This window comes from Lissotriton helveticus (genome assembly GCF_964261635.1).
Source record: "Lissotriton helveticus chromosome 1_1 unlocalized genomic scaffold, aLisHel1.1 SUPER_1_unloc_15, whole genome shotgun sequence".
Classification (NCBI taxonomy): Eukaryota; Metazoa; Chordata; class Amphibia; order Caudata; family Salamandridae; genus Lissotriton; species Lissotriton helveticus.
The window spans coordinates 2,995,781-3,110,464 of record NW_027611654.1 but is presented as its reverse complement, the minus strand read 5'-3'; the positions used below and the strand labels follow the sequence as shown (position 1 = coordinate 3,110,464).

The 114,684-nt window shown below is 49.7% G+C and overlaps 1 long non-coding RNA gene across 1 annotated transcript; it reads left to right on the top strand.

Annotated features, from left to right (window-relative positions):
• Positions 1-11,396: 11,396 nt before the first annotated feature.
• LOC144805577 (uncharacterized) lies at positions 11,397-106,653 on the top strand. The gene is made up of 5 exons (XR_013605546.1): positions 11,397-11,553; positions 58,848-58,906; positions 59,002-59,090; positions 78,684-78,801; positions 105,394-106,653. It is a non-coding gene; the product is annotated as an uncharacterized LOC144805577 (long non-coding RNA).
• Positions 106,654-114,684: the final 8,031 nt, after the last annotated feature.

Genomic DNA, 114,684 nt, shown 5'->3' with positions numbered 1-114,684 from the left:
TCAGCAACACAAGGCCTGTTGATAAACGCACTAGAAGAGAGAGCTGTCCCCCGTTTCACTGGCTTGACATAGCTCCTCCTAGGCTAATTCCTGTGAATTATATTTACACACCTTTTTTTCCTGCTTGTACACGTGCCTACAATTTCTAATCAGCTGCCCGTCCTTCGTGATTGCTTCAACTCCATCTTCAAAAGTGACAGGGATCTCAAGCAATCACTATCAAACCATTTCGGGTTTCGTGCCACCCGATTGGTATGAGACTACACAGTCAAGGTTTGCAAAACCCTTGATCTATGCATTTAAAAGCTTCCAATACCTCCCTCCCACCAGCCTCACTATCCAAACAAACGACAAACTCCCATTGGCAAGTTGTAGAGAGAGAGGTTTGGGAGCACTGGGGGTCAACCTGGGACCATTTTAACCTTCTCCCCACGTTGACGGCCAAAAGGCACTTCAGAGCCCCCCTTGAGTAATGTTTTGGGCCCAAGGCAATATCCAAACTTACGGATAAGGGATTGTGGTCACTAGAAGGACTAGCAATGATATTAAATAGGAAATGTAGAAATATAAAGGTGCTGAAACAAAAATAATATCAATAAGCCTTCCTCCGCCCCTTCCTTTGTAAGACGGGTGAATTACTGGGTTTGAAGAATTCCCTAGTGTCTTTGCTCTAAAAACCTTATTATTTGAGTCTAAGAGCTCATTTAACTCCCTACTGCCTTGTGAGTGAACAAAGTGAAGTTCAGCCAACAACTGCCAGAAGGGGAACAGCCATCAAGGGGAAGATTATATAAACGACAATTAAAATCACCAGCCAACACAATTTGGGCTTGTCCACCCCAATTAACTGGAAAGGACCTCAAGTGATAGTTCAAATTTGAAAGTCCTCGGGGCTCTAAACCCCCGCACTTGCATTTGTAAAAATTAGCCACCACCAATTAACAGGCCCCAGGGATTGGGAACAGTAGTCCCTGCGTTGTATCACCATAGCAGTTAAGGTCTGCAATGTAACCACTCAGCTAAAATCTGAAAAGTATCACTAAACCCCCTTTTCGCCTCACTGCCATTTAGATAACAGCTGGTACAAAAAAAGTCATGTAACCCTCTAGGAAAAAGATGTTATCGATTTCCAGCGGGCACTAAGGTGGTCTGCCAAAAACCAGGTAATCAATAGCAGGATAAGCCACCGAGAGATGAGAGTCTGCTGGATTGGCTAGGATAACCGGTCTCTAGAAGAAACTCAGTGACAAGGCAACTATCCCTGATGAGCCTGATGTTGATCAGGGGGCAGAAACAAGTAGATTCCCAGGTAACAAATGTTTATTAAAGTTAACCATCACACAATCTCCCACCAAGGGTTTCCTATCCTTACCAATGAAACCTACCCTCCATGCCATATTGATAGAATCCGCAAACCCCCTCCTTAAAGAGAGATGAGATCTAAAACAATGCATCACCTTATTCTTAAGCTCCTGAAATAAATCCCTGGTGGAGCCACAGCAGGGGGAACATTTCCCAGAACAATGAGATAATGGGTTGCGTCTGGTGGCAAATTTACCACCATTCCACTCATGCTTTGAGGCACTGAGTGCTAACTCCTCCCCTCATGCAGATGGTGGGGCAGGGCATCAAGTTCAACAGAAACACGAGTAACCCCCGAAAGCCCTTGTCATGGGTTGATGCAAAACCCATCCTCGAGCCCTTTCAAGAAACTGGACCTTGCAGCTCTGCTAATAAACCCTGCTCCTGACCACCCTTGCACCCCGCCCTCTCCTTGGTCACAAGGGAAAGTACACATAAAACCCCATCCTCAATGCGGGAAATTCTAAGCAGGATTGGGTCCAACTTGCTGTTTAATAATGTTTCTAAATCCCTCATCAAAGTAATCCTGAGGGGAGAGACCTCATCTCCCACTGACATTGAAGGAGGTTGGACCCCTGGAAAATCCTCTGTGGGGGGGCTGGGTCAGAATGCAAGACTGCATTGTCTGCTTATGCCTTAGGTTGGCAACTGGGGTAGTGAATGAAAGTAAACTTATAAACGCGCAACTTTGCCCGAAGGCATCAAGGCGCCTTACAAGGATCCTCAGAATACCCCAATGGTCTCCTATTGCTGGTGAGCCCCTTCCCATTTGTGTCAGAGAGCGACCCACGAAGGAGGGAAATGTCTCTGTCCAGTGAAAGCCTACTTTCTACAAGTTCAATTTCCTTCGCTACATCCACCACAGCCCAATGGAGAAAGCCTTCTATAGATGATACTTGGATAGCAGCAGCGTGAGGTGTCTATTTCTGAGGGGGACCTTTCTTTTTGTTTGAGGTAGCTGTTAATACCATTTATCCCCTAGTAGGACTGGAGTGCAACAAAACGATTCCAAGCAGGGAGTTAAAAAAAAGGCCAAAAGGGATACAAGACAGATTACTAATTATCAAATTCAAAGGACACAATACCTTATTCCTTGGCCCTGTTCTATGTGGTAGACTCCCTTAATCCTCATTTACAGGTAGCAAATAGCCTTCACTCTACTCACCAAAGCTCAAACCAAAGAGGGCGTCCCGCCCCACCTCCTCTTGGCACTGGTTGGTGCAGATGGGTCCCCTCTTGGCCACGCAGCAGGAGCCCGAAGCAGCTGATGTAGGCACTTTCAGACATCGGCTTTGATGAATGCAGTGGAATCCATGGGCATTTCTGTGGCCTACAGTCCCTCCTGGTCACTACCCCCTTCTCCAACAATGCAGGCATCCCGGAAAAGAATGCCCCCAAACTGTACCCCAGTAGAAAGGAGGTAGGCACAAGCAAGGACGCTGCCCGTGAACGTGCAGGGCACCTGTGGCCCTCTTCAGTCTCCAGTGCTTTCTGTTATCAGATTCTGAGCCCTCTGGTGGTGTGTGCCTGTAAGCGGGAGGGGCGCACCTCACAGGGTCCCCCACCTATAACCAGAATCACGCTGGTTGTCGAGGCAGCTGCACACTACCACACTGGGCAGTTGCTCTACATGGCAAGTGGAGCTGTGCAGACTGCGCTGCGTGCCTGGCCTCTCGCTGTGTTCCTTCTGTCTCCCTCAGGCTGCAGATCAAGGTTACCGGACAACACATAAACAAGCCTATTTATTGTTGTTTTCAGTCTTACATGCAAGAAGGAACAAGCATTGAAAATGCAAAAGGTCTCGCCTTTGATTAAGGTAAAGCCATTTGCTTTGCTAACGGTATTGTATAGCAAAGCAAATGGCTTTACCGTAATCAAAGGTGAAACCTATTGCATTTTTTATACTTGTTATTGGTATCATTGTGTCATAGCATATACATTTTGTCATATACATATCGGACGGCATCCAGTATTCTCAAACAGTGGTTCTTCTCATGTAAATCAGAGATCAATTATGCGCAGTAGTCGAAGTGGGGAAAAAAAAGTAGGGGAACTGTGGGTGGAGAATCAGGGGGCGGGAATAACCGAAGATTGAATCAGTGGGCGGAGTCAGGGGCGTGGCTAGAAATAGCAAAACATACCAATTTTTTGTACGTTTAGTATTTTACTGACCAGTTACAGCTTATAACGTTATTTAATTAAAACAATGGATACACATGTTTGAGGTTTAATTCAGGAAAAAGCAAACACTCATAGGGAATACAGGTTTATGTAGAGCGTGTGAAATATAACCAGGAACAACATGTTACCTTAATGCTTTTACTCTCATTGTTCAGAAATCCATGATTATTTTTTGTCTCAAACATTGAGGTCATGAATCAGGGCTCCTCCTGTACACATGTGTTAAGCAGGGCTCAGAAGAGAAAGGAACTCCTCAGGAGAATCTAGACTCACAGAAACCCACAAAGGCTCCTTCATATTCATGTCGCCAGCTAGCTGCTCAATCATAATGTAGCAAAAAGAACAACTGAATGCAGAACAATATCATACATTCACCCCAGTACAGAGATCTGGGCCTAAATCCATTGTTTCTTTGCTCACCATGCCATTCCAGTTTGGACCCAGCCATATGCAAATCAGTCTAGATTCTGCACCCAATGGGAACAGTCCTGCCCCCTTCCTTCTCCTGCCCCCGTCACCGCTCCTGCCCTGTCACCGCTCCTGCCCCTGTCACTTCTCCTCCCCCGTCACTTCTCCTGCCCCCATCACTTCTCCTGCCCCCGTCACTTCTCCTGCCCTGTCACTTCTCCTGCCCTGTCACTTCTCCTGCCCCGTCACTTCTCCTGCCCTGTCTCTTCTCCTGCCCCGTCACTTCTCCTGCCCCGTCACTTCTCCTTCTCCTGTCCCAGCACTTCTCCTTCTCCTGGTCCCTTCACTTCTCTTTCTCCTGTCCCGTCACTTCTCCTTCTCCTGTCCCGTTACTTCTCCTTCTCCTGTCCCGTCACTTCTCCTTCTCCTGTCCCGTCACTTCTCCTTCTCCTGTCCCGTCACTTCTCCTTCTCCTGTCCCGTCACTTCTCCTTCTCGTGTCCCTTCACTTCTCCTGTCCCTTCACTTCTCCCCCTGAGCTCAGACAGAGGGTTTAACTGTATAAAAAGGGGCTGTGTCCCCTTACAAACTGTTCTCTTCCAGGATCCTTTTGCTGAGGGGGGCTGTTGCTGTTGGGCACCAGGAGGACCGCCACTTGGACTGCCTCCCTGCCTGGAGGCCCAGTGAGCTGGCTCTCGGCCCAGCCTTGTCCCCCTGCCTGCCTCCAGAACTTTGCTGGTGCTCTATTTTTGCTGATAGCGCCTGGGAGTGCTGTATTTTACTTATAGCGCCTGGGAGCGCTTTTCTCTTGTCCTCAGCGCTTGAGCGTGCTTCCCTTGTTCTTCCCCGGCGCCCATCCGGCATCTGACCCGTTTTTGCTGATTTGGTACCCCGATCGAGTGCCCACCTCGATTTATTATTTACTTAGGAAGAGCCGGTACCCACCCGGCATTCACCCCCGTGATTGTGTGCTTCTCGAGGGAGCGCCGCCAGTGAGTGCCAGGGCGGGCCGCCGCGCTGCCTGCGGTGACCCGAAAGCATTGCCGGCCAAACCCGAAGTCCCACCCCGCAGCCGCGGAGCAAGGAGGGCCTGCGGCTTGTATCCTCGGCGAGGCTCTCACGGGGGAGAGCCCCGCCGCCCAGGATAAGCGCCGCCCTGGGAAGCAGCTTGAGAGGAGGAGCAGCCCCCGTCCCAGCAGCCGGTGAGTGGTGCCGGGGCTCCGTTCCCTGAGAGGAGGGCGTCGGGCACATTGCCGGTGCCCGCCCCTCCCCTCTAACGCGTGGGGCGCTGGTGGTCATAGAGGTCCTGGGAGGGCCCGGGCAGAGTCCTTGAGCGGCCCCGAGATACAGTGGGCCGCTCCCACGGTGTCTCCGCTCCCCCTGCGAGGCCGCATTCTTGTTTGGCCCATGAGGGCCCCAGGGGCACTTTTGTTGGTTTGCGAGCCCTGCGGGGCTCAGTGGCATTTCTTTGAACCCCGAGGCTCTGAAGGGCATTGTTGATTTTGAGCCCAGAGAGGCTCAAGGGGGCATATTTGTTTTACGAGCCCTGGGAGGCTCTGGAGTGCCATTTTGTGATTGAGAGCCCCAAGAGGCTCCAGGCATTCCTTAAGTTGCAAGCCCAGAGGCTCGTGGGGGCATTTCTTTCTTTAGAGCGACGGAGGCTCAGGGGGCACCTTTTCACTTAGAGCGGCCCCAGAAGGCAGCGGGCCGCTCCCACCCTGCCCACATTGTGTTTTTGAGCCCAGCGAGGCACCAAGCGGCCAGTCCTTTGTTTAGAGCCCAGAGGGGCTCAGAGGACAGTCATTGTTGTTCTTGGGCCCACGAGGCTCCAGCGTTGACCCAATCATTGTCTTCACAGCTGCCCAGCACTTAGTGGGCAGCTGCTCCGTTTGGGCCCCTGACTTTGGGACACAGGGCATCCTAGCCCCAACAAGGCCAGTTGGCCCAGGGACTGCTACAGGTGGTGGCTTATGTGAGTACTGCGCAACTGTTCTTACACCGCTGAATGTTTTTAGGCATCATGTGTTTTCCTTCCCTGCACCTCTGAATGTGTTTTGATGCGTCATGTGCCTTGTCCTTACACCGCTGAATGTATGTTTATGCATCATGTGTTTAGTGTTCCTATGCCTATACCCCTAAATGTAGGGGTACAGGTGTTGCTAGGGAGGTCCTGGTTCCCTGCGCAATATTTTCCTAAGGTGGTTAGGGTTGCGTAGGTGGTACTTACCTGTTACCAGTGATTACTGGTGGTGTGCTCTATTTTCTAATTTATGCCACAGTGGTTTTATATTCTATGTTCTAAGTGCTAGTTATTAAAGTGCCTATTCCTGACAGTGGTCCAGGTGGCCCTGTCTTGTACATATCCCCTGTAAATTCTGCCCGTGCCTGTTGGCACATTGTAAAGTGTGTGTTTTTATCTGATGTGTTTTGGTATAATACAAAGGCTATTTTTACATATAACCTTGTGTGGAGTTTCCTTTGTGATGGGCCTTGGGTGTTGTTGCTGGGGGTGCACGCGCAAACACTTAACTCACATTGCCTCCGAGTTTAGCCTTACTGCTCGTGCTACGATACCAAGGGGGTGAGCAGGGGTTATCTTGGCGTGTAACTCCCTTGCCCTGACATGGAAGTGGTGGTCTCTGACTGACTTTGGCGCAAGCCCTGGCCAGCCAGGGATACCATTTCTAACAACCTGTAACTACACTGTCGGAAAAACTGCTGAGGTACTTGAAGGACTGTCACTCTGCTTCGCAGCTACCCTGGAAGTACTGCTTTTCTCATGTGCTGCCCTGCTGTCTGCTATTCTCTGACCCTGCTGAGCACCAAAGTGATCTCCAAGGGTTTGTTGGATTGCCTTCTGTTATTGAGACTCAGGGAGATCAACATCTCTACACCTGATTCTGTCCCTCATTTACTGGAAGCGTTTACTGGAAGCGGACGCAGATAATTGCTTCAGGGAAACTGGTGCGTCCACTGACTGCATGAGCAGAATTCGAATCATTGTCCCTGTGGCAGAAGCAGACCTAGTGCTTCGCATCGGAACCGAAGCATCGCCTGCAGAACTCATCCCTCGACTGTGTGGAGAAACCGGTGCATTACTTCGGAACAAACACATCTCGGTTTTGGAACTGACGCTTCACCACCACTGCGTGAAGAAAATCGACGCACCTCGCTGTTGTCCTAGGATAAGATACTTTGTTCACCGAGGCCTGCTTAGGTCCTGTAGCCGGCCTTTGACTTTGGCTCTGTCCAGCATGACCAGATAACCCGCACTGGCACTTATTGCTTCTAAGCACTAGAACTATTTTTATTCTTTAATAATTCACAACTCGACTTCTACTAATTGGATTTTTGTCTTTTTGATCTTAATTTATTTATTAATGTATTGTCTATTTTTCTAAATGTGGGTGGTGTGTGTGTGTCTGCATCTGCGTGCATGCATGTGTGTGTGTGTGTGTGTGTCTGTGTGTTGCACAAATACTTTATACATTGCCTCTTTAGATAAGCCTGACTGCTCTGTGCCAAGCTACCAGAGGGTGAGCACAGGTCCTCTTTTAATGTGTATCTAGGTTACCCTGACTAGAACCACGCTAGTCAGTGGACATGGTGCTTACTTTTGCCATACAGAAACCCCTTCTCTCCCTGCCCTTTCCTGCTACATTTAATTAATGAGGAAGTTAAGTGTCTTTTTTCTTGTCACTTGAATACACATATTGCAGACTTCGTTTTAATTAGTATTTTCTTCAATCTGCTCAAATTGTGCATATAGCATATTTTTTATGTTATTTTACAACACCCAGTTGATAATTATTGTAGATTGAGATAATATCTCATAGCTGGAAGTTTTTTAAATATCTGTATATGACTGAGCATGCCACCATCTGAGTGGAAATATTCTTGGACACTTAATTATATAGTAAATAACTATAACTCATTTAGAAATGGCAGCAGTTAAGCAGCAGTAATAATCTAGTGTAGTAAAGGGCTAAAAACATGGGAGCGTTGTTCTTTTGGTCTTTGCAAAACAAGGGTTTATTGAGTGACGCACTGCCTGCACGTAAAGTAAAGGACAAATGTATCCAGGTTGTTGTCAAATATGCACTTTCAGCCTGTTCTGTTTTTTTTTTAGCAACACATAAGCTTTCTGAAAACTTGTCAATTTACTTTTTCACTGGATCAAAACCATCAAAAGTGAGAGACACCATCTTGCCTGCCTCTTTCTTTGCTGCTCAGCAATCACAATGAGTTCCTCCGAGTTCTTTTGTGATATTTGCCTGTTATTGTAATTTATCCTGCATAATACTAGACAAAGCACGTTGAGAGCTGGAATTGTATCCTGTTTTTAATTACACTTATAGTGGACTGCTTGTTGCAAAGAAAGAGGCAGTAAGATGGTGCCTTGCTATTTTGTCAACACTGGACACTTCAAAAAGAAAACTAATAAAATAGTTTCAGAATAATTGTCCTCGTTTCTGTTCTGCTGTGAGACTTAGGGTGCATTGGCTGCCCAAACTGTTAGAGGTAAAGTCCATTTATGCATTACGGTATCCGCAGTCTCAAATTTCACTAGATATTTAAGACTGTCTTCAGTGAAGGGCATATTTCATGGAATGCTAAGAGGTTTGCCCTTGTACCTGCCTAAAGCTGAAAAATACATAACATCGTTCCTGGCAATTACAACATTAATACTGTTTATTTTGTGTGTGCATTTCCTTGTTTTGTAATATTTGCAACATCAATACTGTTAATTGCTGTTGCGTGGCACAATGCTATATATTCTCGAGCGACACAGAAAGAAACAAGCAGACGTGCACACACAAGCATACTCTACAGTTCCTTTAATATCTTTTCCAAGAGTGTCTCTCTTCGCTCCCCTTTCTCTCATATTTCACTCACACAAAAACAAACACAGGCAAGCAGATAAACATAAGCAGACACTTACACAAAAGAGTCAGGTGGAATTCAAGCCATTTGAGCCTTGTTACCCCATGGCTTTCTTGATAGCGCTGTCACCGGGCTGCCTCGATTTCTGTGTTTGCAACACAGCATGATGGCGAACACCCGGACGGTATGCAAATGAGCCCAAGCTGAATAGTTCAGCGGGGGCTCGGCTCAGGTCTACAGAAGTACCTTAGCTGTCAGAGAGGCCGCCAGCACCAGCGTTTCATGAGTACCAGTACTCTTCTCAGCAGAAGAGAAGTGCTGGTACTCAGAGTGATAAAACTAAGAAGTGCCGGCACTCAGAGTGATAAAACTAAGAAGTGCCGGCACTCATAGTGATAAAAACTAAGAAGTGCCGCTACTCAGAGTGATAAAAACTAAGAAGTGCTGGTACTCAGAGTGATAAAACTAAGAAGTGCCGGTACTCAGAGTGATAAAACTAAGAAGTGCCGGCACTCAGAGTGATAAAACTAAGAAGTGCCAGCACTCAGAGTGATAAAAACTAAGAAGTGCCGCTACTCAGAGTGATAAAAACTAAGAAGTGCTGGTACTCAGAGTGATAAAACTAAGAAGTGCCGGTACTCAAAGAGATAAAACTAAGAAGTGACGGTACTCAATGCCTGTGAGTACCGTCCCATTTAAAGCTCTTATTTTAGCTTGAACGAAATGGGAGCGTCCCATGTAAATTGAAAGTGTTCGATTCTCTATAGGGTGTGTTCCTGCAGAAGCCGCAATAATACATGGGATACCTACACACCATGCACATACGTTGCACTCTTAAGCAGCTTCATCTTGGGACTTGCTGAGCGATTTATTTGATCAGCAGATGCAGAAAATGATGCTCTTGTCTAGTTCAAGAATAACAACATGAGTGCGGCCCCCTGGGGCTGCTCAGCTGTAGAATTTAAAAATATCCTGCCTGCAGTGAGACAAAGACCCTTGGTCCTCAGAACACACGTGCCACATGCGGGTGAATCTGTTTTGATTTCAGATTCCACTGGGACGGACCCTAGCGGGCATGAATGAATGAATGAATGGACACGTGAAAAGCGCATGGGTACCAAAGGCCTCCCCCCGCTAGAGAGGGCATGGGTGTCTGTCTGCCAGTGCTGGGAGCTGCTCAGGCGTGGGGCTGCAGGATTACTTTCATGAAACCATCCTGCCTGCAAACAGAAACTCCTTGCCACACTTCAGCGTGACCCATGACCTTCTCAATGCTGGTGGTCACCAGTGCAGCGCATGGACTTTACTGTACCACTCTGACTGGGGCGGGCATGGCAAGTTACCAGAAAGCTGCCGCCTGTTAGTGGTCAGTCTGATCCCGCGTGGCAACAGCTGGGTGGACGCCCTGTCGTAAAACAACAACAGGGAAGGCGCGGGCTCCCTGATCCAAGGGGGTGCTGGCTGCAGGACCTGGAATTGTTTGTGACACAGACGTCCTCAAGCTCAGCTAGAATCATTGATTCACCAGCAGGCACCAACATGCCTTTATGAGGCCCTGCAGTGTAAATAGTCACTGCCACGCGAGGCAGCAGGCTGTTGACCCAGCGCAGGCCAGGATGAGCAGGCAATACTGTGCAGCTGAGCGAATAGAGAGTGCCTCGAGCCGGGGTCAAGAGCACTATACAGGCAGGCTGATGCATGTTAGTGCAGTGGGGCAGTCACCAGCGTGAACATGCGTGAGTCTAACGCCGGATGCGTGACCTTGGCAGGGCTGCCCCTGCGCTCAGTCCAAACACTCCAGATTACCCAAGGTCCCACGCGGCCACTTCAACATACTGTGGGCCTGGAGGCTCGAGGAAAAAAGAGACGAGCAGACTCTGACCTATCTGGACCCACTTCCAGCCTCTGTCATTCCCACGGCTGTGCTGACCACATCACAACAGCTGCATCTTCCACGGGGCGCGAGACGCACCGCTGGGTGACGGCCGCGCCGTGTACATATACAATACATACATACAAAGATGGCATAGACGGGCCCGGTACAACTGTGCAATAGTGTCCCCGGCTCCGCGCATGCGCACAGGTGGTTCAAGTGTCTCTGAGGTCTGAGCATGCGCAGAACAACAGGCAGCACGAGGTCTCTAAGAACGGGCGGAACGGCAGAGAGAAGCATGCGCAGGCCTGCGAGACAAGAGCATGCGCAGAAGTGCAAGGCCTTTGAATTGTGGGCATGCGCAGTACAACGCTTCTAGGTCTGTGAGATAACGGCATGCGCAGAAGAAAGTGCCCTGCCTCAGAGATGTGGGCATGCGTACGAACCGTGATTGTATAGTATTCCGTGTAAGGCACATGCGCAGTGCAATCATGCATGATTAGTATAACATTGTGGAGTTTGATAGTATACCTGCGCTGGACATGCGCAATACTGACGTTGGAATCCCTTTCCTGCAGTGCGCATGCGCAGTACGTCCATCAGTGATTAGTATTCCAGCTGTGATCCTGCGCCGTGAAGTCTTAAGGCGTTAGTGTACAAAGCTGAGCGCATGCGCAGTATATTAGTAACTGACCCCGCTCATGCCCGTCGGGAGGTTAATGTCGCCCGGAGCCCCCGCGGTCTCCTCCGCTCTCGGGATCAACTCGGACTCGGAGCTTTCCCCGCCGGAGATCAGGAGAGGAGGGATCCACCCCCCCCCCCCCCCCGAGAGGAGAGACCGAGGAGGTGAGTCTGAGGGAGACCAGAGCCTCTCACTGACCCCGACTGACGTCACTAATGACCCCCAAGACCTGCTGACGTCACTACTGACCCCCCACCAGTCCTGCTGACGTCACTACTGACCCCCATCAGCCCTGCTGACCCGACTACTGACCCTCACCAGCCCTACTGACGTCACTACTGACCCCCACCAGCCCTGCTGACGTCACTACTGACCCCCTCCCTGCTGACGTCACTACTGACCCCCCAGTCCCCCTGCTGACCCCATTACTGACCCCCCAGCCCTGCTGACGTCACCACTGACCCCCACCAGCCCTGCTGACGTCACTACTGACCCCCCACCAGTCCTGCTGACGTCACTACTGACCCCCATCAGCCCTGCTGACCCGACTACTGACCCTCACCAGCCCTACTGACGTCACTACTGACCCCCACCAGCCCTGCTGACGCCACTACTGACCCTCACCATCCCTGCTGACCCCGCTACTGACCCTCACCATCCCTGCTGACCCCAGTACTGACCCCCACCAGCCCTGCTGACCCCATTACTGACCCCCCAGCCCTGCTGACGTCACTACTGACCCCCACCAGCCCTGCTGATGTCACTACTGACCCCCCACCAGCCCTGCTGACGTCACTACTGACCCCCACCAGCCCTACTGACGTCACTACTGACCCCCACCAGCCCTGCTTACCCCACTACTGACCCCCATCAGCCCTGCTGACCCCACTACTGACCCTCACCATCCCTGCTGACCCCAGTACTGACCCCCACCAGCCCTGCTGACCCCATTACTGACCCCCCACCAGCCCTGCTGACGTCACTACTGACCCCCACCAGCCCTGCTGACGTCACTACTGACCCCCACCAGCCCGACTGACGTCACTACTGACCCCCCATCAGCCCTGCTTACCCCACTACTGACCCCCATCAGCCCTGCTGACCCCACTACTGACCCTCACCATCCCTGCTGACCCCACTACTGACCCCCACCAGCCCTGCTGACCCCATTACTGACCCCCCACCAGCCCTGCTGACGTCACTACTGACCCCCACCAGCCCTGCTGACGTCACTACTGACCCCCACCAGCCCTGCTGACGTCACTACTGACCCCCACCAGCCCCAGTAACGTCACTACTGACCCCCACCAGCCCTGCCTACCCCATTACTGCCCCCATCAGCCCTGCTGACCCCACTACTGACCCTCACCATCCCTGCTGACCCCCACCAGCCCTGCTGACCCCATTACTGACCCCCCACCAGCCCTGCTGACGTCACTACTGACCCCCACCAGACCTGCTGACGTCACTACTGACCCCCACCAGCCCTGCTGACGTCACTACTGACCCCCCACCAGCCCTGCTGACGTCACTACTGACCCCCACCAGCCCGACTGACGTCACTACTGACCCCCACCAGCCCTGCTGACCCCACTACTGACCCCCACCAGCCCTGCTGACGTCACTACTGACCCCCACCAGCCCTGCTAACGTCACTACTGACCCCCACCAGCCCTGCTTACCCCACTACTGACCCCCATCAGCCCTGCTGACCCCACTACTGACCCTCACCATCCCTGCTGACCCCACTACTGACCCCCACCAGCCCTGCTGACCCCATTACTGACCCCCCACCAGCCCTGCTGACGTCACTACTGACCCCCACCAGCCCTGCTGACCCCATTACTGACCCCCCACCAGCCCTGCTGACGTCACTACTGACCCCCACCAGCCCTGCTGACGTCACTACTGACCCCCACCAGCCCGACTGACGTCACTACTGACCCCCACCAGCCCTGCTTACCCCACTACTGACCCCCATCATCCCTGCTGACCCCACTACTGACCCTCACCATCCCTGCTGACCCCACTACTGACCCCCACCAGCCCTGCTGACCCCATTACTGACCCCCCACCAGCCCTGCTGACGTCACTACTGACCCCCACCAGCCCTGCTGACGTCACTACTGACCCACCAGCCCTGCTGACGTCACTACTGACCCCCGCCAACCCTGCTGACGTCACTACTGACCCCCTCCCTGCTGACGTCACTACTGACCCCCCAGTCCCCCTGCTGACCCCATTACTGACTGACCCCCACCAGCCCTGCTGACGTCACTACTGACCCCCACCAGCCCTGCTGACGTCACTACTAACCCCCACCAGCCCTGCTGACGTCACTACTGACCCCCACCAGCCCTCCTGACGTCACTACTGACCCCCACCAGCCCTGCTGACGTCACTACTGACCCCCAGTCCCCCTGCTGACCCCATTACTGACCCCCACCAGCCCTGCTGACGTCACTACTGACCCCACCAGCCCTGCTGACATCACTACTGACCCCCACGAGCCCTGCTGATATCAATACTGACCCCCAACCCTGCTGACGTCACTACTGACCCCCACCAGCCCTGCTGAACCCTCTACTGACCCCGACCAGCCCTGCTGACCCAATCACTGACCCCCGACCAGCCCTGCTGCCCCCATTACTGACCCCCGACCAGCCCTGCTGACGTCACTACTGACCCCAACCAGCCCTGCTGACCCCATTACTGACCTCCACCAGCCCTGCTGCCCCCATTACTGACCCCAGACCAGCCCTGCTGACCCCATCACTGACCCCCGACCAGCCCTGCTGCCCCATTACTGACCCCCGACCAGCCCTGCTGACCCCATTACTGACCCCCGACCAGCGCTGCTGACCCCATTACTGACCCCCGACCAGCCCTGCTGCCCCATTACTGACCCCCGACCAGCCCTGCTGACCCCATTACTGACCCCCACCAGTCCTGCCAACCCCATTATTGACCCCCACCAGTCCTGCTGACCCCATTACTGACCCTCACCAGCACTGCTGACCCCATTACTGACCCCCACCAGCCCTGCTGACCCCATTACTGACCCCCACCAGCCCTGCTGACGTAACTACTGACCCCCACCCGGCTGACGTCACTACTGACCCCCCACCAGCCCTGCTGACGTCACTACTGACCCCTTCCAGCCCTGCTGACGTCACTACTGACCCCACCAGCCCTGCTGGCGTCACTACTGACCCCCACCAGCCCTGCTGACCCCACTACGGACCCCCACCAGCCCTGCTGACCCCACTACGGACCCCCACCAGCCCTGCTGACGTCACTACTAACCCCCACCAGCCATGCTGACGTCACTACTGACCCCCACCAGCCCTGCTGACGTCATTACTGATCCCCACCAGCCCTGCTGACGTCACTACTGACCCCCTCCCTGCAGACGTCACTACTGACCCCCCAGTCCCCCTGCTGACCCCATTACTGACCCCCACCAGCCCTGCTGACGTCACTACTGACCCCCACCAGCCCTGCTGACGTCACTACTGACCCCCACCAGCCATGCTGACGTCACTACTGACCCCCACCAGCCCTGCTGACGTCACTACTGACCCCCACCAGCCCTGCTGACGTCACTACTGACCCCCACCAGCCCTGCTGACGTCACTACTGACCCCCTCCCTGCTGACGTCACTACTGACCCCATAGTCCCCCTGCTGACCCCATTACTGACCCCCACCAGCCCTGCTGACCCCATTACTGACCCCCACCAGCCCTGCTGCCCCCATTACTGACACCAGACCAGCCCTGCTGCCCACATTACTGACCCCGACCAGCCCTGCTGCCCCCATTACTGACCCCCGACCAGCCCTGCTTCCCCCATTACTGACCCCAGACCAGCCCTGCTGACCCCATCACTGACCCCATCACTGACCCCCGACCAGCCCTGCTGCCCCCATTACTGACCCCGACCAGCCCTGCTGACCCCATTACTGACCCCCGACCAGTGCTGCTGACCCCATTACTGACCCCCGACCAGCCCTGCTGCCCCATTACTGACCCCCGACCAGCCCTGCTGACCCCATTACTGACCCCCGACCAGCCCTGCTGACCCCATTACTGACCCCCGACCAGTCCTGCTGACCCCATTACTGACCCCCACCAGTCCTGCCAACCCCATTACTGACCCTCACCAGCACAGCTGACCCCATTACTGACCCCCACCAGCCCTGCTGACCCCATTACTGACCCCCACCAGCCCTGCTGATGTAACTACTGACCCCCACCCGGCTGACGTCACTACTGACCCCCCACCAGCCCTGCTGACATCACTACTGACCCATTCCAGCCCTGCTGACGTCACTACTGACCCCCACCAGCCCTGCTGACGTCACTACTGACCCCCTCCCTGCTGACGTCACTACTGACCCCCCGGTCCCCCTGCTGACCCCATTACTGACCCCCACCAGCCCTGCTGACGTCACTACTCACCCCCACCAGCCATGCTGCCCCCATTGCTGACCCCCGACCAGCCCTGCTGACCCCATTACTGACCCCCGACCAGCCCTGCTGACCCCATTACTGACCCCCGACCAGCCCTGCTGCCCCCATTACTGACCCCGACCAGCCCTGCTGACCCCATTACTGACCCCCGACCAGCCCTGCTGACCCCATTACTGACCCCCGACCAGCCCTTCTGACCCCCGACCAGTCCTGCTGACCCCATTACTGACCCCCACCAGCCATGCTGACGTCACTACTGACCCCCACTAGCCCTGCTGACGTAACTACTGATCCCCACCCGGCTGACGTCACTACTAACCCCCCACCAGCCCTGCTGACATCACTACTGACCCATTCCAGCCCTGCTGACGTCACTACTGACCCCCACCAGCCCTGCTGGCGTCACTACTGACCCCCACCAGCCCTGCTGACCCCACTACTGACCCCCACCAGCCCTGCTGACGTCACTACTAACCCCCACCAGCCATGCTGACGTCGCTACTGACCCCCACCAGCCCTGCTGACGTCATTACTGACCCCCACCAGCCCTGCTGACGTCACTACTGACCCCCTCCCTGCTGACGTCACTACTGACCCCCCAGTCACCCTGCTGACCCCATTACTGACCCCCACCAGCCCTGCTGACGTCACTACTAACCCCCACCAGCCATGCTGCCCCCATTACTGACCCCCGACCAGCCCTGCTGACCCCATTACTGACCCCCGACCAGTGCTGCTGACCCCATTACTGACCCCTGACCAGCCCTGCTGCCCCCATTACTGACCCCCGACCAGCCCTGCTAACCCCATTACTGACCCCCGACCAGTCCTGCTGACCCCATTATTGACCCCCACCAGTCCTGCTGACCCCATTACTGACCCTCACCAGCACTGCTGACCCCATTACTGACCCGCACCAGCCCTGCTGACCCCATTACTGACCCCCACCAGCCCTGCTGACGTAACTACTGACCCCCACCCGGCTGAAGTCACTACTGACCCCCCACCAGCCCTGCTGACGTCACTACTGACCCCTTCCAGCCCTGCTGAAGTCACTACTGACCCCACCAGCCCTGCTGGCGTCACTACTGACCCCCACCAGCCCTGCTGACCCCACCAGGCCTGCTGACGTCACTACTAACCCCCACCATCCATGCTGACGTCACTACTGACCCCCACCATCCATGCTGACGTCACTACTGACCCCCACCAGCCCTGCTGACGTCATTACTGACCCCCACCAGCCCTGCTGACGTCACTACTGACCCCCTCCCTGCTGACGTCACTACTGACCCCCCAGTCCCCCTGCTGACCCCACTACTGACCCCCACCAGCCCTGCTGACGTCACTACTGACCCCCACCAGCCCTGCTGACGTCACTACTGACCCCCACCAGCCCTGCTGACACCACTACTGACCCCCACCAGCCCTGCTGACGTCACTACTAACCCCCACCAGCCATGCTGACGTCACTACTGACCCCCACCAGCTTTGCTGACGTCATTACTGACCCCCACCAGCCCTGCTGACGTCACTACTGACCCCCTCCCTGCTGACATCACTACTGACCCCCCAGTCCCCCTGCTGACCCCATTACTGACCCCCACCAGCCCTGCTGGCGTCACTACTGACCCCCACCAGCCCTGCTGACGTCACTACTAACCCCCACCAGCCATGCTGACGTCACTACTGACCCCCACCAGCCCTGCTGACGTCACTACTGACCCCCACCAGCCCTGCTGATGTCACTACTGACCCCCTCCCTGCTGACGTCACTACTGACCCCCCAGTCCCCCTGCTGACCCCATTACTGACCCCCACCAGCCCTGCTGACGTCACTACTGACCCCCACCAGCCCTGCTGACGTCACTACTAACCCCCACCAGCCATGCTGACGTCACTACTGACCCCCACCAGCCCTGCTGACGTCACTACTGACCCCCACCAGCCCTGCTGATGTCACTACTGACCCCCTCCCTGCTGACGTCACTACTGACCCCATAGTCCCCCTGCTGACCCCATTACTGACCCCCACCAGCCCTGCTGCCCCCATTACTGACACCAGACCAGCCCTGCTGCCCCCATTACTGACCCCGACCAGCCCTGCTGCCCCCATTACTGACCCCCGACCAGCCCTGCTGCCCCCATTACTGACCCCAGACCAGCCCTGCTGACCCCATCACTGACCCCATCACTGACCCCGACCAGCCCTGCTGTCCCCATTACTGACCCCGACCAGCCCTGCTGACCCCATTACTGACCCCCGACCAGTGCTGCTGACCCCATTACTGACCCCCGACCAGCCCTGCTGCCCCCATTACTGACCCCCGACCAGCCCTGCTGACCCCATTACTGACCCCCGACCAGTCCTGCTGACCCCATTACTGACCCCCACCAGTCCTGCCAACCCCATTATTGACCCCCACCAGTCCTGCTGACCCCATTACTGACCCTCACCAGCACAGCTGACCCCATTACTGACCCCCACCAGCCCTGCTGACGTAACTACTGACCCCCACCCGGCTGACGTCACTACTGACCCCCCACCAGCCCTGCTGTCATGACAGACGGCCACCGGGAACACACGGAGGAGGGATACCGATTAATAGCTCACCACTAACCAGGAAGCACACCCGTCTTCCATGGTTTTCTTCTTTATGGATCCCCTCCCGGTTTTCGTAGTTTACATGACTTAACTCAGAGGCCCTGCACCAGGAAATCTCTGATACCACTAAGAAACAGACGTCACTAGTCGATTAGCACGTGACTTTATTTTTCGGAACCACAGGATAATCCATCCGTTTGCAACTAAATTTCTTAAAATTCTACTACTCCTAGTGACAGCATCTCGCCAATTTACCTAAAGGGTACACCGCTATAAGGCCCAGACCTCACTCAACCCCATTGTAAGGGTTGACTCTAAGCCCTGAAGAGTCGTGTTGACTCAACGGCACACGACGAAACACGTGTCGGCTGACTGTTATTTCTCAAGTTTGGACCCATTAAAACCCAATCCTGCTGGGACAGGATTCACACCAAAGGATCTGCTTCTATGTTACTTTTTGTGTTGTATATCATCAATCAATTGAATTGTGAAACTTTATTTGTGGTTGCGAGAGCTTAGCTGTTCAGACATCACTACTGACCCATTCCAGCCCTGCTGACATCACTACTGACCCCCACCAGCCCTGCTGATGTCACTACTGACCCCCTCCCTGCTGGCGTCACTACTGACCCCCACCAGCCCTGCTGACCCCACCACGGACCCCCACCAGCCCTGCTGACCCCACTACGGACCCCCACCAGCCCTGCTGACGTCACTACTAACCCCCACCAGCCATGCTGACGTCACTACTGACCCCCACCAGCCCTGCTGACGTCATTACTGATCCCCACCAGCCCTGCTGACGTCACTACTGACCCCCTCCCTGCAGACGTCACTACTGACCCCCCAGTCCCCCTGCTGACCCCATTACTGACCCCCACCAGCCCTGCTGACGTCACTACTGACCCCCACCAGCCCTGCTGACGTCACTACTAACCCCCACCAGCCATGCTGACGTCACTACTGACCCCCACCAGCCCTGCTGACGTCACTACTGACCCCCATCAGCCCTGCTGACGTCACTACTGACCCCCACCAGCCCTGCTGATGTCACTACTGACCCCCTCCCTGCTGACGTCACTACTGACCCCATAGTCCCCCTGCTGACCCCATTACTGACCCCCACCAGCCCTGCTGACGTCACTACTGACCCCCACCAGCCCTGCTGACCCCATTACTGACCCCCACCAGCCCTGCTGCCCCCATTACTGAGACCAGCCCTGCTGCCCCCATTACTGACCCCGACTAGCCCTGCTGCCCCCATTACTGACCCCCGACCAGCCCTGCTGCCCCCATTACTGACCCCAGACCAGCCCTGCTGACCCCATCACTGACCCCATCACTGACCCCCGACCAGCCCTGCTGCCCCATTACTGACCCCGACCAGCCCTGCTGACCCCATTACTGACCCCCGACCAGTGCTGCTGACCCCATTACTGACCCCCGACCAGCCCTGCTGCCCCATTACTGACCCCCGACCAGCCCTGCTGACCCCATTACTGACCCCCGACCAGTCCTGCTGACCCCATTACTGACCCCCACCAGTCCTGCCAACCCCATTATTGACCCCCACCAGTCCTGCTGACCCCATTACTGACCCTCACCAGCACAGCTGACCCCATTACTGACCCCCACCAGCCCTGCTGACCCCATTACTGACCCCCACCAGCCCTGCTGACGTAACTACTGACCCCCACCCGGCTGACGTCACTACTGACCCCCCACCAGCCCTGCTGACATCACTACTGACCCATTCCAGCCCTGCTGATGTCACTACTGACCCCCACCAGCCCTGCTGACGTCACTACTGACCCCCTCCCTGCTGACGTCACTACTGACCCCCCAGTCCCCCTGCTGACCCCATTACTGACCCCCACCAGCCCTGCTGACGTCACTACTAACCCCCACCAGCCATGCTGCCCCCATTGCTGACCCCCGACCAGCCCTGCTGACCCCATTACTGACCCCCGACCAGTGCTGCTGACCCCATTACTGACCCCCGACCAGCCCTGCTGCCCCCATTACTGACCCCGACCAGCCCTGCTGACCCCATTACTGACCCCCGACCAGCCCTGCTGACCCCATTACTGACCCCCGACCAGCCCTTCTGACCCCCGACCAGTCCTGCTGACCCCAATACTGACCCCCACCAGTCCTGCTGACCCCATTACTGACCCCCACCAGCCATGCTGACGTCACTACTGACCCCCACTAGCCCTGCTGACGTAACTACTGATCCCCACCCGGCTGACGTCACTACTAACCCCCCACCAGCCCTGCTGACATCACTACTGACCCATTCCAGCCCTGCTGACGTCACTACTGACCCCACCAGCCCTGCTGGCGTCACTACTGACCCCCACCAGCCCTGCTGACCCCACTACTGACCCCCACCAGCCCTGCTGACCCCACTACTGACCCCCACCAGCCCTGCTGACGTCACTACTAACCCCCACCAGCCATGCTGACGTCGCTACTGACCCCCACCAGCCCTGCTGACGTCATTACTGACCCCCACCAGCCCTGCTGACGTCACTACTGACCCCCTCCCTGCTGACGTCACTACTGACCCCCAGTCCCCCTGCTGACCCCATTACTGACCCCCACCAGCCCTGCTGACGTCACTACTAACCGCCACCAGCCATGCTGCCCCCATTACTGACCCCCGACCAGCCCTGCTGACCCCATTACTGACCCCCGACCAGTGCTGCTGACCCCATTACTGACCCCCGACCAGCCCTGCTGCCCCCATTACTGACCCCCGACCAGCCCTGCTGACCCCATTACTGACCCCGACCAGTCCTGCTGACCCCATTATTGACCCCCACCAGTCCTGCTGACCCCATTACTGACCCTCACCAGCACTGCTGACCCCATTACTGACCCGCACCAGCCCTGCTGACCCCATTACTGACCCCCACCAGCCCTGCTGACGTAACTACTGACCCCCACCCGGCTGAAGTCACTACTGACCCCCCACCAGCCCTGCTGACGTCACTACTGACCCCTTCCAGCCCTGCTGAAGTCACTACTGACCCCACCAGCCCTGCTGGCGTCACTACTGACCCCCACCAGCCCTGCTGACCCCACTACTGACCCCCACCAGCCCTGCTGACGTCACTACTAACCCCCACCATCCATGCTGACGTCACTACTGACCCCCACCAGCCCTGCTGACGTCATTACTGACCCCCACCAGCCCTGCTGACGTCACTACTGACCCCCTCCCTGCTGACGTCACTACTGACCCCCCAGTCCCCCTGCTGACCCCACTACTGACCCCCACCAGCCCTGCTGACGTCACTACTGACCCCCACCAGCCCTGCTGACGTCACTACTGACCCCCACCAGCCCTGCTGACACCACTACTGACCCCCACCAGCCCTGCTGACGTCACTACTAACCCCCACCAGCCATGCTGATGTCACTACTGACCCCCACCAGCTTTGCTGATGTCATTACTGACCCCCACCAGCCCTGCTGACGTCACTACTGACCCCCTCCCTGCTGACGTCACTACTGACCCCCCAGTCCCCCTGCTGACCCCATTACTGACCCCCACCAGCCCTGCTGGCGTCACTACTGACCCCCACCAGCCCTGCTGACGTCACTACTGACCCCCACCAGCCCTGCTGACGTCACTACTGACCCCCACCAGCCCTGCTGACGTCACTACTGACCCCCACCAGCCCTGCTGACGTCACTACTGACCCCCTCCCTGCTAACGTCACTACTGACCCCCCAGTCCCCCTGCTGACCCCATTACTGACCCCCACCAGCCCTGCTGACGTCACTACTGACCCCCACCAGCCCTGCTGACGTCACTACTAATCCCCACCAGCCATGCTGACGTCACTACTGACCCCCACCAGCCCTGCTGACGTCACTACTGACCCCCACCAGCCCTGCTGACGTCACTACTGACCCCCTCCCTGCTGACGTCACTACTGACCCCATAGTCCCCCTGCTGACCCCTTTACTGACCCCCACCAGCCCTGCTGACGTCACTACTGACCCCCACCAGCCCTGCTGACCCCATTACTGACCCCCACCAGCCATGCTGCCCCCATTACTGACACCAGACCAGCCCTGCTGCCCCCATTACTGACCCCGACCAGCCCTGCTGCCCCCATTACTGACCCCCGACCAGCCCTGCTGCCCCCATTACTGACCCCAGACCAGCCCTGCTGACCCCATCACTGACCCCGACCAGCCCTGCTGCCCCCATTACTGACCCCGACCAGCCCTGCTGACCCCATTACTGACCCCCGACCAGTGCTGCTGACCCCATTACTGACCCCCGACCAGCCCTGCTGCCCCCATTACTGACCCCCGACCAGCCCTGCTGACCCCATTACTGACCCCCGACCAGTCCTGCTGACCCCATTACTGACCCCCACCAGTCCTGCCAACCCCATTATTGACCCCCACCAGTCCTGCTGACCCCATTACTGACCCTCACCAGCACAGCTGACCCCATTACTGACCCCCACCAGCCCTGCTGACGTAACTACTGACCCCCACCCGGCTGACGTCACTACTGACCCCCCACCAGCCCTGCTGACATCACTACTGACCCATTCCAGCCCTGCTGACGTCACTACTGACCCCCACCAGCCCTGCTGACGTCACTACTGACCCCCTCCCTGCTGACGTCACTACTGACCCCCCAGTCCCCCTGCTGACCCCATTACTGACCCCCACGAGCCCTGCTGACGTCACTACTAACCCCCACCAGCCATGCTGCCCCCATTGCTGACCCCCGACCAGCCCTACTGACCCCATTACTGACCCCCGACCAGTGCTGGTGACCCCATTACTGACCCCCGACCAGCCCTGCTGCCCCCATTACTGACCCCCGACCAGCCCTGCTGACCCCATTACTGACCCCCGACCAGCCCTGCTGACCCCATTACTGACCCCCGACCAGCCCTTCTGACCCCCGACCAGTCCTGCTGACCCCAATACTGACCCCCACCAGTCCTGCTGACCCCATTACTGACCCCCACCAGCCATGCTGACGTCACTACTGACCCCCACTAGCCCTGCTGACGTAACTACTGATCCCCACCCGGCTGACGTCACTACTAACCCCCCACCAGCCCTGCTGACATCACTACTGACCCATTCCAGCCCTGCTGACGTCACTACTGACCCCACCAGCCCTGCTGGCGTCACTACTGACCCCCACCAGCCCTGCTGACCCCACTACTGACCCCCACCAGCCCTGCTGACGTCACTACTAACCCCCACCAGCCATGCTGACGTCGCTACTGACCCCCACCAGCCCTGCTGACGTCATTACTGACCCCCACCAGCCCTGCTGACGTCACTACTGACCCCCTCCCTGCTGACGTCATTACTGACCCCCCAGTCCCCCTGCTGACCCCATTACTGACCCCCACCAGCCCTGCTGACGTCACTACTAACCCCCACCAGCCATGCTGCCCCCATTACTGACCCCCGACCAGCCCTGCTGACCCCATTACTGACCCCCGACCAGTGCTGCTGACCCCATTACTGACCCCCGACCAGCCCTGCTGCCCCCATTACTGACCCCCGACCAGCCCTGCTGACCCCATTACTGACCCCCGACCAGTCCTGCTGACCCCATTACTGACCCCCACCAGTCCTGCCAACCCCTGCTGACCCCATTACTGACCCTCACCAGCACTGCTGACCCCATTACTGACCCGCACCAGCCCTGCTGACCCCATTACTGACCCCCACCAGCCCTGCTGACGTAACTACTGACCCCCACCCGGCTGAAGTCACTACTGACCCCCCACCAGCCCTGCTGGCGTCACTACTGACCCCCATCAGCCCTGCTGACCCCACTACTGACCCCCACCAGCCCTGCTGACGTCACTACTGACCCCCACCATCCATGCTGACGTCACTACTGACCCCCACCAGCCCTGCTGACGTCATTACTGACCCCCACCAGCCCTGCTGACGTCACTACTGACCCCCTCCCTGCTGACGTCACTACTGACCCCCCAGTCCCCTTGCTGACCCCACTACTGACCCCCACCAGCCCTGCTGACGTCACTACTGACCCCCACCAGCCCTGCTGACGTCACTACTGACCCCCACCAGCCCTGCTGACACCACTACTGACCCCCACCAGCCCTGCTGACGTCACTACTAACCCCCACCAGCCATGCTGACGTCACTACTGACCCCCACCAGCTTTGCTGCCGTCACTACTGACCCCCACCAGCTTTGCTGACGTCATTACTGACCCCCACCAGCCCTGCTGACGTCACTACTGACCCCCTCCCTGCTGACGTCACTACTGACCCCCAGTCCCCCTGCTGACCCCATTACTGACCCCCACCAGCCCTGCTGACGTCACTACTGACCCCCACCAGCCCTGCTGACGTCACTACTAACCCCCACCAGCCATGCTGACGTCACTACTGACCCCCACCAGCCCTGCTGACGTCACTACTGACCCCCACCAGCCCTGCTGATGTCACTACTGACCCCCTCCCTGCTGACGTCACTACTGACCCCCCAGTCCCCCTGCTGACCCCATTACTGACCCCCACCACCCCTGCTGACGTCACTACTGACCCCACCAGCCCTGCTGACCCCATTACTGACCCCCACTAGCGCTGCTGCCCCCATTACTGACCCCAGACCAGCCCTGCTGACCCCATCACTGACCCCCGACCAGCCCTGCTGCCCCCATTACTGACCCCCGACCAGCCCTGCTGACCCCATTACTGACCCCCGACCAGTGCTGCTGCCCCCATTACTGACCCCCGACCAGCCCTGCTGCCCCCATTACTGACCCCCTTACCAGCCCTGCTGACCCCATTACTGACCACCGACCAGTCCTGCCGACCCCATTACTGACCCCCACCAGTCCTGCCAACCCCATTACTGACCCCCACCAGTCCTGCTGACCCCTTTACTGACCCTCACCAGAACTGCTGACCCCATTACTGACCCCCACCAGCCCTGCTGACGTAACTACTGACCCCACCCGGCTGACGTCATTACTGACCCCCCACCAGCCCTGCTGACGTCACTACTGACCCCTTCCAGCCCTGCTGACGCCACTACTGACCCCCACCAGCCCTGCTGACGTCACTACTGACCCCCCAGCCCTGCTGACCCCACTACTGACCACCACCAGCCCTGCTGACATCACTACTAACCCCCACCAGCCATGCTGACGTCACTACTGACCCCCACCAGCCCTGCTGACGTCATTACTGACCCCCACCAGCCCTGCTGACGTCACTACTGACCCCCACCAGCCCTGCTGATGTCACTACTGACCCCCTCCCTGCTGACGTCACTACTGACCCCATAGTCCCCCTGCTGACCCCATTACTGACCCCCACCAGCCCTGCTGACGTCACTACTGACCCCCACCAGCCCTGCTGACCCCATTACTGACCCCCACCAGCCCTGCTGCCCCCATTACTGAGACCAGCCCTGCTGCCCCCATTACTGACCCCGACTAGCCCTGCTGCCCCCATTACTGACCCCCGACCAGCCCTGCTGCCCCCATTACTGACCCCAGACCAGCCCTGCTGACCCCATCACTGACCCCATCACTGACCCCCGACCAGCCCTGCTGCCCCATTACTGACCCCGACCAGCCCTGCTGACCCCATTACTGACCCCCGACCAGTGCTGCTGACCCCATTACTGACCCCCGACCAGCCCTGCTGCCCCATTACTGACCCCCGACCAGCCCTGCTGACCCCATTACTGACCCCCGACCAGTCCTGCTGACCCCATTACTGACCTCCACCAGTCCTGCCAACCCCATTATTGACCCCCACCAGTCCTGCTGACCCCATTACTGACCCTCACCAGCACAGCTGACCCCATTACTGACCCCCACCAGCCCTGCTGACCCCATTACTGACCCCCACCAGCCCTGCTGACGTAACTACTGACCCCCACCCGGCTGACGTCACTACTGACCCCCCACCAGCCCTGCTGACATCACTACTGACCCATTCCAGCCCTGCTGATGTCACTACTGACCCCCACCAGCCCTGCTGACGTCACTACTGACCCCCTCCCTGCTGACGTCACTACTGACCCCCCAGTCCCCCTGCTGACCCCATTACTGACCCCCACCAGCCCTGCTGACGTCACTACTAACCCCCACCAGCCATGCTGCCCCCATTGCTGACCCCCGACCAGCCCTGCTGACCCCATTACTGACCCCCGACCAGTGCTGCTGACCCCATTACTGACCCCCGACCAGCCCTGCTGCCCCCATTACTGACCCCGACCAGCCCTGCTGACCCCATTACTGACCCCCGACCAGCCCTGCTGACCCCATTACTGACCCCCGACCAGCCCTTCTGACCCCCGACCAGTCCTGCTGACCCCAATACTGACCCCCACCAGTCCTGCTGACCCCATTACTGACCCCCACCAGCCATGCTGACGTCACTACTGACCCCCACTAGCCCTGCTGACGTAACTACTGATCCCCACCCGGCTGACGTCACTACTAACCCCCCACCAGCCCTGCTGACATCACTACTGACCCATTCCAGCCCTGCTGACGTCACTACTGACCCCACCAGCCCTGCTGGCGTCACTACTGACCCCCACCAGCCCTGCTGACCCCACTACTGACCCCCACCAGCCCTGCTGACCCCACTACTGACCCCCACCAGCCCTGCTGACGTCACTACTAACCCCCACCAGCCATGCTGACGTCGCTACTGACCCCCACCAGCCCTGCTGACGTCATTACTGACCCCCACCAGCCCTGCTGACGTCACTACTGACCCCCTCCCTGCTGACGTCACTACTGACCCCCAGTCCCCCTGCTGACCCCATTACTGACCCCCACCAGCCCTGCTGACGTCACTACTAACCGCCACCAGCCATGCTGCCCCCATTACTGACCCCCGACCAGCCCTGCTGACCCCATTACTGACCCCCGACCAGTGCTGCTGACCCCATTACTGACCCCCGACCAGCCCTGCTGCCCCCATTACTGACCCCTGACCAGCCCTGCTGACCCCATTACTGACCCCGACCAGTCCTGCTGACCCCATTATTGACCCCCACCAGTCCTGCTGACCCCATTACTGACCCTCACCAGCACTGCTGACCCCATTACTGACCCGCACCAGCCCTGCTGACCCCATTACTGACCCCCACCAGCCCTGCTGACGTAACTACTGACCCCCACCCGGCTGAAGTCACTACTGACCCCCCACCAGCCCTGCTGACGTCACTACTGACCCCTTCCAGCCCTGCTGAAGTCACTACTGACCCCACCAGCCCTGCTGGCGTCACTACTGACCCCCACCAGCCCTGCTGACCCCACTACTGACCCCCACCAGCCCTGCTGACGTCACTACTAACCCCCACCATCCATGCTGACGTCACTACTGACCCCCACCAGCCCTGCTGACGTCATTACTGACCCCCACCAGCCCTGCTGACGTCACTACTGACCCCCTCCCTGCTGACGTCACTACTGACCCCCCAGTCCCCCTGCTGACCCCACTACTGACCCCCACCAGCCCTGCTGACGTCACTACTGACCCCCACCAGCCCTGCTGACGTCACTACTGACCCCCACCAGCCCTGCTGACACCACTACTGACCCCCACCAGCCCTGCTGACGTCACTATTAACCCCCACCAGCCATGCTGATGTCACTACTGACCCCCACCAGCTTTGCTGATGTCATTACTGACCCCCACCAGCCCTGCTGGCGTCACTACTGACCCCCACCAGCCCTGCTGACGTCACTACTGACCCCCACCAGCCCTGCTGACGTCACTACTGACCCCCACCAGCCCTGCTGACGTCACTACTGACCCCCACCAGCCCTGCTGACGTCACTACTGACCCCCTCCCTGCTGACGTCACTACTGACCCCCCAGTCCCCCTGCTGACCCCATTACTGACCCCCACCAGCCCTGCTGACGTCACTACTGACCCCCACCAGCCCTGCTGACGTCACTACTAATCCCCACCAGCCATGCTGACGTCACTACTGACCCCCACCAGCCCTGCTGACGTCACTACTGACCCCCACCAGCCCTGCTGACGTCACTACTGACCCCCTCCCTGCTGACGTCACTACTGACCCCATAGTCCCCCTGCTGACCCCTTTACTGACCCCCACCAGCCCTGCTGACGTCACTACTGACCCCCACCAGCCCTGCTGACCCCATTACTGACCCCCACCAGCCATGCTGCCCCCATTACTGACACCAGACCAGCCCTGCTGCCCCCATTACTGACCCCGACCAGCCCTGCTGCCCCCATTACTGACCCCCGACCAGCCCTGCTGCCCCCATTACTGACCCCAGACCAGCCCTGCTGACCCCATCACTGACCCCGACCAGCCCTGCTGCCCCCATTACTGACCCCGACCAGCCCTGCTGACCCCATTACTGACCCCCGACCAGTGCTGCTGACCCCATTACTGACCCCCGACCAGCCCTGCTGCCCCCATTACTGACCCCCGACCAGCCCTGCTGACCCCATTACTGACCCCCGACCAGTCCTGCTGACCCCATTACTGACCCCCACCAGTCCTGCCAACCCCATTATTGACCCCCACCAGTCCTGCTGACCCCATTACTGACCCTCACCAGCACAGCTGACCCCATTACTGACCCCCACCAGCCCTGCTGACGTAACTACTGACCCCCACCCGGCTGACGTCACTACTGACCCCCCACCAGCCCTGCTGACATCACTACTGACCCATTCCAGCCCTGCTGACGTCACTACTGACCCCCACCAGCCCTGCTGACGTCACTACTGACCCCCTCCCTGCTGACGTCACTACTGACCCCCCAGTCCCCCTGCTGACCCCATTACTGACCCCCACGAGCCCTGCTGACGTCACTACTAACCCCCACCAGCCATGCTGCCCCCATTGCTGACCCCCGACCAGCCCTACTGACCCCATTACTGACCCCCGACCAGTGCTGGTGACCCCATTACTGACCCCCGACCAGCCCTGCTGCCCCCATTACTGACCCCCGACCAGCCCTGCTGACCCCATTACTGACCCCCGACCAGCCCTGCTGACCCCATTACTGACCCCCGACCAGCCCTTCTGACCCCCGACCAGTCCTGCTGACCCCAATACTGACCCCCACCAGTCCTGCTGACCCCATTACTGACCCCCACCAGCCATGCTGACGTCACTACTGACCCCCACTAGCCCTGCTGACGTAACTACTGATCCCCACCCGGCTGACGTCACTACTAACCCCCCACCAGCCCTGCTGACATCACTACTGACCCATTCCAGCCCTGCTGACGTCACTACTGACCCCACCAGCCCTGCTGGCGTCACTACTGACCCCCACCAGCCCTGCTGACCCCACTACTGACCCCCACCAGCCCTGCTGACGTCACTACTAACCCCCACCAGCCATGCTGACGTCGCTACTGACCCCCACCAGCCCTGCTGACGTCATTACTGACCCCCACCAGCCCTGCTGACGTCACTACTGACCCCCTCCCTGCTGACGTCATTACTGACCCCCCAGTCCCCCTGCTGACCCCATTACTGACCCCCACCAGCCCTGCTGACGTCACTACTAACCCCCACCAGCCATGCTGCCCCCATTACTGACCCCCGACCAGCCCTGCTGACCCCATTACTGACCCCCGACCAGTGCTGCTGACCCCATTACTGACCCCCGACCAGCCCTGCTGCCCCCATTACTGACCCCCGACCAGCCCTGCTGACCCCATTACTGACCCCCGACCAGTCCTGCTGACCCCATTACTGACCCCCACCAGTCCTGCCAACCCCTGCTGACCCCATTACTGACCCTCACCAGCACTGCTGACCCCATTACTGACCCGCACCAGCCCTGCTGACCCCATTACTGACCCCCACCAGCCCTGCTGACGTAACTACTGACCCCCACCCGGCTGAAGTCACTACTGACCCCCCACCAGCCCTGCTGGCGTCACTACTGACCCCCATCAGCCCTGCTGACCCCACTACTGACCCCCACCAGCCCTGCTGACGTCACTACTGACCCCCACCATCCATGCTGACGTCACTACTGACCCCCACCAGCCCTGCTGACGTCATTACTGACCCCCACCAGCCCTGCTGACGTCACTACTGACCCCCTCCCTGCTGACGTCACTACTGACCCCCCAGTCCCCTTGCTGACCCCACTACTGACCCCCACCAGCCCTGCTGACGTCACTACTGACCCCCACCAGCCCTGCTGACGTCACTACTGACCCCCACCAGCCCTGCTGACACCACTACTGACCCCCACCAGCCCTGCTGACGTCACTACTAACCCCCACCAGCCATGCTGACGTCACTACTGACCCCCACCAGCTTTGCTGCCGTCACTACTGACCCCCACCAGCTTTGCTGACGTCATTACTGACCCCCACCAGCCCTGCTGACGTCACTACTGACCCCCTCCCTGCTGACGTCACTACTGACCCCCAGTCCCCCTGCTGACCCCATTACTGACCCCCACCAGCCCTGCTGACGTCACTACTGACCCCCACCAGCCCTGCTGACGTCACTACTAACCCCCACCAGCCATGCTGACGTCACTACTGACCCCCACCAGCCCTGCTGACGTCACTACTGACCCCCACCAGCCCTGCTGATGTCACTACTGACCCCCTCCCTGCTGACGTCACTACTGACCCCCCAGTCCCCCTGCTGACCCCATTACTGACCCCCACCACCCCTGCTGACGTCACTACTGACCCCACCAGCCCTGCTGACCCCATTACTGACCCCCACTAGCGCTGCTGCCCCCATTACTGACCCCAGACCAGCCCTGCTGACCCCATCACTGACCCCCGACCAGCCCTGCTGCCCCCATTACTGACCCCCGACCAGCCCTGCTGACCCCATTACTGACCCCCGACCAGTGCTGCTGCCCCCATTACTGACCCCCGACCAGCCCTGCTGCCCCCATTACTGACCCCCTTACCAGCCCTGCTGACCCCATTACTGACCACCGACCAGTCCTGCCGACCCCATTACTGACCCCCACCAGTCCTGCCAACCCCATTACTGACCCCCACCAGTCCTGCTGACCCCTTTACTGACCCTCACCAGAACTGCTGACCCCATTACTGACCCCCACCAGCCCTGCTGACGTAACTACTGACCCCACCCGGCTGACGTCATTACTGACCCCCCACCAGCCCTGCTGACGTCACTACTGACCCCTTCCAGCCCTGCTGACGCCACTACTGACCCCCACCAGCCCTGCTGACGTCACTACTGACCCCCCAGCCCTGCTGACCCCACTACTGACCACCACCAGCCCTGCTGACATCACTACTGACCCCCACCAGCCATGCTGACGTCACTACTGACCCCCACCAGCCCTGCTGACGTCACTACTGACCCCTCCCGGCTGACGTCACTACTGACCCCCCAGTCCCCCTGCTGACCCCATTACTGACCCCCACCAGCCCTGCTGACGTCACTACTGACCCCCACCAGCCCTGCTGACCCCATTACTGACCCCCACCAGCCCTGCTGCCCCCATTACTGACCCCCGACCAGCCCTGCTGACCCCATTACTGACCCCCGACCAGCCCTTCTGACCCCGACCAGTCCTGCTGACCCCAATACTGACCCCCACCAGTCCTGCTGACCCCATTACTGACCCCCACCAGCCATGCTGACGTCACTACTGACCCTCACTAGCCCTGCTGACGTCACTACTGACCCCCACCAGCCCTGCCGCCCCATTACTGACCCCCACCAGCCCAGCTGACCCCCACTACTGACCCCCACCAGCCCTGCTGACATCATTACTGACCCCCACCAGCCCTGCTGCCCCCATTACTGACCCCCACTAGCCCTGCTGAACTCACTACTGACCCCCACCAGCCCTGCTGCCCCCATTACTGACCCCCACCAGCCCTGCTGACCACATTACTGACCCCCACCAGCCATGCTGATGTCACTACTGACCCCCACCAGCCCTGCTGACGTCACTACTGACTCCCACCAGCCCTGCTGACGTCACTACTGACCCCCACCAGCCCTGCTGACCCCACTACTCACCCCCACCAGCCCTGCTGACCCCACTACTCACCCCCACCAGCCCTGCTGACGTCACTACTGACCCCCCACCAGCCCTGCTGACATCACTACTGACCCCACCAGCCCTGCTGACCCCATTACTGACCCCCAACAGCCCTGCTGACCCCACTACTGACCCCTTCCAGCCCTGCTGACGTCACTACTGACCCTCACCAGCCCTGCAGCCCTGCTGACCCCATTACTGACCCCCACCAGCACTGCTGACCCCATTACTGACCCCCAACCAGCCCTGCTGCCCCATTACTGACCCCCCACCAGCCCTGCTGCCCCCATTACTGACCACCGACCAGCCCTGCTGCCCCATTACAGACCCCCCACCAGCCCTGCTGACCCCATTACTGACCCCCCAGCAACCCTGCTGCCCCATTACTGACCCCCAGCCCTGCTGACCCCACTACTGACCCCCACCAGCCCTGCTGATGTCACTACTGACCCCACCAGCCCTGCTGACCCTTTACTGACCACCCACCAGCCCTGCTGACCCCATTACTGACCCCCACCAGCCCTGCTGCCCCATTACTGACCCCCACCAGCCCTACTGACCCCATTACTGACCCCTGACCAGCCCTGCTGACCCCATTAGAGACCCCCCACCAGCCCTGCTGACCCCCCAACAACCCTGCTGCCCCATTACTGATCCCCAGCCCTGCTGACCCCACTACTGACCCCCACCAGCCCTGCTGATGTCACTACTGACCCCACCAGCCCTGCTGACCCATTACTGACCGCCCACCAGCCCTGCTGACCCCATTACTGACCCCCACCAGCCCTGCTGCCCCATTACTGACCCCCCACCAGCCCTGCTGCCCCATTACTGACCCCCCACTAGCCCTGCTGACCCCATTACTGACCCCCCACCAGCCCTGCTGATGTCACTACTGACCCCACCAGCCCTGCTGACCCATTACTGACCCCCCACCAGCCCTGCTGACCCCATTACTGACCCCCCACCAGCCCTGCTGCCCCATTACTAACCCCCCACCAGCCCTGCTGCCCCATTACTGACCCCCCACCAGCCCTACTGACCCCATTACTGACCCCTGACCAGCCCTGCTGACCCCATTACTGACCCCCCACCAGCCCTACTGACACCATTACTGACCCCTGACCAGCCCTGTTGACCCATTACTGACCCCCCACCAGCCCTTCTGACCCATTACTGACCCCCCACCAGCCCTGCTGACCCATTACTGACCCCCCACCAGCCCTGCTGACCCATTACTGACCCCCCACCAGCCCTGCTGCCCCATTACTGACCCCCCACCAGCCCTGCTGCCCCCATTACTGACCACCGACCAGCCCTGCTGCCCCATTACTGACCCCCCACCAGCCCTGCTGCCCCATTACTGACCCCCCACCAGCCCTACTGACCCCATTACTGACCCCTGACCAGCCCTGCTGACCCCATTACTGACCCCCCACCAGCCCTACTGACACCATTACTGACCCCTGACCAGCCCTGTTGACCCATTACTGACCCCCCACCAGCCCTGCTGACCCATTACTGACCCCCACCAGCCCTTCTGACCCATTACTGACCCCACCAGACCTGCTGACCCATTACTGACCCCCCACCAGCCCTGCTGCCCCCTTTACTGACCCCGACCAGCCCTGCTGACCCCACTACTGACCCCTCAGCCCTGCTGACCCCACTACTGACCCCCACCAGCCCTGCTGCCCCCATTACTGACCCCGACCAGCCCGGCTGACCCCATTACTGACCCCCCACCAGCCCTGCTGATCCCATTACTGACCCCGACCCGCCCTGCTGACCCCATTACTGACCCCACCAACCCTGCTGCCCCCATTACTGACTAGCCATGCTGCCCCATTACTGACCCCCCACCAGCCCTGCTGACGTCACTAGTGACCCCACCAGCCCTGCTGACCCATTACTGACCCCCCACCAGCCCGACTTACCCCATTACTGACCCCCCACCAGCCCTGCCTCCCCATTACTGACCCCCCACCAGCCCTGCTGCCCCCATTCCTGACCCCCCACCAGCCCTGCTGCCCCCATTACTGACCCCGACCAGCCATGCTGCCCCCGTCACTGACCCCCGACCAGCCCTGCTGCCCCATTACTGACTCCTACCAGCCCTGATGCCCCCATTACTGACCCCCGACCAGCCCTGCTGCCCCCATTACTGACCCAGACCAGCCCTCCTGCTTAAATGTACAATGATTTCTGTGAAGACTATCAAAGAGGGTACCCCGATGCTGTTCATAACATCATCAATCCTTATCGCTATGTTGGGCCTCAATGTGATTGGTTGTTGTAGATGGAATTCCAAAACTGATGGCTTCTCTGTCATTCTATATGCCAATCTGTTGAAGTTGTGAAAAGCATAATATGTGTATGTGTAAAGTGCACAGTGTTAGACCTGGCATCTTTTGGTGTGTTTCCCCTGTTTTTTTGCATTGACCGCCTGTTTTTTTCTCTGTTTTTGCTGGTTTGGTATCTCTTTGCACTTTCTCACTGCTGTCCAGTGTTAAAGTGCAAGTGCTCCTATTGTAAATTGTGTTATGGATTGGTGTTTCCATGATTGTCATATTTGATTTACTAGTAAGTCCGTAGTACAGTACACTGTGTGTGCCCAGGGCCTGTAAATCAAATGATGAGGGTGGGCCTGCAGCACTGATTGTGCCACCCACACCAGCAGCCTTTTAAAGGTGCCGCTGACGTGCCACTGCTGTGTATGCGCTCAGTTGTGACTGCCAGATTGACTTGGCTAGGGCACCCACTTGCCAAGCCCTAACCTTCCCTTTTATTGCATGTAAGGCACCCCTAAGGTAGGCCCAAGGTACCCCTCTGGGCAGGATACAGTGTATTTGAAAAGTAGTACATGTCCTGGTGTGTGTGACATGTCCTGATGGTGAACTACAGGGTCATTCGTTTTGAGGTCTCGCTGGCGTCGCAGCGCGAAGCGGTCGTCGCAGCGCGAAGCGCTGTCGCCAGCGATACTTATTGTCGCTGTGTAAGTAGCAAAGTGGGACAGTTGAGGTGCACAAGCTTAATAAACCCATTGCAGACTATGGCTGTGACCGCGCGCTTTATGAGACACGTGCTGTGAACACATGCGCTTTAGGAGACACATGCTGTAAACGCGCGCGTCTCTTCTCGCGCTCTCCCACACTTTCACTTTCACAGCGCGTGTCTCCTGCAGCACGCGGTCACATCCTTTGTCTGCAATGGCTTTAGTAAGCTCGTCAGCAATGCGTCCCCGGACTCAGATAACACCCCCTAACACTGCCCAAACTACTCAGCGGCAGAACTTGTTCTATATTGTGAGTATGAGGAAGTATACAGGTGTGATACACACGCTATACCAGCTCGGTTTACGTAAGCTAAGGAAAGCTTGCAATGCTGTTGCTTGTTTTTAAAATACATTTGAAACATTGCCATGGCTAAGACAATGCACAGCATCAAGGTAAGATTGCCGAATTAAATGGGACTCAAATTATTGTCATCGGAAGGATGAGAAGTCGAGATTGCCATCTCAGACATAATCTTGTGTCTTGCAAGTCGCGACAGATTGCAATAGGGAGTGCTTAACTCGCACGGCCTTAAGCAGATGTACTTCTCACAACAAAGACCCATCAAGCGTTGCGGGGGAGCAAGAACACACTGTAAAATAATTAAACAAAACGGGCCCGCTGTTTTCAATACAGAACGTGACGCAAGCACATGAAACTTGGTAGATGCTAAGTTTGCTCTTATGCTTCACCACTTGTCTCTTCGGAAGTGACGATGTTTGGAAACAGACTCACTCTTTGTAATCTCGAGGATGCTTCCTTGTTCAATCAATCTTCGATGAAATAATTACTAGCTTTATGAACAAGTCAAAGAGGAAATCTTACAAATCAAAAAAGAAGTCCACGCTATCAAAGACCTCCTCTCCTCACAGCCCAGTCTACCTCGCACCATCCCACTACCCTACAAACGACGCACCCTCCCTACATACCCTCGCCCCCGACGACACAAGCAATGGCCTACTATCCCCGTTCGCAATAACTCCCACCGCCCCCGTCGTGTTCTCAACCCCTTGTCGGACCGCGACCTATGCTCTCTCCTTCACTCTTATGGCCCAGGTCCGGTAAAAGACTTTTCCAACTCACACATCACCATACCCACAATTCTTACAAACACTCGGAGGCTCCCAACACTCAACAACAGAGGCTCCGTCCCTAACAACCTCAGAAAAGTTCACCTCACATTAGATAGCTCGACCACCCTACTCTCTCCCAAACTCAAATGCATCCTACTAAACTGCAGATCGGCCCAGAGACATTCCTCCGACATCGCGGATCTCGTCTCAGAAAGGGATCTGGACCTAGCCATTCTAACGGAAACGTGGCTCACTGAAGCCTCTACCCCGATTATGGACATACTAGTCCCCCCCAATTATCACATCATTAGGCTGGACAGGTCCCCTGGCAAGACGGGCGGGGGAATTGCATGCATCTTTAGGAGCAACCTCTCCGTTACTCAAGTCACCTCCCCTTCCCTTTCCTCCTGTGAACTCCTCTGCCTCGACATCACCAGTGAGGGCAAACAAGTTTGTGCTTTACATCTCATCTATCACCCGCCTGGTGACAATCTCATATTCTCCCAACAACTCATGGACATGATCACTTCCAATGCCGGTCGGCAGACCACTCAAGTCTACCTGGGGGACTTCAATCTCCACTGGAACGATCAGAAAGACACCGTGGTGAATAGTCTCAAATCGTTCCTCAATGCGCTTGACCTCAGCCAATTATGCGATAAACCAACACACGACAAAGGCGCGATTCTCGATCTCATCATTGCCAAAGAGAACGCTATTCAACTGGAGGCGATTCTACCCTGTGATTGGTCAGATCACCACATTATCACCTTCTTTATCAACGAAAAAGTTAAACCTAACCCTACTCAACCAATCAAATCCAAAATATGGAAAAGGGATCTGAAGAATCTTAACCCCTCAACCCTACCACCCCACATCGGCAACCTCCTCCTTCCCCCTTCAGGTGCCTCAGATGTTCAATCACTAACTGACCACTACCTTGACTCTATGAATACAATAGTCAATGAAGTCGCCCCTTTGCAACTGAAGAGAGTCTCCACCAAAATCTCTAACCCCTGGTATGATGACAGACTCAATGATGAGAGGCGTAATATGCGAATGGCAGAGCGCACCTGGAGATCGGACCCTTCAGCACTGCATCTCAAAAAGCTTAAGAACAAGAGAAATGTCTACTTTAGGAATATAAAGCGCACAAAGTCGGACTTCTTCAGCCGCCAGTTGGACCAAGCGAAGAACAGGCCAAGAAAACTGTTCGAGCTAATCCAGACCCAAACAAAGGCACAACCCACACAATCAAACAGCACAACAAATGGCACCCCACACTGTGAAGCCTTCTCTGCTTTCTTTAAACTAAAGACTGACAACATAAGAAATGACCTCATCATGGATGTAAGCCGATACCCCAACCACACCAGAATGGCAGACACTCAACCTAAAAACAAGGCATCCTGGCAGTACTTCGATACCTATTCGGAAGAAGCAATACACAAACTGCTCTGCACCTTGAAGCCCTCTAATCACCTCACAGACCCTCTACCTGCTAATGCTGTAAAAGACTTTACCCCCTTGCTCCTCCCTCTCTGGACCAAGATCATCAACAGCTCTTTGCAGCAAGGCCACATTCCAGACTCCCTTAAGGTGGGGCAAGTCACGCCTATACTCAAGAAACCTACTGCTGATCCGTCTGACCTAAACAACTATCGGCCCATCACCAATATCCCCACCCTGGCCAAACTGCTGGAGAAATGTGTCCAACTCCAACTAACAAAACACATTGATCAATTTGACCTCCTCAACCCTCATCAATCAGGTTTCAGAGCGAAACATAGCACGGAAACAGCTATGACACACATAATTGATGACGCCCTCCAAATTCTGGATCGCAATGAGTCCTGCCTCCTCATCCTTCTTGACCTCTCGTCAGCATTTGACACGGTCAAACATGAGAACTTGCTGGAGCTGCTAAATACTCGAATGGGGCTATCGGGAACTGTTCTCAAGTGGTTTTCGTCCTTCCTTCACAATCGGTCTCAGAGGTTCAAGATCGACAATGTGCTATCTACACCTATGCCTGCAGATCTAGGTGTTCCACAAGGATCCACCCTCTCCCCTACACTGTTCAACCTCGTTATGGAACCGCTCGCCACCTTGCTTCAAGCATCCAATGTTCAATTCCATATGTACGCCGATGACACACAACTCTATCTAAAGTTACAATCCCCGGAAGATATCAAACATCTGAATTCCACGCTTATTAACACCCAATCTTGGCTGGCCAATAATCACCTCAAACTAAACGCGCTGAAAACTGAGTTCCTACTCATCTCACCCCCGGCGAAAACGTCCTCCACCCAAACCTGGCTCAACAACCTAACAGCACTCAATGTCCAACCTACCATCGTGGACTCGGCGAAATCCCTAGGCATCACACTCGACGGCAAGCTCAACATGCAGCAGCACGTCAGCAAAGCCACTAAAGCAGCTAATTTCCAAATTAACACACTGAGGAAAATTAAACCCTTCCTCCCGGCCAAAGACTTCCAAACTGCTGTACAAGCTTTAGTCATCCCTCGAATTGACTACGGAATTGCGGCCCTCAGCGGTCTCCCGCTATCCACAACAGCACCCTTAAGAGCCTCCCTGAACGCTGCCGCGAGACTCATTACTGGCTCTAGAAAGCATTCGCACATATCCCCAGACTTAAAGTCTCTAAAATGGCTGCCTTTTGAAGCCAGAATACAGCTAAAAATTGCAGTTATGACACACGCGGCCGTGCACCACAAGGCACCCAACTACCTCGCTCAAAAGCTGTCTATATCAGGAGGCTCGAGAACCAATAGGAGCACAAAAAATCTACTCCTGAAACCTCGTAGATTCCGGAAAGCGAAAACTTACAAGCGCTCCTTCTCAGGAATGGCACCCAGGATCTGGAATGCGCTCCCGCCTGAAACCAGGCTGATCTCCTCCACGGCACTCTTCAAGAAAGAGGTGAAAACCATCCTTCTGGCCAAGATCTCCTGATCGCCATAGATGTTGGTTCAGAGACTCTGCATTGTATCACTGCTCACCCTATCCCTTGGCACTACACTTTACCTGTAGAGTGGCACTACTACGCTACTCTCTTACTATCGACCAAGATATGATACACGTTGGTTTACTGATCCACCTGAACACCTCTGTATTGGGATCAATGACTTGTACTGTCCTATATTACTTCCCTACCTGATTGTATATGGATTGGTTTTATGTATGCTTTTTATTATCCATGTTATTACCATCTTATTGTTATTGTTATTGTCACCGTGTTATTGTTGCTTTACCCATGTTGTCACCGTGTTATTGACTTTTATACTGTTCCCAGTATCTCTGTTGACTCCTACTGCCCCTACACTGTCTTTGTGAAGCGCTCTGATATCTGTAAGGATCCTGTTCGCGCTATATAAAACTTTGAATAAATAAATAAATAAATAAATAAATGTTGGGAGCATTTAAGAACACACAAATTCAGCCCCTACAATACTGTTCATCTCCTGAGGTTTGTGTTGACCAGTATCACACGTAGCGCTCGTAAACAAAAGGTTACCCCTTCCCGTTGAGTCCAGTTTGCACCAGACATGGAATATTGACTCAAAAGGGAACTGCGTCACAAGGTCACACCTGCTCTTGGTAAAGTGGTATAACAAAGCTAAATCTTCTACACGTACCCCGTCTGAATGGGTCTGTTATGTTTGACATGCAGTGTGAAATCTCAGCTTGAGACTGATTTTGGAGAAGTCAGCACTAATGTTCATTAGACAGCGTCGTTGTTTAATTTGTACATCATTTTTTTTCAAGTGCTGAGGCAAAAAGTTTTTTTTCTTTTTTTAAGAGGCCGCCCTCGGTGCTGCCAAATGCCCAGTACGCCGAATACTGGGCCTGCCTAGTCCCGATTCGACGTCATGCCTCTTTCTTCCACCGCCTACACTTCCTTCATGTTTGTTTCACCTTGCATGTTCTTTTTCTTCCCTTTCTTGTCCCTTTGTCTCTCATTTGCTGCCTTTTCTATCTTTCTCTGGGAAACAGTCTAATGGTAAAATAGATATTACGCGCCCCGAAACTGAGAACCGGTGCCCAACACTTGCAACCACCGGCACCATTAAACCCTGACGCAGCATCCTTTGAGTACTGCACCATAAACAGCCATCCAGGCAATTCCTCGGCGTTTACATAAACCTGCGTTAGTCGGTACTATGCATTTCACCGTTTTTTGCAATCAGACCGGATAGGACGGGCTCAATTGCACTCGAAATAAAAATGAAAGCCCATTGTTGGACCCGGCCTCGTGGCGTGGTCCTACCCCTCCCGCATGGCGGGCCCCGGGCGACATCGGCCCTCCATCCACCTGCTGTCGACCCCCCTGACACGAACCTTCACGAAACCTCGACGAGAGCAGCCCCCCTGGCAACCTACGGCTCTCCCCCTCCCTGGGACCCAGGCGGACCCTGCTCGCCAACCCTGCCGGTCCGGCGACCATGCCAGGCCACCATTTCCGGCCCGACTCCATCTTGGGCCCATCACGTCCCGAGCACGTGGCCGCAGCCGCCCTGGCCCCGGCCCCAGCAAAGCCCCGACATCGAGGCACCAAGATCCTCCCAGGTGGTAAAGTGGCCACTTGGCAGATCCCGGAGGAGGGGAGTTTCGATGGCCCTCCAGCCGTCCCCGGACGCCTGGTATCGATCGCCCTCCAGCCTCCCTGGGCGCTGGCTCCACCCCCCTGCTGGGTGTCTGGACACCTTCATCCCGGCCCCTCTGACCCCCAGGCGCGAGGGTCCAGACTTCAAAGGCCTCCAGTCCTATATCTGGGCCAGCCCTGGATTAGGACTCTAGTTGTATCTTGGAGTCGAAGCCCTGCTGACCTCGTCGCGGCTGATCATGATCCGAACTCTTGCCCTGGAACCTTCGAGGCCCTGCTGACGCTGTCGCGGCCTGACCAAGCTGAACCACCTTCGAGGCCCTGCTGACGCTGTCGCGGCCTGACCGAGCTGAACAACCTTCGAGGCCCTGCTGACGCTGTCGCAGCCCGACCGAGCTGAACCACCTTCGAGGCCCTGCTGACGCTGTCGCGGCCTGACCAAGCTGAACCACCTTCGAGGCCCTGCTGACGCTGTCGCGGCCTGACCGAGCTGAACCACCTTCGAGGCCCTGCTGATGCTGTCGCGGCCTGATCAACGCTGAACTATCCCGAGGCCCTGCTGACGCTGTCGCGGCCTGACCCCCTGAACTATCCACGCACCAATTGGTACCAAGACTGTCCCGCTACCCCCTTTTTCCCAAAACCAAGACTTTACGGATCCCTCGATCCCTGTGTTATGCTACAACGAGAACGTGCCTTCATTTCTTATATAAAGATTCTTGAGAATATCCCTTCGTGTGGTGTCCGTCTGTGGTAGTGTGATTGCTCCGCTGATACGATTGTAGGAGAGGAGCCTCGCCAAGGAGGCCTCCCTACGGCGCTCGGCCTATTCCATACAAAGAGGTGGGTCTCGGGTTGGGCAGTCAGACACCTTCTGTCTCCCCTGGGATCGCCTTTCCAACACCCATCATCTCCAAGCACCGAGGCGACCTGCAGCAGACAAATGATTGTTCCAGCGCTATAATTAAGGCCCTGGGGAGATCAAGTTTGAGGCTCAAGACTAATGCCTCGATAAAGAACAGCAATAATCTTGCAATCAGGCACAGTGTTACTCATGCCCAAAACTGGACAGTGATGTCCAACTGTGAGGAGGGAACAGAACTCAGCACACCTCGCACTCTTCCTGTCTATACTCTGTAGCCAAATCATGTTACCTAAATTACCTTCTTTGCCTCTTTTTCTAACTAGCGCATATTGCATAAATATTTTTTTTCATAGTGGTGTATGTTCTTATTATAGTTATTTGGCAATTAGATAGCGTATAATTTGTCATTAGTGTGGTATTACAGCATTGTTCACTTTCTGGGCTGAGGTTCGTATCGCAGACCGGAGTATAACAGTCTGAATACGTTCCTGGAGATGTGCTGTCACTGTCAGCAGGGTAAGCGGCTCAGTTAGTCTAAGTTCCTCATAATCAGTGGCCAGGTAATGCTGACTGGGCCGGTAACAAGTGTTACCAGCCCTGTCAGAATTACAAGGTCCACTGCGCAGTGGAGCACTCTGGAGGGAAATGAAATGTACCTGATATTTCCAAATTTGCTGCTTATTGAACATTTCCAAGGAGACCTTCCGGGTCCACCTCGTTTATGTTAGCAGCGTCTATAGGAAGTTAGGTGTTTATATATACAACTATATGTCGCCTTTCTATTGTTTCTAAGCACTATAAATGACTTGGTTGGCTTAACTCATAATGGTATAGGAGCCGGATTTCTTTGGGATACACAAACCATTTAAAAGTATCTTTAAGACGTAGAGACTGATACGGTCTGTGTCGTACCAGAAATAAAAAAGCATTTGCAATGCAACAGGTCTCGCATTACTAAATGTTTCAGTCATTGGCGTTGCATTATTATCAGCAATGCTAATAGCTCAAACTTTTACTAATGCGAGACCTATTGCATTGCAAATGCTTGTTCACTTTTGAAAGGTTATCTGTCCCATAGGATAGAATGGGGAATACTCTGTAAGATTTTACGAGTATATCTTCCCATTGGGACAAAATAGAGAAAGGGAGTTTAGTATGCCTGCACTCAGATGAGTAAAGATGAGTTTTATGATCCTGTGTGCCTCTGCTGAGTTTTTGGATTGACTATCTGGCTTTGGAGTGACTGGGGCTGGGGGGGTGCATTCTCTTCAGACAGCCACTGGGGGGGGGGGTCGAGGTGTGTCCTGCCTTCAATGGATGAGTCAGGGCTGGGCTGAATAGACCTGGGCTGCATTTAGTGTAGTGGGAGGAATTTCCCGGCACCTGAATGGGCCTGGTCTGCCTTGGACAATGCTGTCTCCACCTCCTGCCAGGAAGCCGGGCCAGGGAGAACAGAACTGGTATGGGCTGGGCACAGACACTCTCCACCCAAGGGAACAAAGAGGAACTGAGTATAAATATTAGGGCCCACACCCCAGAACTTTAGAATTCGCTGGAATCAAGGAACCTGCAAAGAAGAAGAGCTGGAAGAACTGCAGGTTGAGTACTGCCCCTTTGCTGGGTTGTTGCTTTGTTGGGTTGGCCTGCAGTTGCTGCTTCTGCTTTGGGCAGTAATAGGACTGGACTGAGCTTTCTTAAACTTGTGCTGAGTATCTCCAAGAGCTTCAAACCAAACTTACCTCCTGTTCACGAAGTCTCCAGGACAGCAAAGACTTCACTTACCTCTGGGTACCACCTCTGGAATCGCAGTTTCAGTTGCCACAGAGGGGGAAAGCAGCAGACTTTGTCGCCGACTACATGTCCGGAAGGCACCGCAGAGGGCACAGCCGCATCTCGCACTGCAACTCTGGTCTTACCGACGACCATCGTCACCAAGCTGCTACCCGTACGAATCTTGAGGGCACCGCACGCTGCACAGCTACTCTTCACAACGCAACCACAACGGTTTCAATGACCGGCCTGCACCAACGTGATCGGCTGCAACTAAAAGGTACTGTTAACGAGTCTGCCGACCCCATGACCGATGCAGTCTGACGGAACTGTTGGATTCTGTTCTCAGCACCGCTGTAGCACCAAACGGAGCTACAGACTTCAAGGAACTGTATTTTAAGGTTATTCTGGAAAAGTTCATATTTTGAAGAACTGTATGTTGGATGTGTATTGTTTTTGTTTTGAATATATAAAGTATTGGACATTTTTCTAAAGTGGTGTGGTGTCCTTTTGTGGTGTTTTCACTTTGTTACTGTTGGTTATGTGCTAATGCTTTACACACAGCCTCTGATATAAGCCTGACTGCTCGTGCCAAGCTACCAAGGAAGTGAGCTGGGGTTATTTCAGTAGTGTACCCCCTTATCCTGAAGGGTTCCTTTTTGGACAAAGGTGCAAATCATTGCCAACTAGAGACCCCCATTTCTAACACACGGTCACCCAGAAGGGCCTCATTGTGCTGAATAACAGATTATATTGTTATCCAAGTCACTGGTACACATTTTATCGACTTCAGAAGGATGAAAGAGTGAGTGGACCTGCCAGGATTTGAATCTGTGACCATAAGGTTAAATACAGGCCCCTACAGTTGGCGCATTCATCCAATGAACCACCAGACCCAGCTGGAAAAGCATGAATGACAAACTGTGACCAGGGACCCTAAACCGAGTGAGATCCTCAAGGCCAGCAGCATCCTACCAACGTCCAGCAAGTGTAATCTGCTGACAGAAAGCATTAAAAAAAAGCAATTCTTGAAATCTTTTTATTGTAAGATCTGCTGTGATGCCTGCACCAGATATACACAGCCTTATCGCAAATCCCAAACTTCACACCCACCTCATCCCAGAGACTTGCCTTTTAGACTCCTGTGCCGTGTGCTGCAGCATCTCATGCTTCAGACATACTCCTTGAAACACACCAACAACACCATGGGGTTGTAGTAGCAGCAATACTCGGAGAAACCCTTTCCATGACCCACTTCACGCAAAAAAAAAAAAAAAAATCAGGGAGATTGTGAAGATCAGAATCACGCTGTGCCCCAATGTCAGCCTCAGAATCCTCTCCTGCTACTGCCACTGGCAACTTCATGAACCATTAGTGGTACAAAAGGGGGTGGTAATGGACGGAGCATCTGAACCAATCAAACACTCACACCCAGTCAAAAGATCTGGGTTTAATCCATCACCGTTCTTTAGCCCACTCTGCCACCCCAGTTCAGACATGGCTATATGAAAATCAGTCTGACCCTGTGCCTCATGGGAACAGTCCAGCCCGAACTGCCAAGCCATGCCTTCCAACTTCATGAACCAGTCCTCCACCCCGATGACAGACGAGTACCTCCACCCACTCCTGATTACAGAAGACTTTGCGTTCTGGCTGGAGAATAGCACCGCCCCCTCCTTTAAAGTATTCAGATAGCTGTGGGATCTTGCAACTGCAAATTGGGTCAACACTACCATCAGACAACAGGCAACACTGCCCAGATACTGTGCACACTCCCCTCAGACCTCAGATAGCACCACCCAGACACTGTAAACAGTACCCTCAGACAACAGGCAACACTGCCCAGACACTGTAAACACTACCCACAGACGTCAGATAGCACCATCCAGACACTGTAAACACAATCAATCAATCAATACATTTATAAAGCACACTACTCACCTATAAGGGTCTCAAGGCACTGAGTGGGGGTTGGAGGGGTGCCGCTACTGCTCGAAGAGCCAGGTCTTTAGGTGTTTCCTGAAGGTGAGATGGTCATGGGTCAGTCGTAGGTGTTTGGGGAGGGAGTTCCAAGTCTTTGCTGCCAGGTAGGAGAACGATCTTCCTCCGGTGGTGGTTCTACGAATCCGTGGGAGAGACTGGTGGAGCGGAGCTGGCGGGTAGGGGTGTAGAACGAGAGGCGGCTGCTGAGGTATTCGGGGCCCGTGTTGTGGAGCGCCTTGTGTGCGTGGGTGAGCAGCCTGAACGTGATCCTTTTGTTGACGGGGAGCCAGTGGAGGTCTCTCAGGTGGGCGGATATGTGGCTGTGGCGAGGGATGTCGAGGATGAGTCGTGCGGAGGCGTTCTGTATGCGCTGGAGACGATTCTGAAGTTTGGTCGTGGTTCCTGCGTAAAGGGCGTTCCCGAAGTCCAGTCGGCTGGTAACGAGGGCCTGGGTGACTGTTCTTCTGGTTTCAGTGGGGATCCATCGGAAGATCTTCCGGAGCATCTGTAGCGTGTTGAAGCATGAAGATGAAACAGCGTTGACTTGCATGGTCATCGTGAGGGAGGAGTCCAGGATGAATCCCAGGTTGCGAGCGTTGTTCATGGGTGTCGGTGCGGTGCCCAGCGCCGTGGGCCACCAGGAGTCGTCCCAGGCTGATGGGGATTGTCCGAGGATGAGGACCTCCGTCTTGTCTGAGTTGAGCTTCAGACGGCTGTGCTTCATCCAGTCCGCTACCTCTTTCATACCTTCCTGAAGGTTGGTTTTGGCGATGGCTGGGTCTTTGGTGAGGGAGAGTATCAGTTGGGTGTCATCGGCGCAGGAGATGATGTTGATGTTGTGTTTGCGTGCGATGGTGGCGAGGGGGCTCATGTAGATATTAAAGAGTGTTGGGCTGAGTGAGGATCCTTGGGGTACGCCGCAGATGATCTCAGTGACCTCGGAGTGGAATGAGGTGATCCATTCCAGGGCCTTTCCTTGGATTCCAGTGTTGTTGAGGCGGTCTATTAGGGTGCGGTGGCAGACGGTGTCAAAGGCTGCTGAGAGGTCTAGGAGGATGAGAGCGGCTGTTTCCCTGCTGTCCATCAGGGTTCTGATGTCGTCTGTCGCTGCGATGAGGGCGGTCTCGGTGCTGTGGTTGGCTCGGAATCCGGACTGGGAAGGGTCGAGCGAGTTGTTTGCCTCGAGGAATGCGGTCAGCTGTTTGTTGACGGTCTTCTCGATGACTTTAGCCGGGAAGGGGAGAAGAGAGATGGGGCGGATGTTTTTGAGGTCTTTGGGGTCCGCTGTGGGTTTCTTCAGAAGGGCGTTGATTTCTGCGTGTTTCCAGCTCTCAGGGAAGGTGGCTGATGCGAAGGAGCTGTTTACGACGTTCCGAAGGTGGGGTGCAATGATGGTGTCGGCTTTGTTGAAGATGTGATGGGGGCATGGGTCGGAGGGAGAGCCGGAGTGGATGGAGTTCATGACGTGGATGGTGTCTTCACTGCTGATGGGGGTCCATACGCTGAGGGTGGTGGTGGGGGTAGCTGGTTTGGTGTCCAGAGATGGAGATTGGGGTCCGAAGCTGTCGTGTATATCTGCGATCTTGCGGTGGAAGAAGGTGGCGAGGGCGTTGCAGAGATCTTGTGACGAGGTGATGTCGTTGTTGATGGCGTTGCGGTTGGAGAGCTCTTTGGCGATGCTGAAGAGCTCCTTGCTGTTGTGGGTGTTGTTGTCCAGTTGCTCTTTGATCGATGTCCTCTTGGTGGCCCGGATCTGCTGGTGGTATTCGCGGGTGGTGTTTTTGAGGGTTGTCATGTTTTCTGTTGTCCGTTCGTGGCGCCAGGTCTTTTCGAGTGTTTGGCAAGATTTCTTTGCGGCTTTGAGGGCATCTGTGAACCATGGGGGTTTTCTGTTGCCGGTCTTGCCTTGGGGGTTCTTCAGTGGAGCGAGGTTGTTGGCGCAGTTGGTGATCCACTGAGCGAGGTTGTGGGCTGCGTTGTTGGTGTCGGGTAGATTGGTGTCGACTGGTGGGTTCTGGCTCAGCGATGTGGTTAGCTGGTCTGTGGTGGTTTTGCTCCAGCATCTGCGGAGGATCCGATGCGCGAGGTGGTGAGATGTAGTCTTCTTGAAGATGAAGTGTACGCAGCTGTGGTCGGTTCAGTGGAGTCTTGTGGAGTGGTTGAAGATGACGTGGTTACTGGCGGAGAGGATGGCGTCGAGCGTGTGGCCGGCGAGGTGGGGGGGGTGTCCACCAGTTGCTTGAGTCCGAGGTTGGTGAGGTTGTCAAGCAGGGTGGAGGTGGCGTTGTCGTTGTTTTTTTCCAGGTGAAAATTCAGGTCTCTTAGGAGGATGTATTCTGGTGAGGCTAGGGCGTGCGGCTGATGAAGCCTGCGATGGTTTCGCTGAATTGTGTGCGTGGGCCTGGGGGTCTGTAGATGAGCGTTCCTCCGAGGGTGGTCTGGGGGTTGGTGTGGATTTGGAAGTGTAGGTGTTCGGCGGTGGGACGATGTCTTCGGCGTTGGTCGTGACGTTGATGGTGTTCCTGTAGATGACGGCGACTCCTCCTCCTGTTTTGTTGGTTCGGTCCTTCCGGGTGATTTTGTAGCCGTCTGGGATGGCTATGGCGATGTCGGGGGCTGAGGAGGCGTTCATCCAGGTTTCCGTGAGGAAACCGACGTCTGGTGCTGATGCGTCGAGGAGGTCCCAGAGTTCGATGGCGTGCTTGTGAACGGAGCGGGTGTTGAGGAGGATGCACTTAAGGTGGTTGTTGTTGGTGTTTGGTTTGGCGGGCAGGGTGCGGGGTCGAAGGCAGGTGAATTTTCAGGCTTGACAGGTGAAGGGTCCGTGGGTGCGCTTTGGGTTGGCTTGGTAGCAGGCGGTTGGTTGTCCGGTGTTGAGTGCGATGATGGCGGCGGTGTCGTATCTTAGTCGGGTGTCCTGGTGTCGGCGGGGTCCTGGGGTTCTGGCGCTGGGCGCGGTCCATGCGCACACGGGCTTGCCTTTGGCGCGCAATTGGCGCGTCCGCTGCGCTTCCGTGCGGCGTCCTCCATAAATGGCCAAGTGGGAGGGAGGAGCAGGTGGGAGCGGGGTGGCGAATGGGCGACAGAGGTAGCGTGGCACAGAAGGAAAAGGGACGGGGCCGCAGGGGAGCAGCGATGGGGAGCAGGGGGGCACAGAAGCGGGAAAAACAGTCACGGAGAAACACAAAATATACTGGCAACAGGCAATAAGCAGGGCACAATGCAAGTAAAACACTGGGTACAGTCAACAACAATACTCAGAAATACGGGTACAGCGGCGAACTCGCGGCAGCAGCGGTGAAGGGCAGGAGTCCTGGTCACACACAGGGAGCCATGCGGTGTGTGGAGCGACCGGCCCTGCGAGCAGGGTCAAGGGTCACCACCACTACCCTCAGACAACATGAAGCACTGCCCAGACACTACATATTCTACCCTCAGACAACAGGTAACAGTGCCCGGACACTGTGAACTCTACCCTCAGACAAGAGATACCACTGCCCAGGCAACATAAACACTACCATAAGACAGCAGGTAACACTGTAAACACTAAAAACACAATAGATTGGACACTGTAATCACTCCCCCCGACAACATGCAACACTTCATACACTGTACACACTACCCTAAGACAACAGAAACCCTGCCAAGACACTGTAAACACTACCCTCAGACAACATGAAACACTGCCTAGACACTACATACTCTACCCTCAGACAACAGGTTACACTGTAAACACTAAAAACACAATAGATTGGACACTGTAATCACTCCCCCCGACAACATGCAACACTTCATACACTGTACACACTACCCTAAGACAATAGAAACTCTGCCCAGACACTGTAAACAGCACCCTAAGACAACAGTAAAACTGCTCAACACTGTAAACACTAAAAACAAACAAGGGATAGCACTGCCCAGACATTGTAAACTTACCCTCAGACAAGTAACACTGCCTGACACTGTAAACACTAAAAGCAGACAACAGGTAGTACTGCTCAGACATTGGAAACACTACCCTCAGAGGTAACACTGAACAGACACTGTAAACACTCCCGCCAGACAACAGATAGCACTTCCCAGACACTGTAAACACTCCCGCCAGACAACAGATAGCACTGCTCAGACACTGTAAACACTCTCGCCAGACAAAAGATAGCACTGCTCAGACACTGTAAACACTCCCGCCAGACAACAGATAGCACTGCCCTTACACTGTAAACACTCCCGCCAGACAACAGATAGCACTGCTCAGACACTGTAAACACTCCCGCCAGACAACAGATAGCACTGCTCAGATACTGTAAACAATCCCGCCAGACAACAGATAGCACTACCCAGACACTGTGAACACTCCCGCCAGACAACAGATAGCACTGCCCAGACACTGTAAACACTCCCGCCAGACAACAGATAGCACTGCTCAGACACTGTAAACACTCCCGCCAGACAACAGATAGCACTGCTCAGATACTGTAAACAATCCCGCCAGACAACAGATAGCACTACCCAGACACTGTGAACACTCCCGCCAGACAACAGATAGCACTGCCCACACACTGTAAACACTCCTGCCAGGCAACAGATAGCACTGCCCAGACACTGTAAACACTCCCGCCTGACAACAGATAGAACTGCTCAGACACTGTGAACACTCCCGCCAGACAACAGATAGCACTGCCCAGACACTGTAAACACCACTCCAGGACAAGAGACAGCACTGCCCAGACACTATACACATTACACTCATGGGTAACACTACACAGACAATGTAAACTCTACTCTTAGACAAGTAACACTGCCCAACACTGCAAACACTGTTTTGCCTCTATAAAAGTTAATTGGGGGCGTGGCCAAGATGGTGGACAGCTAGGACGCGCTTTTAGATCACTCCGTGCCGCCGCCTAAATAAGCATATAATTCGAGCCCTTTGTTCCCCAGTAGGTGCCCCTGGGACTAAATACAAGCTCCTGAGAGAAGGGGGTACAAGCGGATCCTTGCGGAAGCAGCATAGAACCCTTTGTGCGAAAGAACGAAAGGCTAAGAGGACCAGCGGTCTCTGGACCGGGACCTGCGGCCTATAGTATACGGATGTCCACCAAACGAGTGATGATCCTCCATGGGGTAGAGCTCCGTGGACCGCAGAGACAGGGGAGCTGATTGATCCCCTCTCCCCCCAGGGGCTGTGTGGACAACCTGGACTGGTGAGGCGAACAGAGCTTGCGGACTGCGCCACGACCCTGGACCACAGAGTGGGAGAACTCTGGAGCGTGCAGTGTCCCGGTGAACATAGGGATCAAAAGCGTGCCTACTCCTGTGGCGTGCTCCTGTGGCATGTGATGAGCAGCCTGCCCAAGTTTTGGCCCATCTTTCGCTTTGCAGGGTCACATCGAATAATTGGCACAAAGATAGCTATTCCCCTCAGCCTCAAAGCCATGGCAGGGAACATGTTCGGAAAGGCAAAATACAACAAGAGAAAAGATACCTGCCATATAGATTTAATATAGAACTCACAAGGAGGTCCTTTGATACATTTAGAACCACCCAAATCAAAACAGATTAATTCAGCACATAATGAAAAATAGATACAAGTTTTATTACATCGAAAAACATTTTATTCAATACATTAATGACAAACCACATGGGGATTTTTCTAAAAAACTGATGATTTGACAAATATAGTCCCACATATCGACATCAAACAAAAAACTCTCATACCTTCATACATACCAGCATTTCAAACACTCTCATACCACAACTAGGCATCCAATACCAAGGTACATAATAGCCATGAGCTGATCTAATAATAATAGATGGAAAACAGTCATCAGGGGGATGGACAACAGATCAGCCAAGTAGACCCCAGATGACACAAAACGCCGACGCACGCTTAGGTGTAAGGCCCCCGGACGGGGCTACACCTTCTTCAGGGCGATGATGTACAGTTCACAGTGGGACAAACAATCAATCTAAAAAGTAGACACATCAACTCTCACGGGGGATCCAGCAATGCAGAGGTCCTCAAATAAGGAACTTCAAGAAATGCTCATAGAGGTTGAAGGTCATTCTTGTGGGCGACTCCCAAGCTGGGTTCAGTCCAATAATGCCAAGTCCGGGAGATGAAGAAGAGAGAAAGATGCCAATAGTTAAGAGGGTAATCTCCGCATATGAGTAGGGTTCAGGATGACTCCTTCATTTTCTACGGAGACGATAGAGAACCAGTCATGCACAGTCTTCAAATCGACACAGGGGGGTTCAACCGCTTCTCGTAATACAAGGCGTCATGTTGGGAAAGTCAGGCAGTTCCAGGATGGAAGATAAGGCTAGAAGCCAAGGGCATGAGGCTCGGCTAGACGCAGATGACTGAGAGGGTACGGTCACTAAGGCATTCCTTGAAACACTCTTCTCTTCACTACGTGCAGACCTGCAGATGATGAAAACCGAATTAGCATCGGAAATCCGATAGGTGACATGCGAGGAGGCCGAGGTGGGCGAGAAAGTCGCCAAGCTTGAAGACAGGGAGCTAGGCCGGGAGGAACAGTTCTTGTGGCTTCAAAAAGGGGAGCTACGGCTAAAAGAGCAGTAGCTGGCCCTTCAGGCTCGCAACGAGGACCTGCAGAACAGATCCAGGAGGAACAATATAAGAATTAGAGGTGTGCCATCCAAAGCAGGGGGCTCCAACCTACGCAAGTTTGTCACAGACCTCCTACGACATGTCTCCGGACTTCCTGAAACCTCTGCACTACAGCTAGACCGGGTTCGGTTCACAGAGTGGGATCTGAATGCCTGGGGAAAGGTCCCCCAGCCGATATACTGGTTTGCGTTCGCGATTTTCAGATCAAAGAGGACTTTCTTAGAAAAGCCAGAGACTCCCACCGGTCCACTTCAAAGGCTATTCCCTAACCTTTTACCAGGATCTCTCCAGGATCAACTTGCAGAAACGTAGGACGTTCCGCTCTGTAACAGAACACCTACGGAAGGCTAATATGGAGCCACCCCTTCCGCATCATCTTCAAGTATGAAGGATCTCTCTATCAGATCAGATCACTCGGGGAAGCCTGTGCCCTCCTGCACATCACCACGCAGGATGATTCTGAGGAGTAGCCCGCCTCTCCTAAGTGTATACGAACTGCATGGCAGAAGGTAACAAGCAACCACTGCGGGCCCAGCCCGACTTGGCCACCATTAGTAAAAAGAGACAGGCGGTGCTACAGGTCCTATCAGCGGAATCCACCCTTTCAACTGCATCATGAGCTGAAGACGAACCTGCTCCCGGGGGTACGGAGGGACTTGCGAGGCACTGAAGGAGGCAGTAGAGGGGCTGTTGGTAGGATGCTCCCAGTACTGTACAATCTGCGGGTCGCTCAGGGGTCCCACACAGAATCTCTTGGAGGGTGGTCCTCCAGAACAGTCCTCCCTTGGCTGTCGTCGCCTCATACTGACTCTTGGGTCTTGACAGACTTGGCTCCTGTTGATTTCTTCAGTATATCCTTTTGTTGGTTATGGGTACATTCTATCTTCTTTCACTTCTTCTCCTCCGCACCAGCCAAGTCTCCAGAAGGGCTCCAAGAGTTCTACGAACTTCATGGTATGGCGCACCATCGCTACCTCGCAGGCGCGACGAGGACGAAGTGAACAAGCTGCATAGGGGCTTCCTAAACTTGTGCAATGCATAATATACGTTTGGTGAGCCTCAATGTTCAAGGCCTCAATAGTCAAGTAAAATGCAAAGCGATCTTATCTTATCTAGAACACTCCGGGGAGACATATGCTTATTGCAGGAAACCCACTTACTTGTCAGAGACACCCACCGCATGCGCTCACCCAGGTTTCCCAGACCATACTGGACCACTGACACAACTAAAAAAAATGGGGTTGCCATACTGCTTGCCCAGAGCTTCCAGGGAAAGGTCACTGATGTGATAGCTGAACACAAGGGCAGAGCATTATGGATTAGGCTCCAGTGGGGTCATAAACGGTTCACAGAGGCATCTATTTATGCAATGAACGAACACCAGGAACGCTTCTTGATTACCTACCTTACACAAGTCTTAGCCTCGCAAGACCGGGAGGTGGTGATAGGGTGGGGGGGCCTAACCTGGTAATGAATACAGACTTAGATCGCTCGGGGCATCTCGCTACACAAGCTGGGACCCTCACACAGACTGGACATCAATGGCGTATGAATTGCGTCCTTAATGATATATGGAGTCAGACACCCCCCCCCCCCCCGCCAAAGACTACACATACTTTTCTGCGGCCCATAGATCCTATGCCCCTATTGATCATTTTCTCATCACAGATGCACTATTGGGAATGCGTAGCTGAAGCAACAATTTAATCCCATTCCCTCTCTGATCATGCCCTGATAACGCTATCGCTGAACCTAGGTGCCTCTCAACCATGCCCGTCACGATGGCTTCTTCTTGACGCCATGCTTCACTCCGACCAGATAACTAAAGCTATTAGCAAGGCAATCAAAGACTATCTCACCACCAATGACCGAGACTAGGTTCGCCCGGCGTCCTTGTGGGAAGCGTTAAAACTAGTTATACGAGGGGAATTAATAGCCACATCAGCAAGCTAAAACAAGCTACGGAAGGAACAGAGGAAGTAAATAGCGGCATCAGTAGCAGAACTAGAATTCATACACAAACTCACCGGTGCCCCCCGCTCCTGGAGGGAATTGAAGAAGAAACGCTTAATTCTCCACCGATTGGACCTAGATAGAGCGGAATATGCCTTAGTGCATCTCCGGCACAAATTCTTCCTTAACAGAAATCCTTCTGGCTGCATGCTAGTCCATAAGCTACGCCAAAGAGAGGTTACCGTAACAATACCGGCAATCAAAGACCCGTCCGGGACTCTAGTATACGCAAAATTGCAGAAGCTTTCTGAGCCTTCTACAGCAAACTTAGTGCGGAGGAAGACTCTACACATAGAGACATAGGTAGTTACCTCCATGGTGCGCAGCTGACTGCGCTGCCTACTGATACTGCAACTTACATTGATCGCTCTATCCAAGTTGACAAGGTAGTGACAGCAATAGCCAGTCTCAAAACCTCCAAGTCCCCGAGCCTGGATGGCTTAACCCCCCCCCCTCCCCACCCCCCCTCGTTCTATAACAAATTCTGTCAGATACTAGCCCCTGTTCTGAAACAGCTTTTTAACTCATTTCTTGATACGGGAGCACTCCCTGATTCCCTCTCGGAGGCCTCCATCTCAGTAATCATAAAACCATCTGAAGATCCCCTTGAATGTGCCTCCTATCGTCCAGTCTCATTGCTCAACGTCGATGCCAAATATGAACATATAGCATTGAGGCTATCCAAAGCACACCTTATAAGTTTCTTTTCAGTCCTAGCTAAGTAATCGCCTTTTAAGGGATCTGTATACCCTCAATTGGACAATGAGACAGATTAAAACCAACATCAATTCCAAGAAAGAAGATCCAGGCAGTTCAGAGTCAATTGAATGTCAATCTTCTTGTGATTTCATCAATTCTTTATTAGTATTAAAAAAATCGTATAAGATCTCCCAGCACGCAGTTTGCCAACACGTTTTTTGTCTTGCACTAAGACTTTCTCAAGGCTGGAAATATCAAACAATACTAGTATAAATATGACATACAAAATTGCATACATTGACAAAAACAAATATATAAATACCATACAATTCACTAACATATATAGAGATTGACATATTTAAAAACACATAAAAAACAACATTTGTATATACATTTGAGAAACATAGATAAACCATATGTTATGTAAAACAAAACATGCTGTATACACTCCTTGACGTGTCTATACATCCAAAATTTAACAGAGTTTGTTGTAGACCTAAATACACATCTAAACAGTGTTAGTTTTAGACCTAAATACACATCTAAACAGTGTGACTCAAGAATCCAAGAGTATAACAAAGGTGGAATTGACTGCAGTGTAAGTAAAACAAGCACCAGCCATCACCAAGTGAAAAAAAGATAAGTTTAACAGGAATTCTTTTTATATGTACTAAGAATAGAGTGACAAGAAAGTGAGGGAAGTGAGAAAACAGGAGGAGAGATAATGAAGATAAGAAAAGAACACCGATTGAAGATCGGACCCACCATAAGTACTGGTGGAGAATATCCAAATATCAGCTTGAAGAAAAAAGAATCACAAATCTATCCAAGCGGGATATACCAAATTCAGAGCTTAGAGACAACCCGTTGATCTCCGGGGTCCGCCTGGGGGCTGACATAGATACTATAAGCCTCTACGCTTACGACGTGTTCCTGTCCTTGACAAATCCCGAGACCTCGCTCGTGGCCCTAGTGGCAAATTCTCGTGGTTCAGTGAAGTGGCTGGCTTCAAGGTAAACCTTCCCAAGTTATAAATACTGAATCTGTCTACTACCCCTGGCACAGTAGAGGCCCTGTCCAGGCATTTCCCATTCACTTGGACCAGCAATCACATACCATACCAGGGGATTTTCTTAGTATGAATCCCTAATAAGACACTAACGGCTAACTACGGGCCACTTCTAGAACAGACTACTGAAACCCTCTCCACATGGTCATGATCGGGTCTCTCTTGGGCGGGTCATGTTGCAGCAGTTAAAATGACGATAATGCCGCGCATATTGTACATCTTTCAAACTAGCTCCCTTTCCCCAACTGCGGTTACATTGCGGAACCTACAGTGGGCCATCAACCACTTCATCTGGGGTGGGAAGCAACCGCGACTCAGCTTTGTGCAGATCACAAAACCCAAGTTAGGTGGGGGGCCCCTGTGTTGTCCAGGTATTTTCAAGCATCACAACTACCCTTCATTCTTGAGTGGAACCACCCACTTTCAGAGAAACATTGATCGTTTAGTAACCAAATAATTGCAGGAGCGAAGACTTGGGGAGAGATTTTGCTCCCGCGTAGGCATAACGCATGGAGGCTTTACCTCTCCCCGGTGATGACAACTACCCTAAAAGTATGGGACGCAACTGCAATCCGCCATGGCTTTACTTCATTCCCCTCCCCACTCCATTGGTGGACAACTCTGACTTCCCGCCTGGGTGCAAATCAAAAACATTCCAGCAGTGGCGTGAGAAGGGGTGTAATCAAGAGAGGGCCTTTCCCTTTGATCAGCTTCAGAAAGATTACGAAATCCCAGCCACTGACTAGTACGCCTATAATCAAGCGTGTCCCTGGGGGTGAACAGCGTTTACAACTAATTTTTTACCCCGCAGGTAATCACAACGCAGTCATTACAACGACTGCGCTGTGATTCCGCACACCATTACTCCGCAAGTCGGAACAACACTTTGCGGGGGGCGGGGAGGTGTTGGATTTAAAATCCAACACCTTCCCTAGTGTCTGCACAGACTGGAGTTGGAATATACTATTCCAACTTACAGCACCCCTCCTCTGCAAGTCGTTGTTCTGATTTGCGGAGTAATGGTATGGTGAATCACAACACGCTCGTTGTAACAACGGCGGTGTGATTCCCTGCGGGGAAAAAGAATGGGGGATTTAAAGGTATATTCGTCACTGGGTAACCTACCCGGAGATGAGACCAGGAGCTTCTCGTCCATTAACCCAGTATGAAAAGTGGCTTATTAGTAAAAGCGACGGCAAGCGCCTTATATCAAAACTGTATTCTTTCCTCTCAGTAGACACCACACCAACGAACTCTAAGGACAGTTAAGGTGGGAGGAGGAAATAGGCAGATCCCTCACAGACAAGGAGTGGCAGGACATATTTTTTTAAAACACATCACACTGCACACAACATCCCGGGTACGGAAGCAGCTTATAAAGTTGCCTCATACTGGTACTTAACTGCGGCCCGACAGAAGCACTCGAACAAAGACCGACCCCGGCTTACTGCTGGCGTGGCTGCGGGCAGGCAGGCTCATTAGTACATCTACTTTGGCATTGCCTCAAATTAGTAAGATACTGGGACCTGATACTCCAGGACATAAATGAAGCCTTCGAGACAGATATCCTGTGCTTCCCTGCCTATATTTTGCTGGGTCTCCCTAATCCACTAACATTTCCCTTGCGCTCTTTAAGAGGGAGGCAGATAGCCTTAGCCCTTAATGCGGCAAGTTTTATCACTGTTTTGGGTAATATGAGTGGTTATTTGGATTTCCTATTTGTATTAAATATTCACCTGGTATTCTTTTTTGCAGTCTGTTTCTGGACAACTGTCCTCCTAATACGGGTGTTCTTTTGAGGTGTCACTAGGTCTCTTCTCTTTGGTATCGAGGGCGCACAACTCAATCTTTCCTTTGGATGCATTGTCTTGTTTGTGGTTTCACGGTTCTTAACTATAATTTTAATCTCAAGAAAGAACATTTTGGAATGCGGTGTTACACAAAAGATCTTGCAGCAGGGATACCGTGGTTGATTACTACATAAGCATGAGACTATGTAGTTTATGTATGGTTTTCTGTTTATTTGTAGCCTGATGAAGTCGATGGTGGATATACCCTATTGACGAAACATATGTTGGCTGCAAAGGTTATCAATACTGCTGGATGCATGTAGAGATAGGAAATAAAGCACTGCTGATTAAATAGGACTATTGTACATGTAATAACTCTTAATTTTGTTGTTCAGAGGATCTTATATTTTAGAGTCGGAAGTGTTGGCCCCCTATTGGAGTGTATGGTGGCCACATCTTCTCCTTGGAGCACCTCTATGAATGAGGTCGTTCAGATAAATTAGGTACACACATGTTTCCGCAATCTTATGACCTTTCCACCTGTCTGTCTTGCATTGTGTGATGTAACTTTAGTTTGTTGCTGCAGACATGATGATGTAACTTTAATTCGCTCATAGCTCTTTTAATGGTAGAAAACTATATTGATTACTTCTTGATGTTTTTAGGTCCATCAATTAATTCACTGTCATCCATGTGTGAGTGGTGGCTAAAATATCTGGTATTGTTCTCCTGCAGATTGGTACGCCTGATATTGGAAGTGTCCGCTAATATATACTTTCAGCATTCCAAGCAAGGTAAGTAGCATCTAATGGGGAAGTGGAAATGGCACAAAAAGAATCACTGAAATGATTTGGGTTTTCTTTTTTCACATATGTTCTACTATGTGAAGGATCGTTGACTCACAAGCCTTCAGATGCTAAGGATTGCTGACAAGCGCAAAAGAAGAGGCCGCCTACAGTTAAGATAAGGTTCCTTAAGGTAGGGAAAAATCAATCATTGTACAGATTTAAGGCAACCACTCAATAAACAATAATTAAATGCTAATCAATAGACAAAGGTCAGAAAGAACCAAAGAGCACAAATTATTTATCAAGAATACAAAATGAGCATTTATTAAGTGTTAAACAATTAGAAAAAAAATAATAATCATTCATCCACTTTCATGTCCATCATACAAACTCACAGACATACTGAAGACACATTTAAAACATTGTTGGTATGATGACATATTGCTCAACACTGATAGATTGACACAATATATAAAAAACAAGATCAATTGGAGACTGAGTGGCACAAATTCAAATGACTGGTGGAATTCTACGTCTGTGTCGGCGCAACAGGGGTGCCTTCGCCAGGAAGAGGGCCACAGTACAAACAATTGATGAATCTGTGAAGTAAACATTGTCTTTATGAATGAGGGAGGTTCTTTCACGAATACAATGAGCGATAAGTATACAAAGAAGACATTTGCATTGGATGAAATAAGGGAGAAGAATGAGAGTAAAAGTGAAAATGGAAAGATATGACTCAAGATAATTACTTTAGAAGTGAATAGTAAGGTTAATGGAATAAAATTAGATGTGAAAAAGGCAATATATAAAGATAGTGAAGGGAACCCTATGTGAATGATTAAAAAAGGGGGGGGGGGAAGGAAGAAAGGAAAAGGCACCCAGAACATTTGTGTATGTATACGATGGTGACCCCTATTTGTATCAAAGTCACATGCTTAACTCATGGTGTCAGAAATAGTATACCTACTATTGATGGGGTTTGGAGAACCGTCGTGTTGAACGGTAAATGAAGACAGTGCGATACTTCATGTATAATCTAAACGATGAAGGTAGAAGACGCATATTGATAGTTGCTCACATTTAATAACGTTTTTGATTGACAGCGATTCTAGGTATCTAACTAATATTTACCTCAGTTGCCAAGGGCAAAAAGACGCCGTCAGTACATTGTAAGCGGATGAAATATGTAAGTCCTCGTGGTGTTTCAATAATGGTGTACTAAAAATTATTAAACATATGTAAATGGACAAATGTGATAGAGAATGGGTCCTTAATTACAAATCCGAAAACTATTTTCTATTTATACCTGTATGCCTGATGGGCAATAGAGAGAGGAATCAGGCGACGCCAGAAAAACAAGATAGCACAGTGATGTCTGATAGTTGCTGGATGTCACTGCTATATTTTCAAAGCTAAAGAATAAAGATACACAGGATTGTCCTGGTTAGTTGAAACTTAAAGCATGTTTGTATTTAGCGAAAATGTAATAGCAATGAGACCTACTGAAGATCGATAATAAATAGCTAGTCAATACTAGTATTAGGGATTAATGTAGAACGGCACAGCACTTACTTTGATGCAATGCGGTGCAGATGAAAGGGGTCAGTACAATTCTGTTTTGTGATTTCAAGGATTACTGCAATATAAATGAAGTAACTATAAGGCGAAAATGAAATTACAGTACAGCTTATATAATATACTTAGAAATCAAGCCTTTGAAATGCCTACAAAATGGAGGCTTAAACTAGCGGGTTTCGTTACACAGGTGTGTAATTTGCAGAGGAGAAAGAATGCACAATTGTACTTCACTCGTGCCTTTTACTATGACCGGGTAAAAATATAGGCAGAAGAATAATAAGAGTTACAAAATATCCACATATGTTAAGTTAAATGTGTTTTATAATGTCACGAGATAACGATGCGCCAGCAGGAGCTATGCAAACTTAATTAGGGTACTGTGAAAAACTATGCGGACTTGATTAAAGCTAGGGCGTGTCAATGGCTCGAACTTACCTTTTAGTCATTTGGAGCCTCCGGATATGAGGTTCCTTCTTTCTGCGAATATGCCCGGAAACTAAACCTGAAAAACAAGAAAGGGTTTGGCTCTTATTCAGTAAAGTTCGGACCAATATACCAATTGCAACAAAAAAAAATGCCAATACTGATACCATTCAAACTCAAGCAATTATCCCACACGCCAGATGACCTAAACACGCTGGATGAAAAAAGTCGAATTTTCTTTTTCTTTTTCATATACTCTTTTTTACTTATTAGTTATCTTTTTGTTAATGAATCATTGTTTATAAATGTAAACAATACAAATCAAGAGAAAATAATAACTAATAAGTAAAAAAGTGTACTTGAAAAAGAAAAAGAGAATTCTACTATTTTCAACCAGAGTGTTTAGGTCATCTGGTGTGTGAGATAATTGCTTGAGTTTGAATGGTATCAGTATTGGCATTTTTTTGGTTGCTATCGGAAACTAAACCTGGCGTGATCCGGTTAAGGTGTTTTGACCTGCAGCGGGTGTATCACATGGTAAAAGATGGCCAATCGTCTGTGTACCTTGACAAAACTTTATTGGAACGATGTAAAAAACATATATGTGAAGCACAATGCCTAACTTTACGCAATATTACCACCTTATACTGTCTGTGACACAGCTAAAATGAATCAATTTTCATAATATAAAGAGCAATGTCACTCCTTATATGAAGCAGTATTCGTGCATCTGTTTGTTGAAACAGTATTGCAATCAGGAAAGTGAATAGCAATGTAGTCATAGCGTGCTACACATGTATTTATACAGTGTGGCCGACCTAATCCAAATTGACTGGGTGGTGTAGTGTTGCCGACCTAATCCGAATTGACTAGGCCGTGTACTAACAGGGAACTCCGTGGCAAGCGATGATAAGGATAGTATATGATGATTAATTGCGACGCGCAGGTATGTAACTGCTACATATATAAAGCTAAGAAAAATAAATAAATAAAGGAATAAAATATGAAAGATAATAGTAAGACTGAAGAAAATAAGGTGGAAGATGAAACATGTGCCACTAATAGATGTATTTTGCTGAGGTGTATATAGTATATAGGAATTGCAAAAAATAGAATTTGGAACAAACGCCATGGATGGTTTTATTTATTTATTTATTTATTTATTTGCGGGTTTATAACGCGCTTGAATCGACTCCTTCCGGAGTATCTCTGCGCCCAAAATACCAGAAGCATGGTCAAGCAGTCAGTGGATAGCAGATTAGTTCTGAAACAAGAATGTTTTGAGTTCTTTCTGAAGCTCAGATGTTCAGAACATTGCCTCAGCTCAAGGGGAAACTTGTTCCATAAATTCGGACCGACTACAGATAGGGTCTTGCCACCCTGTCTGGCCTTTCTCACAGCTGGCACTCTCAGGAGAAGCTGGCTACTGGACCTAAGGGACCTAACCGGGTTGTATGGAATGAATTTATCTCTCCAGTGCGATGGCCCCAGTCCATTTAGGCTCTTGTGTATTAAACAGCAGGTCTTAAATTTTACCTTGTTACGGACTGAGAGCCAATGCAATTTCTCCAAGAGAGGGTTAGACGGTGTTCTAGGGGGGGCATTTAATACCAGCCTGGCCGCAGTATTTTGAATCATCTGGAGTTTGGCTAGTACTCCATCATTGGCCGATAACAGGAGGCCGTTACAATAGTCGAAACGACTAAGTATCAGAGCTTGCACCAAGGTTTTCCTGGTGAAGTCCGGTAGCAGGGGAAAGACCTTTCGCAACAAGCCGATGACATGGAAGCAGGAACCCACAATGATGTTACAATGTTACTTAAAAGAGAGTTCACGATCCAAGCGCACTCCTAGATTTTTCACAACCAATTTAGGGTCTGGGACCGGGCCAAGGTCTTGCGGCCACCAGTCCGGGGTCCACAGGATCTTTGCGCTTCCCCAAAGAATACAACCTCCGTTTTGCCTACGTTGCATTGGAGGCAGTTAGAAGTCATCCAATTTGCTACTGCCTTCATGCCATTGGAAAAAGATGTTTTCACTTCGTCGGTAAGAGTTTTAAAAGGAAACAGGAGCTGGGTATCATCCGCGTATGATACTGGGATGAAACCGAACTCTCTAAAGATTTTAGCCAGGGAGGCCACGTAGATGTTAAAAAGAGTTGGGCTCAAACAAGAGCCCTGTGGCACCCCCTTGGTAATCTCAGTTTCCACCGAGCGAAATGTGCCCATTTTAACCGATTGAGTCCGGTTAGATAGGAAACTTCTTAGCCAGGCCAGTGCTGTACTCACAAGACCGATCTTAGCAAGCCGTTCGAGCAGAATATTATGAGATATAGTGTCGAACGCTGCCGACAGATCTAACAGTACCAGGACAACCGAATGACCCCTGTCCTGGTACATGTGTAGATCATCCGTTATTGACAGTGCCGACTCAGTACTATGCTTCGGCCTAAAGCCAAATTGCGAATGGTCTAGACTGCCGGCCTGTTCGATATATAGCTCGAAAGGTGCTTGTTTACATGTCTTTCAGTGAGCTTTCCCATGAATGGAGGTAGGGATATCGGTCTGAGATTAGACAAATCCGTCCAAGGGATTGTAGTATTCTTCCTAATAGGTCTTACTGATGCCTTTTTCCATGCCATGGGCACTCGGCCTTCGGTCAGTGATTGATTTACCATGGTAATATAACTGGTATTGTATCACATGGCCTGTTCCCATTGAATTTCCTGGTTTAGACCATGTTTAACCGTATCTAAAATAAACATCCAAAAACTTCTCTGCTTTTTCTGATGGAGTCTAAACCGACAAAAGGAGTAAGCATGGGGGCTGCTTGTGCCCCTACTGGGCCAGTGCGCCTTCGGACCCTGCAGACTCGGCTGGGGGTTCTTGGCCTTCGATGCTGGCGGCTTCGGCTCCGCAGTGCTCCCATGGATCAACTCCTGGATCTGGATTGGGGCTGGTCGACATTACGACACCACCTCCGGCATCTAATCCATTGACGACACCTCCACCCCTTCCACTGCAGGTTGTGTCCCCAACCGTTGTCTACCCCGGCCTCCCGCTCGACATGGACACGGAGCAGAACGGACGCTGATACCGGCACCACCCGGTACTTTTGTACCCTTGTTCTACCCTGGTGTTTACTATCACCCTGAATGGCAACCAGAGGAAGTTGAGGACTAGGAGGGGTCTGTGGACCCTCTAGCATACCAGTTGGAAGAACCAGACTGGAGAGAGGAGTTTGGTGTGGCCAGTGCTCTGGACACTTCTCCAGACCTTGGTATGCTTTCTCCCCCTACTCTGGCTACAGAGAAGAGAAGGCTGCATCATACGCAGTGGTGTGGCGTAGGGTGGCTGAGGCCTTAAACCTTGAGCTTCCTATGGTGGCAATCAGTACTAACCTCCTGACCAAGGTCCATCAACCATCAGCGGCCTCTTCGGAGCTCCTGCTGCTGTTCAATATGGCCCTCACAGACATCCTTCTGGGCCCTTGGTCCAAGCCCAGCACAGGGGCTACTGTGGATAGGACGATTGCCCCACCCCACCGCCCTGCCCCGGGCAACCCCATTTTCGTCTCCCAAAACCCTACTCCTGAGAGCTTGGTGGTCCAAGCCTCTACTTCCAATGGTGCATTCCCTACTGCTCCACCTGATAGGGAATCCAAGAAGCTGGACCATCATGGGAAGAAGATGTTTTCTTTCGCCAGCTTAGGACAGAGGTCTGTGAACACTGCATGTCTCTTGGGCCGTTATACCCACTATGTGTGGGACACTGTCTCGCAGGTACTGCCTCAGTGCCCGGAAGAGTCACGGGCCGTGCTCTCCCTTGCAGCTGCTGAGGGGAGAGGTGCAACAAAGTTCACATACGATGTGGGCTGGACACCGCCGACTCACTAGGCAGGACGATTTCAACGTCATTAGCACTGAGACGCTTTGCCTGGCTAAGGTCTACTGGCTTTTCGGGCAATGTCCAATCAACTCTTTTGGACAGACCCTTTGATGGCTGTTGTTTGTGTGGTGACAAAGCGGACAACGCGCTCAAGCTTTTTAAGGATTCTAGGGCTAAGAATGATCCTTAAGCCTTGGTACTAACTCTCGCCCAGCGCAGTCTGCTTTTTAGCTCTTTTTGTGGCTATGGAAGGGATGTCCCACCACGTTCCGCCCAGAGCCACAGGCCTGCGTATACTGTTCAGCCTCTGCGTGGCCAGGGACGTGGGACGCAGCGTCGTGGTCAGGGGCCAACGTGCGGGCCAGTCCACCAGTACCCCCTCTGCAGCAGCTTCTAAACCTTCATAGTCCGACCCTCCTGGGCCAATGGGCGGCAGGATTCGCCATCACCTCCCCCACTGGCAGAACCTCCTGTCAAATAGGTGAGTTTTGCAGATAGTCCAAAGGGGCTACCTCCTCCCCTTCGAGACTACTCCTCCATCAATGCCACCTCAATTCCATCACATGTCGGAGTATCACTTGGCCCTTCTCTGCCAGGAAGTTGCGGCTCTCTGGCCAAGAGAGCCATCAAACGCGTCCCTGTGCCAGAAGTAGGTTGTGGTTGCTACTCCCACTACTTTCTGGTACCCAAGAAGGACAAATGCCTGCGTCCTATCTTAGACTTGAGGGACGTCAACCACTGCCTCCTGAGCCAATGTCAAGATGTTGACATTGGCTCAGGTTCTGTCTGCCCTCGACCCTGGAGACTGGATGGTAGCGCTGGACTTGCATGACACCTATTTCTACATTCCCGACCTGCCAGCCCACAGGCATTACCTACGGTTCACTAATTGGCCATGAGCATTTTCAGTTTAGCGTGCTCCCCTTTGGGGCCCTACCAGCGCCCCTCAGATGCTCATGAAAGTGATGGCGGTGGTTGTAGCTCATCTGCGCCGATCAGGGGTTCACGTCTTCCCGTATCTCAACGGCTGGCTGTTGAAGGCGGGCTCGCCCCAGGCTGTCGTCTCCCTCCTCCAGACTACAGCGGACCTCCTGCATTCGCTGTGGTTCACTATCAACGTGCCAAAGTCACACCTGATTCCCTCTCAGAAGCTCCTTTTCATCGGAGCGGTTCTTGATACAACGCAGTTTCGGGCTTATCCTTCCAAACAGCGAGTCCGGGATATTCGGGCTATGATTCCGATCTTTAAGCCTCTATCCTAGGTTTCAGTCAGAATAATCCTTATGACCTCCTGCCTCCTGCTGGTAGATTATGCCAGGTGGCATATGCGGCCTCTGTAGTGGGATCTGAAGTTCCAGTGGGCAAAACATCAGGGGAATCTTTCCGATTGTATCCAGATCACGGAGGGCTCTGCACGCCAATTGCAGTGGTGGCTAACGAACCACAATTGGGTCAACGGCAGGCCCCCCTCCCTTCCCCAACCAGAGTTCACAATGGTGTCAGATGCATCACTTCTGGGGTGGGGTGGCTGCATGGGAGAGGCGGAGATCAGAGGCCACTGGACTCCAGCGGAGTCCGGGCTCCAAGTCAACCTTCTAGAGCTTCGGGCAATTTGTCTTGCACTGAAACGGGAGCCCGTTAATCTTTGTTTGCTTGCCTGCCACAAACCTGTGACTGACAGGGGTGAGGAACTACATCTCCCGGCACCACTAAGCATTGAGCACGCCGTCCACGTTCCGGCCTGGAGGCACTTTATCATCGGCCAGGGCCCCGGCAGCAGCCGAATGAGGCTTGGCCAGGTCTTTAAAGTAAGTAATCTTTATTGTTTAAGTTATTTAAAACCATAACAATGTCATAATACAAATATTATATCCCTATAAAATGATTAAAAAAGAATTTTAAAAGATAAGAACAAACATGTTAAGTATATCGTTCAAACGAGCGGAAGCGGTATCCTTCTCATGATGCCAGTTTAAAGTATGTTCATAATTCTGCAAAGTCATATTGTTATCGATTTATGGTTTTTGCACATAGTGACATATAAAACTATTTTTTTAGGTCGAGCTAGAACACATGCGAAGCATGTCTAGCTCGACAACTATTGTCACCCGTCTCCTGGGAATCTGAGACAGGGGCCGGGCACGAGCGTCGACTTCACCTTGTGGGCGCGCACGCCCAGCCCGGCGCCGTGCACATCCCCTCCCTCAGATTCCCAGCAAGTCAGCACACAGACACAGCACACACACGCACACGCACACACACATGCACCCCTCCTCCCACCCCACTCCCACACACAGCCCCCGACCCCACTCACCGGGTCCCTTGGGCTATTCTCGTCCCGTCCAACGCCTCTTGTATGCCATCAGCAAGCAGAGAAGCGGCCAAGAACACTCTGCGCCTGCGCGGAAGTGCGTGTGCCCGCCTGACGTCACTTAGAGGCTGAACCTTACGGTAGGCAGGGCCACAGGGTCCCTCTGACCAGATTCAGATCATCTTTCACTGCTGCTCCTGTCCAAAGAATCGGATCGCGTCGCGCGCCTCGTTTTTTGTGCGGATGGCTTCAGCGAGCGGACAATGGGAATTTCCAGGCTGCGGCTGCCGCATTCTTGGCGTGACGACTGAGGACAGGGGGCTGCCGTGCTGAGTGAGGTGGGGCAGGTAATATACGGCTATGTTATTAGTGGTGGGAACGCGGGGAGGGGGTGCACGGAGGTCCGGGTGGGAGGAGGGAGAGGGTTTCCTTATTTTTTATTGGTCTGTAAGTGCCGGTCTCGGAGGAGCCGCGCTATTAATCACCGAGTTTGTGAATGCTGGAGATGTAATACAGCACCAGACACACTCGGTGTAACTTTCTTCTAGTGCTGCATAACCCGAGCCTCGTGGCAGAATGTCTTGCAGCGTTGGTTTTCCTTTTCATGTAAATAAATATCTCTAAAGAATTGGTGGCAGCCCATTCTTGTTTGCTTTCTGAAACAATTCACTGCAAGGACTACCTTCCGTTAAGCATGTGTTATCTAAAAGCTCGTGCCCATTCATCAGCAGTGAGGTAAAATAATATATATTTTTTAAATCTTAGAATCCGCCTGAATAATAGCGCTTTACCGCAGCTCCGTGTTATTACAGTGTCTAGTGACACGTGAATTTTAAGGTTTTTCACTGTCTGGTCTGTGTTCTACATTGAAAACGCGTTGTGCATTAATTTACTGTAATGCTTTGCGAGGAGCGGTTTCACTCGCACTGGGAAGGAACAGTGGCTTGTGGGGGTCTGTTGAACATACACGCAGTTCAGACAGATGTATTCAGTGAAACGAGTCAACATTTGCCTGGCGTACTAGGTTGTGCCGTGTAACTGGTGCTCACCTAGAGCGCTCCAGTACATTCGAGTCGCGTTCACAAAAACTGACAGAAATAAGATTAGTGTTCAGTGCTGTAATTGGAAAACCTTTACATCGGGAACCCATAAACTGGGGGTCCAGATGTGGCAACAAACAGAGGGTTAAGTAATGAGGGGATGAGTCATGAACAGCAGTTTGACAGTCCTCTAATACACTTGCTTTTAAAAGTCTTCCACAAAGAAATAGGAAACAAGTAGAAATGTGACAGTAAATATGCTGTGGCTTAATGGGTTGCAAAGGCTGCTTTTTAAAATATCTTTTGAGATCAAGCCACCTGCGGCTGAGAGCTTTGTGTGCCATCTAAATCTCATGGAATCTCATGTAATAATAATAATAATAATAATAACAATGGTAAGGTAACTCTGGCGGCTATTGCTGCTGAGATCAGTGTTTTGTCTAGTCACACTTTACCTCATCATAAAGTAGTATAGAGCGCTAATGTGTCTACAGCGAAGCAAACGTGTATCATGCATATCAAAGATTTTCATTTTTAGCAGATAGCAGAGTTACTGCTTTTGACACCGAGATTTTTTTCATGACTTGCAGGTCATAAATTGCAATCCTTCAATTATAACACAGTGAGCTATAAACCAGCCTCAAGGAACTGCATGCAAACTTCAAGGTCTGTGTTTTGTCTAGTCACGCTTTAAGTCATAAAGTAGTATAGAGGGCTAATGTGTCTACAGGGAAGTAAACTTGTATCATGCAGATGAAAGATGTTTATTTTTAGCAGATAGCAGAGTTACTGCTTTTGACACTGAGATTTTTTTATGACTGCAGCACAGGAGAGGTCTGCACCAAGCAGCTCCTGGAGCAGGGTCATCTGATGAGATGCAAACAGCCCCTCAATGTGTCAGTGTATGCAAATTAAAGAGGGGCTTCGCGCATTCTCTTTCAGCCGGGGACACCAACTCTTCGAACCAGCCCTGTGGGTGTTCCTCTAGTCTGCACTGCCAGCCTCGCCACTCTCGGGTTTCGCCTCTGAATGCCCACCTGCTTTTCCCTACTCTCTCTCGCTTGCCCGTGCATAGTGTACTCACAAGTGCATAAGTTACTCTTAAGCTGTGTAAAGTACACGATGTCGGATGCGAGTGACTTTGGGCGCATCACAATTCTGTGCTTTATGAATAATGAACATTTTGCACTTGCGGGAGATATGAATTTAATTTATGGCACGATCGTTCCTTTATGTTTCCGGAACGTCCTAAGTGGGACAGAAGACACCAATGTTGACCCAGTAATTTCCTTGTTTAAATCCTCCGAGTTGTACAAACGGTCTTGACCACGTGACAAAAACCAGTTGAGGCATCCGCTGTGTAACTATTGCTATAAGTACCCGCTCGTTGGATAAATGGCAAATGCCTTGCTGTTTCACAACACAATATGTGTACAGAGGGCTTATTTTTGGAAGTGTTTTCACCTCTTCAGGCTAAGTACACCCTCTTTGTCGACGAAAGGAACTTATTTATAAGGCAAACACTTCAAGCGATGTCATTACCTGTAGGTAATTAGGCACTTAGCAACAGCATTGCAAAACCGACGTTCCATCACACAACGCTATTATACTGTCATTCACCGGTGGAATATGAAGCCCAGAGTGCTCAAACGTAGATAATATTGTTTTACCACACACCCTTAAATACTGTTGCCTGGCGCGGGATGAATAGCAGCGAGCAGTCTGCTCTGCAAGCAGCGCGCTGACGCACTTAGTTACACCCACGCCAGTGCACGCATTTGTGTTAGAAGAACAGGAGCACCGAACACTCTATGTGAGGAGGAGACAAGAGCATGGAAGACTCAACAACTCAAGTCATGTGAGTAGTCATTTATTAGGTGTTTGCCTACAATTAATTGAATGACGCAACATTTTTTTGAAATCCTCAGAGATACAGCATTCTTTGCAGCTACAAGTGAAGGGAGTGGTTCATTAGTGCTATGGACGTGTCACTGTCGGATTTCCAGAATAGGCGTTCACACACATTATGAAACAGAGCTACATGCCCTGTATGGGTATAATAGGAGTGATTGATTGTATTCCAGCTGTGTAAGAGCTGGGCTATGTACCTGGAGCTGTGGGTGTGCAGACAGCGCTTCCTTTATATGGACAGCACATGGAACAGAACACTTTTAGGGATAACAAATAATGCTATAAGTATAGAAACTAGACGCCTTATCCTCCAAATACGAATGCACAAGCCTTTGGAAGCCTTTGGAAAGAAGCTATTTTTGTTCTGTTTTATTCAACTGCAGACTCGCCTTGAGCTTTACAATGGCTAATCAACTGACTGTTAATTAGGCAGCAGAAGCAGGGAAATACATGCATATAATGGATTTCTGTAGTACTTCATGCTTTTAAAGCATTTAGTTGAGGTGTGTGGTCGTGATCCGTGCAGAGTGGATTAGCACCTGACTGACTGGTCCAAAACATGGAAAGGGGATTAGAGGCATGCTCAACATACTATAATTAGCCAGTATCAGTATGGCAGGGTAAAAAATGCAGATTTTCTTTAGGAATATTATTTAACACATTTACACGTGTGCCAGTCACGCATCACTCCTGCACTTTTGTCAAATGCACATATTCATATTAGTTCCTACCCTCAGTGAGTAGCTAGGGGCCTGTAGTGAGCCACCATTCAAAAAGCCTGATGTTGTAACAGAAACAAGTTAATAAAAATGGAGGTTGCATCCCAACATTCGTCCCGAGATTCTTCATTGTGAACTTAGGGGCTTATTTATGAGCCCGCCAGTGCGTCACTATCTATCTATCTATCTATCTATCTATCACCCTCACTATCTATCTAGCTAGCTATCGCCCTCACTCTATCTATCGCCCTCACTCTATCTATCTATCGCCCTCACTCCATCTATCTATCGCCCTCCCTTTATCTCTATCGCCCTCCCTTTATCTATATCGCCCTCCCTCTATCTATATCGCCCTCCCTCTAGCTATATCGCCCTCCCTCTATCTATATCGCCCTCCCTCTATCTATCTAACTCTATCTATCGCACTCACTCTATCTATCGCACTCACTCTGTCTATCTATCGCATCACCACAGCATCACTCAGCACCACCACAGCATCACTCAGGGGCCCCACAACATCACTATGCGCTACCACAGCATCACTGAATGCCACAGCATCACTCGTCGCCACCACAACATCACTCAGCGCCACCACAGCATCAATCTGTGCAACCATTCAACATCTGGTTCAAATATGTTCTCTCAATGTTTCAATCTTTATTACAAATGTCACAAAAAGATGTTAATATTTCACTTCTGTTCTTGGATTTTAGTCACAATAAAATACACTGAACATAATCTTCACAAAAGTTATTTACAAAAGTTTAAGCTAATCCCATTATAAATTACAATCACTTTTATTTAAGTATTAATTATTACAAAAATTAAGTCATTGTTATTTGTAATATCAATTTATCTAAGTCACGTAAATACAACACATATTGCATTACAAATGCTATAGGTGTCACATTTGCGAAAGTTAAAACTATTGGCATTGTAAATGACAAAGATATTAATTTCACTATTTTCAAAACCAACACATAAATAAAAAAATTCTCATTTACAATACCAATAGCTCAAACTTTCCTAATGCGAGACCTATTGCATTGCAAATGCTTGTTATCTTCTGGAAGCAAAGCCAAAAGTGGCGCTATATCTGACCACATTTGCCTGTTAAAGCGGTTGAGTAGTGCCATAGCATTGGCATCTTTAATGGTAGACGCCACCATAACTGCGAATCTTTTTCCAGCTCCATCCATTCTCCTTCCTTTCTTATCCGGTGGAACCATAGAAGTGGAGACCAGATTTTTCTAATTTCTTTGCGCCGCCTGCGTCACCACCGATTCTGGGCGTGGATGCCCTATCAGACAGGCCGGAGAGGACTCTGGTGCACGGTATTTCTTTTCGATTCTAGGAACCGAAACAGAAATTGAAGCTGGCGTCTTCAAGATTTTCAGACCCTCATCCCAAATATGTTCAATAATTGGAATTGATCTTGTTGACTTTCTGGAGTCATCCTTAAAATCATATAGAAAACATTCAGTTTCCTGAACCGGCATCTCCAGATCAAATTGCTTAGCTGCTTTTTCCACGATATCGTGAAAACCTCCAATGTCCTGAGGAGGCGAAGACGCTGGAGTAGGCGAAGGAGAAGGAGTTGTTGGTAACACATATTGATTCCATTCCTGTCCCTCTGTGGTATCCTATAGAAGTTCACCTTCTTCAGGTTGATCATCCCCATCACTGTCGGTCAGATCATCTCTGATTGTAACCACAGGTGGCGATCGCAGCTTTTGCGTCTGAGGCGTAGACTGAGCCATTGGATCTTGCATTCGAGGTACTGTAGGCGTCGAGACCGGAGCATTAGCCTCGGGGAAACGACGATAGTAATCAATAATCATAAGTCTCAGATCCGTTACCAGTGATCCTATTCTATTCTATTCTATTCTTTATTTGGTAAAGCGCAAAACAGCTGCCCCAGCAATGAGGCGTCCCGGCGCTAATGAAGTCACAGACCTGACCAGAGGCGTAGAGAAGAGGGAAGTTACGGGGCAGGGAATAGGTGAGTTTTAGTAGCTTTCCGGAAGGCAGACAAGCTCTCTAAAGAGCGAATGTTAAGGGGTAATTCGTTCCATAACTTGGCTCCCAAAACCCCAAAGGAGCGGCCGCCCATGCGGCAGAGTTTAGTGCGAGGAACACATAAAAGATGTTGATTAGATGATCGCAGAATGCGCGATGGGACATAAGGGGTGAGGAGGGGTCGGAGCAGTGTGGGACTGTCCAATTTAAGGATTTTAAAAGTCATGATTAGGGTTTTGAATTTAATTCTAGCGTCAACAGGTAGCCAATGTAGTTTGCGAATGGTAGCTCTGGCTGAGCATCTACGTGGAAGGCCGACCAGGGCTCTCGCCGCGGAGTTTTGTACACGTTGCAGCCGTGCTATCTCTCCTTTGTTAGCACCTAAAAGGAGAACATTGGCGTAGTCAAGACGCGAGAGGATGGTTGCTTGTATAATAAGCTGGCGGATTTTAGCATCAAAAAAGCCCAGTATATGGCTGAGATTTCTCAGCAAGCCGATGCACGTGCCGGCGACTTTTTTGGTGTGGGTCTGATAGTTAAGTGAGGCATCCATCCACACTCCTAGATTTTTAACTAGGGATTTGGGAGGTGGTATGGTGCCCAAGGAAGACGGCCACCAGTGCTCATTCCAATGGCTGGTGTTCTTACCAAGGAGTAGCACTTCTGTTTTTCCAGCATTAAGCTGTAAACAGTTGTCCGTCAACCATTGGGCAACTGCCGAGAGACCATTTTTGAATCTAGCAGCCGAGATGGACGGGCCTTCCGTAAGAATAATGGCCAACTGTGTGTCGTCGGCGTACGACACCAGTGTCAGACCCCACTCTTTAGCCACTGTTGCAAGAGGTTGCACATAAAGATTAAAAAGAGATGGGCTCAACGCAGAGCCCTGCGGAACTCCCTGTGCAATTGGATGAGATTTCGATAGAAAAGGGGGTGCTGAGACCCGGAAGGATCTTCTTTAAGGAAAGAATGGAACCACCTTAGAGCCAGGCCAGATACTCCGAATGTCTCCAGACGATCAAGAAGGATGTCATGAGACACCGTGTCAAAGGCCGCGCTGAGATCAAGAAGAATCAGCGCAGCGCTTTGACCGGCATCTAGGACCGTCCGGAGATACTCGGTAGTGGCCAAAAGAGCAGACTCCGTACTATGGCCCGGTCTGAACCCATTTTGGGATGGGTCCAGGATGTTATTCTGGACCATATGTTGGGACAGTACACTATTAACATGGGCTTCAGCAAGTTTAGCCAGCCATGGAAGCAGCGAGATCGGTCGAAAGTTTTCCAGTTTGGTAGGATCTAGGGAGGGTTTCTTGATGATAGGTGAAACCCAAGCTTGCTTCCATGCAGATGGTACTGTGGCTGAAGAGAAGGAGAGATTGAGAACAGAGGCCAGGGAAGGTAGGAAGAAGTCAAGAGACTCCAGAAATTGTGCCGGACGCATGGGGTCTGAAGGGGAACCAATTTAAATTTTACGACACATTTTGATGAGGTTGTCAACGGATATTGCTGGAATGTTGGTCATAATTGTGCCGTAAGGGTGGAGGTTAGTGCAATTGACACGATTAGGGGAGTGTTGTGGGAAGGAGCTGTAGATCTTTTGTACTTTAGCGACGAAAAACGTGGCAAGCTCCTCACATTGTTGGGCAGTGGAGATATTGGGGGAGGGGGATTTACAGCTCTGGAGTTCTTTAACAAGCTTAAAGATTTCTTTGGCGGGAGTGGCACTCGAGTTGATTTTTTCAGCATAGAAGGCGGATCGTGCTCCACGGATGGCTTTGTGGTACAATTTTTGTTTAGCTGGATAATTACTTTTGTCTTCGTTGTTGTATTCTGTTCTCCATAGACGCTCAGCTCTTTTACAGTCTTTGCGCATGGCTTTAAGGATGTCATTATACCAAGGGTTAGTCGGTGTACTACGTCCTTTCGTCCACTTCACTGGAATGAGAGTATCAAGTCCTCCCGTGAGTTATTCTCAAGATGGATTTCCCCAAGAGTGGCCTGAAGATCACGAGTGGAAAGTTTGTGCCATGGTCTTTTTAGCCGTTGGACTGGTGCGTTTTTGTACGTAGTTTTATTGATTAGAATAGTCAATTTAATGAGGTGATGATCAGTCCATCCCATTGGAAGGGGCACCTCAGTTTTAGCCTCTTCGATGTTAGTGAATACTGGGTCTAAGGTGTGTCCAGCTAAATGCGTAGAAGTGTGGATCAGGGGGTTGAGTTGCAAGGCGGAGAGGTCAGCAAGAAGACTTTTGATCGTAGGGTCATTAGGTAGATCAAAATGAAGATTGAGGTCACCTAATATGGTAAAGTTCGCTGTTTTAGTCACTAACGAGTTAGCTGTCTCAAGAAGAGCTTCAATGAATTTTGAGGCAGGTCCTGGAGGACGATAAATATAGAGACCTGACATAGTGAAGTTAGGGTTAATATTGATTTTGAAGTAAGCACATTCACAGTTAGTAAGTTCTTCTTTGGTGAATGTGCAAGTATAAATTTTCTTGTAGATGACAGCAATGCCTCCACCTCTCCCATCTCTATTCAGATTAAGCATATGGTATTCATCTGGAAGCGTAAGATTAGGTATGACAGAGATGTCATCACGTAACCAGGTTTCACAGAGGAACAGAATATCCGGGTTTTCATCCAGTAAGAGGGTGTTAACTTCGGAATAGTGTTTGGAGAGTGACCTAACATTGAGATGCAGGACCGTAATAGGAATAATTATAGATGAGTTCTGGAGTTGTCGGATGCGGTGGGGGGTAGCAGTAGTAAAGTTACAGCTATTACATTTGAGGCATGTTTGACCAAGCGTACCTGTTAGGTGGACACAGGGACTTACCAGGTTATATGCAAGTAGTTGTCCCTGTCATAGTGACGGGGTACTGATGATGTCCGGCCAGGGGGACTGGCGAGAGGCGATGACTTGGCGAGGACGGGCGAAGACGGGCTTGCCTTAGGCGCGCCTTCGGCGCGCAAACGGCGCGCCCGCTGCGCCCGTCTGCTGCGCGTCCGGTGAAAGCACATGTTTTATGGGGGCTAAGAGAGGCAGGGGGGCGTGGCCTCGAAGTGGGCGTGGCCTCGCTGCATGCCGTCAATGGCGGTATAGATAGAGTAAATACAGCCTCTGTGACAGCGCTACCTCCGCTGCACAGAACGCTCGAGCTGAAGGTGCCAGCATACAAAGTAGGTGCGCTATAATTTTAAAAGCAGCAAGTTATCAGTGACACAAAGGTTAAAAAATAGTAAATCTGTCTCCCGGCTTCTTTGCCTCAGGAGGGAAAGTGACTCATGCACACAGCGCTCGCATTCAGCGCTTATATACACAGGGCGGGGCGCGGGGCCTCGAAGTGGCCGTGGCCTCGCTGCACGCCGTCAATGGCGGCAGAGATAGAGTAAATACATCCTCTGTGACAGCGCTAGCTCCGCTGCACAGAACGCTCGAGCTGAAGGTGCCAGCAAACAAAGTAGGTGCGCTATAATTTTAAAAGCAGCAAGTTATCCTGGTAGCGAGACTGATTCCTCTCTTGCTTCCTCCTGCTGCTCCTCTTCATCATAGTCACAAGGTTCCTGAAAAGATTCATATCTCGAAGATTTGGATTGAGCAGTATCTTTAAAAGAAAAAACTCTCTCTTCATCCGTGTCTTGGCTCTTAATGTGAAGCTGAGAAGGACTATATGCCACTCCAGAAGCTTCCTCATCCTCAGAATCCTGCTCCAGTAATGTGGATGGAGGCAGAGGGGATATCTTTGTCCATGCCATAAATTCTGATGACTTCCTAATCGTCGGCGATCCCGTCGACGATTGAAAAGATCTTAAAGAGATCACTGTCTTCGACTGCGGAGATTTAAAAGCCTTCGCAGTTGACACTATATTCATCGGCGACGGAGCTGTCGTCGACTGGGTAATCGTCGACGGAATTACTGTCGACGAGGAGGTCGTCGTCGAGGTCATCGACGGCTTCGTCATCGATCCTGTTGTCGACGATGTGGTCGTCGAGTAAGATTGCCTCGTCGACGGGGTAGCTGGTCTCGACGGCGTAGTCGTCGTCGACGGTATAGATTTGATCCCAGTCGTCGCCGTCGGAATGGTCGTCATCGACACTGTAGTGGTCGACGGAGTCATCGACGGTTTCACCACAATCTTAACAGGAGACACCATAGAACTGGTCGACGGAGCAGAAGATGCTCCTTTTAGACTAGACGGCTTCTTCAAGGGAGTAGGAGGAAGAGATGACGCCTCCTTTCCATTCTTTTTACCCTTTTTAGGATCCACCACCTCCTCAAAATGAGAAGTTTACCTCTTTTTGGGAGGCTGACTTGAGGATTCCTCTCCAGAATCAGAATCTGAGGTGGCCTTCTTCTTTTGAAGCCACAACAGAAGGCAAGCTTCTCTGTCCCCGTAAGGTTTTGGCAGAGAAAGTTCTGCAGTATTTACAGTCCTTAGCAACATGCTTGGGATGAAGGCAGTATAAGCAGTCCTTATGTGGGTCTTCAGAAAAAAGCCTAGCTTTCCCACAGGATCGGCAAGGCCTGAAAAGCTTCTTCTTTGAGCTTTAAGCCATTATAAGGTAAAAAGATAGATCACAATACCTTATATCCAGAAAGAATTCAGTTAGAAAGGTCAAAAGTTCACACTGGAACAAACAAACTGAGCAGAGCTCAGGGAGACCCCTTTCTCACACGAAGGCGGTTGGAAATCTGAGGCAGGAAGGTTCTGTTGGGGAGTGTGATGTCAGGGCAGGGGTGCTGATTGGCTGAGTTTTGGACCAAACAACTAGGAGGTCTGGTTACCAAATAGTTTCAGGCCCTATGGGCTTATCTATGCAGTTTTCTCTTCTCTATGATACTGCTTTGGTCATTCTGTTACCGTGAGACTCCCACCATGACGACGGGGAAGATACAAGCATGTGAACCTATGAAAGATTCAATACTGGAGAAATAATGCTCCTGTGTACTGTGGCAGACTCAGAAATATTGAAAAACGTCATGATTTCTCTTTCAGCATTTCCTAGTAAAATCTTTCCCTTTTTGACTCCTACATTTAGCAGAAACATAACTTAGGACCATTAAAATAGTTGTGATGGGGAACATCCATGTGGGGTTAGGACTGGCTCGACAAGAGTGCTTGCTGACTTGAAGGAGCATGGAGTTGACCGCCTTGCCTGGTCCGGTGTGGAACCAAGCCAGCGATGCTTTGCTGAAGGCTCATTTGCCCTGATAGCTGGTCAACAGTTTGAAGAGGAGGAGGTGAAGAGCTGTCTAAGTGTGCCATGAGGCTGGCTGTTCAGTACATCCCTGAGAAGTGAGCTTTGAGTCGATGTAGTGTTCCTCTTATGCCACGTGCAATTCACCCTCTCCAAAGCCTCAAGAATTCCTGGGTGTGAAGGGCGGCTGATTCTGATTGGGTGCTTGATAGTTTTCCAGAAACTCATGTTCTTGATTGTTCATGTTTGTCAGAAGTCAATTAAACACGCCCAGGGGTTTTATCTCTTCAGAGGACAGAAGCTGCAATAAAAGTTTCTTTCCCATTGCAAAAAAATATAAGCGGCTGACCAGGCTCTGTCTGTCAAAGAATGGAAGGGCTGAGGAACTATCGTTCATCTCACTGCTAAGCAGAGCCATGTCATGCTTCACCCTCACTCAGGCCTCTGATTTTGACCAACATCGCTTAGAACACTGGGACTTTAGAGCCCATCCTTTTAATGAGGAAAACCAAACTACAAGTCCCATAAGCAATAGTGGTGGAAGGTGTCACGCATGACCTGGGACAACATCCGATTCAGCACATCCAGTTCCACTTTTTAAGTATTTGACACAATATTGAATTTATAACCTTTGTTTTTTATGGTCATGAGTCACCAGAATACTAAAAACATGTCTCTTATTTTCAAGGTCAATTAAGTAATGGTCACCAGCTTGGAAGCTCTGTTCATTCTTCAGTATTTGTCATTGATCTCCACGTGTGGCTGCTTTCGGTCTGGCCCTGCATCGTTCCCGATAACTCGCACAGGTAAGGAGCTTGTAGCAGCAACATGATAACCCCATACTCGTCTGTAAGAAGTGCGCTCCGAGGCAGGTATCCGATCATGTTTGTGAAAGAAGGAAGGACCAATATCTGCTATGTACATTTGTTAAAATAAAACACAATCAAATCACAGTATACTGTTCCGGAGGTTCAGTCCCAGAGACATTATCTGTAACTGAACGCAGACACCCTAGGAAGCATGTGCTTTTAAGACAAGTTGCCTTCACTCACCTGAAGGTGACATGCTTCATCATTGGGCTATACTCCTCACCAGGCCGCGCTACAATGCCTGGCGGGCAGCACAAGAGCGCACTTTGTCAGAGATCTTTTACTAAGTATGACGGATGAGCATAGTAGGACGGAAGATGTTGTGTCATAAGATGTGAGATTAGTGAAGTCTGAATATAAGATCAACTATCGACCAGTTGCCACAATATAGTTAATGTGATATACCTGGTCCATGTTGAGATTAAAAACAGTAGCAGAGAAATTGAGGAACTAATGACCCCTATCACTGTGTGAAAGTGTCGATCACCTATAAGCCTGCTGGTAAGCTGGGGTCTATACTTCAGGTCAACGTTTTCATGCCTTGTGTAGTCATGGAGCAATCTGTTGGCATTTCATCAGGACCAAGTATGGGAAAATGGGTAAATGTGACATAATCTTCTTCACAGCGTGAGGAGCTCTGTAACTCAAAGCCCTGCACCGTGCATAGGTGATAAGGTGCCTATTAACATCTTACTACCACAGGTGAGCACTGCCTAACAGGGTGCACTAGATACGGTAACCCTCCTAAAATTCAGGACATACTGACTTATCCAATAACGAGGACAGACGCCGCATCAGAGGGCAACTGGTTTGAAAAGCACCTGCTTCCTAGGGTTCCCGCGTTCAGTTAGAGATAATGTCTGTGGGACTGAACCTCCAGAACAGTATACTGTGAGTTGATTTATATGAAGAATGTGTATACAGGACTGTCATTTTCCTCGTCATCTCTTGTGATATGTAAAATAAATCACAACACACTGGGAGGCCAACAAATCTATCATACATTTAATGCAAAAATAGCAAAAGGCCAAGCAAACTAACAAGTGACAATTGTCTTTGCAATGGACGAGAGCATCCACCCTAAAGCAAGTTGGAGTATATAATGCTAATGCTACACAATGTATTTTTGTACACTTTTCTCCTAATACAAGACAATGAAACCTGAACACATGATAGAAACAGTTACTGAAACGACACTAATGAGTAGGAGGCAGGATCTTCTCTCGAGAGGAATGTGAGGAGTCTGTGAGGACTAGTGATCATACTAACCAGCTTCAGTCAGTATTGGCTCCCTGAGACCTATTATCCTGCTAAGTAACTCCAGTCAGTAGTGACCCCTGTACCTTAAATCCTGCTAATATTCAAAACCAGAGGTGAACTTGACTGCCAACCTGTTCCAGTCAATATTGACATGTATGGGGGCATGGCCAAGCAACATGGCCATCAGGACGTAGTCTCCCGCAGCTCCCGGCCAGCCTGACGTACAAATCCTGATTTAGACCAGATCCTGGTGCCTACGGACAACTATAATTGTGGATTTAGTGACCGGAATACCTGAGACACTCAGACAAGCTGGATGTTGAAGGACTGGGAAATGTCTTGGAAAACTCGATGTACCAGCTCCCGCTGGATGTGGAGGAGGCCACGACCATTTATAATAATTGGCTTTTGGATGCCTGTGATCAGCTTGTTTCTCACAAAAAATGGACTCCCAAACGGGCCTCTCCTGCAGAGGTGAATTGGCGGAAATTTTATGACAAAGCAGAGAAGGAGAATTACAAAACTTGTATTTCCAGTTACAAGCAAGCTCTTTTGGAAGCTAAAAAAGAGTACTTCTCGTTACAAAATACCATGGCCGAATCCAATTTCAAAGAATTGTTTAGAACTATTTTTAATGTTTTAAGTTTTATAAAGCGCATAGCTGCCCCAGTGACGGGGCGTTCCAGCGCTAACTAAGCCATGGCTGAAACACTTCAAAGGAAAAAGAAGAGCCTAAGCTGGAAAGAGCCAGGTCTTTAACGCCTTACGAAAGGCCAGATGGCTCTGGAGTCCTCTGATAGATGTAGGAAGAGAGTTTCAGAGGCGTGCCGCCTGAACTTTAAATGATCGACCGCCCGCTCTAGCTCTGAGAAAACGGGAAGTGCAAGCCAAGCCCGCATTAGCCGAAAGCAAAAGGCGGTCCGGTACATAATGGGCCAGCAGATTCGCCAAAATCTGCGGTCCTTGGTAGGTCAATATTTTATGAGCCACACACAAAGACTTAAACTGGATTCTTTTCGCTATCGGTAGCCAGTGCAATTTAGGCAAAAGGTGCGAGACTGAGCAAGATCTGGGCAAAGCTAGCAGGGCGCGAGCTGCTGGGTTCTGGATTCTCTGCAGGCGGACAATACAGGACCTGTTGACGCCTAAATATTAGGAGTTCCCATAGTCCAGCCTTGACAAAATTGTAGCCTGAAGGATGGTTTGGCGAACTTTTGGTGCAAAATAGCCAAGTAGGGGCCTAAACCCTCTTAGGAGACCAAAGCAGGATCCAGCCAGGGCCTTGGATTGCACATCAAATGAAAGTTCGCTATCGATCCAAAAGCCCAAATTTTATACTTCTTTGGCCGGGGTGCAGATTTAAGTTTGACAGGCCACCATTGTTCTGACCAGAGGGAGCTGACTCTACCCAGCACTAGAATTTCTGACTTGGCAGCATTCAGCTGTAAACAATTAGCTGCCATCCAGTCAGAGATAGCTACCAAGTCCTCTTTCAATGTGATGAGATTGTCTTGACAGTTCCTCGAAAAAGTGATGACTAGCTGGGTGTCATTGGCGTATGAAACCAATGACAACCCTCTGCTTTTTGCCAGCAGGACTAGGGGCCGTACAAAGATGTTAAAAAGTGCAGGGCTCAATATAGAGCCCTGAGGAACCCCGTGTTTAATAGCATGTGTGTGAGAGTGAAACGGTGGCGCCACCACTTGAAATGCTCTACAAATTCTGCCAGGACTGAGTTCACATATGCCTCAGTAACCTTAGCCAGAAAAGGAAGCTGGGAAATTGGACGAAAGTTACTCAGGTCCGATGACTCCAAGGAAGGCTTTTTTAAAAGTGGAATGATTTTTCTAAACTAGCTAACCCTGCCACTACAAAGAAACAGGGGGATGCAGAATTTTGTAATAAAATAGCTGGCTTTTTTAAAACTAAAGTAGAAACAATTTTTACCTCACTCGATGGTCGGATCAATGATACTCAGACTGATTTCAATCTAACAGAATCATGAAGCTTAGGTGCCCCAGCAGAACTACTGGAGCATTTCACCCCGATTGAGAAAGCAGATTTGGTCAAATTGTTGTCTACGATAAAATCGGGTGCCCCTAGTGATCCGTGTCCTGCTGGAATTGCTAAGCAAAGTCCGGAAACTATTGGAACGGCTCTCACACCCCTGCTTAATGCAGTTTTACGGTCCGGAATTTTTCCCAAAAATTGGAAAAAGGCTCTCTGCTTCCTCTTCTAAAGAAGCAATCTCTTGACCCCAAGGACCAGAATAATTATCGTCCTATCTCTAGGCTTTCACTACCTGCCAAATTACTGGAAAAAGAAATAAATAGCCAAATCAGCAACTTTATCTCTGCCAATAACTCCTTGGCCCCATCGCAATATGGGTTTAGAGCTTTTCACAGTACGAAACTGGCTTTAATAAAATCAACCGAGGAAATCAGAGAAGCCGTGGATAGGGGAGGTAATACCATCTTAATCCTCCTGGGCCTATCCGCGGCCTTTGATGCGGTCCCCCATAAGGTCCTGTTGAACAGGCTCTCTGATATTGGTGTGAAGGGCTCAGCATGGAAACTGCTACATTCCTTCCTGTCAGACGGTAGATTTAGATGGCAACAGGGCTCGGCAGGGTGCCACAGGGCTTTTAACATCTACGTGGTACCCCTGGCCAGTGTCATCCAGTCGTTTGGTTTCCTGCTCACCTCCTACGCTGATGGCACACAAATTGTGCTATCGCTGACGGAGGGAGCGGAAAGGGAGGCGGGAGAGAGATTCTATAATTGCATGAGCTCTATTTCCACCTGGATGTCGTCCAACTGTTTAAAACTCAACTCAGCTAAAATTGAGGTGTTAAAATTTGGCAATAATCCCTGGGTCTGGACCCCGGACTGGTGGCCGGAGGATCTGGGATCGTGCCCTACACTCTCTAGGAAAGCTAAGAATTTGGGAGTCATAGTGGATAACAAACTCACCATGGGGGACCAAGTGAATCAGGTAACTTCAGCAAAAAAATCAAGTTCTTCCTATCGGTAGACAACCTAAGGACGGTTGTCACTGCACTCATTATGTCCCATCTGGACTATTGCAACAGCCTCTATCTTAATGTTCAGAAACAACATATGAACAAGTTGCAACTGGTCCAGAACGCGGCAGCGAGAATGCTGTCGGGAACCCGTAGGTTTGCTTCGGTCAAAGGAGAACTTAAGAATCTGCATTGGCTCCCAGTTCCACTTAGATCACGCTTCAAGGCACTTTGTGTCTTCTTTAAGGCGGTTAATGGGGTTGGTCCGGAGTTTCTTAAAACCAGACTTACATGGTATGTTCCTGCGTTCCTCCGGATCCACATTAGTCCAAACCTCCACCTTTAAGAAAACTAACTGGGGAGGCAGAGGTTTTCCCCACTGTGCCTCCAAAGCATTGAATGAACTTCCGTTTCATCTCAAAAATGCGCCAAAGCTTTTTTCTTTTCGCAAGGGTTTGACAACATGATTCTTTTCCCACTAAACAGCTGATGTTCCCCAGGTCACCAGTACTCAGCGCCTGGACACCCTAGGGTAGCAGTGCGCTTTACAAGTACAAATAACATAACATAACATAGACACACAGACACACACGCTCTCTCACTCACACACATTCTCACACATACCCACCCTACCTCACATAAGAAACATATATTTAACTTCTAAATGACAACTTCAACTAGGACCATTAGTAAACCGGTTCATGCAGAATTCAAAAGATCCTACTTGTTAGGATATCTGTGCAGTCATCCCCATGACAGGAAAGAAGAAATGCAAATGAATGAATAAAATGCTTTAGGAGGCTAAGCATTCTTAATTTAAGAAATGAATGAAAGATAGCCAGGAATAGAGATAAACAGAAAAAGAAATAAGAAATAGGACAAAAAAAGTAAAGTCTATCTATATAAATAAAAATGTAACTGTTTGTTGTTCAAAATCTCAAATCTCCGAAAGTACTCCACCGATTGCTTTGAAATTTTGACACAACGTTGGATTCGAAAACGCGCGTGTCGAATACGTGCGTGTTTTTAATCGAAAGCCCAAACAGGCAATTAAAAATGTAAAGTGTTTCTTTGTTCAAAATCTTAAATCTCCAAAAGTTCTTCACTGATTGCTTTAAAATTTTGCCACAACGGTGGATTAGAATACGTGCGCGTTGTTATATACACAACATTGGGTTCGGAAACGCGCATGTCGCATAAGCACGTATTTTTAATCGAAAGCCCGAACAGACCCTATCGTTTGGTTGATGCGCAACAACTACAAGGGACGCATAGAGACAATAGTCTACATATATTAGGATGGACAGTTGGTGTCAGGATGGCAGACCGTGAAGTGGGTGGAGGAAGGGGGGAGGAGTTGGTTCAGTTTGCAACATAATTTAAAAGAACACAATGCAACCGCGACCTGCGGTTCTATTACATGTTATATATTAAGGATGCGTCCAAAAGCTACCATCTGTACTGATTGTTTCTGTTATATTAACTGATGTGATGTGATTTAAATATGTATCAAATTGATATCAGTAAAAACAGGATAACAAGCAGCAAAAACAAAAAAAAAATGAGTACTTGCTATGATACATGTACTACAAACTGTGGTTTTCAATACAGTTTGTTTAAAAAAAAAAAAAAAAAAAAAACTCAGGGCCAATCTTTAGAATTGTGCTGTTTAGATCTGGACAAGGATTGCTTCTCACACAGACAATTATATGTTGCGTGTTCTAGAGTCGGCAAACCAGACAATCTCTACATCTGCACAGACAATGGAACAACAAAAAATATTGTATACCCACAAGCATTGTGAAATTAAACATATTAGAAACGTGCGCTTACTCTTTTCTTTCTTTTCCATTTAACCAGACTGAGCCACAGCAACGCGTGGCTGGGTACAGCTAGTAAAGATAATAAAAACAAGGGAAATAGAAAGTATGAAAGAAAGAAATGAGGCTCCCATATATTATATTCAGTGGTGCTTGTAATACGGTGGCCAGAATATCCGTCACGTTTGTGTCTGAGTAACCCGGCCAGTGAACTGTGACTCAGGCTCTTGACAGCTTGCTATGTTGCTGCTGTTAACTGTGCACCATTACTTCCTCAGAAGTCAGGGGCAAGAGACATCTGGCCGCCTGTAACATACTTTTTATAATTACAAGAGTGTGATAACACTCCATAAACAACAAGTGCAGATTAAACCACAGGGTTCAAATAAACCCACACACACACCGTAAGATTACACTGTACTAAACACACACGCCTCAATAACAGGTAGATAATACAAAGACTGATGGACATAATGAAGCAGACCTAGAGATACATGCATAGCACAGACAAGATAAAGGTCTTGATTTAGAGTTTGGTGAGCAGGGTACTCCTTCACAAGCGTGTTGGAGTATCCTGTCCAACAAACAGATGGTCTGCCTGACCTAATGCAAGTCAGCTGGATTGTCATGAGTCCAGCCTTACTTGAGTGGCATTGATGTAAATACATCGGACGGCCCTTCCTCTCTAGATCAAGCTGTCTGATGTATTTTTCTCTTATTCAGGACCACCAGGGAATACCTGGCAGTCGTGATGAGAATTTGTTTTTAAATGAATCACACTTCCTGGGAGAAAATTAATCTGGGAGAAAGTTCCAAGGGTGTGAGGGTGATTAGTTATTGGTTTTTAAAATCCAACTCCAGCTTTGTAAGCTTGTTTTTGAAAAACACAAAAGTTGGTGAATGGCCTCCTGGAACATCCCCAAGGGATCCAGAGAATTGTAGATCAACTTCCTATAGATGGTTGAGATTGCTTTTTTTGGTCGGGGATTAGTTAGCAGCTGGTCCTCCAGTGGGAATGCATCAGGCAACTTCCCTCCTTCCCATATGTGACCTTGCAGAGCGTGACCCACCTGCAAATGTCAGAACAGTCTTTAGTCACCTAATATACCTTTGCTGTAGGATTGTGAAGGACACAAGCGCCTGGCTCCTCCACACATCGCCCGGCCATTCTAAGCTAATCAGTCCCTATTTTGAAAAGCCCTGCAATCCTCCCACTGCACTTAAAAGATCACCATCATACAGTGGAGTAATTTCAGTCAGCTTATTTTCTCAGCCTAAACACTTGGTAGCCTCTCTCCACACCCTTACCACTGTTTAGGTATGAGTAGGTAGGGCGCACTCATACTTTCTTCGATACAGCACCAGGGTGGGGTAACCTCTCTTGCCCATGGCCAATCTATCTACCCGGTAAGCAGGATCCTCACGGTCTGCAAAAACCCAGTTGTTGACTGCCACCAGCTGTGTGGCCCAGTAATACCTGCGAATGCTCCGGACCGCCAGTCCACCTTAAACTCCCCTCTGCACCTTACTCAGCGCGAAGTGTCACCATCCCACAACAGGAGCCAATGTTCTCAGTCTACCTTTTGAAAGAAAATGTCTGGTGGGATCTTAAAGGACGTTTTTTGCACGATGTACAGGAGACCCTGGAGGGTTATCACTTTAAATAGGACCACCCAGCCCAGTAAGGAAAGCGGGAGCGTCCACAAGTGTGGGGCATCCCAGCGAAGCCGGTCTAATTTCAGGAGTTTGTTCCTGCCTGTGGCTCTCTTGTAATGAACACGCCCAAATATTTAAAGCCATGTAGTGCCACCCGAACTGTGCACCTAGAGTCCAGCCGCGAGAGGCAAGATGGCGACCGTGGTGTGGGTTGCGTAAGCAGCCCAGTCCTCACTCCGGGTTTTTGGGGAGAGAGAACGAGGACGAGAGAGAAATGACCGTGCGGACCTCGGGCTGGAATTAGTAGACTCTCGCTTTCTGACCCTGGAAAAGCGGTTTAAGTGCTTACTCTGGGAACAGCGCAAATAGCAATTTTACGGCGCTAGAAAGCAAGATAGCTGTTTGACTTTTACCTGCTACCCCGACACACCTGTGGCTGATTCACTTTGGATCGTGAACGCCCTGCACAAATGACCGTCAGCTTCCTTCTCTTTCAACGCAGAGCTCCAGTCTGGCGGCTTCCTGCTCTCTTCACCGGAGCTCAGCTCAGTGTTGTCCGCGGTCATGTAGCTGTGGCTGCCCGGGAGAAGGAAATGCCGCCGAAAATCAATACCAGGAGCGGCAGAGCAAAGGAACAGCCCGCTGTGGCGCAGAACAGTTGAGATGCCGGTGGGGAAGCAGATGATGGAGGCAAGATTCGTAAGAAAACTAAGAGCAAACCTGCTATGATTAAGTCAAAAAATACCCTCCCAGAGCTTTTTGAGAGGCAGTTGTCGAAAAATACCACTCTGCAGCCTGGTATTGAAGCTGAGATGGCAGTCGTGATTGAGTCTTCAGCGCAGCAGCCGGGTGTAATAGCGAATTCACCAAATGTGGAAGACAATTTTTCCCGTATGACTGAATCAGAAGTAGAAAACTTTGAGAACATTGTAGTAAATCATTTGGCAGGTGAAGGGGAGCGTGGAACTCCGGTTCAGGTTTCATCTATCACAGAGAAGAGGATTGTGGGAGATGAAGCTCTAGAAGGAGATGGGGCCGCTGCTGGCTTGCTAATGGGTCCCCCGTCTGGTAGTTTGGATAGTTTGGTTACAGAGATAGACACGAGGGCAATAACAGAGGGTGCTTTTACATATGGGTCTCAGGAGGCCGGTGATAACTTTTACTCAATGTCTAACCCCTCCTCAGACGAAAGCACGAACTTAAGTAAGGATTGGGCCGAATATGGTGAGGGGAGCAGCTTCGAGTATGACTCAACATCAATTCCGGTCTCCCCTAATGCCAGTGCGTCCACAGTTAAAAGAGTAAAGAAGAGTGGGACTCAGTGCAATAAATCGAAAAAAGATTAACTTACCCCAGTAAACTCAGATGAAGCGCCAATAGGAGACCCCATATCAAGTGAAACTGCACTGTTGGACGTTGAAATGAATGTTGATGACTCTAATTCACAACAAGAGATTACTTTGGCGACCATTTATACTACAATGATGAACCATAGGGCTGAAATTAAAATGGAAAATTCGCGTACTCAGGCTACTTGTAGTAAAGTTAAGAACGCAGTAAGCCGTGTGATTAAAATTTGCTCTGACACAGCTGTAAGAGTGACAGAAGCAGAAGCCAGAATCTCTGCATTAGAGGATGATGCTGCATAATATAAATCGGAATTGAATGCTGTTAGAGCACACCGGGATGATCTCAGTTACAAACTCTCCGAGTTAGAGAACCAGGCACGGAGGAATAATCTCCGCTTTTTAGGTATCCCGGAGAAGAAAGAGGGAGCAGACCCTCGGAAATTTATCTGTGAGTTGTTAACTGAAGCTTTTCCTGAACTGACTCTCTGGGACTGGTCACAGGAAGTTCAACGCGCACATAGGTTTCCGTTTGTAATTAGGAAACCTAGGCAAGGAGAAGAAGACTATCCGAGAGCTATTCTTGTTTCTTCTAATAATTTTCTAGCAATGGAGGCTATATATTCTCGTGCCAGACCAGATAAAAGGGGTTCTGCTAAAGATTGTAACTTTATTGTCAGACCCCATTTTTGGCAGTCGACAGTCAGCAAACGATGGCATCTCTGTCAGCTAATAACAGGGTTTCAGAGTAAAGGGGCCTCTGCTTTCTTGCAGTATCCTGCAAAACTTAAAGTTACTGTTAAGGGTCAGACAACATTTTTTCTATCGGAGATTGAGGCAAAAGAATTTTTGGGATCCTTGTAATTAAAGTAGAATGTTAATTTTGAATTTTCTCAAACAATGAGTGTCGCCGTTAAAGTTTTGTTTTCTCATCCCTTCCCTGGAGTGGGGGGACACAGCACTCCATTACAACAGGGACTTATAGCCCCTGGGCCTCATAAGGTGGTTTGAGTGGGTGGGTGGGGTTGGGGGGGAAGGGTTTTGGTGGTGGGGTTTGGGTGTGGGTGTTGGGGGGGTATAAAATCAGCGGCAGTAAAGATACTATTGGTACAACTGGTATGGTGGTGTTGTGTGCAGAGGCAATTAAGTAATGTGGTATCTTATAAAAAGTGTTATGACCACATTAAGTTTCTTTCATCCTATTTTCCCTTTGACGTAATGATTTCTCGAAAGATATTTTCCTCTCTTGAAAATGAATAAGAAAGTAAAGGTGTGCACTCTGAACGTATGTGGACTTAATGAACCAAAAAAACGACAAATTTTAGCCAGACTTATACAGATATTACATATTGGCTTGTTATGTTTACAAGAAACTCATATTTCGTGGGTCAATAGGAGATGCTTAAAGACCTTAGGTCTGGAGTTAATTGCCTGTTCTAGACAAACTGGGATTAAAAGAGGTGTTGCTATCCTCATGCGAGGTGGCCTGGGTCTCTGTGTAAAAAAGGCAGAAGATAAATGGGGCCGTTGGGCAATAAGTGAGTTGAAGATGGGTTCTTTTAGGTTTACTATTTGTAATATATATGGTCCCAATCTGGATGACTCGGAACTTATGAATTATCTTAATATTGAATTAGCGCAATGGCCTCAACCATTGTTACTATGTGGGGACCTGAATATACACGTCGATGCTCAGGTTGATATTAGAAAGAGAGCTCCTTACTCGGGTAGGAAGAAGCAGGTATTCTCATCATTATGTGGTTTGTGTTTAGATCATGGGCTGGTTGATGTCTGGAATCTTTTATATCCAGGTGATCCAGGCTTTACTTTTTTTTCCTCTCCTCATGCAAAATTTGTTTGTTTAGATTATTTTTTTCTCTCCCCTTCACTTTTAGGTAGGATAGATATGCATATTGAGCCAAAAATTATTTCTGACCTCAATCCTTTAATTATTGATTTGATGATAGGTTCCCAGCACAAAACAGGGAATCAAGCCTGGACGTTTGATCGATGCCTCCTCCTGGACGATGAATACATTCAGTTTATGACCAGGAAAATACAGGAATTTTTGGCTTTTAATAAAGGAACAGCCTCGTTTAAAGTGGTCTGGGACACTTTTAAATCCATTGTAAGGGGAGAAACATTATGGTTTTCGAACACCAAACGAAATAAAACACTGGCTAAACATAAAAGGGACTTTGATGAACTCATATTAGCGGAGCGAAAGCTAGCCAATACTATTATGGAAGGGGTTCCAGCTTAATAGGACAGTTTGTAAAAGAATTTCAATCATTTATTTACACAGACACTGGATCCGTCCACATTGTTTTAATCACAATGGGGAACAAGCATTTACAATGCAATGGTTTCGCCTTTGGAAAAGTTAGAGTTATTGGCATTGTAAATGACAAAATTTGTATTTATGTGTTGGTTTTGAAAACAGATAAATAAATGGCATTGTCATTTACATTGCCATTAGCTTAATCTCTGCAGTCACTCTGCACTCTCTAGCACTCCCTAGCACTCCCTACTCACTCTGCACTCTCTAGCACTCCCTAGAACTCCCTACTCACTCTGCACTCTCTAGCACTCCCTACTCACTCTGCACTCTCTAGCACTCCCTAGAACTCCCTACTCACTCTGTACTCTCTAGCACTCCCTAGAACTCCCTACTCACTCTGCACTCTCTAGCACTCCCTATGCACTCTGCACTCCCTATGCACTCCCTATGCACTCTCCACTCCCTATGCACTCTCCACTCCCTATGCACTCTCCACTCCCTATGCACTCTCCACTCTGCACTCCCTATGCACTCTCCACTCTGCACTCCCTATGCACTCTCCACTCTGCACTCCCTATGCACTCTCCACTCTGCACTCTATGCACTCTGCACTCCCTATGCACTCTCCACTCTGCACTCTATGCACTCTGCACTCCCTATGCACTCTCCACTCTGCACTCTATGCACTCTGCACTCCCTATGCACTCCCCACTCTGCACTCTATGCACTCTCCACTCCCTATGCACTCTCCACTCCCTATGCACTCTCCACTCCCTATGCACTATGCACTCTCCACTCCCTATGCACTATGCACTCTCCACTCCCTATGCACTATGCACTCTCCACTCCCTATGCACTATGCACTCTGCACTCCCTATGCACTCTCCACTCTGCACTCCCTATGCACTCTCCACTCTGCACTCCCTATGCACTCTCCACTCTGCACTCCCTATGCACTCTCCACTCTGCACTCCCTATGCACTCTCCACTCTGCACTCCCTATGCACTCTCCACTCTGCACTCTCCACTCCCTATGCACTCTTCACTCCCTATGCACTCTTCACTCCCTATGCACTCTCCACTCCCTATGCACTCTCCACTCCCTATGCACTCTCCACTCCCTATGCACTCTCCACTCCCTATGCACTCTCCACTCCCTATGCACTCTCCACTCTCCACTCCCTATGCACTCTCCACTCTCCACTCTCCACTCCCTCTGCACTCTCCACTCCCTCTCCACTCCCTCTCCACTCTCCACTCCCTCTGCACTCTCCACCTCTGCACTCTCCACTCCCTCTGCACTCTCCACTCCCTCTGCACTCTCCACTCCCTCTGCACTCTCCACTCCCTCTGCACTCTCCACTCCCTCTGCACTCTCCACTCCCTCTGCACTCTCCACTCTCCACTCTCTCTGCACTCTCCACTCCCTCTGCACTCTCCACTCCCTCTGCACTCTCCACTCCCTCTGCACTCTCCACTCCCTCTGCACTCTCCACTCTCTCTGCACTCTCCACTCCCTCTGCACTCTCCACTCTCCACTCCCTCTGCACTCTCCACTCTCCACTCCCTCTCCACTCTCCACTCCCTCTGCACTCTCCACTCCCTATGCACTCCCCACTCCCTATGCACTCTCCACTCCCTATGCACTCTCCACTCCCTATGCACTCCCTCTCCACTCTGCACTCCCTATGCACTCTACACTCCCTCTGCACTCTCCACTCCCTCTGCACTCTCCACTCCCTCTGCACTCTCCACTCCCTCTGCACTCTCTCTGCACTCTCCACTCTCTCTGCACTCTCCACTCCCTATGCACTCTCCACTCCCTATGCACTCTCCACTCCCTATGCACTCTCCACTCCCTATGCACTCCCTCTCCACTCTGCACTCTGCACTCCCTATGCACTCTGCACTCCCTATGCACTCTGCACTCCCTACTCTGCTCACTCACTACTCTGCTCACTCACTACTCTGCTCACTCACTACTCTGCACACTCACTTTGCACTCTGCACACTCACTTTGCACTCTGCACACTCACTTTGCACTCTGCACACTCACTTTGCACTCTGCACACTCACTTTGCACTCTGCACTCACACTCTGCACTCAATGTTATCAAATACCGAGGAGAGGGGACTGCCTGGAGTGTGCTTATGTGGAGAGAGAGGCCGCCTGTCTGAGTTAAATCACCCCGTCATTTCTGCTCCACGTAGCCTGGGGGGGGCAGGAACGGTTAGTCGGACAGCGGGAGGGGATGCTGCTAAATTTACCGTGCAAAACCTATACAGGTGGAAAGTAACATCTACAGGGATGACGCAGTGTAAAATTTAATGTAAACAAGACAAACTGTCAGGGGAACAGTGTTGTACTCTGTGGACTCTTGTACGAATCCAAAAACGTAATTACGTCAATAAGCTCAACTTGACATGAACCAGGATTTCCACGGAACTGCTGTAAATCTAACCCAGCCAGACACAAACTCTCTTTTGCTCAATTGGTCTACTTAGCAAGGAAAAAACAAAGACCTTGACAAAAAATAAAAAATAAATCACAAAAATTAAGCCATTCTGTGAATCTGAGCCATCTTAGTCACATTGAAAGGGAATGGTGGCTTAAGAACTGATTTTTGTTGTTGTTGTAAAAATAAACTTTGTTTATAAAAAGGTTTAAAGCAGATACATTTTTTTTCCAATCTCAGAGGGTGGTATACAAAAGAATCCGATTAGGGAATGCGTGCAGGCACCAACCTTAGGAACTGATGCTACATTAATATTATGCAAGGGCGGCGCCACAAACTGTGGAACTAAATTGCCTCTGAAAGAATTAAATGACGACCACTGCTGTAGGAGAGAGATGGTAACACCTTGTTTGTCTATGATTCCGTTTGTAACAGTGCCGGCATATTCAAAGTGACTATCTATTAGAGCAACCTTGAAACTTCTGTGGTTTGTAACATTTTGTCCATGCTAACCGTGGTTCTTAATTAAAAGGAGAGGACCACTCAACAGCCAGCCTAGGAAAGAGGGCTGTGAGCGCCTTCAGTGACCAGAATACACGTCACACTAATTTCAATCCCATTGTAATCACCGTTCTACCCAGGGTTTGTGCTATGACCTTCCTTTCTTGAGCTGCCACAATCCTCGTACGACTGCACAAGGCACGTGTTGTGTATTTGACTTGATTTTGTCTCGCAGAAGTTCGTTAGATTTCAAGATAATCATGTGTCGCTGTTTAAACTTTGACTGTGAGCTACTCACAACCAAACGTTAACAGTTATATACAATAATTTCATGGCGCGCATTCTACTCTGTCGTCAGCATGGCGTCGCCGCAATTTGCAAACACGCCCCTCAAGCATGCGTTCAAAATACTTCTGGTGTAAACAATCACCCGCTCACTGGTAAACTCACCCACGAAATGTGAATTATTTAGCACCGAGCAAAGGCCGCAACTCTGAGAAGTTAGCAGCTCTCCCAGAAAACAAAGGTCTGCTATTATGAAGGGGGAAGAGTGTGCGTCAGAAGGCTGCCGGAGACAGGACCACAGGGTCCCCAGACCGACAGGGGTGCGCCCTCTCTCTGCCTGAGCCCGCGGAGACTCAAGTGTAAATTAAAAACAGCTGTCGCACTATCAAGAAAAGTAAAAATGTTCATGGGTGGCAAAAAGTAATGGGTAGCATAATAACCAGGACGTTTGCCCTTTATTTCTATTCTGCCAAACCCCTCTCACAGTGCTACCTCCTCCTCCTACTGGCGGCAGTGGAGTTGTCCCCGCCCATTGTTTCTGTTCCCGTGAGTGCATTCTCCAGGGCTCCCGTGACTGACATAGGGGAACTAGGTATGAAGCATCCACTCAGTACACGGGACAGGCTGCATCTGAAGCGGATGATTAAAATCCGTGAAAAAAAGATGTAAGTAAATGAGGAAGTGAATTTACACAGGGCACCAGTGCACTGCACACGAACGGTTGATGTACTCACCTCATTTTGAAGCTCTATCAATTCACTTTGCGGTCTGTGGTTACGGTTCAAAATAATGCACAAACAGGATGTCAGGGAAGCCCTTTGTCTGATGATCCCCTACGAACGGCGGTCTCGGAGCAGGGATAGTCACAGCTGGGCAGAGCAGAATTCAACCAGTAACTCGTAAGTCTTACTCAGCCCCCAGCTTGGCCTGCAATGTTCAGTATAATAATTGGAAATGTACTTCCTAGTACTTCACTTCACACATTCTCTCTCTGCAGGTACAAGTCTTGTTGGACAGATCCGAGCCCGTATCTTCTCCACTGTTTAAGGACTCCCGGTCGTCAAAGAATGTTTCACTTAATATTTCGAAAGGGGCTCTTCTCTTTACTCTCACTTACTTCTTCCTCATCTCTCTTCTAAACTCCACACCTAAAACCCACAATGCTCTGCTCTCCGAACTTCCTCACAGCGACAACACTCTTTCTTAAAAGGGCAACGGCAGTCCTGCTCTTTTAAAGCGGCGATAGGAGTTAGAGGAAGGAGGATTGTTTGGAGAGAGAGAACGTTCCAGGATGTCACTCGAAATCCAATGATAATTAAATAACAATGGAGGTGGGCGAGCCAACGAATTAACTGTGAGAGTTTCAAAGCGGCGCGTGTCCTGCTAATGGTGTGGAGGCAGCTCGCGCAGGAGGTTCTGAGACCCCGAGTCACGACAGCTCTCTTCAGATGGCAGCCTGGCGCCTCCCGACAGCCCGGCCTTTAATTGGTTACAGTTGTGCTCACCTGTCACATCCTTGGAACGCTCTGCCCTCGAACCTGAGGAACCTGTGGAACGGACGGCGGGAGGGGGCGGGAGTGGACACGGACGGCGGGAGGGGGCGGGAGTGGACACGGACGGCGGGAGGGGGCGGGAGGGGGCGGGAGTGGACACGGACGGCGGGAGGGGGCGGGAGTGGACACGGACGGCGGGAGGGGGCGGGAGAGGACACAGACGGCGGGAGGGGGCGGGAGAGGACACGGACGGCGGGAGAGGACACGGACGGCGGGAAACGTGCACAGGACAGCGAGGGGGGGGCGGAAATGGACAGCGCATCAGTGAAAGGGGAGGGAACGGAAAAAACGTAACTCCGCCCTGGGAAAAAATCTCGGGAACGCCCCCGAATCTGGTCCGGCCTTGACGGACAGATCTCTGTTCCAATGGCTAGCCTCCATTTATGGAGCTAGCCAATGGGACAGGGGGGCGTATTCCAGAGTCCTTACTAAAATCAAGAGATTTCTCTGGAGGCGGAGCTAAGAGCTCCGCCCTCCAGCGAAACCTAAAAATGATACATATCATATATTTAGACAATCAATGAATATAATGAACAGTGCCCCGGTTAGGGAGGGGGGAGTGAGTGATATCAAGTGAGGAAAAGGTGATGGGGAGTGAATATCGTGAGAGAATAATCAATCAATTGAAAGTAAGCCATTGAACTGTTACATATTCTGTACAAAAAAGACTTATACGTTCAAAATTGCTGTATTTACAAATAACATACTCCACATAGATTCAAATAAATGAAGAGTTAGGACATGGAGTTGTCATAGAGAGCAAACAGGTTGTCGACGTTTCGACCCCTAAATAGTTGCAGGTAATTCTTATTATCCTTGCCGTGGGGTCTTCATCAGGACGGGTGGTGGGGGCAGGTAACCTATTTAATATATACATTTGGTTAGTTGACTGACAAAGGATGTGTGTGATAACATCATCTATTGAGAATAGCGACACAATTAATTGCTTAAGTGGGCAGTAGGGAGCATGGAAATATAGAGACAATGAACCAAATTACAATTGATTCGGGCCAAAACGTGGCAATGAATCAGAAATTAATTAATCAGGTATCGCTGATTCGAATATCAAAGACCCACTGAATTCATAGTGGCCCTGCTACGAATTGCCATGACCAAAAACTTTTTCGTATTCAGGAATAAATTTTACATCCAGACATCGGGAGTGGCGATGGGAGCTCCATTTGCACCTGATGTGGCCATTCTATATATGGCGGCTTTTGAGGCAGACACCATTTTGTATCACGTCAATCCATTCAGAAACCATCTCAGTCTCTGGATGAGATATATCGACGACATCCTCATCGTCTGGCACGGACTTTTGGAAGAACTAAATGCCTTCTTCGTCTGGCTGAATGGGCAATCAGAGTTTCTTAAATTCACCATCGAATCTGATACCCATACGGTCAATTTCTTGGATCTCAGTATATATGAGGAATCGGGTAAACTGTCCACCAAACTTTATCGCAAACCGGCCGAGAGGAATTCGCTCCTACACTATCAGAGCCACCATCCCAGAGCCCTCCGGGACAATCTGCCCTTTGGGCAATTCCTGCGTATCCGCAGGAACTGCTCAAACAAGGACGACTACTTCACGGAATCAGAAGAACTCTCCAATCGCCTGACCCAAAGAGGCTACCCCAGACGCCTAATTAAGCGATCACGAAAAAGAGCTTGGTTTTACCCGTGAGAGGAACTATTGACTCCTAAAAGTAACCAAGATTCATCTGACAACAGGATCGTATGTGTCACTACGTTCAACACAAAAAGTAACAAAATCAGACAAATAATAAATCACCACTGGGACTTAATATCTGATGACATTGAACAACCAGCCAAACCTTTACAAGCATTCAAAAAAGCAAAAAGTGTTAAAGATCAGGTGGTACGCTCCTTCCTAACAACCCCGGAGGACCCCACTGTGACGACTCTATGGAATCTACCACCCGTAGTTGGACATTTCAGATGTGGCAGCTGCAAGGCATGCGAATCAACTATTCAAACTAAGGAATTCATATTCCACAACAAGCGAGTACGTCTCAAAACACACACAAACTGCAATTCGACCAACGTTGTGTACGCCATAGTCTGTCCTTGTCAACTCATCTACATAGGACAGACCCAACAAAAAATTAAAACACAAATGTTGCAGCATATGAGCAGAATCAGGTGCCAGGTACCAGGGGCGCCCTTAGTTGAGCACTTCACTACAACATCTCACTTGCCAGACAGTTTCAAATGGGTAGTGATTGAAAGAGTAGTCCTGGGTCCACGTGGAGGGAACATTTCTAACATTCTCAACATCCGCGAGTTAAAATGGATGTTCTTCTTTAACTCCATAGAAATGGGACTTAATGAATATGACAGTTCTTTCTCTCAACTGGCGACTCTGCTTTGAGCGGCCCACTACGGAAATCAGACTGATTTGACCTATACACTCATGTGAGAGGCACGTCCCACTCAATCAGATGCCAACAGCTCCATCCCTATTCAATGTACATACATTCACGCAGGCTTTATCCTCTCTTATCCGTATGAGGAACCCCTTATTTTAGCCACAACTCCAACACATGTATAAGGTATGGATCTGATTACTGTCTATCTTCACAGGGGTCCTACGTGAGAGGCTTATACCCTCATGTGAGAGGTACGCCGCACTCACTCCTACTGCCATGCGTTTTAAATCATTGATGTTGGCACTGTGTACTCTTCATCTCGATCATGGTAGTCATGTTGGGAGTCAAAGGCCTATACCCTCATGTGAGAGGTACGCCTCCACCTGAGTCCGCAATTTCTCTAAATGATCGTAATTTCAAATTACTGGATACTAATGTATGTAAGAATGTGAGAGCTATGCCTCTACCCTTATTTCTAATTGATTTTTAATCTTTCTAAGTGCTTGGACACTAATATGTGGAATAATATCTTTGGCAATTTGACACTATATTTTTTCTCAAGGCGTGTATTTCAATGTGTGGAATAATGTCTTTGGCAGATTGGTACTATATATATTTTTACTCATATATAACTCTCCACTGGTAATTGGAATATTAAGCCATCATAAATTCCTCTTCTGAGTCTCATTACCTCCTTACTAATAATCGCACTAAATTACTGTTAACCTTACACGAATGGTTCTTTCTCGCATGCGTTTCAGTCACCATGATAACGCTGAAACGCTTGGCCATTTAGTCTTTCATCCAGTTTGAGTAAAACGCGTGGCCGGGTAGTCTTTCATCTATTTTTAGCCAACCAAGTTCTGACCACGTGACCATATTCCCATGGAAACAAACCTAACCAGGAAGACTGACCCGCCATTGCCATTGCGGAGTTGAACGTCAATGCACCCGATTGATTCGGCATCTGGTGAGTTCGGTGGGCACACCACCCCCGTAGGCTAGCAGATGCGAGGCACACCCCCGCCGCCTACTTCCCTTTTGAACCACGGGCACCACGAGTGCTGGTACTAATGACTCGTAGATACAGATTCAGCTTCTGCGGTCAGCCGGCACTAACGTGCTTTCTTTCTTTTCTTTTCATTCCTAGTACTTGACAAAGACTGCTGTACATCGTCCAACCAACTTATTTACCGCCGAGGTAGGCGTCATGAACGCTTGATCCTGGTGAGTCCCTCTCCCTTATTAATTCTTTCCCGTAGTGTTTTCGCTACATTTACATCATGCTGTTAAATCAACATGCTGATAATACGTGCAGAATGTAGCCACGTTTTTGTAATATTTTGACTATTAAATGCTCCTTTCAGAAACCGGCATAAAGAGGTTCCTCATCAAGATACCGTATCCATTCATGATACAGGTAATGGTTTCTTGTTTGTAGTTGTCCTGCCCACCTGTTCCAACATGTTGCCAGTTTCTTCGCGCCGCTCCTAGTTGCCACATTCAACATTTTTAATTTGATGTATATAACCTCATAATAAAACTCTTTGATATTCGAATCAGCGATACCTGATTAATTAATTTCTGATTCATTGCCACGTTTTGGCCCGAATCAATTGTAATTTGGATCATTGTCTCTATATTTCCATGCTCCGTACTGCCCACTTAAGCAATCAATTGTGTCGCTATTCTCAATAGATGATGTTATCACACACATCCTTTGTCAGTCAACTAACCAAATGTATATATTAAATAGTTTACCTGCCCCCACCACCCGTCCTGATGAAGACCCCACGGCAAGGATAATAAGAATTACCTGCAACTATTTAGGGGTCGAAACATCGACAACCTGTTTGCTCTCTATGACAACTCCATGTCCTAACTCTTCATTTATTTGAATCTATGTGGAGTATGTTATTTGTAAATACAGCAATTTTGAACGTATAAGTCTTTTTTGTACAGAATATGTAACAGTTCAATGGCTTACTTTCAATTGATTGATTATTCTCTCACGATATTCACTCCCCATCACCTTTTCCTCACTTGATATCACTCACTCCCCCCTCCCTAACCGGGGCACTGTTCATTATATTCATTGATTGTCTAAATATATGATATGTATCATTTTTCCCCATTGTGATTAAAACAATGTGGACGGATCCAGTGTCTGTGTAAATAAATGATTGAAATTCTTTTACAAACTGTCCTATTAAGCTGGAACCCCTTCCTTTTATCACTTAGTCTACCCAGGTTCCAGTAACTACTGTTGGGTACAACCCGTACATTCATACACAGCCAATACTATTAGGCAGGGTTTGGATTCAAGCATTACTCAGAGAGATCTTACGATAAAAAGAGCGTCAGCCTATGCTAATCTAGCCGACCAAATAGCGCAGAAATATCTACAGCATAGAGAGGATTCTTATGAATTCAGTGAGAGGACGGGCCGGACTTTGGCTATTAGACTTAGGCAGAAGGCCGTTTTTAATGATATTACCAAAATTATTGATCAAAATGGTGTATTACAAGACACAAAGGAGGGGTTCTAGAAGCCTTCCGCAGCTTTACCAATCTCTGTATAGTGCAACTGAGGTAGCACCCTCGCGGCAGGGAGAAGGGAATTTTCTGAAGGATATACAATCTCAAGACCTCTCGGATGTGCAGAAAGCTCTATTGTCTGCTCCCATAGTAGGGGAAGAAATTTAGTGTGCCTTACTAGGCAAGGCGATGGGGCCCGATAATATTCCATTGGAATTTTACCGAACCTTCAGGAGTATACTGAAGTTTGTCTTTCAACAAGCTTTCATAGGTAATCCTCCTGATTCCTGGCTGGAGGCAATAATTGTATTATTCTTAAAGAAAGGTAAAAAAGACCCGGAAATGGGGTCTTATAGACCTATATCTTTATTAAATACTGACAGTAAGATCTATTCCAAGCTGCTTGCTAACAGGCTTAATGATTTTATGCCGAGCCTGGTCTCAAAAAATCAACACAGGTTTATTAAACAGAGAGACACAACAGATCATGTCAAAAGGATCTTCTCCATGCTAGACTGGTCACAGGTCACAAATTCCTCCGTAGCGATAGCCCTGTTAGATGCAGAAAAAGCATTTGACAGGGTTACATGGCGTTTTTTGTGGACGGTACTGGCATGGAAGGGATTCCCACAAGAATTTATCACTTCAGTGCAGGCTTTATAAGCACGGACAAGGGCTGCTATCCGTATTTCTGGTAAATTATCCGGTAACATCACAATAGCTAGGGGAACAAGACAAGGTTGCCCTTGTTCCCCTTTGCTGTTTGGCTTATGTATGGATCCATTTTTAAAGTACCTAGAAAATAATCCCGAAATAGACCCTGTCATGATATCTAATAAACCATATAAGGTACTGGCATACGCGGATGATATCGCGATTACTACATCTAATATAAGAACTGCCCTCCCCGGAATAATCTCAGCTGAGGAAAACTTTGGGAAGTATTCAGGATATAAACTAAACATTAATAAAACTCAACTGATTCATTCAGAAGCAGGTTGACCCAGTGATATGTCATTTGAAACAGATGCTGTCTATCTGGGTATCAAAATCTCTCCTAAGGTAGAAGAGATAGTACATCTAAATTTGAATCCAACTATCGCCTCTGCAAATCGGACTTTAGAAAGGATTAACAATATACATCTATCATTATATGGACATACTAATGTTTTAAAGATGCTCATTTTTCCAAAATTTCGATATATTTTCCGTACTATTCCTTTACTTATACCAACTGTTTTTTTCTCGTATTGAAAGAATGTGCTCTAGGTTCTTATGGAATTATCATAGATCGAGGAGAGCACTTAAATGGTGACGTTACCGAGGCTGAAAGGAGGCTGGAGTGTACCTAACTTTCGTCTGTACCACTGGGTATCTCTTTTGAAATATATGGGACCTTTATTCTTTCAGGAAGATCCAACGGAAGAATTTGCCACACCATCCATATACGAGATGGCGATGGGCAAAGAGGCGAAGCAATGTTTAGTTCGCATAATGGAACCAAGTTATTATAATAAAAATAAGGTTTAAGATAATGATAGCAGCATTCGAAATAAGATAAAGAGGAGAATAGCTTTATGTCATAATTTAAACTTTTATACACATTTTCACAATTGTTTCCTTTTTCCAGTGGTATTTAGGGATAATGTGATGAGGAAATGGGAGCGGTCCGGAATTTGTAGGCTGGGAGATTTTTTTCAGGGGAAGCAGATAGTCACTTTTGATTATTTACAGACTAAATTTAAAGTACCTCGCTCGGATTTTTTTAAATACTTGCAGGTACGCAGTTTCTTGGAGCAGTACCTCATAGATTCGCCTCGAGGTACGCCGCCATTTTACCAGTACAGCTCGCAATGGCGCTCAGTTGGGACACACGGGTGGTATCTGTGATGGAATAATTTCCCGTGCAGCGTTGAAGTGGCGCAGGAGTCCAACGCCTGTGTGTCCGCTAGTTGTGCCCCCGCATTCTCGGTAAGCGCGAAATGGGATACTGGACCACCCCCGGGTTTACATGGTCCGTTACGTTATGACTCTATGGGCGCCGCCATCTTGTCGCGCCATACAGAGTAAACCATTCGTCTTTAAAATTATGCTTCATTGCAGCCGGTCAACACGAACAACTGCGTGGCATCTGCAGCCGGCATAACAGCGGCGTTCTCGGGCACAGCCGTGGACAGCATCCGCAAGGTGACAAGGGCGATGATCAGGCCGTTAGGAGGTGGGCGCCATCTTACCCGGATCCCGCCGTCACGTTCGCGGGTCCTCCGAAGGCCGCTGCTCCTCAGATATCAATAGATTTGCTGCCTGGGAGCCGTCATTAGATTCCCTGCGCTTTCCGCTCTCGGATCATGCTTGCCAATAGAGGATTCGGTTGTGGAATAGTAGAGATATAGCGTGATTAGTCGTCCATCCGGCGGAGCTGCCGTTTCAGCCAGCCATCCCGCAGTGCGCCCTCTAGCGCCCCCCCCAACGCAAGGACCCTAGTCTCAAAATTAAGAAGGGAGATAGGTCTATGAGACCCAAACTCAGTTGCTGGTTCGTCCTTTTTTGGGATGAACACCACCTCTGGCGTTCTTTGGTCCTCTGGGAGACACCCTTATTTTCAGGCAGTCTGAAACCTACTCTGGAGGCACTCTCTGATTTTATCCATCATGCTTTTATATAATTCTAAGGAGAGCTCATTAGGCCCTGTTGCTTGCCCTGTTTGCAAGGTTCTTATTGTCTTATTTATTTAGTCTACTGTCAGGTCTTGGGCTAGTGCATCTTGGTCCTCATTCGTTAGCATTGGCAGGGTCAGGTCTTTCAGGAAGTCTCTCCCAGTATTTCCGTCCCCTTGTTGTCAGTGTCCTCAAGGATCACTGGCTTGAATTCATCCTATAGCACGCAAGCTGATTCAACAGCCCGCCCGTTCTCCTTAAAGTAGAATTCTGCTCCATCTCTCATACGAGCTTTGAATGTCTTGTCTTTTAAATATCACGGATCAACCCTTGGGGATAGCATGAAGTCCAAAACCGGACCATCGAGTCGCACCTCCACCGGCGAATGGTCTGTGATTCCCACTTATATGTGTGTAGCAGCTCTAAAATCATCTTTATGGAGTGTCTGGGTGAAAAGATAGTGCAGGCATGCCAGACTACCATGTGCTGCAGACAGGTGCATCCGATTCTGATCCCCTCTTCCCCTCTAAGGGCATTTAGGAGTATCATGAATATAGTATAGTGTCAGTTCTGTCACTCCAGTCACCCCCATTCCTGTATGCTGTGTCATAAGCATCTTACCCTTTCACAGGATGAGTCAGTCTTGTCTGGGTCTCTTTCCTGTTTCCCGGCACTTAAATGGCATGCCCGAACACTCGAGAGAGCAGTGACCCACCAACAGGCTTTTGTGGATCCCTTTTGCCCTGGATGTAGGGCTGCATTCTGTAGGGCACCCACTCTGCCTTTCGTTTGCAGTTGCCTGAAGATCAGCAGTTCCAAGGTAGCAGTCACACCTGGCCTGTCGGTAAGTGCAGCCCCTCTGGAGGCCCGACCATCAGCAATTGAGCCCATACTGTGGCTGGCTGGACCACAGGCGTAAGCTCAGACAGGGTGTTCGACACTCGAGTAGTTGTAGTCCTTCATGGGCCTCTGACACAGAGTAGTCAGAAATTCAGCAGCTAAAAGCCCAACACAGGCTCTACAGGAAGTCAGTAGAATCAGACTCTGTTGTGTTAGGAATTTGGCAAATGCAACCTTGAACGGGACGGTTGGCAGCACACAATCGTCCTACTGGGCCTCAACAATCATGTTGTAGAGTTTTATTTTCTGCCTTCAACTGTTGGGAGAGTCTTGGCGGGACGGGGTCCCTCAGACTAGCTGGTCCTGCTGGATGGCTTTCCGGCCTGCCCTACAGATAACGGGGATGTGTTGGACCTTGCTTCTTCCAGGACAGCGTTGTCCTCCTGCTGGATAGTCAAACTCCCTTCCCTGCAGATTATGTCCCCTCAACTTATATAAACTGTCAGGCTGACACCATCCCTGGTGCCACAGCAGGCACCTGAGTACTTTGTAGAGCACATTATTCCTTGGTAACAGAGGACTTTGAACTAGGGTATAAAAGAGGGATATATGGTCCCACTTGTTTACACGACTGGCAGGCAGGTGATGCAGTTTACTCTGTCGCACCCTCACATTGCATTTATGCTATGCACACCAACACCCTAAACATGCACTTGATGTTATTGCAAAGTCTGGGCACAGGTATAGAAATGGAGCATAACATGGGTGTGTCAGTAGAAAGCCACTCCACTGACAAAGATCTCATCAGGCTATTGATCCTTACAACAGGATGCATTGCCATCACCGCTCTAGCTGTTAAACCCATGACAGTCCTCTGCCTTAAATGAGGGCACACTTGCTGTGACCCTCCAGGTCACAGGACCGGTCCAAGATCTCTTAGTCCCTTGTTAGAAGTTGCATAGTACAGGGGTGGCAGAAACATCTTATGTAATTGTTTTGTGGTAGATTTAACTCAGTAACGTGCAGTTACAAGTTTGATGCCATGGACTGGGGAGTTGCCACGAGGAACAGATTCTTCTCCCTGTCAAACCATATGCCATTCACTATTTATAGTGTTTTTCTGCTTTTATTTACCACTTGTTTTAAGCAGGTGGTAGATATATGCATGTGGTTGGTTGGGGGGAGATGGGTGAAGCAGGGTAGGGAAGAGGAAAGCATTTTCTAACAGAGGGAAGAATTGTGTGTTTCCCCCAGTTAGTAAAAAAACAGCATAAGTCTTGGCTGCTTCTGCTCCACCCAGAGTCTTGTGGGTCTTTTCAGTCTAATTTTTCTGTCCGGTAAATCCAGGTGCAGAAAAGCCTAACAACTGATAATCAGGTGGAATAAAATGCACACGTGAAAGTATTCCTTAATTTCATTGCCCTTGATTCATACTGTGGACCATAGTTGAGGGATAGGTCTAGGATTAGTCCCCGCAACACACAATAGACTTGCGTGCGGCAGAGGCCAGAGCTCAAAAGTCAGGATACCAGATACAAGTAGGTGGTAACTCAGGGCGGGGGAAACGCCTGTTGTCCGTGGAGGGGAAATTCCCATCCTAGAAATCTACATTAAAATTAATTAATAGTATTCTATTTTAAATATCTTTTTGTTGCCAGTCCATATGACTTTAATGTCTGCTTTTGGGATTCTATGTTACATGTCCATAGGGTACATTTATCCTTTCTGAGCTTAATAAAATGTTGGAAATTCTACAAATCCTCACTCATAGATCCAAGTACTCTCAGGCTACCATTCCACACTCTGCTCTGTCTGAAAAACAGCTCAACACTTTCAGAATTCTGCAATTCTGCATTGATATGGCTTGTAAATTATTTTTGGGGAGATTTACATGTATTAACTATTTAATTTTAATACTATAGGTGATTGAAATTATGGACGAAGAAAGCAAGATTTAGCACCAGCCAACTGAATGTTAGTGCCATAAGAAGGTTTATTTTGAAAAACTGATTGACATCCAGCATTCTAAGTTTAAACAATTTCTAAAATCTTGGTGTGGCGAGGAAGTGGGAGCTGAGGAAGGTACTATACATGTAAGTGAAGTCTCTAATTTTGCATTTCATTAACCCAGAGCAAAGTCATATCTGTCCACACAGCATCAGAAATAATGCCAGAAAGACCAATCACAACATCCTCATCTGAAATAGTATCAGAAAGACAAATTGCCGCAGCATGACAGAATAACGTTCATCTAAAGCACGCATGATCTAAAGCATCATGTAATACCAGAGTGGAAGCACACACTGCATAAAAGAAAGATATAACAAAAGGTTTCTTCTGCAGACCATCAAAGAAACGACACTGAAAGAAGACTCCGAAGCTGACACGCTAACAACCAAAAGATTGGAAAATCACCTTTGTTCAACAACCGTTTTTAACCAGTTACGCAAGTTTGAGACTATCTACCTTGGGATACAACACCACGACCCCCTCTGCTCACTCTGGCGAAAACCTTAAAAATTCACCACTTTATTGTGTTCATGACCATCTCAGATTGTTTCCTTTTTATTGTGTACTGTTCTGTAATTCTATGTAAATCGCCTCAACATTATCTGTTGTGCAGGAGTGATATGTAAAACTGTTAAATATAAAAATGGATTAAATGAGCACCATTGCGCTATAGGTAATGTAAATAAATCCTCGTCTTCAGAACTACAATCCTTAACCTTCCACCAAACATAGAAAGGGTAAAAGGAACTGATGTTCTGCGACTGGTGAGACACAATATTACTGTGCATGTTCTAATGTTCTCAGTTACTGCCATTATGCCAGTGCAAAAAGGTACTTCTCAGTTTAATCATTAAATATCAGACTAACACCTTATCACTGCATTGTTAAGAACCTATACAAATAGATTTGAGAAAAACTTCAGTCACAAAATAAGTTGCTGCCGGAGAGGTTATAACCAAAAGACTGTTATTTGCTAGAAACATTACGACAGGTGTTACAGGGCTGCTTCCAGACATATTTTGCTCAATTTAAGTGTTAAGAAGATTACACACAATTTCTTGTAAAGGTAAATGCTGAACATTATCTAAACAAGCCCGACTCTAAAATCGGGTTCACTCTTACCGTGGCATATAAGCAAGAGGAAACTAAATGTAGAGATATTAACTCTAGGAATAAACCTTATAAAAACACGGGCTGTGAGAACAAATTCAGTGTTAAAACTTGCCTCAATCAAAGCAAAGTAACCCAAGTTGGGGAAAAAAGTTACCTGTGCCAAAAAAGATTCGGCCATAAATCTCATCTCACTGAATTTGAGAGAATGCACACTGGGAAAAACCACTCTCAGTGCTCAGTGTGCCACAAAAGTTACAGCCGTAAATCTCATCTCACTGAGCATATGAGAATCCACCATGGGGAAAAACCTTATCAGTGCTCTGAATGCCAGAAATATTTCAGTGACAAAAGAGACCTTACTGTACATATAAGGACCCACACTGGGGAAAAACCTTATCAGTGCTCTGAATGCCAGAAAAGGTTTTGTTACAAACAAAGTCTTTCTCAACATGTATTAACCCACACTGGGGAAAAACCTTATCAGTGCTCTGAATGCCAAAAAAGGTTTCGTAAAAAACAAAGTCTTTTTCAACATGTATTAACCCACACTGGGGAAAAACCTTATCAGTGCACAGATTGCCAGAAATGTTTCAATACCAAAACCCATCTCACTCGGCATAGAAGAACTCACACTGGGGAGAAACCTTTTCAGTGCTCTGAATGCCAGAAATGTTTCAGGTTAAAAAAAAGACTCAATGAACATACAAGAATCCACACTGGGGAAAAACCTTATCAGTGCTCTGAATGCCAGAAAAGGTTTTGTAAAAAACAAAGTCTTTCTCTACATGCAATGAACCACACTGGGGAAAAACCTTATACGTGCTCTGAATGCCAGAAATGTTTCAGTTTAAAAAGTAGTCTCACACGGCACATCAGACTCCACACTGGGGCAAACCCTTATCAGTGCTCTGAATGCCCAAAACATTTCATCCGTAAATCACTTCTAACTGCACATGTGAGATTCCACACCGGGGAATAACCTTATCAGTGCTCTGAAAGCCAAGAAAGGTTTTGTAACCAACAGAGTCTTTCTCAACATTCAATAACCCATTCTGTGGAACATCCTTATCAGTGCTCTGAATGCCAGAAATGTTTCAGTATAAAAAGTAGTCTCACACGGCACATAAGAATCCACACTGGGGAAAAACCTTATCAGTGCATTGAATGCCACAAATGTTTCAGTGAAAAAATCAATCTCACTCACCATATAAGAACCCACACTGGGGAAAAACCTTATCAGTGCTCCGAATGCCAAAAATGTTTCAGCTGTAAATCTGATTTCACTGCACATGTGAGAATCCACACTGGGGGAAAAACATTATCAGTGCTGTAAATGTCAGAAAAGATTCAGAGGTAGTGATGGTTACATGCACCATAAGAAAACACACCATCAAAAATACTTCAGTGCTCCAAGTGCCAGAAAAGCATCAATTGTAAATGCAATCTCACTCTACATGAGCAGACGCACACAGGGAAAAAACATTACCAAAGCTGTGAATGCCAGAAATTCCTATTTTTTGATAGGCACAGCCTCACCAACCATAATCAACTCCATACTGATGAAAACTCTGAATGCCAGAAAAGCTGCAGAGAAAAACGCTATCTCACCATGAGAAACTCTAAACTGGAGAAAATCCTTATGCCATAAAAGCTTGAATCTGAAAGACAGAGTTATGCTTCATGAGAGATCCCACTCTGGGGAAAAACCTTATGAGTTCTCAAAATGCAAGCAAAGTTTTGGTCACAAATTACTTCTCACTTGTCAGGAGCAAACTCACAAGGGAGAAAAAAGCCTTATGTGTGTTCGGAATGTCAGATAAGGTTTATTCACAAATACAATGTCATTTCACATGAGAGAATTCACACTGGACTAAAGCCTTATACAGGAGGGGAAAGGCAGAAACGTTATACTCAGAAAGGAGATCTCACGTAACATGAGAAATGCACCCACACCAGGTGAAAAGTAAGGCGTATCTTGAGTTGCAGAAAAGCTTCTAACAACCTGACTTTACATGAGAGAGCACATTTTGTAGTTGCAATAGAATTCATCAAGAAATTCTTGCAGGATAACGTAGGCTGCCCGCATGCAACCTCCAAAGAAATTTCAGGCCTTGAAAATGTTTTAATTGCAACAAAATCCACAATTTGAGTATCTGAAAGTTACAAAACTCTCAAGGTCTTTACTTGACACAGAGAAGTGTTCGTACTTGCAAACATCAACTAATTAACACAAAATTCACAATATTAATGTCTTACATTTTCTCCACCCAAAAGGTTTCTACTCACACTTGTTTCTTTACATATGACTGAAATCTAGATTTTTATGATAAGATTAGGCCTTGGCGGTGTTCTGCAATGAAGAACTCCGCAAAATGTCAAAAAAACTCAACCGCTCAACGCAGAGTTCTGCGAGCAGCGGAGTGCGTTAGGGTCAATTTGAAGCGCTTTTTCGGCGAGTAGCACGCTACTCCAGGATCCAAAAATGATTAGTGGTGAATTAGTGTAGGGAAATATAAAACGTATTTGAGAGCTGGACTTGTTGGTCTGTTAGTTGGGTTGAAAAAGAGAGTGGAGGGATAGAAGAGGGAAGGTTTTGCATTTATATAGCGCTTTCTACCCCATATGAAGTGTTGAAGTGCTTTTCAGCGAGTAGCATGCTACTCCAGAACCCAAAAAGATGAATAGATAGATCAATTATGATGGGTAGGTTGTTTTATTATATAAATACAACTGTACGAAAATTCATAAAATCCTGTTGTAAAGTTGTATCCAAGAGGCAAGTATAGTCTCTGATAATAATGTATACAAAGTTGGCTTGCCATCAAGACTGATACCCTGTAATGGTGATGCAAAGTCATCTGTGCTGGAGTATCCTAGACTCTTGTTGAATTGTACCATCCAACTTGTAGGTACTGCTATTTGTATCAGGTCCACGTTGTAGGCAGAAACAAACGCCGAAATTGTGCACTATTTATATTAAGCATAATGTAGGTGAACAGATGACAGTAACCACTGTACAAGCTGTGTTAGGTGCTTAGAAGTAGAGTGACATAGAGGGCAATAAACACTCCACTAACTCTGTCACTAGCTTAGTACAGACGAACGCCAAAGGTCCTCGTACATAATGAAGCATCAGAGTGCACCCTCTTTCTGCGTCCCATGGGCATTTTGGCTTTTGTTCTACAGAAGAGGCTGCAGACACTTCCATAGCCCTTTATGTAGCGTGGATCACGTAGGAGAGATTCTAAGCGGGCATGTTTTCCTTTGTATTTGGGCATGGCCACGTTCAAATGTGGGAAAACCTATTGTCTTGCGACTGCACTGTATTACTGACACGGGTGAAAGGGCAAACAAGCAGTCAGGAGGCTTGTATACCCCCACATGACAGGATGGTGACAGACCCCAACCACCTGCAGGGGAAACGGGCCACCTTGTTTAATAGCTCCCAGACACTTTACTTTGTAAGCAGACTGGGAGGTTTACAACTGTACCAACGTTGGGGCACCACATGCTTTTTCCAGCATAATCTGGTGTACTCCCCCTGTGTGGGATGATAGCACCCACTAAAGACTGCATCGTTGTGTAGTCTGGGATGGTGCACCTTCCATGTAATTCTGAACTGGGCCTTTAAATACGGTATTATTTTGTGTTTTAATTCAGGTATACAAAGAATGTGGTACTACTTGTATACTAGGGTAGGACAAGGAAGATTGAATTTCTACGGTGGCAGCAATGTTTTTGTCAAAGTGCTTTATGCCCTCAACACCCTCCCGTACCCTGAACATAATGAGATTACGTAGATTACACCTCTACGTGCCTAATGCTGCCATTTGCATTTCAAGACAGTGATTAATATGGCTTTATCAAGTTCAAAGCCATTAGGCTTTCCCGACCTGTCTGATACTTGCATATGGAAAAGATGGGCCATTTGGAACCTAAAGATAGATAAACATATTAATTGGTCACAATTTCAGTCTGCATCTAAAATAAAACTGTAAATTAGGAGAGGTGAGAAGTGAGAAGTAAAAAGGCAGCCGTTAATCGAGCTGCATTTGTAGATAGGCCTTCCTATATTATGAGATCTATTCCTGCTTCAGTCTTTAATTGCAATGAATACTTTAATACCCAGGCATGAAGTCATCATCGAGCTGTTTAAATAATCCACCTGTCTCGCCACCTTTTCCATGCTGCATCCTTAACCAGTGGCCTAGCCAGTGTTCCCTGGGCCCCAAGGCAAGACTGGAAATGTGACCCCTGCCCTCTGTTTGGACTGTGGAAAACAGTAATAATCATTGTTCTCTGGGCACCTCAGGCCTCTGTGATGAGTTCAGGCCTCAGCAAGGCCCAAAGGTACCGAAAGGGTCCGCCCTTCTGTGTACAAAGTCCTTAGACTTTCAAATGAAGTTGGCAAGGAAACTGGAAATACAAAAACATAGTTTAATAAACCTTTAAAGGTGGTGATACAACCTCCACAACACTTCTACAGTATTGTACAGAGTAGCACACTGAATACAAGCACATGGCCCCTTTTATACACAGTGGAAGGGGTTCAGTTTACAGCTTAGACAGAGGTTACAACCACGTAAGGACATTTCCAAATATATCAGTAGGTGGAGCTAACAGTATTTCTAGAACATGGGAGGGCTATGCTAATAAGGAACAACTGGTACTTCTGCTGAGCATGCGCTACACTCTCAAGAAGGACTAATAATAACTGTTGCTAGGTAGAATCCACAGTGTAACTGGCAGAGAGGTAGGACAATCAGAACATTGAGCACATGGCAATGTAGGCCATGAAAAATGGCGGACTCGAAATACAAAATGGAACCCCTATACTAGATATTTGGACTGATGCATTATGGCTTCAGCTAATGCTTAATAATACCGTTGTTTTATTTACAACAGACGACCCTTTCAGCATTAGCTGAAGCCATTCCATTTCATAGGGTAGTCGTCAAACTCATCTTGAATATCAATGCTCATAATGTTAGAAATCTCTTTAGTTAGACTCTTTTGATAAGCAGCTTCGGAAACAGCTTTCTTATTGGGTATACAAGAGGTAATGCAAAGAGAACATATCATAGGACCACAGTGAATACACATACAGCAAGTAAAAAGAATTACTACTATTATACAAAGGCCAGTGAGGATCTTCCAACCCCATGTAGTAAATAAGGTCCAAAACCAACTAGAGAAGGTCCATGTACCATTATCAACATGTATGTCAGCAGCTATTTTATGCAGTTTATTTATGGCATTATAAACAGAAGGCGAGTTGTCTGGGATGAAGACACAACAGCTACTTCCAATAAGTCTACAAGCTCCTCCTTTTTCTGCTAATATGACATCTAACACCATTCTGTTTTGCAGGGCAACAATTCTAGTAATTTGCAACTCTTCAGTTACGTTTCCTAGTGCTGCAGCAGTTTGGTTGGTCACTGCCTCTACAACTCTAGTTAATCTTCTTATCTTTCTACTGTTTAGGGCAGCTCCAACAAAAAAGAATAACCCTAGGTTAAAATCTACATATTGCTGCAAACTAGTGTCGGTCTGGTCCACATCATCGATAGATAAAGTACGTTTGTATCTATTCACAGTGGCATTATTCAACAATTTCAAGTCTTTATGATAAGTGGCAGGTGCTAAAAACACTGGTGGTAATAAAAACGATACATAGCATACTCCTGACCAGCCAGCTGGTAATCGATAATATCCTCTATTACCGCATACAAAATATGTATTATGGGATGCTAAAAATGTGCTATTATTCAGACCATCTATATTTAAGACTTTAATACAATCACTAACACCTACAGGGATGTTCCCAACACTTTGTACGCATAAGTCCGCTTGTGCTTGTGCAACTGAGATCACAAATTTTTCACTTTCAACAGTGTCTCTAGTGTTCGTAAAAATGTAGGGAGTAGACTCATTGTCTGGTCGATATTCTTCCCACTCCCATATTGTTCCATTGGCTTGTGGATAGCCTTCTTTATTCTGGTGACATTCTTTGTTTAGTCTAAAAAGTAATCTTCCAACAGCAGGCTTTCTTGTGGCAAATAGAAGAGTATACCAGGCACGACAAGAACCATTATGAGAGAAAGGGAGAGGTATAAACGGTGTTCCCCCCTTCTTCTGGTGCGCTGGCATCATACCACATATCCAGCAATTTGTTTCATTTGTAGCAGTGTGGGTATGATGTAGCATCTGAATGAAGGTGTTATTTACAAAGGACAAGCGGTGTTTTGATTCCTGATAGGGGAGCGTATAAAAGAAATGCTCCTCTGGCACCGGTGTAGAAACCACATATAGATCACGGGCAGGAATTACATCCTCAACAAACCACGTGATAATGGCAACAACTGCCACACTAGCAATAAATCCGAAGGCGCAGATCACTTTCTTTCTCTCCATGTTGAACAAATGTCTCGCAAATCTTCCTGAAACTAAAAAAAAGGCTGTCAGAACTCTTCCCCCAAGGCGGCTGTTGTTTTCTTCACCAACGGGCCAAGACGGGTGTCACTACTCTAATGCAAGGCTGATCCCCCCCCCTTGCCTCATCGGCTCTCCGTTGCACCAACCAAGAGGCCGTTCTGACAGCAGTCTAAACAGCAGAAAACTTCTTCCTGGGTCGAAGGTTGTATTTTCTTACTCCAGAGGTCGTCGGGTCCGGGAAGAACTCCTCTTGCTCATCAGGTACCACAGCAGGGCCTTTCTCTGTAGTCAGGATTTCTCGATGGTCAGTCAACACGGCAGGCTCCACCAATCCGGGTTGCACTCTACGACAATGAAGGGAGTGAATCCAGTTCTTCCGGTTGGTCACTCGGACGGCCGTTCTTGTTGCGAGCAGAACCTGCTCGGGACCGCACCATCGGGGCTCCAGGCCACTCGTCCTCTCGAACGCCTTGATGAGGACGAAGTCACCGGGTCGGAGACTATGACCCTCACCTGTGGACCGGTCAGGGAGTGCTTCTCGAACCTGTTGATGAATAGAAACCAAGTTATCAGTTAATTGTGCCAGATAGTCATTCATCAATACACATGGTACATCATATACGGAACTTGGTTTAGGCACTCCCCAAATATTCATGGGACGACCAAACACCACTTCATACGGTGTAAGGCCGGTTCGGGAGTGTGGTACTGATCTTATTGACAACAATGCCAAGGGCAAAGCGTCGGGCCAAGTCAGAGAAGTGGAAGCCTGGATCTTTGCTAGTTTAAGCTTCAGTGTTCCATTGTAGCGTTCCACCAAGCCAGCCGACTGTGGATGGAACACTGCATGAAACTTCTGTTTTATCCCCAGACCTCTCAGAACGTACTTGATAACGTCTGCTATAAAATGAGGCCCGTTATCACTCCATAATAGTCTACAAACACCATACCTGGGGAAAAACTCCTTCAGTAGCACCTTTGCTGTAGTCATTGCAGTATTGTCCTTAGTAGGGTAGGCTTCAATCCATTTACTGAAAGCACACACCACTACCAAGACGTACTTTAGATTATTACAGCGTTCAAGTTGGATATAGTCCATTTGCAGGACTTCAAAAGGTGCAGTAGGTATTTCAAATCCTCCTGCTGGAGTCCGTGTTCCTTTCCCTGGGTTGTATTTAAGACAGATCATACAGGTCTGTACCACTCTCTTGGCCGTGCTAGCAATCTCTGGATGCTCCCAAACTTGCGCAAGCAATTTCACAATCGCTGAAGCTCCAACATGTGCTAGCCCATGTGCCATTTGAACCATAGGTTGGACAAAAGCTGTGGGCAACTTCCACCTATCCATTTGTTTGTTGCGCCAACAACCTTCATCATCCAGTTCTCCATTTTCAGACCATTGCTCTCGTTCTTTATCAGAAGCAACTCTCTGTATTTCCCTCACTTCTTTCCTAGCATCATGCCATCGTTCTGCTTGTGACTTCACAACATACATTGAAGTGGAGTCAGGTCTCATTGCAGTTTCTCGTGCTACTTGGTCAGCGAAAGCATTTCCTTGCCCTACTTTGTCAATAACTTTCTTATGTGCACTGCATTTCACTATAGCTATCTTCTTAGGAAATGTCAGGGCAGTCAAAAGATTGTGCACCAGTTCT